Source organism: Pelobates fuscus, chromosome 7 (genome assembly GCF_036172605.1).
Source record: "Pelobates fuscus isolate aPelFus1 chromosome 7, aPelFus1.pri, whole genome shotgun sequence".
In the NCBI taxonomy this organism is placed as follows: Eukaryota; Metazoa; Chordata; class Amphibia; order Anura; family Pelobatidae; genus Pelobates; species Pelobates fuscus.
In genome coordinates, this window is record NC_086323.1 from 84,666,313 (window position 1) to 84,788,754 (window position 122,442).

The following is a 122,442-nucleotide window of genomic DNA, read 5'->3' on the forward strand; positions in this document are numbered from 1 at the left end:
CATCAAAACATGAATAATTAGTACTCAGTATCCCAGCATTCCTCCTGGCTGGGAGGAAGTGAGTGTTGATCATTTCCTCCCAGCTTCATACAGAGACTGCTGCGTGGGAGGGAGGAGGCAACTGTGGCAGCAAGGGGAAGAAATATCGGAGTGAGCTGCTGCAGGGCCTCAGCCAATGTCACCAAGACCCCACGCAAGCCACTCTCCTGGACACAAAGGTAAGCTAGCAGGATGGTGACTGCAAATCTAAAAAATATAACATGTATATGTGTATGTCAGATATGTGTGTGTGTATGTGGCAAGGTGTGTGTATGTATCAGTGTGTATCTGAGTCCAGGTGTGTGTGCATCTGTGTGTCAAGGTGTGCAGATGCATCAGTGTTTATGTGTGTGCGTCTTTATGTCAGGGTGCCCATCTGTGTGTCAGGGTGTGCACCTGTGTGCATATGTGTGTCCGCATGTGCATCTGTGTGTGTGTATGTCTGCACTTGTCAGTGTGTGTATCTGTGTCAGTGTATGCCTGTGTCAAGGTGTGTGCATGTGTATGTTTGTGTGTGTGTGTGTGTATGTCGGCATGTATATCTGTCAGTGTGTATATGAATTTGTGTTTTTTTTTTCTCAGTGTCTTTATATGTGTGTATCTGTGTGTTAAAGGGTCATTGTAGTGTCAGGAAAACAAACTTGTTTTCCTGACACTATATACTCCTTAGGACCCCCCTTCCCCCATCAGGGTCCCCCTTCCTTTGCACTGAAGGGGTTAAAACCCATTAGCCACTTACCTTAATCCAGCACCAGGCTCCCTCAGCGCTGGTGACCTCTCCTCTCCCGCCGACGTCAGGTCCCGAATGGAGCAGAATGCGCATGTGCGGCAAGAGCCGTGCGAGCATTCAAACAGTCCATAGGAAAGCATTTCTCAATGCTTTCCTATAGACGTTCTGCATGCTGGATGTGATTTTCGCATCCAGCGTCACAGAAGCGCTTCTAGCGGCTGTCAGGAAGATAGCCACTAGAGGTTGGATTAACCTTTAAATGATACATTTCTCTGAAACTGCTATGCCTACATCTGAAGGGTTAAAACCTGGGCACCTGGCACCCAGACCACTTAATTGAGCTGAAGTGGTCTGGGTGACTATAGTGTCCCTTTAATGTGTATGTATAACTATAGACGTATGTATGTACTTGGCAGTGTATGTGTTGTGACCGAAAGCAAGGAATTGTGCTGCAGGGAATCTATATACCTCCCCAGATTTTGCAAGGATCCTACTTTGTGTAATTAGCCCCAGGGAAATGTGTTATGTTATAATGACTGCAGAGACTAATGCAATACAGCAAGAGAGCATTTCAATACTACAGCAGCTTGTACTGGCTCAAAAGGAAAATACAGATGCTTTATTCAAGCAAGTTGAAGCAACACAGGCAGCAGCTCATCAATTGCTCAGAGAGGAGCATTAGCATGCCACATGTGCCATACAGCAGGAGATCCAGAGTCTATCACAAAGGCTGACCAGGGATGCCACAGAATCACCACAATGTCCAAAGGTGATCAGAGTGAGTCACTACTTGCAAAAGATGGTATCCACAGATGATGTAGAGGCCTACCTGATGGCATTTGAGCGAACCGCTGAGCGAGAAGGTTGGCCTGAAGTGGAATGGGCAAGTCTGCTAGCACCATTTCTTACTGGTGAATCCCAGAAAGCATACTATGATCTGGAACCAGCGGAAGCCAGTGACTACAAGAAGCTGAAAGCAGAAATACTGGCACGCCTGGGGGTGACAACAGCCGTCCGTGCCCAGAGATTTCATTCGTGGACTTACAGCCTGGATAAAGCGATTCGTTCACAGATATTTGACTTGATACACCTTGCCAGAAAATGGTTGCAGCCAGAGATCAACTCACCCAGCCCCATTGTGGAGCAACTGGTGATGGAAAGATTCCTAGGAGGCTTACCTATTGGACTTCGTCGGTGGGTCAGTCAGAGCAATCCCCAAACAGCAGACCAATTGGTTGAATTGGTTGAACGGTATATAGCAGCGGGACAACTGCTTCAACCTCCTGGCCAAGAGAGACCCAAGAATCCGAAAACCTACAGCCCCAGCAAATCTGGTAAGACTGTTCCAGGGAAAAGGAGGTCTTTTGATGAGAGAACAGGGTTTTATTACCCAAGAGACATTGTTAAAAGAGAAAAAAGACTTTGGGAGGTGGTAAGAGCCTACAAATGAATCAAAAAGTACTAATTATGGTATAAAATGCTTTAAATGCAGAAACTTTGGACATATTGCAAAAGACTGTCCTGAAAATGTTGAACCAATGGAGTGTAATTTTGGTAATAATTGGGAAGAAATTGCACTTTATTCACAGGTTGTATGTTCTGTGGAAAAAAATGGTTATTTGAATAGTCACCCTGGGTGTACCGTGAATGTGGAGGGAAAACATATACAGGCATTGCAAGATTCAGGGAGTATGGTTACCCTTCTAGACCAATCCTTATTACAGGATACTCATATTGTTAACTCTGGAAAAGTCGATATTGCTTGTGTGCACGGGGATATACACAACTACCCTACTGCAGATATACTTGTTAAAACCCAGTGTGGTACTGTAAACTGCAGAGTGGGGCTGGTACCAAAACTGGCACATGAGATGATTATTGGAAGGGATTTTCCCCATTTTCTAGACCTATGGGCATGTTTTGAAAACCCATCAGGTGAACAGAATGATGAATTTCCTTTTGCAAATACTCTGGCAGATGAGAGAGATCATGATGATGAGCCTAACAATATGCAGCACTCCCCTATAAAAACATTAGTTGGTCAAAACACAGAACAAACTAATGCAGGACCTTCTAGAAGCTCTGAACCAGATATAGAGTTAGTTGATTTAGAGGTTAGGCCTGGTAACTTCAGAAGTGCACAGTGGTCTGACCCAACATTATTGGTAGCCAGGAATAATATTTCTATAAGGAATGGATCCCCTGTCAATCAAGGGAATTCTCTTACTTACCCTTATTTTGAAGTGGATAATGATCTGTTGTACAGAGTTGAGAAAAAGAGTCTGTTATTACAAAGCAGATGTTAGTACCACAAGCCTATTGGCGCACTGTGTTAAACCTTGCACATAGCCATGTTTTGGGGGGTCACCTAGGGGTTGACAAAACAAGAGAGCGCGTTTTGAGAAGATTTTATTGGCCTGGAGTAATCGCAGCTATCAAAAACTACTGTTCGTCATGCCCTGAATGTCAGGTCACTGCGCCCTTTACGGCTTACCGTAGCCCTTTTAGTACCCTTGCCTGTTATTGAAGTGCCTTTTGAACGTATTGCTATGGATTTTGTGGGTCCTCTAGTAAAATCCAGTAGGGGGCATCAGTATATATTAGTAGTACTAGACTATGCTACCCGTTAACCTGAGGCAATACCTATGCGCACAACCTCAGCAAAGTCCATTGCTAAAGAGTTAATGATGATGTTTAGCCGGGTTGGGATTCCCAAGGAGATCCTATCAGATCAGGGTACTCCATTCATGTCCAAGGTTACAAAGGAACTCTGCAAGCTCCTTCACATTAGACACCTCAAAACCTCTGTTTATCACCCACAAACCGATGGTTTGGTTGAGCGATTTAATAAAACGTTAAAAGCTATGCTGCGCAAAGTAACTGATAAAGATGGGAAAAACTGGGACTTTCTATTGCCCTATTTAATGTTTGCCATTAGAGAAGTACCCCAAGCTTCTACGGGTTTCTCACCTTTTGAATTATTATATGGCAGACACCCCAGGGGATTACTTGACATAGCAAAGGAAACTTGGGAACAAGAAGCAAACCCACATCGCAGTGTAATAGAACACATAACTCAGATGCAGGAACGTATTGAAGCCATTATGCCAATAGTCAGAGAACACATGCAAAAGGCTCAACAAAATCAGCAGAATAGCTATAATAAGAATGCTAGAATTCGAGTATTTCAACCAGGAGACAGAGTATTAGTCCTGGTTCCCACAGAACAGTAGAGAACAAATTCCTGGCAACTTGGCATGGGCCATATGAGATTATTGAAAGAGTAGGAGAGGTAAATTATAAAGTAAGGCAACCAGGTAGAAGAAAGGAAGTGCAAATATACCATGTCAATTTGCTAAAACCATGGAAAGAAAAGGAAGTTCTGGTTACTACAGAGGCTTCAACCTTCCCTGATAAGTGTAATATTGACCCTGAAGTAAATATCTCAGAAACCCTGTCAATACACCAGACAAGGGAAGTTAAGGAGTTTATTAGATTAAATAAAGAGGTATTCTCCCCAGTCCCAGGAAGGACTAGTGTGATTAAACATGACATTTTGACAGAACCAGGAAAAAGGGTCAATCTCAAACCATACAGAATACCCGAGGCTCGCAGAGAAGCTATCAGAGCAGAGGTTAAGAAAATGTTAGATCTTGGAGTCATTGAGGAGTCACAAAGAGACTGGAGCAGTCTAATTGTGCTGGTACCAAAGCCTGATAATACAGTACGGTTTTGTAATGATTATCGCAAACTGAATGCTATTTCTAAGTTTGATGCATACCCCATGCCTAGAGTTGATGAGCTAGTAGAACGACTTGGGAGAGCTCGGTACCTCACTACACTAGATTTAACCAAAGGTTATTGGCAAGTACCACTCACAGAGCGAGCAAAAGAAAAGACAGCATTTTCTACTCCTGATGGCCTATTTCAGTACAGAGTTTTGCCTTTCGGCTTGCATGGTGCCCCTGCCACATTCCAAAGAATGATGGACAGAATACTAAAGCCGCATGTGCGCTATGCAGCTGCATACTTGGATGATGTTGTAGTACACAGTGAGGATTGGGAATCTCACCTTCCAAAAGTACAGGCTGTCCTTAACTCAATACAAAATGCTGGCTTAACTGCTAACCCCAATAAGTGTACAATTGGCCTAGAGGAAGCAAAATATTTGGGCTACTCTATTGGTAGGGGACTAGTGAAACCCCAAGTTGCTAAAATTGAAGCCATCCGAAATTGGCCAAGACCACTGACTAAGAAACAGGTGAGAACATTTCTTGGCCTCATTGGCTATTACAGGAGATTTATATCCAATTTTAAGCTATAAAGTGGGCAGTAGACACACTTAAATACTATCTCTTGGGACAAAAATTCAGACTAGTGACAGACCATGCACCCCTTACTTGGATGAGCCAAAACAGGGAGAAAAATAGTAGAGTAACCCGCTGGTTCCTTAGCTTGCAACCCTATAATTTCTCCATAGAGCATAGGGCTGGGAGTAAACAGGGAAATGCAGATGGTCTTTCGCGGATGCACTCGCTAATGTCCATGGTCGCTCGACCCAATAGGTCTGAGCTGGGGGGGAGGATGTGTGACCGAAAGCAAGGAATTGTGCTGGAGGGAATCTATATACCTCCCCAGATTTTGCAAGGATCCTACTTTGTGTAATTAGCCCCAGGGAAATGTGTTATGTTATAATGAATGTTGCACTTTAAATATGTGTATATTTGGGCCCTGGGGTGGAGTACTTGGAGAGTAGGGTGGGCCAGTTCTCCACTCCACATTTTGGAAGTTGCTTGTAACCTACAGGTGAGAAGTCCAGTTCCAGAGTTTGAATCCTAATTTAACTCACCTGAAACGGATTGTCAATTACCAGTGCTATTAAGTACCCCCCTGCCAAGGAAGGAGGGAGATTGTGTTTGGTTTCTGTGAGTGGAAACAGAGAGCTGAAAACCCTGAAACAGTAAGGTTGTTTATGTTTATGTTTATATTGGGAAATGGACAAGCCATCCAACCCAGTTAGCTAATTATTTTGTTTAGTTAGTGCTCAGAAGAGCAAGGCTTTTGTTTTATATATTTTTGTTACCTTTATACCTTACTGTGCATTTATTTTGGAACCACAATAAAAGAGCAAGTCCTTTTACCTCATCCAGCGTGTGAAGTGTCTCTAAAGCCTGAAAAGACTGTGTGTAACACCCCAATCCCAGGACAAGGTACCAAGGGAAAGGAGTACCTTTGTCACAGTGTGTATTTGCATGCATCCAAGCAAACAAACACCAACACAACATGCAAATATACTCCTGTAAACCTACTCAAATATTTCATACAAACACACCCTTGCTTTCAAACTCCAAAATGATATACAAACACATCTCTTTACTCAAACAAAGAAATCTACATCTGCATTTCAAAGCCAGCACTACATTCAAACACACCCCTTGCAATCAAACTCAAACATTACATACAAGCACACACCTGTATTAAAAAACATTATATCCCCCTTCATTCAAACAACAACACTACACACAAAAGCATTCCTGCATTTAAAAGCCAACACTACATAAAAACTCGCTCCTCCGGGAGCTCCAAACGCAAAAACTACACACAAGTACACCAATTGCAACAGTACATACAAATACACACCTACATGCACACATATACTCTATACAAAAACATGCTTACATTCAAACGCACAAGCACTGCCCACAAATACTTGTCGGTAAGGATGGGCAAATAGCAGTTCCCCAGCTAGCATAGCATCACTAGAATTGTACGATGGATGGGGTTCTATCTTTTGGTCACTCTTTCGCACTAGGCACTACGGTCCCAAAAACTTTCTTGCACCAGGACCCTCTCTTAGTTACACCACTGCCTACATATATATATATATATATATATATATATTCCATTCCTCCTTCCTAAACCAGTGCCCTGCATTAGTGATGCAACAAGCATCATTAGATTTCTTAGATAGGGTCAAAACACTCCATATGCAAAGCGAGCCAGCCAGGGATAGGATCTTACATAAAATCCTTGCCTCTTGGCATGCAGAGCACCCATCGGTTGATATGGAGGGGAGACAACTGGAAGCTTGAAGTTAATATGGAATGGGGAGAGTTAAGGAAAGATTTGAAAGTAGTAAGATTGCATAGACAAAGAGATAGTAGGTAGGAGTGGAATATATGAGGTGACTCACAGGGCTATCAGGAGAGACAAATAGGTTTGTATTGAGGTAAGAAAAAAGTGGGAGATCTGCGATATAAACTTAAGTAAAGATGGTTTGTAAGATACTGGGGACTGAGGAGATAAAAGTCACACAGTGACAGTCAGAAAAACACATAACGGCACACATACTGCTCAAATACAACAACACTTGCACACACAGTGACATGCAGTAAAATACACTCCTGTTACACACACATTAGCATGTCTTACAAATACTTTCATGCATTCACTCACACACTCCACACAAATGTTCACTGAAACTCTGCATTTTCACACATTAATAATACACACAGATATGCATTTGAATTCACGCACATTTGCAAATTCGTCTCTCCATTAATGTATTAACACAAAAATATACCCAGCATCCACACACTCCATAGAAAAGCATTGCTTTATTCCAACCCTGTAAACAAATATACACATGCATTCACGCATTAATGCTCCACACGAATACACATGTGAACTATAAAGATGTAGAACTCTACATTCACACATATACTCACTGACTCTACATATACATTATGTGCATATACACATACTGACATTATCCACTCAAATACAACCCTGCATTCACAAACTATGACACTGTACACCCCTGCATTTGCACATGCATGGTGAAGATATACACAACTACATATGCATTCACAAACTTCCCAATACACAAAACATCCCTTTCATTTGCACATTCAAATGAATTCACACATGCTGGCACTACAACTGTGCATATACATTTATACTGACACTATATTTAAATAAACACATGCATCCAAAATATGTTGCCCGCTTGCATATGCATTAAGACATATATCGCCACAATATATGCACACATACAAATACACATATACGTTTACTTACTGAACAGATTATTGTGGAAATCCGAAATGGGGATCACACATTGTAGACTACATTACTTAAATCAAGCAACACAAAAAAAGAGACAAGCATCACAGGAACAGAGAAATCTGAAAACGACATTACAAACTGATTTAGCTTCCATAATTTATAGCATGGAGATTCAACAAATAAATATGGTCTTACATTAGTTGGAAGAAGGCAATGGTCCTCAAATTAGTGTTTCATTTCATTTTTGTACTTCCTTACACCTTGGGAAAAAAAAATGCCCCCCCCCCCCCTGCAATCACCAAACTCTCAGAACCCCTCTCTGGATATGTATGTGAGCAGCACACTCACACACTCGTTGCTTTAAGTTTAAATGTAGTTTTAATTTGCTGCTACGAGAGAGTAAGAGAAGAGAAAACTGTAATATTAACCCCGTTTTAATAAAAAGGTGATAACAAGGTAATATTAAAAGGTAAAAGAGTGCCAAACTAAACATAATCCTTATGGAATTCCATACCTGTAAAGAAATAGATACCTTTAAAATAATGTTGTAATAGCTGCACCTAGCTAAATCTCCCATGAACTATGTAAACAAAGCACTTTTAGACCATTACACTATCAAATATCGATAGTCCGATATTTGACAGGCATTGTATATGTAAATCCGAAAATCCTTGTATAGAATCTAACGTAATTTATATACACAAGCATGGCAATTTTTGAACACATTTAAAAATGTTAAATATGAAAGTGTACTGATTGTCAATAATAAAAACGTATTGAACAGTAAGCACTGTGAGCTTCCATTTTACAGCTGAATTAACCCCTTCACTACCAAGCAGTTTGCAGAAAAATCACCCCCAAAATCTGAATATTTTGGTTATCCCGCAAAGTAATGTTTAAATGTATTTTTTTTTGTTTTAGATCTTGAGAAAGACCTGAATGGGTCGAAACATTGATCAGTTATTTTTTTGACTTTTTCTAATTTGGTATATATTTCAAGCTAGTTGTGCATCTATATATATTATATATATATATATATATATATATATATATATATATATATATATATATATATATATATTATATATATATATATATATATATATATATATGCGCACAAATAGATGCACAACTAGCTATATATATATGGCAAAGCTACCTCTGCCACAAGCTCCTGGAGGAGCCTGCTGCTGCTGGCTAGCCTCCTGCCCAATGACTATGGGCCATGTAAAAGACATTAAAAGACCTTGTTCATGAAATTTCCCTATATGGTTCGGGAACCGAACAAACCCATGAACTGCGGACCACTCGCATGCTTGTTAACCACACTGACACCTTAATAACGATTCACACCTAAAGGTTCTAAATGTCCGTCTGGGTGGCCGCCGTTCGTATGCACAAACATGTGGTGGTGGCCATCTTATTCACACGAACGCAGGCAACAGTGTTTGGTTGTCGAGTTCATGGAACTCAAATCGGACACTGTAACTTGCGAACACTGCGGAACTGCCCTGTTCGGTGAAATTGTTTGTATGGATTAGGTGAACAAGCTCCACACTACAATTATGGACTATGTTCGGCAGTCGGTTCATTTTTATACTCCCGAAATTGACCGACCGCTATGACTTATCTTATGGAACTAGTTTTGGGCAGAAGCCAAATATGGAGGGTTGAAGGTAAAGTAGGTAAAGTAGGTAAACTTCCATCTGAGGATGTGACTCTTGTGGGGTTTCCATTAGTTTTGGGGGTACTTTTGGGGTGTTTGAGAATAGTTTTTCTGTACCTGTAAATAATTGAGTTTGTACAGTTCCTGACTCAATTATCTCTCAGGCTCAGGGGAGGAGTTTGTGACATGTATAAATTCTGTGACTGTGCTTCCATTAAACAGATCACTTCTAAGCATTAAGTCTCGGCTAATGTGTGGGGGGGGGGGATGCTATACTGCTCTATTTCTTGTTATACCTGCTATACTCTCTGCTAGGAGAGCTCTAACCACTTGGAGCTAAATCCAGGACCTGGTCCATGGTGGGAAGAGGAGGCGAGACCCCAGCCAAGCTGCAGTGACTAGGGGCTGGAAGTGCTTATGGTGTCCCTGCAAAGTGCTTATGGTAGCTCGGTGATAACTAGGAAGCGTGTTTGCCGGAGGTACCCAGTCGGGGTAAAAGGCGGTCCGACACAATATATATATATATATATATATAAATATATATATATATATATATATATATATATATACATACATACATACATATACATATATACATACATACATATATGCATACATACATATATACACACACAAACACACATAAATACATACATACATGTATATATATATATATATATATATATATATAACTGTCTGGTTTTAGAATTCTGCGTGACTGCTCAGTCTACCAGTAGTTCGTGGTTTGCTCCTCTAGGATTCTAAGACCAAACAGACCAATCTGTGCACCGCCTGGATTGACTACAAGAAAGCCTATGACAATGCTTGACTGTATACAAGGTCAAGAAGACAATGAGAACCTTCATCAAGAACTCGATGAGCAACTGTAACACAACTCTAGAAGCCAATTCTAGGAAAATAGCACAAGTGAACATCAAATGTGGCATATACCAAGGTGATGCGCTATCCCTAATGCTATTATTCATAGGCTTCAACCCCCTCAACCAGATCATCAGAAGAGTGGATATGGATACAGGTTCAAGAATGGAGCTACCATCAGCCACCTACTCTACATAGACAACATCAAGCTGTATGCCAAGAATGAGCAGGATATTGACTCATTGATCCACCTAACTAGGATATCCAGCAAGGACATCGGAATGTTGTTCGAACTAGATAAGTGTGGGTGGATGATAGCAAAAAGAGGGAAGATGATCAGGACTGAAGTAGTTCAAGTACAAGAAGACCAGACAGAAGATGTAGAGAAGAGCTACAAGTACCTGAGGGTACCACAAACACAAAGCAGCCATGAGGAAGAGGCAAGTATGATAGCAACATCAAAGTACTTCCAGAGAGTCAGACAGGCCCTGAAGTCCCAAATCAATAGCAAGAACAAGATCCAAGCCATAAACACATATGCCCTACCAGTCAACAGATACCCATTAGATACCCATAATAACCTGGCCAAGAGAAGAACTGGTCACGATGTCAAGACCTGGAATATACTCACTATGAATGGCGGATTCATCTGAAAGAACCCAGAAGCTGTACACCAGCTGGAAAGAAGGAGGTCTGGGCCTGCTGAGTCTCAAGGCCACAGTCCTGGATGAAACTAAGAGCATCCACAAGTACATCACAAAGATGGCTCCCAAAGATGGACTGCTAAGGGAATACTTGAGACAACAACAGATAAAGGATGCAGAAAAGGAGGAGGTTAAACTGCAAGACAAACCTCTCCATAGGGTGTACCACCGGCAGATAGTGGATGTGGCTCAATTACAAAATCCTACCAGTGACTGGAAAAGGCAGGACTGAAAGATAGCACTGAGGCACTAAACCTAGCAGCACAGGAACAGGGAGGATTAAAACAGGAATCTGTTTTAATCCTCCCGATACACAATTTGAAAATGATTTTGCAATCTTATTGATATTCTGTAATCTAAAGCATGGATATTTGTTTAATAAATATAACCCTAAGTTAGTTGGTCCATGGCAATGCCTCTCACATATTAGTGGCTTTAGACAGTGTTATAGTTCGCATTATAAAACTGTATCATGCATGTATTATTTAATCATTGCGCTGCTCTAGGTCCAGGGAAATGTATATGCTCCCAACATTTCAAATGGATAAAGTGAGTCAATTTTATTTTAGGGGTGTGGCCAGAGGTGGATCTGTTCTGAAAAGTTTTAGGTCACTAATTGATAACAGTGTAAGCAAATACATGTAATTTAGAACATGAACAATGCATTTTATTTACACAGACTGATTTCTAAACACATTTATTGTAGTTTAAAAACACATTCCTGTGAGTATTATTTCTGTGGAGTTCTCTAATACACCATATGGAGCTCTTAGAAAAGAGGGACAGAGGGATTTAGGCCCAAAAGAGACATAATCTTAACATGGGTCTCCTGTTAATAATAACAAAGTCCTGTTAATAAAGTAAACGTCTGTCAAATTAACAATAATCCTAATAGAATTGCATACCTTTAAAGAATTGCATACCTTTAGAAGAATAGCTACACCTGGCTAATTTTCCCATGAACTGTGTAAACACACCCAGACCATTACACTATCAAGTAAGTACATGTAAGTATACAGACATTTGAATAGCATTGAATTGCAAATCTTAAAACCCTTATTTAGAATCTAATTAAACGTTATAAACAAGTATTCCACTTTTTGAACAAATATTAACTATTAAAATATGAAAATGTGCTGATTGTCAATAATAAAAAAACTCTTGAACAATAAACAATAAACCATAAATTACTTTCTCGTAAGCTAAAAAAAAAAAAAAAAAAAAAAAAAGCTAGAACTGTAGCTGGTTGGTGAATTTTGGAAAAACATACACTATTATTTTTTTTTTAGATTTATTTTAAAAAATGGCAGGCACTAACTTTTCAGGATACTTAAATGCATTCCATCTGGCTTATTTACTGATATGTGAATTGGCTGGAATCACAAGTGAGAATTTAAGGAGAATGCAAAGTAAATCTAAAAATTAAGGTCAAAATAGCTAAACTGGAAACTATGCTTCCAGTTCAGGTACTCTAGCCTTTAATTTTAAATTCACTTTGAATTCACTCTAAATTCTCACTTCAATGATAAACCCTGGCAAATTTGAATATTTGCCAAGTCAACTTTTTGTTTTTACTTTTGGTCTCACTTTTGTTTAAATTCTAAACAATTCACACTTTAGTAAATTACCATACCCTAGGCCAGCTTTACCATAAGGCCACCAAGGCCACCGCCTCGGGCCGGCAGGCAGGAGAGGGGCGGCACAGCCAGTGAGGAGCTCAAAAATCTTCCTCACTGGCCAGCCCATGCTTCTGCTGGGGGGAGCGCAGGTGGCACAGGCAGGTAGGGGGAGATATATTTGTCAGCCCTGCTTGATCATCATTGGCAGCCAGGCTGCATAATATATCTATTGTATCAGAGCATGTAAACGAGTAGCTTCTCCCATTGGACCACTTGTGATAGGGATTTCCCCCCTTATTGGCCCAAGTTAAACCTCAGGGAAGGGGGGAAAAAACTTTTGTTTAGTAAGGTTTTTTGATTTAATTAAAACATTTTCCCCCCACTACAGTCCCTATTGCCCACTATATTCCACTACCCACAACCCCCCTCCCCATTTTATATCCTCAGACAGCCTCTACAACCATACTATGGCCACTACCCTCTACATTATAACACTTGTGCATAGATCCCCACTATAACCAATACCCTCCCATTATAGTCCCTACCTCCCACAGTGCAGCCCCTATCACCACACTACAGCCCATTTACCCCAACTATAGACACTATACCCTGATACAGCCCCTATACGATCACTATGCCCACTACCCCCCATTGCCCCATGCAGATACTACAGATGCTACTCTCCAATTTCAATTCCCCAGTACGTCCCCCACTTTAATACCATTCCCTACCACTGCATTCCTCTTCTCCCCCTCAACACACACACACACAAAGCACACAACCCTGCTTATCACCCCCAAACACTACAGCTCTCCTCACACACACTACAGTCCCAATTCCCCACACAGACTCTACATTCCACAATTGTCTTCATAAATATACCCTACTGTTTTCCTTTAAATAAACCCTATCCCACCTTCTACACTCATCCCTCTAAACACACTTTACAGCCCATATCCTCAACAACACACACAGTAAAGCCACTATCATCCCAACACACACACTGCAGATACTATCTTCCTAAACACACAACATATCCCCTATTCACATACTTTACATGTGCACACACACATACTACACCACAAAAAGCCCCATCCACACATACAATCCCACAACAGAGACCCTATTACACATGCAATCCTAGAATCATCTTTCCCCACACATCTGCAACCCTACAATCATCCTTCCCCCCACACCTGCAAGCCTACAAGCAGCCTTCCCACATGCACAAGCAGCATCCCCACTAACATATAAGATCACAAGCAGCCTCCACACACATACACACATATGCTCCTACCCCTGTCTCTCTAAACTTATCATTCAACCACCAGCCTTGTCACATTCTATGTGTGTTTAAAAAAAAAAAAAAAAAAATATATATATATATATATATATATATATAGCCTTCTTGGTGCAACAAGGAGGATACATTCAGCCATGACCATGCCAGTGTAACATACATATAGTAATTTTATTGTACTCACTGTCAGTAGGCTAGCTCTATCTTGTTTGTTTTCATCCACCTGTGTTTTTTAAAAAGCATACATAAATATGTATGTATATATGTTCATATCATCCAAATGTCAGCTGGAACACAGAAGAAAAGTTTGAGAATTTTAGATCCCGACCTGTCTTTTTATGTCAAATTCTGGGCACAACCCATTTGGCAAATACTAAAATAATAAGCTATTTACTTCTTTTCTTTTAGCAACCACATGCTAACACAGGTAAACTTATACCAGATGTATTCTGTCCTGTGATTTTAGATTCTAACTTATGGCACTAATTGAAGAATTATTTTGATGCCAATAATCAAATGTTATATAAACAGCCTTGAACTTTGCCAACCTTAGGAAGTGACTTTACAAGAAAGGAGCTTCTCCTTGTTTATGCCAAACCTCTGGTATAATGCACTGCAAGGGTTGGAACAAACTCTGACAAACTGTGTGCATAGCCTCAGTCCTACTCAGAATGGGGGTCTTGTGACGTTGCAATTTAATTATTAAGGTTCACTAAAGTCACCCAGACTACTTCATCTCAGTTGACTGAGTAGGGCAGTTGACTTGCATGTTTAACCCATAAAGGTAAACTACTGTCCTTTTGTCATACTGACAACCACTAGAGGTGCTTCAGATGCAACGACCAAGTAAAACTCTGTTACATGACATTGTAGCTCACAGGAAAGCATTCAGAAAAATTCAATGTTTGCCTATGAGGAGCGCTTGTCTTCTTTATGAGGAATATTGGATTGGATCAGTGACAGAGGCAACGCCTCCTTAATGACGCCGGCAGGAGGCGGAAAGGCCCGCAGCACAGAGGAAGTCTCGAATCTGAAAAAAGTAAGCAAAAAGTTTGTATGGCAAAGGGGGAGAGGGTGTACACCCTGAATATAAATACATTTGTAGTCTGGGACCAAAACCGTATTTATGACAAGCTAGATATATGAGCAGGTTGGTTGTGATGTGCTGAAACCGACGTGTCGGGTAGGCCTGTAATAAAAGAGGGCCCACCTGGTAATAGTAATGGTATAAGGGGAGAGGTGGGAGGGATGAACCCGGCGGCATCAGCCCTGTGGTGTAGGGGGCCTGTGTTTAAATAGCCGGGTAACCCTTCCCACAACTTCAGGCTCTGCCTTCTAATAGGTAGTCCGAGACCAAAGCCGTATTTATATGAGCAAGATATATGAGCAAGTCGATTGTGGTGTGCCGAAACCGACGTATCGGTAGGCCTGTAATAAAAGAGGGCAAAATGTAATGAAAATAACTTATTACATATATTTACATTGCAAGATTCATAAAGGATTGTCTCAACTCTATCTCTGGTTGTGTTATGTATCTAGAATGCACTGCGGATTTCCAGCATCCTAATCTTTTTATGATGTGAGCAGGGACATTTGTCTAGAAGAAGCTGATGCTGCCCCGATTCCGAATGAGTGTCCCGAAAAGGCATTGGGGTTGAGAGAAGTGCCACAATGTGTCTAGTGAAAGAATATCGGTATTATGGTAATCGGTGGTAAACTTGTTGTAAAGGTGAAATCTGTATTGTATGCTCGTGATTTATTATCAGAGAGGGCAGCTCAGGCCGGAAATCTGCTATATGCCATGAGGCCAGTTAGTCTGGAATTGAGACATGGATTGCGGGGGGGGGGGGGAGGTTGACAGGCCTGTTTGCTGTTGGGTGGGCTTCGACAAGTACTGTAAATTAGAGCGAGATAAACACTCAGTTGCTTTGTACGTATGACCGGGAATTAGTACCCACGTGATGTGAAATTATAGTGTTGCTGCCAACCATATGAGTCGTCCAATAAATCTCATGATTGTCAAGGATGAGGTTATGCCTCTATTAATGATATTGCAAGCTGCTTTATTGTCAGAGAAACACTTGACAGCTTTCCCCTTCCAATAATACCCCCATACCTTTTAGGTGGCCACTATGGGGTAGATTCCAAACAGTGCTGATGTGAAGTGGAAAGACTTTAACCAAGAGTCTCAACTGGCCAGGAATCTCTGAACCAGAAGTTGCCAAAATGGTTGACAAACCTGTGTATGCGGCCACATTGGTCCGTGTAACTGGGGAATGTTGAGAAATGGGGGGAATAACCTGGCCTTTCTATTTCAGTGTGATAGGAACCTGAGCCACATGTGTAGATCTGCTTTTAGCAAGCACATCTAGTGCCAAAGTACAACTGTCAGTTGGAAGAAGGAGAAGGAGGCACAGCAGTCGGGAAATAAATGCGCGGCCCTGAGGAATAATTCATATAGTGAAGTTCAACGTGCCCGGTAAGGACTGTAGATCCCCCCCCGGTACCCATGCTCTTTGCAAGAAAAGATTCTATGGACTCTATTACGCTGTACCTTCTCTGTTGGTGGACATGTCTGTAGCTTGATAGTGTCAAGATGAATGCATAAGAAAATCAGATTGTGGGAGTGGAATCCCTAGTCATGAAAAGAGTGCCATTGTCTTGTGAATACTAACTGAAGTGGAGTGAGGGCATTCTATCATGAGAAAGTCATCTAAAATAATGGGTGAAAGCAGGACATTCGCTAATATTGAGTAGAAGCCAACATAGTGTGTTAGCAAATAAGTCGAACAGCCCGGAGTTACTCTCACTCTGAAAGTTAAACGTGTGGGAAAGTAATGACAATCCCTCCATAAAATTCCATGTACATGCCACCAGGATGGCTGAACAGGTGGAAGCTTGGAGGCGTTGGAAATGTTGGTCTTGCCCAACCAAGCTCTGACCCCTGCCCTCAAGATGGCATGAATGGCATCATCCCCTTTGGCATAGTGCTGGGAGAATTCCTTAGAGGGAATCAATGAGTTGAGGCTAGGGGTCGGTAATGAATGTGGGTTTTCAAATACCATATTAAGCTACACGATTGTGTTGCGGTGGTCTAGTAATGTGGACTGAAGGTTCTGACACTCGTAAATACTGGACGGGATTGTGACCACACCTGTGTGGAAATCGTGTATGAAAACCTCGAAGCAGAAGTCGACTAAGTGACAGGAAGGGTGTGCTTGGAGGTGAAACTCCAGGTTGTCGATGCAAACCTTCTCTATGTCACAAAAACTCTAGGATGAATTCTAAGTTAGTGAGTTTCTGATTGAGTCTGGGATTCTGGAACAACGGACAGATCAGCGTAGTAGTAAGACTTGTACTCTAAGACATCCTGTGAGGCCATCAGGAAGGAGACTGAATTAACGTTCTTGCCTTTTCAGATGTCTCTGCGTATGGTTAGGGAAACTAAGTACGTGGGAGTGACTATGTAAACAGATGTGCTAGGGGTGGGATTTGCAGGGATAACGTAACCGTGAGAGTGATTTGGGAGCCCTGTGGCTGGGCTGTGCGTCGGAGACTGTGGAGATCCAGTGTCACTAGTCAATCGTTGCTGTTAAATTTACCTCACTGCGAGCTAGTGCCCTGCTGAGGTGTACTGGTACTATGGAGCAGGAGTTTATATAGTTTGGTTTTGCGAGCTGTGGCCAGGAATGGAATCCCTAAATGCTGTGGTACAGGTGCTAGTTTTAGGATGGTCCAGGAATGTAGGAAACAAGGGTTAGTAGGCTCCAGATTGTCTGCAGTTGTGCTAGGCCCGGCCAGGGTGGGAGGCCTGGTTGGGGTACGGGGGTGTCACGGTAATATACCCCAACACGCAGGAATAGTTCACAGTCAAGAGACAAGAAACAGTGTTCGTCTTACCGGACCTTAGAATGGCCGGACTAGGACGAGAGAAAGACAGAGTCAGAACAAGCCGAGGTCAAGGGAACTGAGAGACAGCGTAACGTAGAACAAGCCGAGGACTGGTACACAGAGGACAAAACAGCGGATAAGCAAGCAAGGATAAGGAGAGAGCGGAGTCAGGAACAAAGCCAAGGTCAAGCACCAAAAAACCAACTGAACGATACAAGCACTAAAGGGAACTGGACAGAAACCACGATAGGGCAAAGAGCAAGGGAAACAGGTGAGTATAAATACCCTAAAGGTTCACTTTGATTGGCCCCTGTCATATCCACGCCCCCAAAACGTGAGTGTATGGGGAATGTGGCCTGACAGGGGCCAATGGGAGACTGATTCTAATTTAGTCTCCCACTGTCCCTTTAAGAGCGCGCCCGAGACGCGCGGCGCGCTCTTAGTGTCGGGCGGGACATGTGACCGCTTCTCGCGGTCACTGCCCGCCTGACTGATCCCATCGTTGGCTGAGCCGCGCGCGGCTCGTGCAGGAGCAGGACCGCGCGCGGCGAGAAGGGAGGACCCCAGCCGGCCCCTGGAGAGGGTAAGTACCGCTACAGTACCCCCCCCTGAAGACACGCCCACCGGGCGGGGAGGAGCAGGCCTGGCAGGAAAACGAGCGTGGAAAGAACGCACAAGGCGAGGAGCGTGAACAGCGTCAGCGGAAATCCAACTGCGTTCCTCAGGCCCATAGCCCTTCCAATGTACCAGATATTGGAGGCGACCCCGAAGCAAGCGAGAGTCAATTACAGCCGCCACTTCAAACTCCTCATGGCCCTCCACCGAAACCGGAGGAGGAGGGGGGACATGCCGAGTAAAACGGTTGCACAGGAGGGGTTTTAACAAGGAGGTATGAAAGACGTTAGGAATGCGTAAATTTTTTGGAAGATCCAATGCATACGAGACAGGATTAACCACATGCAAGATACGAAAAGGACCAATAAAACGAGGGGCCAACTTCATAGAAGGCACACGAAGACGAATATTGCGAGTAGAAAGCCAAACCCGGTCTCCCACAGCATAGGATGGAGCCGCCCTGCGATGCTTGTCAGCGTGAACCTTCTGGCGAGCAGCTGAGGCCACCAAAGAACACTGAACCTGCTCCCAAGTATTACGTAGACTAGCCAAATGTTCGTCCAGAGCTGGCATGCCCTGTAAGGAGAATGCAGCTAGAAGAACCACGGGATGCCGGCCATAAACAACGTAAAAAGGGCTGTTACCGGAGGATTCATGAGCAGCATTATTACGAGCAAACTCAGCCCAAGGAAGCAGGTCAGCCCAATTGTTCTGATGGTGGGACACGAAACAGCGAAGATACTGCTCCAGAGATTGGTTGGCACGTTCAGCAGCTCCATTAGACTGGGGGTGGTAGGCTGAAGAAAACGAGAGGGAGATACCCATCTCTGCACAAAACGCTCTCCAGAATCTGGAAATAAACTGGCTACCCCTATCGGACACGATCGAAGTGGGAATACCATGCAACCGAAACACCTCCCCGGCAAAGATAGAGGCAAGTTCCTTGGATGATGGCAATTTGAGAAGAGACACAAAATGAGCCATCTTAGAAAAACGATCCACAATCATCAGGATGACAGTTTTACCATTAGAGGGAGGTAATTCAACAATAAAATCCATGGATATATTGGACCATGGCCTCTCGGGTATGGGCAACGGATGCAACAACCCACAAGGAACTCTGTGGGAGGACTTCATACTGGCACAAGTGCTACAGGCATTAACGTAATCGGTGACGTCCTTGCGCAAGGACGCCCACCAGAAATATCTAGAAACTGCTGAGACTGTCTTAGAAATACCAGGGTGTCCAGCAGTTCTAGTGTCATGATATAATGACAAGATGTCTCGTCTCTCTGGTATATCAACGAATAGCTTATCAGCAGGCCTCTCCTCAGGGGCCAAGTTTTCTTTAGCCTGAATAGTTTGTAAGAGAGAAGACGAAATAGAAAGAACAGTAGTCGCTATTATTCTGTCAGGCAGAATGACAGGGGTAACATCGACCTCAAGTTTGTCAGTAGTTTCGAATTGTCTGGACAGAGCGTCAGCTTTAGTATTACGATCACCCGGTCTGTAAGTGATTATGTAATTAAAACGAGACAAAAAGAGAGACCACCTGGCCTGCCTAGAAGACAATCTTTTTGCTTCACTAAGGTATGAGAGGTTTTTGTGATCCGTTAAAATGAGGATAGGATCCCTGGTACCCTCTAGCAGATGTCTCCATTCCTTGAGCGCCAAAATGATAGCAAGGAGTTCACGATTGCCTACATCATAATTCCTCTCTGCTTTGGACATCTGTCTGGAAAAGAAGCCACAAGGGTGTAACGGCTTTTCAGGTGAATCTCTTTGAGACAAGATAGCACCTACCCCTATCTCAGAAGCATCAACCTCAAGAACAAAGGGCAGTGAAGGGACAGGATGCTGTAGAACAGGAGCAGAGGCAAATGTAGCTTTCAGGAATTCAAAGGCCTCGAGTGCTTCTGGTTTCCAGACATGAGTATTACCATCCTTCTTGGTCATTCTGGTTATAGGCGCTACAATGGCAGAAAATCCTTTAATAAAACGCCTATAATAATTAGAGAACCCCAGAAAACGCTGAATGGCTTTCAAACCCTGGGGCAGAGGCCATTCCATAATGGCAGACAGTTTCTTGGGATCCATACGAAAACCCTTGGCAGAGATTATATAACCCAAGAATTGGACTTCAGATTGATCAAATGAACATTTTTCGAGTTTGCAATAGAGACCGTTAACCAGAAGAGTTCTCAACACTAATTTAACATGCATGTGATGAGTCTGTAAATCATTAGAATAAATTAATATGTCGTCCAAGTATACTATAACGAATGTATGTATAAATTGACGTAGGACATCATTAATAAATTCTTGAAAAACTGCTGGGGCGTTACAAAGACCAAAGGGCATCACAGTGTACTCGTAGTGGCCACTCCTGGTATTGAAAGCAGTCTTCCACTCGTGATCCTTTTTGATACGTATGAGGTTGTAAGCACCCCTAAGGTCCAATTTAGTAAAAACTGTGGCCTGTTTAAGCCTATCAAAAAGTTCTGTGATCAAAGGTATGGGGTACGCATTTTTGACGGTGATTTTATTAAGGCCCCTATAGTCAATACAAGGCCTTAATTCGCCATCTTTCTTAGACACAAAGAAGAACCCAGCCCCTGCCGGGGAAGAGGATCTTCTTATAAATCCCTTCTCTAGAGATTCCTTGATATATTCCTCCATAACCAGATTCTCCTGAGGAGATAAAGGATATATTCTCCCTTTGGGAGGCATCGTACCAGGTAATAAATTAATTGCACAATCGTAAGGCCTGTGAGGTGGTAATCTTTCAGCCTCCCTTTTATCAAAAACAGATTTAAGAGACAGGTACTGAGAGGGTATGACCGTAGGCACGGGAGGAATATGAGTAGAATTCAAAGGGGTGACTTTAACAACACAAGACTCTTGGCAAGAATCACTCCAAGAAACTATTTGTCCTGACTCCCAATCAATGGTGGGATTATGAGTACGTAACCAAGGATACCCTAACACGAGGTGAGAGGAAGGAGAAGTAATGATCTGAAACCGAATGGTCTCAGAGTGTAACACCCCTGTAGACATATGTAGGGGAACAGTCTCATGTGTGATAATTGGAGAGCATAATGGTCTACCATCTATGGCCTCAACGGCCAAGGGTGTCTCCTTCTCTCTGGTGGGTATGTTATTCTCCTTGACAAAACTGGAATCAATAAAGTTTTCGGCCGCTCCGGAATCAACCAGGGCTAGTATATTCCCTGCTATGCAGTCACTATCAAGGTGCAGGGAAACAGGAAGAAGTAACTTATTAAGAGGCAAATGTGAGGACTGTGATGTCACACCCAAGGCCAGTCCTCTATACGGTCTTAGGTGCGATAGTTTCCCGGACGCACGGGACATTCTTGTCTCATATGACCCCTCCTACCACAATAAAGACAAAGTCCCTCCTTTCTCCTATAAAGCTTTTCAGCGTCGGTAAGTTTAGCAACCCCTAACTGCATAGGTTCCTCCTCAGAACCTTTAGATCCCTCGGGAGTCTCAGCTCTAGGGGAGTTAAAGGGAACAAAATGTCTATTTCTGGACCTGGTATATAACCTGTCACGGATCCTGTTATCTATATCGATAAGATAGTCAATCAGGTCCTCCAGGGGTACAGGGAGGTCCTTAGCTGCTACCTCATCTAAGATAGTATCAGACAGACCTTCCATAAAGGCAGTAGTAAGGCCATTATTAGTCCAATCTACCTGTGAGGCAAGGGTCCGGAACTGAATAGCATAATCGGCTACAGATTTAGATCCTTGCTTTATTCTCATTAATGCCCTGGCGGCATTTTTTGACCTTTTAGTCGTGTCAAATGTTCTACGGAACGCTGTGAGGAAGCTATTGAAGTCGTGTACCATAGGCCCATTAGCCTCCCAGATAGGATTTGCCCATTCTAATGCCTTATCCGTAAGCTGGTGCATAAGAAAACCCACCTTAGATCTGTCAGTGGGAAATGAACGTGGGTACATTTCAAAGTGGAATTCCACTTGATTAAGGAATCCCCTACATGTCTTAGCGTCCCCTCCATACCTAGGTGGCGGGGTTAGATGTGCAGAAGCATTAGACATATTAGCTGTGTCCGGTATAGGGTTTACAGGAGGCGTAGGTACAGGTACCGGAACAGATCTGGATAACAGTGTCTGGATGGCTTGAGCCATTTGATCCATACGGTGATCCTGTTCTGCGAATCTAGCCTCATGAGTGGCCATCTGTTGACCTAAACCTGCGGGGTCCATGGCCCTATCGTAATGTCACGGTAATATACCCCAACACGCAGGAATAGTTCACAGTCAAGAGACAAGAAACAGTGTTCGTCTTACCGGACCTTAGAATGGCCGGACTAGGACGAGAGAAAGACAGAGTCAGAACAAGCCGAGGTCAAGGGAACTGAGAGACAGCGTAACGTAGAACAAGCCGAGGACTGGTACACAGAGGACAAAACAGCGGATAAGCAAGCAAGGATAAGGAGAGAGCGGAGTCAGGAACAAAGCCAAGGTCAAGCACCAAAAAACCAACTGAACGATACAAGCACTAAAGGGAACTGGACAGAAACCACGATAGGGCAAAGAGCAAGGGAAACAGGTGAGTATAAATACCCTAAAGGTTCACTTTGATTGGCCCCTGTCATATCCACGCCCCCAAAACGTGAGTGTATGGGGAATGTGGCCTGACAGGGGCCAATGGGAGACTGATTCTAATTTAGTCTCCCACTGTCCCTTTAAGAGCGCGCCCGAGACGCGCGGCGCGCTCTTAGTGTCGGGCGGGACATGTGACCGCTTCTCGCGGTCACTGCCCGCCTGACTGATCCCATCGTTGGCTGAGCCGCGCGCGGCTCGTGCAGGAGCAGGACCGCGCGAGGCGAGAAGGGAGGACCCCGGCCGGCCCCTGGAGAGGGTAAGTACCGCTACAGGGGGCAGTGAGAAGTCCACGTCTTTTTCTGGGATTTGAGACATGCTGAGAACCCAAATAGGAGTGGGGTGAACACAATGAATGATAGCGTGATCCTGTGTCAACTGTCTCTAGCTAACGCCAAAGGCGAAGAAATTATCTCCACAACCAGGAGGGTGAGGCCCTGCTATTGCCAAGTGGCTGAGAGAGGCTCTACCTATGATTTGGCTGAGTGGGCAGGGGCCACTGAAGATGTGGTGGGAACGTTGGCCTTTCGTGACTTTAAAAAGAGTCAATATAAGAGGCCGTGCTAGGTGAGGCCCTAACTGGTAACCTGGGGAGGTTGATGTGAGGCGCTAGCTATGCGTTGAGCCGGGGGCGTATACCTCCATATGAGGATGAAGATGGGTGTTGGCCTCACAGGAATTGATAATGTTGCGGCTGGTTGAGGGCATAGCCAGAAACAAGACCACCAGTTGACATACCCGATCCACAAATGGGACGAGTGATAGGTAATTGCAAGTGGGTAACGTACCTTGCTTGTGGTAGAGTGAGGTTTCCTTGACAGAGGAATGAGGTACTGAAGCACCTAAAGGGGAAATTATAGTGGAAGGCAAGTTGGAACTGGAATTGGGCTTGACTTACTGTGAGTGAAATATACCTGTATAATGGGGGGGTTATTCTTGAGGCTGAGCTCGGGGAGTCCGCAGGAAATTTTCCAGCGGAGGGCATAATTGTAATGACCTCCATGCTTGGTCCCTTTTTGACAGTGTCATGAAAGGGAAGGGGCATAGTCATTATTACATAAAGCCAGGGTGAATAGTGTTTTCACAACATGTTTGTATTTCTGACACTATAGTGTTCCCTTAAGCCAATTAAAGAAAGATTCTGGTCACCATAACAACTTCATCTGAATGAGCATGCTATGATGCCAGGAAGCCCCTCGGTGCTCTCTTTCCTTTAATCCCATGTGTGACATGTCATGATTCCCTTTTATTCCAGAAGTTTGGTCCTTAAGGGGTTAAGGGGTTAAACCGCTCTCAAACCGCTCTCTAATGGTTTAACCCCAAAGGCTTCCTCCAGCTCCAGATCTCCAGGTCTCTGAGTGGTATTCGGCTTCTAAAACGGAGTGTCAGGAAGTGCAGATTGATGCCAGGCATGGGTGCTGCAGTTTGGCTAGAGTGGTCAATTGATGCTCAAGTCAATCGCTATTTCCCGGTTCATAAAAATTATTTACTTTATTATGAATGGGGAGCTACTAAGTGGCTTAGAGTGCCAGCAGACCGCTCTAGCAAATCAGCGACACCCCTACCCAGCGGCACTCTGTGCTTCCTGACAATCAGTAAAAAAAAGTGAACATATTACCACTGATATTTATTTTTACCTGGGGAGATGAGAAGGTCCAAATATTCCCTGCCAGGCCCAGGTACCAAAGCCTTATGATGTGGTGTCCAGAATAAAGTAGAAGGTTCACTTCACTTGTCCTCCCTGTTCTAATCTCCTATTCTTCTCCTTCATTTGACACAAGGTTCTTTTTCTTCTGACACTGTCTTCTCTCCTACTTGGCTCCTTCTGCTCCTTTACCTTTCTGCTACTTCCTGCTTATTTTGCTCCCCCTTCTGCTCCTTTCTCTTTCTGATATCTTTCTGCTCCTTGCAGACCCTTTCTGCTCCTTGCTGCCCTTTTCTGCTCCTTCTCCTACTTTTACTTTGTGCTCCTTCTGATTCTTTCTGATCCTTTACCTTTGTGCTCCTTCTGTCCCTTTCTGCTCTTTGCAGACCCTTCTTTCCCATTGCAAACCCTTCCTGCCCCTTGCTGCCCCTTCCTGCTCCTTGCAGACCCGTTCTGCTAATTTCTGCTCCTTCTCCGACTTTACGTTTGTGCTCCGTCTGCCCCTTCCAGATCATTGCTGACCCTTCCTGCTCATTTCTGTTCCTTCTCTACTCTTTTCCTACTTTACCGTTGTGCTTGTTCTGTCCCTCCCTTCTTCTTGCTGCCCTTTCCAGCTCCTTGCTGACCCTTTCTGACCCTTCCTTCTCCTTGTTGACCCTTCCTGCTCCTTGCAGACCCTTCCTGCTCCTTGCTGCTCATTTCTGTTCTTTTGTACCTTTTGTATCCTACTTTACCTTTTGTGATCCTTGCTGTCCCTTCCAGCTCCTTCCAGCTCCTTGCTGCCCCTTTCTGCTCCTTGATGACCCTTCCTGCTCATTTTTGTTCCTTCTCCTTTCTGCTCCTTCTCTTACTTTATCTTCCTGCTCCTTGCTGACCCTTCCTGTAGGCTGCCTCCCCCCATCCCCCATCCCTCACTTACCTGATTTATAGGCTGCCACCCATCCCTCACTTACCTTATCTATAGGCTGCCCCCCATCCCTCACTCACCTGATCTGCAGGTGGATCCCCCCATCTCTCACTTCCCTGATCTATAGGTTGCCCCCCATGCCTCACTTCCCTGATCTATAGGCTGCCCCCCTATGCCTGACTTCCCTTATCTATAGGCTGCCCCCATGCCTCACTTCCCTGATCTATAGGTTGCCCCCATGCCTCACTTCCCTGATCTGTAGGCTGCCCCCCATAACTCACTTACCTGATCTATAGGCTGCCCCCCATTCCTCACTTCCCTGATCTATAGGTTGCCCCCATGCCTTAGTTCCCTGATCTATAGGCTGCCCCCCATGCCTCACTTCCCTGATCTATAGGATGCCCCCTCTTATGCCTCACTTCCCTGATTTATAGTCTGCCCCCCCTATGCCTCACTTCCCTGATCTATAGGCTGTCCCCCATGCCTCACTTCCCTGATCTGTAGGCTGCCCCCCTATGCCTCACTTCCCTGATCTATAGGCTGTCCACCATGCCTCACTTCCCTTATCTGTAGGCTGTCTCTGGCTGCATGTGCTGCTCCCCTGCGGATTCAGTCAGGAGAGAGAAGCTGGGATAAGATGTAGCTTCCTATCCCTGTCTCTCTCCACACACAGTGCCACTTACTGGCCGGTGCCAGTATTGCACTGTATTTTCAATCTCACATGAAAAATAGCAGAGCAAGCTGAAAAATCCAGGGAGGGGGGCAAGTGCCCCCCCCCCACTACCCCCTCCATGCGGACACCCATGACGGAGCTATGAGTAGGTAACCTGAGGACAAGAAGTTGTTGGAATCCTGACCCAATGGTGGGTATAAGATGCATACGACATAAATGAAATATCCCTGTTTAAGTGAGTAGGGTGAGGATCCTAGGCCACTATCAGAGACAGTGTGGGAGTGTTAACAGATATGGGGGGCATGTAGGAACAATTAGCAACAGGTTAAATGCATTCAAAAGAACCTGGACATAACAAGTGTCAGGGAACAGTGTAAAACTAACGAATGGGTACTATGACAATAGTGGCCACTAGATGGCAGCATGTAACTTAGATAGATTGGAGCGACTAGGTAAGAATTGGATAAAAGGAAACTACCGAATGGAACAAAGAGCAGACAGGAGTAGGTGAACTGACTTAAGTCCCGAACGGGGAAAAAGTCCCAAATGGTCAGGATGTGGAATGTAAATGTGCGAACAATTGCGTTTGTTCGTGGATTTAGCCCATTCAGGCAGACTCACTGTTCGTGAATTTGATGAAGCAGCGTAGTGGAGCAGGGAGAACTTGGTCTGATCGGCATGGGAGCCATGACCTGGTGAGTAAAGTCTGAACTGGAAGTCAAGGGTTCTGAATGAACACGGCGGCATCAGCCCTGTGGTGTAGGGGGCCTGTGTTTAAATAGCCGGGTAACCCCTCCCACAACTTCATGCTCCGCCTTCTAATATATGCATAAATATGCATTATAGCATTAGGAATAGAGGTTTAAATTCCAAATGATATAGTGTTTCTTTAGCTTCCAAATTCTAACTTTCAGAAAGGTTTGCTGTGAAAGGACAGAGGGAAAGCTATGTAAGCAAGATACAAGATGTTAGAATGGAAGGAGTTGGGATGGAGAATCCAGCGGTTTGCTGCAAACATTTATTTTTGTTTTTCAAACACTTTCCAAAATTATTTTTTAATTCTTTCTTCCTGCGGGAAGGAAAGAAGGCACAGCCAGCTTGGGGGAGTGAGCTGTTACACATCCTCTCACACATCATCCTTAACCAGCAGAAATCCAAGCAAGTCGCCCTCCTTCAGACAGAAGGTTAGCCAACAGAAGGGTGACTGCATATATATAAATTATGACATAAGTGTATGTGCCTGTGTGCGTATCTGTGTGTATGTTTCCATGTATGTGTGTGTGTGTGTGTGTGTGTATGTGTGTGTGTGTGTGTGTGTGTGTGACAGTGTGGCAGTGTGTATATCTGTGCATATGTGTATGTGTCTTTGTGTGTATGTACAGAAATAAAAAATAATACACACATTTGCATCACACAGCTTCTGTTCTGCATGTTCGCAAACAACACCTAGACATTAATCACACTCACATTGATAAACTTCACTGTTACACATCAAACAAATAACACCCACACAATATTAACATACATTAACACTCTTCACAAATAAATTCTTGCATTCTCGACACATTGCACACTCGTTGGTCCACACACTGTGACACTCTGCATTTACACATGAATAGACAATTTTGCACAACACACAAAAGCATTCTTGCATTCACCCACTAAAAATGTGCTACTGAATTTGTACATACAGATATTACAAACAAATCACACATATATTTACAGTAAAACTTTATGTTTATACATAAATACACCCGTAGTGGTACTAGATACATAAACAAGTACCTACACTCACAATACACACAGCCAAACATCCTTTCATACACATTTCCCTTACACTATATGCATACATTCAAATACTAGACATGTGCAACTTATTTTGTTCCGAATGTGAATTTGGACGGATTTCGGGCAATTCAGACATTCAGATGCTTCCAAATGTCCAAAGTGCCAAAGTGCTGAATTGCCGAATTTCCGAAGTGCCAAAGTGTCGAATTGCCGAATTTCTGAAGTGCCGAAGTGCCAAATTTAGAAAGTGCCGAAGTGCTTCTGATTTCTGAAAAGTGGCAAAACAAGAGAGGGACGGAAAATTATGTGAATGATCACAGGGGTAGGGGTAACCCTAACCCCAACCCGTAACCATAAACCCTAACCCTGACCCTAACCCTGACCCTAACCCTGACCCTAACGCATAACCCCAACCCCTAACCCTAACCGATAACCCCAACCCCTAACCTTAACCACCTGTTACAGACATAGACATAAACATAGAATGTGACAGAAGATAAGAACCATTCGGCCCATCTAGTCTGCCCAATTTCTAGTATTTCTAAATACTTTCATTAGTCCCTGGCCTTATCTTATAGTTAGGATAGCCTTATGCCTATCGCACGCATGCTTAAACTCATTTACTGTGTTAACCTCTACCACTTCAGCTGGAAGGCCTTTCCATGCATCCACTACCCTCTCAGTAAAGTAATACTTCCTGATATTATTTTTAAACCTTTGCACCTCTAATTTGAGACCTCTTGTTGTGGTAGTTTTTCTTCTTTTAAATATAGTCTCCTCCTTTACTGTGTTGATTCCCTTTATGTATTTAAATTTTTCTATCATATCCCCTGTCTCGTCTTTCCTCCAAGCTATACATGTTAAGGTCCTTTAACCTTTCCTTGTACGTTTTATCCTGCAATCCATGAACCAGTTTAGTAGCCCTTCTCTGAACTTTCTCAAAAGTTTCAATATCCTTCTGGAGATACAATATTCCAAGTGAGGTCTCACCAGTGTTCTGTACAATGGCATGAGCACTTCCCTCTTTCTACTGCTAATATCTCTCCCTATACAACAAAGCATTCTGCTAGCATTTCTTGCTGCTCTATTACACTGTATGCCTACCTTTAAGTCATCAGAAATAATCACCCTTAAATCCCTTTCCTCAGATGTTGAGGTGAGGACTCTATCAAATATTCTGTACTCTGCCTTTGAGTGTGTGTAAGAGATGCATTGCGTTTCAGTATGTGTTTCTGTCTGTGTAAGAGATGCATTGTGTGTTTCTGTGTATATGTGCAAGGGGTGCATTGTCTTTGTGTATAAGGGGTGCATTGTGTGTGTGTGTGTGTGTGTAATGATTGCATTGTGTGTTTCTCTGTGTGTAAGGGAAGCATGATGTGTTTCTGTGTATGTTGGGATGTATTGTGTGTTTCTGTGTATGTATAGTGATGCATTGTGTGTGTATAGTGTGAAATAGAGAGTTTGTGGGGTAGGATAGGGCCCCTTTTTGCTTCTCTTTCTCTCCTTCCTCAGACTCTCTCCCCTCTTGGCCCTTAGAGTTCTCCCCTCCTGTCCCTTAGTGCTCTCCCCTGCCCCACTGTCCCTTGTCCCCTTTCCCTTTGTGCTCTCCCCTCCTGCCCCTTACTGCTGTATCCTGCTGTCCCTTATTGCTCTCCCCTGCCCCACAGTCCCTTAGAGCTCTCTCCTCCGATCCCTTAGAGCTCTCCCCTATCCGTTATTGGTCTCTTCTCCCCCTTTCCCGTAGTGCTCTTAGTACTTCTGCCCACTGTCCCTTAGTGATCTCTCTGCCCCTTTCCCTTAGTGCTCTCCCCTCCTGCCTCTTACTGCTGTATCCTGCCCCACTGTTCCTTATTGCTCTCACCTGCCCCCAATCCCTTAGAGCTCTCCCCTGTCTGTTATTGGTCTCTTCTCCCCCACCCCGTCCCTTATTGGTCTCTCCTCTCTCATGCCCCCCCCCAAAGTGATCTCCCTGCCCCCTTCCCCTTTCCTAATGTATTTTAGAGTTATCCCCTCCTGTCCCTTAGAGCTCTCTCATACCCCTTGTCCCTTGGTGCTCTCTCCTACCCCCCGTCCCTTAGAGCTCTCCCCTGCTACCTGTCCATTAGAGCTCTCCCTTCCATCCCTGCCCCTTTAATGTCTCTCCTTCCCTGTCCCTTAGTGGTCTCTCCTCTCCCCCACCCCATTAGTGGTCTCTCCTCCCCCCTCCCTTAGTGGTCTCTCCTCTTCTCCACCCCTTTCCATTAATGGTCTCTCCTCACCTCCCCCATAGTGGTCTCTCCTCACCACTCCTACCTTCCTTAGTGGCCTCTCCTCCACCCTCCCTCCCATATTGGTTTCTTCTCAGCAGTGCTCTCTATGTATCTTCTTCAATGGGGGCCCCATGGAGGAGGATTGGCAACTAGACATGTTCAATGGCACAATTGTGGAGTAGGGTGGAGAGGCTTATAATCAAGGGGACTAAATATGTCCTGGGTCCTTGATGGGTTATCCCTGCGCACTTAGCACTTCATTGTTACTCAAGTAGTGCAATTCTTACATAGTCAGGGCATCTGACTGGGTGTGCTATGGGTGCCAGGGTGTCAAACAGCAGAAAAGCATCATAAACAGAACGATAGACTGCAGTGGGAATAGTGCTTCAGGTGCCCCTTTAACTTTATGCAAAGCAAATAAATATGTTTTCTTCCTATATTTACTTCTGTTGCGTCCTTGTACAATGAACAGTCATGTCCTTTGTACACAGAATATATATAAATATTTTAAATGGAGGGGGCTAGGGAGGAGTTTAGAATCAGATTACTTGTTGAACAAGAACACATATTCTTTGCAGATTTCAGGCAGCAGTGAACATTGTCCTGAACTATAGTGATTTCGACATCGAAAAGAAGTATACTAATCTCAGTTATTAGAATATTACATACAAAATGTAAGTATCTAAGTATTGGGTGTGGGAACTGCTGGCAAATAGATTGCAAGTCATTTTTCAAATTATGTAATAGATTAAATGTTAAAATATTTTCTGAATCATCGGTTGAACTGAGCTGGTTACAACACTCAGTTGGATGTTTGCTGTTCAGATGTTTTGTTCTCGATTTATAGTAGCTCTTTAGTAATTTCACCAAGTTCTAGTTTAGTGAATAAACTCCAGATTTTAGAAGATTGTCTTGAACTGGAGTAATGCATTTAAAACAAATAACTATGGGGACTAGTTATTACATATGCCACCAGGAAGGCTGCACTCATGTAAACATGCATACAATATAAACGTGCTGCTAGAGCCAATTAATGTAACCATATGGAATTCAGAATTCTGTCACTCACTAAACACCAGCTTTAAAGCTCAGATAATTTGTTTGTTTTATTTGAAGACACCTAACACATGCAAAACTAATGGGGATTTAGTTACAGTATATGATCATACATTGCATAAGCCTGCCCCAACACCAGTGTACCCCATTCTTGGCAAGTCCTATTCCAACAACCTGCTGCTTGCTCTTTAGATTAATTCACTTACTTGGGAAAACCTTGCTCTTGGGGTTGTCTGCAGCGTAAGGCTAAATAGGACTCTGGAGTGAAGTATATATTTATATATGCAGAGTTTGGAAGTTTTACAATACATATTCCTATTACATGTTATTATTATTATTATTATGATATTTATAGAGCACCGTCAAATTCCGCTTCGCTTTACAATGGGTGGACGAACAGACATGTAGTTGTAACCAGACAAGTTGGACACACAGGATACATGTGGAAGCCGAGTGGTGTTTCCATACTTCCTACTGCTGTGATTGCTGCTCTTATTACTTATAGGGACAGGGTATTGAAGGCACTATAAACATTTAATCTCATTGAATTGGTTATAGTGCCTTCAATCCCGTAGCACTGCCCCTCCATTTAATGTTAAACTAATTTTGAGCATCAAATTTAAAATGAAATAGGGGTCCCTAGTCACCCACAGACCAGTCCTCACTGGAGGCCTGGCTAAGGCAGAGATTGTGCACTTACTCTAGTCATACCAATTCATACCAGCAATGGGCACTTTTCTTGGGGAATAAAGTGTGGGAACTCACTCGAGTTCCACCCCCACCCCACCACCAAAACAAAACAAAACTTGTATGCATATATAAACGCGTACACACACACTCAGGTGCACACATACACTTACAGACACACACGTACACTCACAGACACACACAAACAAAGACACACACACAGACACACACACACAAATCCACAGATAGACACACATACTCTCACAGACACACATACACACACACTCCCAGACACATACACACAAACACATACATACACTCACAGACACACACACACACACACACACACTCACAGACACACACGCTCACACACACACACACACAGACATCAACACACACAAATACACATAGATACACTCACAGACACACACACTCACTCCCAGACACACACTCACAGACATACACACACACTCACACACTCCCAGACACATACACAGACACACACACTCCCAGACACACACACACACACTCACTCCCAGACACATACACACACACACACACACATACATACACTCACAGACACACACACATACACACACCAACACACACATACACTCCCAGACACACTCACTCACAGACACACAACACACACACATATACACAAAAATTATTTGTATATATATTTTTTTTTATTAAAAATGTTCACCCAGCCTCCCTACCTGGAGAGCTGGCGTGGACCTGTCCCTGGGGTCCAGTGGGGCTTCAGTGCGGCCGGCTCTTGTCTCGCTGGCATTTTTTGCCGCCCCCTGAGTGCCCGCAGGACCACAAACAGGAACGGCGTTCCTGCTCTAAAAAAAGTGCAGGAACGCCGTTCCCACGCGTTCCTGCAGGACTCAAGCCCTGCTCTCAACTAATCACAGCTGCCCATTGTTATTTAGGCAAATGTTTTCTATGTTTTCTCATTGGCCCAAGTAGCACAGGGGGATGGGCTTCTGGGACTCTTGTTTAGCATTAAAACATTAAAAATATGTAAATGCAAAATTGAAGGACTGCACCAGTAGCCGCCAGACAATATAACTACTTAAACAATATGAAGCACTTGTAGTGCCTACAGTGTCGTATAAATTTGTAGTCCAACAAAGTGATTGGTGTCAGCAATGGGTATAGCATACTATTCTCCCAACACAGCACGTGTAAGTGGAACTTTGTAACCCCAGACTCTATGATTTTTGTATCTGCTTCACAGACACAGAGGTAAGAATATGATGTTACATCTTTCCCCCACTTCCTCCAGCCACAGCCCAACCACCACTTGCTGGTACCATGTTTGTGAAGCAACCTGGCAGATCAAAACAAATAAAAAAAGAGTATAACCAAGACTTCATCTCTGCTACTCTGTAAAAAAAACATGTAGAGGAGGGAATGAGAAATAGTCCTTTCCATTGTGTGTATTTATGACACCATAGAGAGAAATACAATAAAGAAGACAGAGAAACATATTTAGTTGTGAAAGTTGAGACACAAATACATTTTGGAAGGGATGATAGACACACACATACATGCATACACACACACAGACATGTGATGAGATGTGTTTAATATACACAAGTTAGAAAAGAGACACTTGAGGGAGAGAGGCAAAGAGGTAAGAGTGTGAAGATGTGAAGGGAGAGATAGGTTAAGACTGGAGAAGAGTGATATATACAATTATGGAGGATGCGGTTACAGATACAAAGAAAAACAAAGAAAAAACACACTTGCATTCACACACACTGCAGCATACACATGGAAGCAGCTGTTCTTGGAAGAAAGGTGTCTCAAACATTGAAAAATAAAATAAATATATTTATTTCTTCTTATAAAAGTATCTGCTGGAACAGAGCAGAGGTGGAGCACTTGGCACATGATGCTAAATTCACTAAAACAGAGATTAGCACACTCACACACTAACATGCCACAAAAATACAGCCTTACATTTACACACACACACTGACACACAAGCAAATGCTTGATACACACATACCTTCACTGCCTCTAAAACGTGGATCCAATGCACTGAGCAATCTAGCATTCCACACAAATAAGCTCTGTATATAAAATCTGACAATTTGCACCAATAACTCCTAACATTTACATATTCTGACACTTCACTTAAACACACGTCATGTATGTGCTTGCACACCACCCCATAGTCACACAGTTTGTTCAATGGCACTGCTACATTCTTACTCACCATGACATCCTCTACATTAACCCAACTTTCACAAATGGGCAGTAGTAGTTTGAAATATCAAGATTTGACTGAAGGTGACAGACGGTCTGACTGGGAGTAGGAGATGACTGAACCAGAAAACACAGATGACATGGACAAAGTGGACTTGAAAATAAGCTGCGTAAAAAAGGTTTAAAAATTGTGACAAATACAATACATACATGTTCTGAGCTCTTAATGTACGATAATTTAATAGGTAAAATCCACAGAGCAAGGTTATTATTATTATTATTATTATTATTGCCATTTATATAGCGCCAACAGATTCCGTAGCGCTTTACAATATTTTGAGAGGGGGGGATGTAACAATAAATAAGACAATTACAAGAAAACTTACAGGAATAATAGGTTGAAGAGGACCCTGCTCAAATGAGCTTACAGTCTATAGGAGGTGGGGTATTAGAAACATTAGGATAGGAAATATCAAGTAGGAGTGAAGCAGAGCTGGAGGAGAGAGCAAAGCACTATCCCATAGGGACAGGTATGTAAGGGAGAGATTACTCTGGGAGGCCATACGCTTTCCTGAAGAGATGGGATTTAAGGCCCTTCTTAAATGATTGAAGACTAGGGGAGAGTCTGATGGCAGTAGGCAAGTTATTCCATAGGAGAGGAGCCGCCCGTGAGAAGTCCTGCAAGCGTGAGTTGGCCGTACGGGTGCGAGCAGCGGTCAGGAGGTGGTCGCGGGCAGAGCGGAGGGTACGAGGAGGGGCATACCTCTGGATCAGTGAAGAGATATAAGAGGGGCTGGAATTGTTCAGTGCTTTAAATGTATGGGTTAGCACTTTGAATTGACTCCTATAGGATACAGGGAGCCAATGTAAGGACTGGCAGAGGGGCGAGGTGTGAGAGGACCGACTGGATAGGAAAATCAGTCTAGCTGCAGCATTCATTACAGACTGTAGCGGGGCAGTACGGCTTTTGGGGAGACCAATCAGGAGAGGGTTACAGTAATCCATGCGGGAAATTACTAGAGCATGGACAAGCTCCTTGGTAGCATCTTGCGTAAGAAAGGGGCGGATGCGGGCTATGTTTTTGAGTTGGAACCTACAGGACTTGGCAACAAACTGGATGTGAGACTCAAAGGTGAGACCAGAGTCAAGTATGACGCCAAGACAGCGCGCTTGTAGGGATGGACTTATGTGGATATCACTGACTTGAAGGGAGAGTGAGAGAGGAGGATCAGTATTAGGAGGAGGAAAGACAAGGAGTTCAGTTTTAGAGAGGTTAAGTTTGAGAAAGCGTGACGACATCCAGTCAGAGATGGAAGAGAGGCAAGCAGTGACACGTTGCAGGACGGCCGGGGAGAGGTCCGGTGAGGAGAGGTATATCTGAGTGTCATCAGCGTACAGGTGGTAGTTGAATCCAAAAGAGGCAATAAGTTTTCCAAGAGAGGCAGTATAAAGAGAAAATAGAAGGGGACCAAGGACAGAGCCTTGGGGAACTCCAACCGAGACAGGGCGAGGGGAGGAGGTATCCTTGGAAAAGGAGACACTAAATGAGCGTTGGGAGAGATAGGAGGAAAACCAAGAGAGGACAGAGTCACAGAGACCGAGTGATTGAAGAGTTTGAAGGAGGAGAGAATGATCAACTGTGTCAAAGGCAGCAGAGAGGTCAAGGAGAATTAATATGGAGTAGTGACCTTTGGATTTAGCGGAGATTAGGTCATTAGTCACTTTGATAAGAGCGGTCTCAGTAGAGTGGAGAGGGCGGAAGCCAGACTGAAGAGGGTCAAGGAGAGAGTTGGAATTAAGGAAGTGAGACACACGGGTAAAGACAAGTCTTTCCAAAAGCTTTGATGAGTAAGGGAGCAGGGATATGGGACGATAGTTAGAGGGGGAGGACGGGTCAAGAGATGGTTTTTTCAGGATAGGTATTACAGTGGCATGTTTAAGGTCAGCAGGAACAGTGCCAGAAGAGAGAGAGCAGTTAAAGATGTGTGTTAGGATAGGCACAAGACAAGGGGAGAGAGATCTGATGAGGTGAGATGGGACAGGATCAAGTGGGCAAGTGGTGGGGCGAGAGGAATGGAGAAGTGCAGCCACCTCTTGTTCAGTAGCTGGGGAGAAAGTCTGAAGGGTAGGGAAAGCATGATTTATGTGTGGTTGAGAAAGAGAACGGCAAGGAGGGGAGAATTGTTTCCTTAGCTGTTCAATCTTGTCAGTAAAGTAATATGCAAAGCTATCAGCTGTAAGGTTAGTTTGGGGGGTGGCCACAGCAGGGCGGAGAAGGGAATTAAAAGTGTCAAAGAGACGTCTGGGATTGCGGGAGCATGAACTAATGAGAGAGGAAAAGTAGGACTGTTTGGCGAGGGCAAGGGCTGCGCTGTACGAAAGCAACATGAATCTATAATGAAGATAGTCTGCCTGGGTGCGGGACTTCCTCCAGGAGCGTTCAGCACAGCGGGAGCAACTCTGCAGATAGCGTGTTGATTTATTATGCCAAGGTTGGGGTCGTGTTCTCCTCGTGGTGCATGTTTGGAGTGGGGCTGCAGTGTTCAAGGCAGATGTGAGGGTAGTGTTATATGTGGAGATGGCCAGTGAGGGACAGGAGAGGGAAGGGATGGATAGCAGTTGTGAATCAATGTCAGCCGACAGCTGCTGGAGGTCAATAGAGTTAAGGTTCCTCCTGAGCTGAGGGGGGTTAGGCTGAGGTTGTTGGGTGAGGGGGTAATTGAGAGCAAACGATAAGAGGTGGTGATCAGAGAGAGGAAATGGAGTATTGCAGATATTAGATAATGTACATGAATAGGAGAAAATAAGGTCAAGGGTATTGCCAGCTACATGAGTGGGAGAATTAGCCCACTGCAATAGTCCAAGGGAGGAAGTAATTGAAAGTAGTTTAGAGGCTGCTGGGGTTAAAGGTGGGTTAATGGGAATATTGAAGTCTCCAAGAATTAGGGATGGAATGTTGGAAGAGAGGAAGTAGGGTAGCCAGGCAGCAAAGTGGTCAAGGAAGAGGAGAGGGGAACCAGGGGGACGATAGATGACGGCAATGTTAGCAGAGAAGGGTTTGAAAAGGCGAATTGAATGAATTTCGAATGATGGGAAAGAGAGGGAAGGGGGGGCGGGCAGGGTTTTAAAGGAGCAGTGGGGTGAGAGAAGAAAACCTACACCGCCACCTTTAATCTCCGCTTGTCTTGGATTGTGGGTAAAGTGAAGACCACCAAAGGACAGTGAGGCAGGGGTAGCAGTATCCGAGGGAGAGAGCCATGTTTCTGTTAGTGCAAGTAGGTTTAGGGAGTGTGAGATAAATAGGTCATGGATGGAAGTAGATTTAAAGGTGCTGCACACAGAGCGTGCATTCCAGAGGGCAGCTTTAAAAGAGGAATTATAGTGAGAATTACATGGAATGGGTATTAGGTTGTAGTGGTTTCTGGTGTTTGAACCAGGTGGCTGAGTAGTGGAGGGACCAGGGTTTGGAGAGACATCACCTGCTGCTAGGAGTAGTAGGATGGAAAGGAAGAGAAGGTGCGAGTAAGATTTAAATGTTGGGGATGAGAGCTTGTATTTAAGGGATTTAGGAGGGGTGTGTGGAGAAAGGCTGGATAAATATGAGTAAAGTGCATGTGATGAATACAGAGATGAGGGGAGCAGAGAGGGAGCAATGAATATTAGAATATGAACCTCCAAGCATCACTAGTAAAAGGGCAATACATGAAGTAAATTAGCCTCAAATGACATACAAAGTTGCTTTGGTAACCCCCTAGCAGAGCTGGCTATGCACTCCATTTAGACTCCACCACGCTGGCAACGAAGCCAGTATTTCGGTGTCATGGAGGAGTTTTGCCCTTTTTGGAGAAGTGTTCCCAAGCAGGGCAAACTGGCAAAGAACAGAGGAGGAGCATACAGAAGTGTAGCACTCACATCTATAAGGAGAGGTAAGTGGAGACAGTTCCCCATTTGATATAGCATTTATTGAGAGTTTGCAGTCTCTAGCAGAACTAGGCATAACGATGAGTGAGTCAGTGACTACATCCAAATGGGGTTTCATTTTTACTATCTGGCATGGAAACCAGTGTTATTTAGTGCTTATCATTTCCTATCAATCCCTACGGAAGACCTTAAAATGTTAGCTTTAAAAGCAACGTTTTGTAGCATGGAAACATGTAAGAGGAGTCACCCATTTTAGAGTTTACCAGATTGTTGGCCACTGATTGCAACAAGTGTAGAAATGGGCCTTAGCTATGCAGTTCACTTTATTATGCACTTATGTATTTAGGTATGACACAGATTTGATAGAATAACCATTTTGGTGAATATAAAAATATTTAATAAATTAAAAGTGAAGCATTTGACTGTCAATATTTAGTTTGGTATTACAGTGGCATAATGATGGTAGTAGTTAAATAAAGTGATCATCGAGGAAGGCTTTTCACAGAGTAAGACAGACCCATCGCAACATTACACTGTTCAGAAAAACAAATAGTCTTATCTACTGATTTATATTCATTGCATAATATTCTGTTTTGCAATAACGGGACTTTGATCAAATTCCCAGTAAAATTAACGAGATCTTTGAGGTTAGAAAGCATGAAGTCATGACTTAATACTGTGGTATTCAACTAGAGTTAAGAATAATTATGGTTTCTACTTAATCAATGACAGAAGATTGCTGTTATACAAGAAAACATTGATATTCAAGTTGAACCTATCATTACAGCCTTTAAAGCAATGAATATATTATATGATATAATACTACTCATCTCCTCGCTTCCATCTCAGTATTAAAATGACCTGGGAACTGTGAGCATTACATTAGTGCAGGGGTTCCCAATTAATTTTTCCATTGAAACCCTTTGACATAGTGTACCAACATCATGAACCCCACCCACACCCAAAAGTGTAATGGGTTTTTTTTTTCGGCACATTTCTACGATAGTGAACAGATTTTAGTACTTAGGAACAGTTGTGGTTCTATGTATAGAGTTGGTGTTTGTATATAATTTTAGTATAGTAATACAAGGTGTGTTTGTATGCTATGCTTGCATTTACATGCAGTGGGGTTTTTGGATATAGTGTTGTATTTTAAATGTGGATGTACATTTGTGTGTAGTACTGGCAGGGCCGGCGCTACCATAAGGCGGCCCAGGCGGCCGCCTAAGGGCGCACCGGCCCTGGGGGCGCAAAATCAGGCTGAGCGGAAGGAGGGAAGCGCACTGCGCTCCCCTCCAACCGACGACCTGTTGTAGCGTGGCCGAGCGCCCGGTTCTGCGAGCGCCCGGTTCTGCGGGCGCGCGAGGGAGCACTCTCCCATGTGTGCTTCCTCTTCAGCTCCCTCGCGCGCCGCATACTAATACCGGAGCCGGAAGATGACGTCATCTTCCGGCGCCGGCATCCCTACGCGGTGCGCGAGGGAGCTGAAGAGGAAGCACACATGGGAGAGTGCTCCCTCGCGCCCGCCCGGGAGCCAGCCAGCCAGCCAGCCAGGGAGGGAGGGAGCCAGCCAGCCAACCAGCCAGGGAGGGAGCCAGCCAGCCAAGGAGCCCAGGAGCCCAGCAGCACCACTGGACCCCAGGGAATCCCTTCAGCACTCCAAAAAGGTAAGGAGGCTGAGGGATTAAATTAAAAAAAAAAACATGTGTTAGTGTGAGTGTGTGTATGCTAGTGAGTGTCAGTGTGTGTGTCTGCTAGTGAGTGTCAGTGAGTGTGTCTGCTAGTATCAGTGAGTGTGTCTGCTAGTGTCAGTGTGTGTGTTTGCTAGTGAGTGTCAGTGTGTGTGTTTGCTAGTGAGTGTCAGTGAGTGTGTCTGCTAGTGAGTGTCAGTGAGTGTGTCTGCTAGTGAGTGTCAGTGAGTGTGTCTGCTAGTGAGTGTCAGTAAGTGTGTTACTGTGTGTCTCTTACTCAGTGTGTTTGTTTGTGTATTAGTGAGTCTGTTTGATGTCTGTTAGTGAGTGTGTGTTTGTCAGTGAGAGTGTATGTTTTGTAAGTGAGTGTGTATGTATGTCTGTCGCTGAGTGTGTCTGTCAGTAAATGTGTGTGTCTGTTAGCTGGTGTGTATGCATCTGTTCGTGAGAGTGTGTGTGTGTCTTCAGCACTTACCTTTCTCTAGCGCCGGACTCCCTTGGCGCTGGGGATCCCTCCGCCTCTCAGCTCCGAATGCTCTTGCCGCGCACGCATTCAAACCGCCCATAGGAAAGCATTACTCAATGCTTTCCTATGGACGTTCAGTGTTTTAGAATAGCGGAAGATCCTCTAGCGGCTGTCAGTGAGACATCCACTAGAGGCTGGATTAACCCTCGGTGAAACATAGCAGTTTCTCTGAAACTGTTATGTTTTCAGCTGCAGGGTTAAAACTAGAGGGACCTGACACCCAGACCACTTCATTGAGCTGATGTGATCTGGGTGTCTGTAGTGGTCCTTTAATTGTGTGTGCATCTGCATGCACTGGCGTACATACAGCGGTCGCAGGGGTCACAGCCCTGCAACCCCTGCGACCAGGTGCCCGCTGCCATGTGTTGGAGGGGGCGAGGATATGAATGACATCATATCCCTGCTCCCTGTGTACCACACAGCGCAGCTGGCGCCCTGTGATGGGGCTGGGCTGCAGGACAGGACTCCAAGGAGCCAGACAGCATGCATCCAGGGGACAAGATTGAACTAGTATGTAATTGTGTATGTCTCTGTATGTATGTATGTATGTATGTATGTATGTAGGTCTCTGTATGCCTGTATGTAATTGTATGCATGTTTCTGTATGCATGTATGTGTCTGTATGTTTCTGTATGCATGTATGTCTCTGTATGTACAAATGTATGTGTCCGTATGCCTGTATGTCTTTGTACGTATGTGTCTGTATGCCTGTATGTCTCTGTATACCTGTATATATGTATGTGTCTGTATGACGGTATGTCTCTGTATGCGTGTATGTCTTTGTATGCCTGAATGTATGTATGTGTCTGTATGCCTGGATGTCTCTGTATGTATGTATGTTTCTGTATGTCTGTCTATGTATGTATGTGTCTGTATGACGGTATGCCTCTGTATGTATGTCTATATGCCTGCATGTATGTCTCTGTCTGTGTCTGTATGTCTCTGTATGATTATTTCTGTGTTTGTATGAACCTTATTTTAAACGAGGGTGGGGGGCACCAAAATGCATCTTCGCCTGTGTAACTAAAAATCCTAGCACCGGTCCTGAGTACTGGTGTTTGATTGAATGGTGTGTTTGAGTTGGAGTTCAGGGGTGTCTTTCACATTAACAAACAAAAACATACTGAAACACACACACATTCATATACACACTGACACATACACACACTGACACACAGATACTACACACACAAGCAGATACACACACACACTGGCACACAGATACACGTACTGGCAGATACACACACAGATACACACATACACACTGACACACACTAGCATATACACACTCACAGATACACACATACAAATACACACAATGACACACACACACACACACACACTTGCACATACACACACTCAGATACACACAATGGCACACAGATACACACACTGACAAATACACACACTGGCACATACACACAGATACACACACTGGTACACATATACACACACTGGCACATACACAAACACACACACACACACAGATACATACTGGCACATACATACAAACTGATACACACACTGGCAGATACACATAGATACACACACTGGCGGATACACACACAGACACACACACACACTAGCACATATACACTGGCACATACACAGATACACACAGTGACGGACCGCCTAGGTGCCTCCGCTAATCACTGCTTCCTAGCAACACTGAGTACTTTCAAGCGCTCCACCAGACACCATAACCACTGTAAACCCCACAGCCAGCGTTATAGCTTGGTTGGGTTCTTGCTGTCCTCCACCCACCCTGGACCCAAGACCAGGATCCAGCTTCCAGTGGGTAGACCTCTCCTACTCCAGAGCGTATAGCAGGATAGCTCTTACAAGAGCTAGTGATTATAACCCAAGGGAGTATAAGAGTATAGCAATCCCCAAAATGAATATTTATTTAGGTCATCACTTCAATTGCATGTATGGGAAAATTTCATATAAGGGAACGCTCCACTAAAATGTTTTCTCACTATCTAATATATACTCAAAGATCATGTGTATTTTTTCAGCATGTTTTCTTAGGAAGTATATGGAAAAAAAAAACAGATTGCAAAAGCCTTTGCAATCCCCACCCTTTATTCTTGGCACAGAATATGATTGTGTGGCAGCATATCAGAGGCTTCTCAATGAGGAGACACGTGTGCGCACATGCAGTGAGCAGTAGCACAGTGCACTCTAGCCCAGCACACCTGACAATTCTATTAGCTCTGTGGAGATGACAAAAGAAGAAAAATCCTCCCCAAGGTGCTGCAACAAAGTTTTATAAACTATCACATATTTTTTTCCAAGTTTAACAAAATGTCAACAGACTTCATGACAGATGAATTGCTTTACTTGACTCATATAAACTGGTGGACTGATTTATATAATTTTTTATTTATATGTTTGGTGTGTTCCTTTAACACTAACATACAAAAAAAAACATTGCAATATAGTAAGGCAATGTATATTGTCATGTTATAATTGTTTTTAAAACAAATACAGGGTTGTTCACTAAACACTGTAATTTTGCAGATTAAATCTGAATAGGAAAACTAGTAAGGCAAAAGTAGTCGATCTGGAAAACAAATTCCAACTCAGTCGTAGTCGTAGTCACAGGTTGGCTATTTTTTCCTTAGTTTTGCCATTCATATTTAATTCATAAAAATTCTAAATTTAGTGGACAACTATGATGGACATGGGACCCATGGACAAAGGTATAGCTGGAAACAATACTAAAGCTTATAATGCTGGGCCATTTGTGCATTTTTCTTTTTCCAAGGGAGACATACATGCATGTTACAAAGTTCCACTAATATTATTACTGCCCAGCAAGATACATATTTTGTCCCTAATTATATTGGCCAGCACACACATCAATCAATAGACAGACCGACCAGGCTTCAGAGTAGCCAGTCCACTCTTTAGGGTTGTCTTCTTTAATTACACATGTAAATCAGCTGACTGGTAATAGCTTGATCAACTTGAAGAGAGTTTGTGACCACTACATTGGGGAAAAAGAAAACCTGAAGTGTAGTTTAAATTTATTTTATAATACATGAGGACTTTTGTTAATACATTATTATATTTGTCAAGATGGCAATAGGAGCACATTTGTTGAACAGCAGTTGGCCATTTGCCTTCAGTTTTGGTATGCTAGAGCCATTGTTTACCGGACAGGTATGTCTAAATTAAAATCATGAGATTGTCATAAGGAAATTGTTGCTGTATATTTCATTTATACTGGACTCATAAACTAGTGGCCTGATCCTTTTTTTAATGCTGTTTAATGTTTTAAAGAGGAATGATCACTTCCTATCGCAGTGTCATGTTTAGTTATCTGCAATTTCTTTTAGCAGATATATGTTTTTGTGATGTGCGTGTGAAATAAAATTAAACTGAGAAATCGGCATCTCCATCTCAGTTCCTTGAAAATACCTGTAATAAGTTGTCTTGTGCACCTGGCATTCAGTATAAAGAAAGCATACAGAGTATTGGGAAATGTAAATAGTGTAACTGTATATCCTCCTCATTTGCAATGTTTGTCCTGGCGTTGTCTTGTCTTGTCTGAACTGGATTATGATGTAACTTGTTAAATTCTAATAGAAATTTTGAAAATTGAATGTCCTGAAAAAAACATAAATCAAGTTATAGATGATTTTCAATGGTGTAAATACCAGAAAAGTGACAATCCCCCCTTTATCACTTCAGGTATTATTTACAGGGTCCGAATACAGAATATTCTTAAACACAAATGTTCACACAACTTTAAGCTTTATAGTGATGTTCTCTGGAGTATCTCTTTATGATTTGACCCCTAGTCTCTATACAAGTTGCATGTAGGTGCAGACTGATTAGAGCTAGTATTTTATGCTAAGTATAGTTTATCAGTTATTCAGCACAATTGTAACATACTTTTTTTCCAAATGCCAAAATGTGGACAAAACTAGTTAATCTTGTATAAATTCTCTAATTTAGATAAAGTCTCAGGTTTGCTATTTTCCCCTCAATTTTGATTTCTATTTGCCACGGTTTTTACTTAAATAAATCACCTATTTAACCCCTTAAGGACCAAACTTCTGGAATAAAAGAGAATCATGACATGTCACACATGTCGTGTGTCCTTAAGGGGTTAAGGAAGTCACAATATATACCTAGTGTTTTCAAAGTAATTTGACCTTTTTTTTTTTTTTTTTTAAATTCTTTATTTATTCCAGTGCAAAACATCACAAGCAATACATGCACAGTAATACAGAAATTCCAAACATAAAGCAAGTATATTGATACCGTTACATGAAATACCAACAAGAGGAGTGAACTAGCATGAATTTCCAGGTCACCCTGTCTCGTATCCCCATAAGCATGCCCAACTCCCGTTCACCACAGAAATCAAAAACCCCACAGGAGCTTGGATGTTCCGCCTGGCTTTTTTGTTATTATATAAAACAGTAATCGGTTAACCGATGAATAAGGTCGGCCGCACCTCCATCGCAAATTTGAGGAAAGAAGCATCTCGATAGAGTTTAGCACCCCAGCGTACTACCTTTCCTGTAGCATTAGCGTCACTCAAAAATAGTTCCGCTACGTGCGGCTCAGCCGTAAGAAGATTAAGAGACAGGAGAAAAGAGAAAGATGAAAGGTAGAGCCCGAGAGGTCGGGGCCTTAGAGAATGGGAGAGAGAGAGAAGGAGGAGGGGGGGGGGGGGGGAGGGGGGGGTATCCGAGGAGTGAAGCCCCTCACGAAGCCTCGTGAGGGGTATGATGCCCGCTCACCACTATCTCATACAGGATTAATTAGTTCTTCTCCCTGTAGGTCGTATCTAGTCCGCCTAAAAAACCGCCTAACACAGAGGTCCCCTAGTAACATCTAGACGCCCCAATCAGTCCCTACCGTCTTAATCGCTGACAGTGCAATCTATCCAGGGGCCCCAAAGTTTGTCAAATTTCTTCGTTGTCCCCCTCACCCGAGCTGTCAACTTGTCCATCAGAAAGGTGTCTTTTATTTTTTGTATCACCGTCGCTATCGTAGGGGTCTCCCCCTGTAGCCATACCTGCGCCAGAGCTCTCCTAGCCGACAGATTTATCTTTTGGACAAGGGCCTGTTCCATTTTCGTCCAACCATCCATGGATCTAGACAGTAGGAACACCCACGGGTCTAGCCTCACTTCCCTGCCTAAAATTTCCCTCAGTAAAGCAGCTACTCGTTTCCAATAGGCTTGCGCCTCCAGGCACTCCCACCACATGTGGATATACGTGCCCTTGTGACCGCAACCTCTCCAACAGAGGTCCGTCGGGTTTTTGCCCATCCGGTGCAGCGTTACTGGGGTTGTGTACCACCTGAATAACGTCTTATAGGATTGTTCCTGCAGCGAGACGCACACCGACGATTTTGCCGCGGCCTCCCATATCTCTTGCCATTCTATTCCTTCCAATACCTCGTTAAGATCTGCCTCCCACCTATGTATGTATGTGATGTCACCCCATTCTAGCGTACTTGTGCTCAAGTGGGAATACAAGCACGAGATCAGGCCCGTAGGGAACTGTTCCCTCTTACACATTTTTTCAAAGAATGTTAATTGCATCGTTGCAGCCGCCTTGATCCTGAAACCCCGGGCAAAATCTCTGAGCTGCAAGTACCGGAAGTAATCAAAGGGACGCAGAGGAGCTCTGCTCTGTAGTGCATCGAATGTGATGAAGGTGCCGTTTTCAAAGAGGTCGCACAACCGCTGTAATCCTGAGTTTTCTATACCCTTGAAATCTCGAGGGCACATGCCCGGTATAAACTTTTTATTTCGCAAAAATGGGGTCATGGGTGATGGTACAGAAGCCAGTCTGTATTTAAGTACTGCAGCGTCCCAGACCCTAAGGGAAGTGTGAATCGCTGCGCAATCCACTCGATCTGCTGGTCTATGTTCCTTAGGAATCCACATAAGAAATTGTGGTCTATCTGGGCCCATCATGGTGGATTCCAGATCCACCCACCTCCGCTCCCCTGGGGGGGAGTGCCACAGTGCAATCTGAGTCAATTGAGCCGCCACATAATAAAAATATAAGTTCGGGAGACCAAGGCCTCCCCTGTCTTTTGCCCTATACAGGACGTTGCGGGAAACCCTTTGCCTTTTATTCTGCCAGATAAACCTTCCTATGGCCTGTTGAAGCGGTCCCAAGGCGGATTTACTCAAGTGGACTGGCAGAGCCTGGAACAAAAAAAGTATCCTAGGCAGCACATTCATTTTTACTGAATGCAATCTTCCGATCCACGAGATCGGCTTGTCTACCCATGTCTCCATGTCAGCTATCAACTGTCTAATCAGTGGGATATAATTTTGCCTATGGAGTTGAGAGGGGTCCGCTGTCAACCAAATGCCCAGGTATTTAATCTGGTCCTTCTCTATCCGTAGGTGATAGGTCCTCCCTATAGACGCTGCGTCTTCGTCCGTCATACCTAAGGGGATCGCGCTCGATTTATGCAGGTTGACCTTATATCCCGACACCTCCCCGTATGCTTCCAGCATCCTAGTCAGTGCCTCCATGGAGGCCTCCGGTTCTGTTAACGTCAACAAGACGTCATCTGCGAAACCCGAAACAACGTATTGTGTGTCTCCCACCAAGATACCCTTAACATCAGGAGCTTCTCGTATGGCCTGCATGAGGGGCTCCAGCGAGAGCACGAATAGCAGCGGTGAAAGAGGGCAACCCTGCCTCGTACCATTGCTCAGGTGGAACGGTTCGACTCGCGCTCCCGAAATTGGAATCTGTGCCCTAACGTTGGAGTACATAGCTTGAATAGTTGTAATAAACGGGGCCGGCACGCCATAGTGTCGCAACACCTCAAATAAGTAAGGCCATTTCACTCTATCGAATGCCTTTTCGGCATCTAGGGACAACAGTAGTGTCGGGGTGCCCTTCGTGACCTGCCTCCCTATGAGATCTATATTGCGTCTCGTGTTCTCGAAAAGTTGTCTCCCAGGTATAAAGCCCACCTGATCCGGGTGAATCATACCCGTAAGGAGTGGGCCTAATCTGCCCGCAAGCACCTTTGCCAAGATCTTTGAGTCGTGGTTGATCAAGGAAATAGGGCGAAAGTTCTCCGGGACCGAGTCGTCCCTTCCAGGTTTGGGCAATAGAACGATATTCGCCAAGGACATATCTCTATCAGGCGTCCCCCCATCCATCAACTCATTAAACCAGGGTTCCAAGTGAGGGAGGAGTTCTTCCCGGAAGGTTTTATAGTAGCTCCCCGAAAAGCCATCAGGTCCAGGTGCTTTGTTGCTTTTCAAGGCGGATATTGCCGCGTCTATCTCCTCTCCCGTGATACGGCTTCCCAGTACATTCGAAACCGCTGCTTCTAGTTTAGGGAGTCGTAATCCAGATAGGAAATTCTGAATCCCTTCTAGTTCCCGGCCCGTGTCCGTGGCGCCTTCCGAAGAGTGGTTATAAAGTTTAGCGTAAAAATCTGAGAACACCGTGGCTATGTCTGTGGGGTTTGTCTGGTAGATACCCGCTTCATTCTTGATCCTCGTAATGTGTGTGCTCCTTTGCCGTGGTCGAAGGGATCTAGCTAGCAAGGTATCCATCTTGTTCGCCTTCTCATAGAAGGTGCGCTTGGCCCATATCATAGCCCTTGCGGTATCATCCAGGAGCGTTTCTCTAATCGAGATCCTTATGTTCTGCAATGATGTCAAATTGGCAGGCGTAGGGTCCGATTTGTGTCTGTTTTCCGCCGTTCTCAATGCTTCCAGTAATGTGGCCAATCGTTGAAATTTACGTCGCTTCCTCAACGTCGCTTCTCTGATCAGTACACCCCTAATGACCGTCTTATGGGCTGCCCACACCGTAGCCTTCGTAACTCCTGACTCCGCTTCCCTTTCAAAGTAGTCCCTGAGTTCCGAACGAATAATCTCTACAATAGCTGGATCTTGGAGTAGAGACGTATTCAACCGCCACGACCAAGGGGACGCCGCGCTTAGCCTGTCTAGGGTTAGGGAGATATCTGCGTGATCCGACCAGGTTATGGACCCCACCCTGGACTCTGATACCCTGGGAACAGTTAGTGAGTTTACAAGAAACAGGTCTATCCTTGAATACGTGTCGTGAGGTGGCGAGTAGAACGTATAGTCAGTATCGTCTGGATGTTGAGCCCTCCATATATCCAGCAAATCAGTGTGTTGTATAAAAGTGTGTAACAATTTATCTTGCCCTCCCCGTTTATGCGATCTCGGAGCTCCCCTACAGGGCCCCCTGTCCATTGCTGGGGATGGAGCCGCGTTAAAATCCCCCCCTACGATGACCATACCATGTGGCAGCGAGTTGACCACGCGGGTCATCTCTGTCCAGAATTCCCTGGACTGCTCGTTAGGGGCGTAGAGATTGAGAACATGGATAGTGTGAGAGTGTAAGGACCCTGATACTAAAACATAGCGTCCGCTCGGATCCGTACTGACCTTGCTAACCCTGAGCGGGCATCTATGATGTATAAGAATAGCTACCCCGTTCCTCTTATTGAGTGCTCTGGCCTCAAACGAGGTTCGAAATGTATGATCTTTAAGGGCAAACTTAGCTGATTTCGGCAGGTGCGTCTCCTGCAGGAAGGCTATATCCGGGTTCATGCGCTTCAGTTCCCGAAACATGAGACGTCGCTTTTTAGGGGCATTTAGACCCTTAACATTAAGGGACATTAGTTTCACAGGCATAACTCATCTTGTGGAATATCGCTATTGTGGAGCCTACCGACACTACCATCTGTGGCCAAGATACTGAGGGCGTTCCTCGATTCCCCCCCCAGAGGAGAGATATGATGGGAAAGGGCAGAGTGGAGAGGGAATAGAAAAAGTAAAGAGAAGAAGAAGGAAGAACAACATAACATATTGTACAAAAGTCGCCTGGTCTTACCTAAAGCCAGGCTTATCCGGGGTATATGTCCCGTCATCCCCATAACTAAGAAAAGGTTCTGGGATGCTCGGGACATGGACCAGCCAATAATGGCACTACTTGAGTGCCAACTGAAGTTAAATATAGGAAAAAACACTGCAGACCCTGCATAACCCTTAACGGCAGGGAGGGCAAACAAAACCGAGTAAATGAGCCAGAGTATCTAATATCTTATGCTCCAATATGCATAACCAGAGGAGACATAGTTGAGAAGGTATTAATCGTAATTGAACAAATGTATTTCTTTTTGTTGTTTTATTTTGTATTTTTTTTTTTTTTTTCCCCTTTTTTTTTTTTTTTTTTTTTAACTATTATTCTTGTTTTTTTTTTTTTCTAATATAAGATATATAGTTTTTTTTTTTTTTTTTTGCTAAGTAGAAGTCGTACACACCAATAAAGCAAGCCTAATATAAGGCAATGAATAAACGAATAACCCGGTGCTGAGAGAGTGCTGCAAAAGAAATAAACGAATGAGTACATAGGTATAGTGCAAGAATAAACTCGGGCGGATGGCCGCCGGTGCGGAGGGGCGTCCCCCAAGGTGAGACTACGTTCCCAAGCCAGGGATAGGAGGGGCCAGGAGCAGGGAGGGGAAGGTCACTCTACCCCATACTACCTAGGGGGATCCCGGCGCCATCTCGTGGCTCCGGCCCAGACACCACCCTCCCCCACCCATACGGGGACGAGAGAGCGAGCCCACGCTTCCATGCCCCCTGTAGGGCCTAACCATCTAAGCCAACCATAGCAATTACACCTCAAAAAACTAGGGCCCTATTGCCTACCCGGCTCCCCACGGTTCCGTCCCCCACCCGTGCAAACATAATACAACGCAATACAATTGCGCAAAAAAGTACATAGCGACATACATAACAGTAGCCAGACATCATCCCCCCACCTCCCTCCTTGCGGCCGTGGGTTATATAAAAACAGTAGCCCGGGAGAGAGAAAAAAAAAAGAAAAAGGGAGGGGGGGGGGGGGGGGACAACATCGTCTAAAGGCATGATAGTTCCGTAGTCTACTTTGAGATGCTGGCTAGGAGGCAAATGACCCCCAGTCCCGATCCTCTCCGATCCCCGCACCCCAACATGAGAAAACAGAAATATAAAAATAAACGGTGAATCTGACCACCCCGGCGTGCAGCCCATAAAGAAAAAACATAGGGGGCACGCATAATCAATGAAGGGGCGTCATGTCTCAGCAACCCTAACCCACCCAATAAGGGGAATAGGTGCTCCACGAACCCACCCGGGCCCGAGGGCCTTCTCAGGGACCCTCACGGGAGCTCCCCAACCATGCCCCCACTGGGTGAGCCCCAATGGAAATTAGGCTCCAAAAACCCGCCATACCATCCGCATCTTAAGAGCCCCCCCTCCGGAGTGGAGAGACAAAAAACCCGATCTCCTCTCCGCCAACCACCGCCGGATCCGGGTCGGCCTACCACACCGGGACTCACTCACCCGCCGTGTCCCACTCACCGGGGAGGGGACGCAGCTCCTCTACGGCAGGAGGAAGCTCCGACAGCTCGATCTGGTCTCGGATATCCAGGCTCCTCAGAAACGCCGCCGGGTCTCCGTCCGCGTACAAGGTTTTGGTGCGACCATCCCGGAACGCCAACAAACGGAATGGAAAGCCCCAAGCGTATTTCACTCCATGCCTCTGTAGGAGCCCCGTCACAGGGCGCCACAGCCTTCTTTTTTGGAGTGTGGCCGGTGTCAGGTCTTGAAACAGGGTGAGTTCTACCCCGCCATACCTGATTGGGCCCTCTCTACTCCTCTTCAGCAGGGCTTCTTTCGTCTGGTAGAAGAGAAACTTAATAATCACGTCCCTCGGGCGGTTGTCAGTCGCTCTTCTTGCCCTGAGAGCTCTGTGCGCTCTCTCGATATGCCACTGATTATCCGGCATGTCCGGCAGCAAAGGCTTCAGGATCTTAGTGACCACTTCCAGCAGCGGGCCCTCACCTTCCTGTTCGGGTAGACCCCGAAGCCTGATGTTGTTCCGCCTGGACCTGTTCCCCAGGTCGTCCAGGGCAGATTCCGCCGCGGTCAATCTGGAAGACAGCTGGTTAATCTGAGCCGTAGCGGCATTGTGGGCCACGACCGTGGACTCCACACGCTGCTCCAGCACCGCCGTCCTCGCTCCCAAGGCCTGAATTTCGGCCTTGACCTCGTGTGTGTTTCTGGTGATTTCCGCAGCTAAGTAACCGCGAACCTCCGCCAGTTTTGCTAGGATTTGCGCAGTATTAGCTTCCGACACTTCCGAGGCCGCCGCCGCTCCCGGGCTAGAGGGTGATCTCGGAGCCATCGGGCTTTCCCGTCCGCCATCTTGGGCTTGCGATCGCATGGCGCGGGAGGCCGCAAACAGATCAATCACCGTGGCTCCGTGTTCCGATGGCTTTTTGGACTGTTTCTTCGGTGCCCGCCTGTCCATAATGGCTCCCCCGGTTATTTTCTCGTCCAGGTCAGTGTTTTTAGCGCTATTGTAAGCTTATGGCATCGTGGTCCTAACGGAGCTTCAGGAGGACACGTCCATCTTGCTCCGGCTTCAGACCACCTCAATTTGACCTTTTTTGACCATGCTTAAATGGTTTAAAGTTGAAGTAACCGTTTTAAAACATTTTAGGGCTTATTCACTAAACGGTGAATTACACTGAACATTCAGTGACATTGAAGATTTTAGGTAAAAAGAGCGGCATTGTATATATTCTCTGTTTCAACAATTTTCTTTTCCATCAGTTTTAGCCTTGTTTGAAATGTAAGTGAATAAATCTGATTACTTGTAAAATATTATTTATACCTTTTTTTTTTTTTTTTTTTTGCTAAAATCACCTTACCTTGTCCCCTTTAACATTGAAAATCCCATTACTAAATACTGCGGAGTGTCAATCATAATACATACCATGAAAAATATTTTGGATGTGGCAACTATAATTAGTACCAGCATGTGTAAAATTAGTCTGGTTTCTAGAAGTATTTTCTGCAGACCATCTATTTTACCTAAAAACAAAAGCCTGACAAATAATATATTTATATTATAGGGGAAAGTTCCTTTTCACCCCAAAATAAATGCAAAGCTGCAATAATGAAATAATCCGACCTCATAAAATAAAGACTTCAGATGAGACCGCTTCAGGGTTGTACAAAAAATTGACAAGGGGATTACGTACTTTACTCTAAAATAGCCGATTCAAAAATATTTCTCAACTTGCTTATTTTATATATAAAAATGTTCTAGGTAAAATTTTCAATTTAATTGTCAGTTATCCATAATTCCCAATTTAATGAATAATTCTGTACACTTATCAATCTAGTTTAACCTTTTAATCATGACATTCTAGACTTGTTGGTCCTGAAGTGCTTAAATGTGTAAGGTAATGACGATTGCTTTGGAGAATCGTAGATGTGGGGAAATGTCATTGTTTTCTTTTCAGATCCATCATATTTTCTGAAACACACAAAATCTTTATGCTGTTGTGACATTGATGGAAAGTGCTGGCCTGTAGTATATAGCAATCACATTCTAACATGTTTTCAACAAAATGTATCTAGAAATAGGTTTTGAGTAATGATCATCTTCCATAAAGTCTTACATATTGCTCTACATCACTTTTCACATGCTATCCATCAGACTCTAGAACTGAAGTGTGTCCAGAAATATCAGGTGGATCTGGCACTATGAATTAGAGTCAAAACTCGTGGATGAGATATTAAGTCCATATAACATTTGCAGTCGGTGGTTCAGAATCCTCATAGTTTTGTCACTGTGTTAATTGTATTCTGGTCATTTTAGATGTCTCGGCCTATGGAGAAAAATATAGCTGTAATCGGTGCTGGAATTAGCGGCCTTGCTGCCTTGAAATGCAGCGTAGAAGCTGGAAATCGGACCACCTGTTTTGAAAGAAGTGACAATGTGGGGGGTCTTTGGGGTTTCACAGTGAGTTGATTCATCTGTTACATAAATTATGTTTTTCACTAAACTATTTCTGCAGTGTTCTACTTTGTATCTTTTAACCAATTAATTTTATAAATAATAATGTGACTTATATTTGGGTATAATATTATACAACATGGTTCTTGATTTACAATATTATAGAATGCATTTATTGTGGTTATGTGCTGAGTTTATCAATGTTCATGTGGGCAATTAACTTGTGAATGTTCAAATAATTTTTTTGAACTTGGATCTCTCTGATAAAGATTGTCATGAATAACTATATTTTAGGGATAGTGCTAAAATAGATAATTAAGGGCTATGGCCAAAGGCTTATATTTTCACCTGCATATGTTATAATTTTATAATGTATGCAAGTCTTGCAAAATGTATCAAACTGATTTGAAAGAACACACTGAAGTTGGCAATAAATCTGTTTATTATTAAAGGAACACTCCACTGCCCAAATGGACACAAAATTAAAAATCCTTGTTTAGTAGATACAGCACCAGTGAATACATGCATGCATTCATTGGGGATATATCTTACAACAGTTAGAGTTGACTCTCCTCTGTTTATTTACTTTTTCTGGCTATTCTCAGCCAACCTGAACCTTTCACTTTCAGGCACATCTTCTGATATTTATGACACCCCACTCGCCTTCTCTAACATCAGTTGTTTTAAAGGACCACTATAGTGCCAGGAAAACATACTCGTTTTCCTGGCTCTATAGAGTCCTTGGGCCCCCCTCACCCTCAGGGCCACCCTCCCGCCAGGCTCTAGGGGGAGGAAGGGGTTAATCCCTTACCTTTTTTCCAGCGCCAGGCTCCCTCGGCGCTGGGGACTCTCCTCCTCCTTCTTTCCCGTCATCGGCTGAATGCGCATGCGCGGCACGAGCCACACACGCATTCAGCCAGTCTCATAGGAAAGCATTCTCAATGCTTTCCTATGGACGCGGGCGTCTTCTCACTGTGAAAATCACAGTGGAAAGCGCCTCTAGTGGCTGTCAATGTCACGATTCGGGAAACCAAACACGCTAACACACACACAGAAAAGGTGCTGTACCGGACCTTAGAGAGCCGGGCTAAGCACACAAAGAATAGTTAGGAGACAAGCCGAGTAAGGGGAACCAGAAGACAGAATAACGAGAAACAAGCCGAGGTCAAAGGGTAGGAGAAAGTCACAAAGTCAGATAAACAAGCCAGAGAGTACGTAACCAGAAACACAAGTTCAGTAGCAAAGCTAGCAAGCAAAGACCACAACAGGGAAGGGAGGAACAGGAAAGGTAAGTATTTAAACCATAAGGTTAATTCTGATTGGATAATTTCCAATCAGAATTAACAATCACACGTGGGAGGTATCTAGACCCCCCACTGTGATTGAGGCACTGTGCCTTTAACGCCGGGTCAGGTGGCTGACCCCGGCGTGTAATAAATTGGGTGGTCTACCAGCGTGCAGCGTCATGCATGCTGCCGCTGAGGGACGTAGAGGAAGACGCATGCGGCATCCGAGGCTGGGAGGATGCCGCTCGCCGAGTGCACGAGGAGGAGGGGGCCGCGGACGGCTGGAGGGTGAGTGCTGCGAGTGGAGTGCAGCCGCCCGCGGGATGCTGACATTACCCCCCCCCCCCCCTCGAAGACCGCCCGGAGGGCGGGAAGCAGAAGGCTTCAAAGGAAACCGGGCATGAAAGGAGCGGACCAAAGAGGGAGCGTGCAGATTAGAGCTCGAAAGCCAAGACCGCTCCTCAGGGCCGTACCCCTTCCAATCCACCAGATATTGCAGCCGACTCCTAGAAACACGAGAGTCGAGAAGGGCAGCCACTTCGTACACGTCACTAGGGACAGCGTTAGGGGAAACTGGCCGCCCGAGGGGATGAGAGAACTGGTTACACAGCAAGGGCTTCAAAAGCGAGATGTGAAACGTGTTCGGAATACGCATGGAAGGAGGCAAGTCTAGGGAGTAGGAAACGTGGTTAACCCTACGTAACACCTTGTAGGGACCAAGAAATCTGGGAGCAAACTTCATCGAGGGAACCTTGAGACGGAGGTTCCTGGAGGACAACCATACCCTATCACCTAGAACATAAGAAGGGGCCGCAAACCTCTTCTGAGCAGCTGCTGAACGAGACAGCGCAATATGGACCTGATCCCACATCTTCTGCAAAGAGGCGAGGTGCTGGTCCAAAGCGGGCATTCCCTTGTCGGAGAACGCACCGGGAAGGACAGAAGGCCGAAACCCATAAGCAACCTCAAAAGTACTTAAGCCAGTAGACGAATGAGACACCGTATTCCTGGCAAATTCAGCCCACGGAAGAAGGCGAGACCAGTCGTCCTGGTGCGGATTAGTTAAGCAGCACAAATACAATTCCACAGACTGATTAGCACGTTCGGCCGCACCATTAGATTGCGAGTGATAGGAGGAAGTGAACGACAAGGAGACCCCCATCTCAGCACAAAAGCCCCTCCGAGAGACAAATTGAGGGCCCCTGTCAGATACGATGTCCTGAGGTACCCCATGCAAGCGGAACACTTCTTTGGCAAACACCTGAGCTAACTGAACCGCAGAAGGCAGTTTCTTAAGCGGAATAAAGTGCGCCATTTTAGAGAACCTATCCGTCACAGTCAATATCACTGTCTGACCATCAGAAGGAGGAAGGTCTACAATGAAATCCATGGATAAGTGGGTCCATGGTTTCTTGGGTATAGATAGAGGTAACCGTAGACCCTGGGGTCTCAGATTAGGGGACTTACACTGCGTACAGACCCGACAAGCCTGTACAAAATCCACTACGACTCGCTTAAGTGAAGGCCACCAGAACTGTTGAAGGAGGCCCTTATAGGTTTTGGTAACCCCCGGATGACCAGCAATTTTGGCGGTGTGAAATAAAGTTAACAACATTTTTCTGTAATTTACTTTACCGTATAGTTTACCAACCGGCGTCTCAGGGGGTGCTTGGGTTTGGTATGTCTTAATGCTATCAAGGAAAGTTGACGAAACAACCAAACGGGTAGCAGCTATTATCTGAGACGCAAGTGCAATAGGTTCAGGAGTCGGGTTAACAAATTCTAAAGGTTCATACTGTCGAGAGATAGCGTCAGCTTTGGCATTACGGCAACCAGGTCTATAGGTAATAACGTATTGGAAGCGTGAAAGAAATAGAGACCATCTAGCCTGCCGGGCGGACAACCTTCTAGCATCAGCTATATAGGAGAGGTTCTTATGATCTGTTATAACCATAATTTTGTGTCTAGAACCTTCTAATAAGTACCTCCATTCCTTAAAAGCTAACACAATAGCTAATAGTTCCCTGTTCCCAACATCGTAATTCTTTTCTGGATCAGACAACCTTTTTGAAAAGTAACAACAGGGATGGAGGGGTTCGTCATACGATAACCTCTGTGACAGTACTGCTCCCACACCTGATTCAGAAGCGTCTACTTCCATAACAAAGGGAAGAGAAGGATCAGGGTGGTGTATCACTGGAACAGAGGCAAATGCCTTCTTGAGAGTTTTGAAGGCCTTAAGGGCTTCAGGAGTCCAAACCCTAGGGTGTAGACCTTTTTTAGTCAGCTTCGTTATAGGGGAGATAAGTGGTGAAAAGTTTTTTATAAATTTCCTATAATAGTTAGCAAATCTTATAAATCGCTGGATAGCCTTAAGTCCTTGGGGAAGTGGCCAGGACAGTATGGCCTCCAATTTAGCAGGGTCCATACTGAAACCCTGTTCAGAAATTATATATCCTAGGAATTGCACAGAGGTCTGATCGAACAAACATTTTTCTAACTTACAATAAAGTCCGTTCTGTAATAACTTTTTAAGCACCATCCTAACATGATTATGATGTGACTTCAAATCAGGAGAATATACAAGTATGTCGTCGAGGTACACCACGGCACAGACATGCAATAGATTCCTAAGGACCTCATTTACGAGGTCCTGAAACACAGCAGGAGCATTACACAGTCCAAAAGGCATGACCAGATATGCGTAATGCCCACTGCGCGTATTGAACGCTGTCTTCCACTCGTCATTCTCCTTTATGCGGACAAGGTTATAAGCCCCCCTGAGGTCTAATTTAGTAAAGTACTTAGAACCCTTAACACGATCAAACAACTCAGTGATGAGGGGGATAGGGTAGGCGTTTTTAATCGTTATATTGTTCAGACCCCTGTAGTCTATACATGGCCTTAGGTCACCCTCCTTTTTGGCAACGGGAGGTTGGCTAGAAGGGGGTAATGCTAGTAGCGTAGTATTGGGTGAAGCAGGTAACATCTGTGTATACATACGCCTCTGACTATGTCTCTCTAATATGATTATCAATATGGATGATATAATCAATAAGATCATCCAGAAGGACAGGCAATTCCCTGGACGTTATTTCATCCAGGATGTAAGCGGCCAAACCTTCATGAAAGCCCGTTACGAGAGTGTCATTATTCCAAACCACTGCAGCTGCTGTAGTGCGGAATTCAATAGTGTAATCCGCTACCGATCTGTTCCCTTGTCGAACCCTAAGCAGAGCTTTGCCAGCAGAAGCAACCGTACCGGGTAGATCGAAAGTACATTTAAAGGCTGTCAAAAACTCAGCAAAGGATGTAGGGGGACGTATTTTCCCATATGGGATTAGCCCATGCTAAAGCTTTCCCGGATAGATGGTTAATAAGGAAAGCAATCTTGGTTCTATCAGTGGGATAGGAATGAGGATTCACTACTAAATGGATATCAATTTGGTTGAGGAAACCACGACATAATGACGGATCACCACTATAACGCTGTGGTGGCGTCATTTGCACTACATGAGCAGGAGCGGGTACTGACTCAGGAACAGGGTCTGGCATTGTAGCAACTGCTACTTGGACACCAGGCTGCAAGTGAGCGGTACGATCCAGTATGATTTGTAAAGCCTGAGCAAATTGGCCCATACGGTGGTCCAAACCATCCATTCTGGCTTCCTGATTAACCAATAACTGTGGAATGTCAGCAGGTTCCATTTTGGCCCTGTTGTAAAGTCACGATTCGGGGAACCAAACACGCTAACACACACACAGAAAAGGTGCTGTACCGGACCTTAGAGTGGCCGGGCTAAGCATGGGGAAACTTATGAAAAGCTACCCAAGGATCCATTGGAAAAGATACAAAGAGCACTGAAAAATATGCTTATACAGGCTGAAGAGGTAGGAATCCTAAAAGCGTCAGAATACAAATTCCTGGATATAAATTTTCCGAAAACTCCAACATTCTACTTCTTACCAAAGATACATAAAAACCTGAGAACACCACCAGGCAGACCTATTATTTCTGGCATTAATTCCATCACTTCAAACTTGTCTCAGTACATTGATCATTTCTTACAACCATATGTATTTGGAGTGAAATCACATCTAAAAGACACAACGCAGATGATTCGGGAACTGGCTTCCGTGGTATGGAAGGAAAATCTCATCCTGGTATCCATGGACGTAACATCACTGTATACCATAATCGAACATGAAGTAGGGTGCAATTCAGTTAAGAACACCCTGAGGAGGATTGGAGATCTAGAAGAGTCACAAATCACGTTTATAATCGAAAGCATTGAATTTATACTTAAGAACAATTATTTCCTTTTTGAAGACCAATTTTTCCTACAGAAGAGAGGGACTGCAATGGGGACAAAATTTGCTCCCAGTTTTGCCAATATATTCATGGGCGAATGGGAAAACAATTATATCTGGAACACCCACTCATGGAATAAAAATATCCATAGGTACAAGAGGTATATTGATGACATCTTTCTTGTATGGGAAGGGAGCATAGAAGAACTGGATAAATTTCTTGTATACATCAACAATAATACCTGGGGAGTAGCACTCAATACAATCCACAGCACTACATCTGTGGATTTCCTTGATCTTACCATCTATATTGAGTCAGGTATCCTGAAAACAAGGACACATTTCAAGGAAGTTGATGTCAACAGTTTCATCTTAAAGGAAAGTTGCCATCTTCCAGCATGGCTGAAAAATGTACCATACAATGAATTTAGAAGATTAAGGCGCAATTGTACAGACCAACAAGTATATATAGAACAGGCAGAGAAAATAAAAGAAAATTTTCTGGCTAAAAACTATGATCCTAAGGAAGTAGAATATGACCTACTGAGAGTGAAGGATATAGAACGCAGTAACCTGCTAAGAGAAAAGGAAAGAAATGACAGAGCAACACCACAGCAAACTAACCTTTTTCCACCCATCATTCTGGATTATAGTAAAGAGAATATACAACTTAAAAAGATCCTGATGAAACACTGGCACCTACTAAAAAGAGACAGATCTTTGACTAGTACCATACCTGAAAAACCCAGGATAATATTTAGAGGAGTTAGGAACCTCAAAAATAAATTAACAAATAATCATCTGAAAGGAAACAAGAAGGAAGGAAAAAGAACAAAAAAGGGTTTCTTCTACTGCAATGAGTGTATTGCTTGCAAAACCAGCAGAAACACTACATTGAAAGGAGTACATGAAATCTCTAACAGAAAAGTTAATAATCGTAATGAAGTATTTAAAATTAAGGACTTCATTACGTGTCAAAGTGTGAATTTAATCTACGTACTGGAATGCCCATGTGGACTCCAGTACGTGGGCAGAACAAAAAGACAGTTGTATATAAGAGTCAGAGAGCACATGCTAAATATCAAAAAGAAATTTATGCAACATACAGTATCGGCACATTTTGCACAGTACCATGGAGCAGATATGAGCCTTTTGAACTTTAAAGCCATATGCAAAGTAAAGAAACACTGGAGAGGTGGAGACCACACGAAACAGCTAGGCATACAAGAGATGAAATGGATATATAATTTAAATACACTACAACCAAATGGCTTGAATGCAGAATTTGAATTATGCCATTTTTTAGGATAAATAGCGATAGATAATAACCTATCGATTCCTAAAGAATAGTAATTCGGTCACTCACTGATCCATAATAGTATTTATCTCGAATCATAATAATAATGATAGTGCCTCATAGGAGTACAATAATAATATATAATTAAGAGGTACAACATCATACTTATCTCCCCTCATGCAATTTATTCTTTTGCATTAATTATGGCATAGCTCTATCTATTTTCCATGATCTTTAGTTTAATAAACTGTTAGATTCCCTATGTGATAGGTGATCCCACTTTATAACCCCATTTTGCATTCCAGTGACAAAACACAACTTTCCAATATGTATACACCTTTAAATCAGAGAACATAGATTCGTAATTGTATCTAGTAAACTACTTCTTTTTTTTTCATATTATTTTTATGATTATTATTTTATTGTTGAGCATATTTTATGGATCTATATTGTTGTGAATCAATATTAGCAATTGGTAGAGAGTTATACCTACTTGTATAGTACTCACTGCAAAACATCGGATTGTGAATACCATTTTTTAATACATTTTTTAATACATTTATTTTTAAATACATTTATTTTTATACATTTAATTTTTAGTGCACTGGTATTACTCCCTTGGTTAGAAAGCACTAACAATAAAAAGTGTACCGATACATGACTGTATATTGTAGAAATGCCCTGTGAATTATGTCCATATATTGAAAGTTAAAAGAAAGACAGTTACGTTTGAATTTGTATCCAGCGGGAGTAACCATGGCGACACATAATAACAAAAATGTAACATTGTGAGCATGATCGCAAATAAGAATTTGAAAATATGTGTTAGACTATTCACATTGTATTATTAATGAATGTTATGGAATTCCAGAAGTTTGACACATCGTTTTTGATTAAGTGTTAAATGAAAATCAGAGTCCGCTATAAAAGCGGCATTTACCTGAAAAGTCCGCATCCATTGATAAAGCCGTTGGAACGGAGAAACGCGTTTGGAGGGACACAACTCACATCACAGAAAGCCAGCGCCTGGGGAGCATTCACCTTCACTGTTACCAGCAAACCAACATCTGAACTGCTGATTTCGGGACGCCGAGAACAGCATAAGGTCTGCACCCAGCACTTTCTGTACTAACTAGTAGGCATACCGTAACGAAGCCCTACTATTATTCATTTAAAGATATCTGGAGTTTGTTTTAATTCCAATTTTAATTTATGTGAAGTTTTTTACACTGATACTTAGCTTCCAGCTAAGATTCAAATAAAGTCAATTTATTAATATTCTTATTTGTACAAAGGATTCCCTTTTTGTAGTGAAATAGTGTATCACTAATTTACCCCCTTTTTTTCTTTGCATTTTCATATTTTATTTGATCATGGAGTAACACCAGAAAACATCGGGAACAAAGGGACCTACACAGACTATTATTGGACTTTATTATTTAGTCTGTTGCATTTATTACATGAGTAATTTTATTGACGTTTTATTTGTGTATTTTTCTAGAGGCAAAGGGTATACTTTTCACTTATTTGCACACAAAGAATAGTTAGGAGACAAGCCGAGTAAGGGGAACCAGAAGACAGAATAACGAGAAACAAGCCGAGGTCAAAGGGTAGGAGAAAGTCACAAAGTCAGATAAACAAGCCAGAGAGTACGTAACCATAAGCACAAGTTCAGTAGCAAAGCTAGCAAGCAAAGACCACAACAGGGCAGGGAGGAACAGGAAAGGTAAGTATTTAAACCATAAGGTTAATTCTGATTGTTAATTCTGAATGGAAATTATCCAATCACACGTGGGAGGTATCTAGACCTCCCACTGTGATTGAGGCACTGTGCCTTTAACGCCGGGTCAGGTGGCTGACCCCGGCGTGTAATAAATTGGGCGGTCTCCCAGCGTGCAGCGTCATGCATGCTGCCGCTGGGGGACGTAGAGGAAGACGCGGGCGGCATCCGAGGCTGGGAGGATGCCGCTCGCCGAGTTCACGAGGAGGAGGGGTCCGTGGACGGCTGGAGGGTGAGTGCCGCGAGCGGAGCGCAGCCTTCCCTCGCAGCCACCCGCGGGATCCTGACAGTCAATGAGACAGCCACTCGAGGCTGGATTAACCCATTTGTAAACATAGCAGTTTCTCTGGCTACAAAATTAATAAAAGGAATGGAACATATCCGCTATGAAGAAAGGTTAACAAATTTAAACCTATTTAGTTTAGAAAAACGTCGCCTGAGAGGGGATATGATAACATTATACATATATATATATTCGGGGCCAATACAAACCATTGTGTGGAAATCTATTCACAAACCGGACTTTACATAGGACACGAGGTCATGTGTTTAGACTAGAAGAAAGACGATTTTGTCTAAGGCAAAGGAACAGTTTTTTTACTGTAAGAACAATAAGGATGTGGAATTCTCTGCCTGAAGAATTGGTTTTATCAGAGTCCATACAGATGTTCAAACAGCTACTAGATGCATACTTGCAAAAACAGAATATTCAAGGATATAATCTTTCAATGTAGGGTAATAACTGCTTGATCCAAGGATAAGTCTGACTGCCATTCTGGAGTCAAGAAGGAATCTTTTTCCTAGCTTGTTGCAAAATTGGGAGTGCTTCAAACTGTTTTTTTTGCCTTCTTTTGGATCAACAGCAAAAAACAAATGTGAGGAAGGCTGAACTTGATGGACGCAAGTCTCTTTTCAGCTATGTTACTATGTAACTATATGTAACTCCCTCGTCGGATCTCTAGTCATAGTCCCTATGACGGTTTACTAGTTTTTGTCATTTTAAATGAGGACTTTGACACATTTCTGGTTCTACACTAGTTTTTCTTTTTCTCCACATATTCTAATTTTTTTTTTTTTTAATATAGGATTATGCAGAAGATGGGAGGGCAAGTATCTACCGCTCTGTATTCACTAATGCGTGCAAAGAAATGATGTGTTATCCCGACTTTCCAATACCTGACGAGTACCCCAATTTCATGCATAACACTCTGTTCCTGGAGTACTTGAGTCTATATGCCGAAAAGTTTGACCTACTAAGGCAAATCAAATTTAAGGTATTTGCATTGTCTATGGATCATTTAAGTACCTTTTGATTTTAATATGCAATATTCAGTAACCAAACTTAATTTATTTAACAAATCACTGTGCATTGTTACGATCTGTTTCTTGTCTTCTTTTTATCAACTAGACTACTGTGGTCAGTGTAAAAAAATCAATCGATTTCACAGAGACAGGCAAATGGGACGTAGTTACAGAGTGTGACGGAAAGCAAAAATTGACCACCTTTAATGCAGTGCTTCTCTGTACAGGCCATCATGTATACCCAAACCTACCCCTTCAATCTTTTCCTGGTATGTCATCTTTGCATATTTAATTGTAGAAGCAAAATCAATATCACAGTATTTTCATCTTTCACATTCGAGTCAATTGTAGATGTTTTAATGCTAGTATCGAGAAACTCAAAGTAGAGCAAGGCGATGGAGAAAACCTAATACTGGTCTTGAAGAAGCAGATGCTTCTTAGTAGTCATAGTCAGGAAACCAGATATCTTCTGGAAACATGTATGTACTTGTCAGTGGTTCGTGCAGGCATCAGCCTGGTCTAGGGATGTGCATGCTTTCTGTCAAAATGGAAATATTTGTATCTCAATTGAATGCCTTGGCACTTTTGAGAAAAAAAAATATTGCATTAGGAATTATTGATGGGCTACATTCACAGTTTGTGGTTTTGTTTTTGACTGTATATCTAAAAATAGTTAATTTTAAAGTAATAAATAAAAATTAAAAGCATGCTATTTGATTAAAACAAAATGGTAGTTGGATACTAAATCATGAATTGTGATATGCTGAAATATATATATATATATATATATATATATATATATATTGTTACAAAAACCTTATTGAACTATGTGCCTTTAAATATTATTTTCACTTGTCTGACTTATTTGCAGTCGTTGGTATGGTTCAGCACGAATCCTTTGTGTTAACGTATAGGTGGCCGCCATTTCAGGACTTTGCACGTGTTCGCGGCCATCTTACGTACGACCAGCGGTGTTTGCCAGCAATCGTCTGGAACTAAAAACGGAGACGCACCCAGGCGAACACCGCTGAGACCTCCAGGATAGTATAACTTCGTGCTGGACCTACCGAACGGCTCACCGTTCGGTAGGACGATTACCCTTCGCAGGGGGAGTACAGCGACCCCCAGGATACCTATGGATGGCAATGGGTTCGTGGAGTTTCACCGTACGAACGGAGACCGACCGCAAGGCCTAAACGTGTGGAACCATTTTCGGCCAGGAAGTCTGTGCGGTCGGTCAAAACTTTGAAAACCCATAACTCTCGAACCATTCATCCGAACGGGTTGGTTTTCGGATATGTTGCTCACCTGAACAAGATCTGTACAGCGGTGTAGGATTTAAAGGGGTACCCCCTGGTTTTGGGGTACATCCAGAACTTGGTTAAAAATATGTACTGCATAATTATGTTAACTGTTTATCTGAGGGGAGGAGATGTGTGGGAGGTATCCAATATGTGATTGGTGATTTTATGCCTCCCCCTGGGAGTATCCTTTTTGTATGTAACGACAATAAAAAGCAGGCTGGTCAGCCCAGTCCTCAGTTCTTACTTGACCCTCAAATCGCAGCCTCGACTCGTTTTGTTGGGTAGAAAGGTATCCTAGCTATGCTATAGCTAGTGGGATTGTTCTACACTTACAGGACTCTTATGGAATATTAAGGAAAGCCTCTCTCTCCTCTTCAGCAACTAGGAATCCAGACGACTAAGCGGTCCAGCTCTCAGCAAGCCTAAGGGTAACCGTAACATTTGGTGGCAGCGGTGGGATTATCCTGGATTTCCTAGGAGAGGTACGGAACGGATGGAGAGCACCTACACAAAATTGAAGCGTACCACCCTAAAAGATTTACTGGAAAGCAGAGGAGGGTACGCCAGCAACCGGCCAAGGAGAGAACTGATCGCAGAACTGACCGAACTGGATCAAAGCTTCACAATGGCGGAAGCACCAACCACGAATGGTGATGAAAAGGCAAGGATTGTTCGGGAGAGGCTCTCCCTATACGGGCCAAACCCACCTATAGAACTAGTACAGCAGTTGATGGCGGAGGCAGACGAGGATATACGAAAGGCCCGAGCCCACGCACTTGACCTAGTAAACGCACAACGCAATGCTGAAGCCCCGCAGGTAATCGTTCCTGTCGAAAACGCTGGGAAGCCCAAGATACCCTTTGCGGCATTTAGATCCTTTCTAGAGAGCGAGACAGGAATTGATGAATACTTGGCGGACTTCGAAAGGCAATGCGCCCTGCACCAGATTCCCATCAGAGAATGGCCCACGATCCTGTCTGGGAAACTATCCGGGCGAGCCCTGGAAGCTTTTCGTACCTTGGGTACTGAGGAAGTGACACAGTATGAGCGAGTTAAAGAGACACTGCTAAGACGGTACGCTGTAACTCCAGACACGTATCGCCGGCAGTTTCGAGGCACGAAAAAGAAGCCTAACGATACCCATATGGAATGGGCGCACCGAATGCGGAGAGCGGCAAATCACTGGATGAGCGGGAGTAAAGCTGTGACTGGTGAGGAAATTTTACAATTGTTTCTCTTAGAACATTTTTATAATGGCATGGAACAGCAGGGGAAGGAGTGGCTGCGAGACAGGCAACCTTCCACCCTAGAAGAAGCAGCCAAATTAGCGGATGAACATTATGACTCACGTCTTCACGAGCCAACGAGCTACCGGGCTCCAGCACGGGTTGAGCCCAGAGAGGTTTACCGTGCACCTCCTCGTACGGAGTTCCGAGCCCCGGTACCCGCAGGGCCCACCCGACACTCAGGGCCACCCAATAACAATTCTGATCGTCCCAGACCAACTTGCCACCGATGCAAGCAACCAGGGCATTTCATGGCTAACTGCCCTCTTAACACGCACCAGACACCCAGGAATTACAATTACCCCTCGGGGCCATACCGTTCTGCCCGCGCCCTCTGTGTTAACCAAGAGGCCTCGATGGAGGAATATTTGGGGCCGCTTCACGAGGCAGACCCTGTATATGCTGCTTCAGATAACCGCCAGCACCATCGGCAGAAGGTATGGCTCGAAGGGCGATCTACCGAGGGGTTGAGGGACATAGGGGCTACCATCACACTGGTGCAGAGTCATTTGGTGCCAGAACACAAGCGGTCAGGGCAGACCGTGGCCGTTAGAGTGGCGGGAGGAGATGTGTACAAAATTCCGACCGCTAAAGTACACCTTGATTGGGGAGCGGGAAAGGGGGCTGTGAACGTGGGCATAATGGATAATTTACCTGCGGAAGTACTACTGGGCAACGATTTGGGCCCCATGACTTCTGCCTATGCTCCAGCGTACAACAACGAGGCGAACCCAGTGACTACCCGAGCACAAGCCCGGACGGACCGAGAACCCTCACCAGTGCGGGAGACCCAGGTAAGACCGACCCCGACTGTTCCTGACATGTTAGGCCCCATACCCTGGGACACCCCAGATACTTTCGAGACCGAGTCTAGGAATGATCCGACTTTACAAAAATACCGGGAACGAGCAGAGACCGGGGGGAGCGGGGCAGATAACGAAACTTTTCTATGGGAAAAAGGCAAACTATACCGCTTGACGGAGAAAAAGGGACAACGTAGGCGACAGCTGGTAGTGCCCCACAAATACCGTCGAGAAATCCTCAAGATAGGACACGACATCCCCTTGGCAGGTCATCTAGCTGTGACCCGTACGTTACACCGCATTACCCACACATTCTTTTGGCCAGGAGTACACGCTGATGTTAGGACTTATTGTAATACTTGCGATGTGTGTCAACGAGTAGGAAGGCGAGGCGATCACCCTAAAGCCCATCTAGTCAATATGCCCATCGTAGAGGAACCCTTTAGCAGGGTTGCTATTGACCTAGTAGGACCACTGGCCACCCCTAGTCCCTCCGGTAAGCGCTACATCCTTACCGTAGTGGACTACGCTACCAGGTACCCCGAGGCTGTCGCCCTGCCCAACATCCAAGCGGATACGGTAGCGAATGCACTGGTACAAGTGTTCTCCCGGGTAGGATTTCCAAAGGAAATCCTGTCGGACCGAGGCACCCAATTCACAGCCGAATTGACCCAACAACTCTGGCAGGTCTGCAAAATTAAATCCCTTCTGAGCTCCCCCTACCATCCCCAGACGAACGGACTTTGTGAGAGGTTCAACGGAACCCTCAAACAAATGCTCAAAACGTTCACTCAGGAATACCGAGATTGGGAACGCTTCCTGCCGCACCTCCTGTTTGCCTATCGGGAGGTGCCCCAGGAAACGACAGGGTTCTCTCCCTTTGAGTTGCTCTACGGAAGAAAGGTACGGGGCCCCCTAAACCTGATCCGGGAGCACTGGGAGGGAGAGACAGAAACTGACGGTGTCCCCATTGTGCCATACGTGCTGGAACTCAGGGACCGAATGGAGCAGCTAGCCAGATCCATGCAGGCTAACCTCCAGTCGGCCCAGAGAAGACAGAAGGTATGGTACGATCGGGGGGCCCGAAGGAGAATCTTTACCATAGGACAAAAGGTGTTGGTACTTAAGCCGGTAAAGACAGACAAATTGCAAGCATCATGGCAGGGCCCCTACCAGATTGTAGAGAAACGGGGCGACACAACTTATGTCATAGCCAGTTGCCACGACAACAACCTTAGGAGGACGTTCCATGTAAACATGCTCAAAGAATACTTGGAGCGACCCGAGAACGTGACAGCCGTATGTTGTCCTCCCCAGGAAGACCCCGACAGTCTACCCATCCCCGACCTATTAGAAAAAAGTCCCCCCACAGGGATAGTATCCCAGGTTCAGATAGGAGACCGACTTAACCCCACTGAAAGGGAGCAGCTCAATACACTCCTCCGGGCCAAACACCTCACCTTCTCCCAGAAGCCAGGGTACACTACCCTAACTACCCACCAGGTCGACACCCCCGGGCAAACGCCCTTACGCCAGCCCCCGTATCGCATCCCCGAGGCAGTTAGAACAGGAATGAAGCAGGAGATAGATGAGATGCTCCAACTCGGGGTGATTGAGCCCTCCGATAGTCCCTGGGCCTCCCCGGTTGTCCTGGTACCCAAGAAAGATGGGACGACCCGGTTTTGTGTAGATTACCGGAGGCTCAATGAAAAAACAGTGACGGACGCGTACCCGATGCCCAGGGTAGACGAGCTACTCGATCGTATAGCCAGGGGAAATTACCTGACCACTATCGACCTCTGCAAGGGTTACTGGCAGATTCCCCTGGCCCCGGAGGCTATCCCTAAGTCGGCATTCGTCACCCCATTCGGCTTATACCAGTTTAAGGTAATGCCGTTTGGGATGAAGAATGCCCCAGCTACATTCCAGCGCTTGGTGGATAGGCTCCTGGATGGCTTCCAGAGTTTTGCCTGTGCATACCTGGACGACATAGCGATTCACAGTGAGTCCTGGGAGGACCACTTAGCTCATGTAGGAATGGTGCTGGATCAGATCCGGGCTGCTGGCCTGACTCTGAAACCAGAAAAATGTCACTTTGGGATGGCCGAGGTACAGTACCTGGGTCACCGGGTGGGGTGCGGAAAACAGCGACCAGAGCCAGCCAAGATAGAAGCTGTTGCCAATTGGCCCACCCCCATCACTAAAACCCAGGTTCTGGCCTTTCTGGGCACGGCAGGGTACTACAGACGATTTGTACCCGACTACAGCACACTTGCCAAACCCCTGACTGACTTGACCAAGAAAAACTTACCTCGACAGGTCCTGTGGTCTCCCCACTGTGAAAAGGCTTTCCAGGCCCTCAAAAACGCTTTGGTTAATGCTCCTGTCTTGGCGGCTCCAGCTTTTAATAAACGTTTTATCGTCCATACAGACGCTTCCATGTTCGGGCTGGGAGCCGTCCTCAGCCAAGTAGGTGAAGATGGAGGGGAGCATCCAGTTGCCTACATCAGCCGGAAGCTCCTACCCCGCGAAGTCAGCTATGCAGCGGTCGAAAAGGAGTGTTTGGCCTTGGTGTGGGCATTAAAGAAATTGACTCCCTATTTATATGGACAAGAGTTCACTCTGGTCACCGACCATAACCCGTTGGTGTGGCTAAACCGGGTCTCTGGAGATAACGGCAGGTTATTACGTTGGAGTTTATCATTGCAACCCTTCAATTTTACCATTACCTACCGACCCGGGAAACAGAATGGCAACGCGGACGGGTTGTCCAGACAAACGGACCTCAGCCCAGCATAACCAGCGGTCTGGACAGCCTTAGTCTGCCCCGAAAAGGGGTCAGACGGTGTCTGCCAGAGTGTTCCACAAAAAGGGAGCACTGTTACAAAAACCTTATTGAACTATGTGCCTTTAAATATTATTTTCACTTGTCTGACTTATTTGCAGTCGTTGGTATGGTTCAGCACGAATCCTTTGTGTTAACGTATAGGTGGCCGCCATTTCAGGACTTTGCACGTGTTCGCGGCCATCTTACGTACGACCAGCGGTGTTTGCCAGCAATCGTCTGGAACTAAAAACGGAGACGCACCCAGGCGAACACCGCTGAGACCTCCAGGATAGTATAACTTCGTGCTGGACCTACCGAACGGCTCACCGTTCGGTAGGACTATTACCCTTCGCAGGGGGAGTACAGCGACCCCCAGGATACCTATGGATGGCAATGGGTTCGTGGAGTTTCACCGTACGAACGGAGACCGACCGCAAGGCCTAAACGTGTGGAACCATTTTCGGCCAGGAAGTCTGTGCGGTCGGTCAAAACTTTGAAAACCCATAACTCTCGAACCATTCATCCGAACGGGTTGGTTTTCGGATATGTTGCTCACCTGAACAAGATCTGTACAGCGGTGTAGGATTTAAAGGGGTACCCCCTGGTTTTGGGGTACATCCAGAACTTGGTTAAAAATATGTACTGCATAATTATGTTAACTGTTTATCTGAGGGGAGGAGATGTGTGGGAGGTATCCAATATGTGATTGGTGATTTTATGCCTCCCCCTGGGAGTATCCTTTTTGTATGTAACGACAATAAAAAGCAGGCTGGTCAGCCCAGTCCTCAGTTCTTACTTGACCCTCAAATCGCAGCCTCGACTCGTTTTGTTGGGTAGAAAGGTATCCTAGCTATGCTATAGCTAGTGGGATTGTTCTACACTTACAGGACTCTTATGGAATATTAAGGAAAGCCTCTCTCTCCTCTTCAGCAACTAGGAATCCAGACGACTAAGCGGTCCAGCTCTCAGCAAGCCTAAGGGTAACCGTAACATATATATATATATATATATATATATATATATATATATATATATATATATATATATATATATATATATATATATTTGAATAACAACATTGTTTCCAGAATAGCTGATGCAAATTCTCCATTTTTTTTTTATGCTGAAAATTCTCTCATGACCGGTGTGTGACTGGCAGTATAGCTTGTGGCCACATATACAGAGTGTGTATACTTGCAGTGTTTCTGGCCATAATCAGAAGATGACTAGCAGTGGCAGGGCCGCCATCAGAAATTTTGGGGCCCCTAACACAGCTCAAGGTCTGGGCCCCCTTCAAGCCCGCCCATGGGCCCTGCCTCCAAATCCCGCCCACAGGAATACACACACACTAACATATACAAATACTGAAACAGACATACACACATGCATAGGGAGATACTGACACACACACACACACACACACACATATACATGCAGACATACTGACAAACATACATATACATACACATACTGCATACTGATATATACATACATACACACACACTGTGGCATACATACACACACTGTGGCATACACACACACACACACACACTGTGGCATACATACACACACAGGCATACACACATACATACACTGGCATACACACATACATACACTGGCATACATACACTGGCACACTGGCATACACACATACACTGGCATACACACATACATACACTGGCATACACACACACACATACATACACTGGCATACACACATGCATACATACATGCATACATGCATACACTGGCACACTGGCATACACACTCTGGCACACAGGCATACACACATACATACACTTGCACACTGGCATACACACTCTGGCACACTGGCACACTGACATACACACACAGACACATACACTGGCACACTGGCATACATACACACACCTCATTTTCAGCCACCCTCCTCTCTTCCATTACCATTTCGTCGCAGGAGGGTGGCTGGGGATGATGTGCGTCAGCTGCCTCTCCTCGCGGCCTTTCTCTTCTTCTTCCCCCGCGCGGAGTAAACCGGGAGGAAGTGATCGGATGTCACTCCCTCCCAGCAGCACTTGCTTTCTGGCTGCATTTTCTTTTTAAAGGGACCCGGTCGCGCTAATACAGCGCTGACTGGGCCCCTGAAGATAATAGGGCCCACTGGGTGGCCCTAAATGCTTGGGCCACCTGATGGGCCCCATCAGCGTGTGGGCCCCGGTGCAGATGCACCGGCTGCAGTTAAGCTAATACATGTGGGGCCCGGGCGTCCGGGCCCCCCAGGGCCGCTGGGCCCGTGACAATTGTCATGGTTGTCATGCCCTGATGGCGGCCCTGAGCAGTGGGGGAAAATTAGGTACAACAGGGAAAGTGCAGTAGTGTATGATACAGTTTTGGTGAGAAGAGGGAGCTGGAAGAATGAAAGCACCTTTTAATTAAAATAACGTATTTATATAAAATCACTGAATTGAATTCTTTAACTTTTCTGACTTGGTACATGAATAATAATAGAAAGCTCTATCGACCACCCTCAAAAAATAAATACATTTAATAAAAATAACACAGCATATCAAGTTCTAATTTTGGTCAACAATCAGACTTGGATTTATGGGTATCTCTTCAGGTGAACTAGTTTCATTTTTTTTTTTTAAACTTTTTTCTTTTATTGATTCAACTGTACTAAAGTAGGGTGAAAAACAAAAACATTGTAGGCACTATGACTCTCTTTCTCATTGAATTGGTTATAGTGCCAGGAGTCTCCTCCATTCATTGCTAAACTATTTTTAAAGCAGTTGAAACTTCCCACAGTCATGCCCTTACACACTGCAGGTGTAGCTATAACTTCCTTCTAACCATACCAAGACATACCTGTGAGAGGTTGAAGGTGGTCAGCTGACATTCTCAGCCATTGTTGCTTATGCTTTCTCATTAGCCCCAGCAGCACAAAGGGGTGAGCTGCTTTGAACTCTTGCATATAATTAAAACAAACATTAAAAACTATTTTGACATTGAATGGAAAGACAGTCAGGGGACTCCAGACACTACAGTTACTTAAATGAGATCAAGTAGATTCAGTGCCTGCAGTGTCCATTTACTAACCACTTCTCTAGAGGGAAAAATCAGATTATATAACTGCTGTTTTCAAATTGTCCTTATAAAAGGTCATTTTTCAAATTGCCAGTGCCTTTGATTCATTTTTTTTTATTTTTTAACATTATTTTATAAACATATTTTTGTATAAACACATTGTGACTTTTGTGAACACTTGTGATTCTGTAGTAAAACATATTCATTTTAATCACATGCATTGCTTGATCTCTCCACTTTTTAACTGGGTTTGAAGAAGGCAGAAAGCCATGCTTTTCAATTAACCCATTTTATCCCAGATTTCTATTATTTCAGGAATCGATAAATTTAAAGGTCAATACATGCATAACCGAGATTACAAGGAACCTGCCCGTTATACCGGGAAGCGTGCGCTTATAATAGGACTGGGAAATTCAGGAGCTGATATAGCAGCTGAATTGAGCCGCACAGCTGAAAAGGTAGAGTTTGATGTAACAACTTTACAGTAGGTACAAATTTGATAAGAATTTTGTTTTGTCATAGTTATAATACATGTATCAAAATACATCAGATTTTTACATTATTGTGTCAGTATCCTATTGTATCATTGAGGAAAAATATCACAGAGACCAAGTTTTGCCATAGTAGTCTTTCCAACAGTTGTCCAGGGGGCTTGTTGTCACCTTTCTTGGACCCTTGGTGTTGTACGTGGCTCGGTGGAGGAAGAGACCTTCAATGACATCAGTTAGGACAAGGAACGGGACATGGCTAGCTTGGTATCCAATCTTGTGCAAATGGGGAGTTTGCGGTTGTGCAAATGGACTGTTTGCGGTTGTTTGCGGTGCGCTAAACGGGGAGTTTGGTCTGTCACTGTGAAGCGGGCATAACCCTTACACTACCTGATCGATACAACATCATACCTGATGTTTTAAAGCACGTTATTCCAAACAATTTAGGAATGTTAGGTGATTTATGCCCTTTATGGATTAAAACCAGACTCTGCATCAACTATGTAATTTTCCATGGGAGTTTTGCCATGGGTCCCCCTCTAGCATGCCACAGTCCAGGTGTTAATCCCCTTGAAATAACTTTTCCATCACTATTGTGGCCAGAAAGAGTCCCTGTGGGTTTTAAAATGTGCCTGCCTATTGAAGTCTATGGCGGATCACCGGGTTCGCCCGTTCGCGAACATTTGCGGAAGTTCGCGTTCGCCATTCGCGAACAGAAAATGTTATGTTCGCGACATCACTAGTGCCCAGTTAAAATACTTGACTCTTACTTACCCACACTCAGTCATGCCACACACATTTCAACACTACTCTCACTGAATCCCTCTGACTATGGCTAAATTCGTCTTCTACATCAGAACACTACTCCTAAGATTGGGTTGTATCCATGTCTTGGGTCTTTCATTTAGAATAGGGGCAGCTTCGGTCTCCTTCAACACTGACACTCCAGTGCATATTATTAAAAGATTGGACAGATGGAAATCCTCAGTCTACAACCAATATATTCCTCATCCCGAGAAAGAAATGAGGACAGCTTTTAAAAGTTTGGCGGTGTAAATTTGATGCAATAAGTGTGTTTTTCTTTAATACCTTTTGACCCTCTTTGCATGAACCCGATTTACATATATTACTAATATGTTTCTGAACATATATATTATATTATTCACTCACTCACTCTGTGGGCCGGCCTAAGACATCATGCTGCCTAGGTCCAACGATAAATGACTATGGGGTATAATGTATAATAAAACACAGGTTACTGGTTATGGGGGGATAATGTATAATCAGCACAGGTTACTGGCTATGGGAGGATAATGTATAATAAACACAGGTTACTGGCTATGGGAGGGATAATGTATAATAAACACAGGTTACTGGCAATGGGTGGGATAATGTATAATAAACACAGGTTACTGGCTATGGGGGGGATAATGTATAATAAACACAGGTTACTGGCTATGGGGGGGATAATGTATAATAAACACAGGTTACTGGCTATGGGGGTTAATGCATAATAAACACAGGCTACTGGCTATGGAGGATAATGTATAATAAACAAACACAAAAAAAAAAGAATGCAGCATCAGAATTAATCTAAATTGTATGCTGTCTAGGAGGTGGGAGGGTCTGGGAGGGAGGGTCTGCTGCTGATTGGCTGGAATGTGTTTGCTGACTTTGAGGTACAGGGTCAAAGTTTACTCAATGATGACGAATAGGGGCGGACCGAACATCGCATATGTTCTCCGTCTGTGGCGAACGCGAACACGCTATGTTCGCCAGGAACTATTCGCCAGCGAACCGTTCGGGACATCACTATTCCCAAATTCTCAAAATTGAATGTGCAATATATATAGTGTCAGCGCTTAATGAATCTGTCCCTCTGAGTTAATCTCAGGGATACAATAAAAACAATTTTGTATAATAAAAGAACCTGATATACAGGGAGTGCAGAAATATTAGGCAAATGAGTATTTTGACCACATCATCCTCTTTATGCATGTTGTCTTACTCCAAGCTGTATAGGCTCGAAAGCCTACTACCAATTAAGCATATTAGGTGATGTGCATCTTTGTAATGAGAAGGGGTGTGGTCTAATGACATCAACACCCTATATCAGGTGTGCATAATTATTAGGCAACTTCCTTTCCTTTGGCAAAATGGGTCAAAAGAAGGACTTGACAGGCTCAGAAAAGTCAAAAATAGTGAGATATCTTGCAGAGGGATGCAGCACTCTTAAAATTGCAAAGCTTCTGAAGCGTGATCATCGAACAATCAAGCGTTTCATTCAAAATAGTCAACAGGGTCGCAAGAAGCGTGTGGAGAAACCAAGGCGCAAAATAACTGCCCATGAACTGAGAAAAGTCAAGCATGCAGCTGCCAAGATGCCATTTGCCACCAGTTTGGCCATATTTCAGAGCTGCAACATCACTGGAGTGCCCAAAAGCACAAGGTGTGCAATACTCAGAGACATGGCCAAGGTAAGAAAGGCTGAAAGACGACCACCACTGAACAAGACACACAAGCTGAAACGTCATGACTGGGCCAAGAAATATCTCAAGACTGATTTTTCTAAGGTTTTATGGACTGATGAAATGAGAGTGAGTCTTGATGGGCCAGATGGATGGGCCCGTGGCTGGATTGGTAAAGGGCAGAGAGCTCCAGTCCGACTCAGATGCCAGCAAGGTGGAGGTGGAGTACTGGTTTGGGCTGGTATCATCAAAGATGAGCTTGTGGGGCCTTTTCGGGTTGAGGATGGAGTCAAGCTCAACTCCCAGTCCTACTGCCAGTTTCTGGAAGACACCTTCTTTAAGCAGTGGTACAGGAAGAAGTCTGCATCCTTCAAGAAAAACATGATTTTCATGCAGGACAATGCTCCATCACACGCGTCCAAGTACTCCACAGCGTGGCTGGCAAGAAAGGGTATAAAAGAAGAAAATCTAATGACATGGCCTCCTTGTTCACCTGATCTGAACCCCATTGAGAACCTGTGGTCCATCATCAAATGTGAGATTTACAAGGAGGGAAAACAGTACACCTCTCTGAACAGTGTCTGGGAGGCTGTGGTTGCTGCTGCACGCAATGTTGATGGTGAACAGATCAAAACACTGACAGAATCCATGGATGGCAGGCTTTTGAGTGTCCTTGCAAAGAAAGGTGGCTATATTGGTCACTGATTTGTTTTTGTTATGTTTTTGAATGTCAGAAATGTATATTTGTGAATGTTGAGATGTTATATTGGTTTCACTGGTAAAAATAAATAATTGAAATGGGTATATATTTGGTTTTTGTTAAATTGCCTAATAATTATGCACAGTAATAGTCACCTGCACATACAGATATCCCCCTAAAATAGCTATAACTAAAAACAAACTAAAAACTACTTCCAAAAATATTCAGCTTTGATATTAATGAGTTTTTTGGGTTCATTGAGAACATGGTTGTTGTTCAATAATAAAATTAATTCTCAAAAATACAACTTGCCTAATAATTCTGCACTCCCTGTATAGTCCAAAGTCTTGTATAAACTTAAAAATAAACAGATGAAAAATAAAATAGTCACAAAGGGGAATAGGCAAAATCTGTGTCCATATCAGTGTTGAGTTCTGTGGTAAACTGGTTGTACCTTGGGAATTAAAGAAAACATAGTGTAACTCTGTATGTTTATTGCCCTTATACATACCCCACCCAAATCAGAAACTCTTACAGAATAAAAATGTGGTACTTATCTCTAAGGACCACTTTCTCAGCTTGATAAGCAGTGACATACATAGCACTTTGGTTTCATACAGGAGGCTCCAGTATCTAGCGAGACTTGCCTCCAGCGTTCCTCCAGGTTCAGATTGTGAACAGTCGGCTTCAGTGCACGAGGCAGACACTGTTTCCTCTGGAGGATCGGTTTTCTCTATTACTTCTTATCATTTGATCTGTTATGCACTTCTCAGTGTACTGCACGATATGTAAATTTTTGCACAATTTTGGCTTGACAGAATCTTTTTTTTTTTTTTTTAAACGCATTAATGAAATTTATCTGAACTAACACACCATACAAATGAGTTCAAGACCACCTTAACTCTTTTTTGGAATTAATTTGGCAGAAGCAACTTTTTTTTTTTTTTTGCAATGCACAAGACAAGCAGTTTTTTTTTTTTTTTGCCACAACTCTAAGGTTAGAATGTGGTATTGCCTCAGAGGGGATATGATAACATTATACAAATATCTCTGGTGCCAATGCAAACCATTATCTGGAAATCTATTCACAAACAGGGCTATACATAGGACACAAGGTAATGCGTTTGGACTGGAAGAAAGAAGATTTAGTTTAAAGCAAAGGAAAGGGTTTTTTTTACCATAAGAACAATAAGGATGTAGAATTCTCAGCCTGAAGAAGTGGTTTCTTCAGCGTCCATACAGATGTTTAAAGAGCAACTAGATGCATACTTGCAAAAACAGAATATTCAATAATATAATTTTTCAACTGTAGGGTAATAGCTTCTTGATCCAAAAATACATCTGACTGACATTCTGGGGTCAAGAAGGATTTTTTTTTCCTAGTTTGTTGCAAAATTGGAAGTGCTTCAAACTGGATTGTGTTGCCTTCTTTTTGATAAACCGCAAAAAGCAGATGTAAGGAAGGCTGAACTCGATGTACACATGTCTCTTTTCAGCCTATGTAACTATATTGGAGAGATACCCATTTGACCAATTGTAATGTCAAAATACATCTTCAATGGTTTTGTCAATGTTGTGTAGCATATAACTGTAAGATCTCTGATGATGCTAAACCTCAACATCTAAACTACACTGTGTTGCTTTAAATATCTCTCATCCTGACTATTATTTGCAATTTGATCCACACGCATGTTCTACAGCAGTTTTTTATGATGTGTAAAGCTGCAGTGGTGGATCTATCCATGGTATTTTGTTTGGAATCCTTACAGGCAAATTTCAATGACTTTTGAAAAAAACAAATAATGATTAAACACATTCTTCAGGTCCTTACAGTGAAAAGGAGAGCTTAATGTTCCATAAGTCAGAGATCTACATCTGCCTTCCATTTTTGTCGGCTGGTGGAGAGAGCCTTGATCCGTATACTTACTATCCTAGTCAGCCTCCTATGCTTGATAGAGCTGCCAGAGCAGTTATAAAGGGTGTAAAATTCAGTGTGCCCCAGTTCCTACAGTATCTGTCTTTGAGGATGTATAGAAGGTGGAAGTGATCTATTCCCATCTGTTTACTAAAAGCCTCTCACACAGGAAATACCATGCAGTAGTAGCAGCAATACGTGATGTTTAAGTCATACTGAATAACTGTTCTTGCAGTTCTACATTTAATTGTAGGAGAATGACCACTACAGAAGACAGGGGATGACCTAACTCTAACACTAAAACCATATAATCATAAAAAAACACTACTACAACTGTAACTCGTCTGAAGATGTAAGTCCTCTTAACACTAAAAGCCCTGGGTAAACTAACTCTGAATATATATAAAGGTAAGAAACAGGAGCACTCGCTTGGATTTTGCAAAGGTGTATTAATAGTTGAATCACAAATCAAACATCAACGTTTCGACCCTTCAGGGTCTTTATCAAGACCTGAAGGGTCGAAACGTTGATGTTTGATTTGTGATTCAACTATTAATACACCTTTGCAAAATCCAAGCGAGTGCTCCTGTTTCTTACCTTTATATCTACTGGCCTGGAGGCACCCTGGTAATTTATATTTTTTAGATCATATACTTTTTTGGGGTTGAGTGCCAGAGTCTGGTCTGTTATATATATATATACATATATATTGAGAACACTCCGTGGATTTTCAAAGTAACATAGTGTATTTAAATGTTGCCAATGGGGATCAACGTTTCGACCTAAGGGTCTTTATCAAGATGGCAATACAGTGCTTAATTCACATATCACTCAATACCAGCTCTCAGGTTTCACGTCTTTCCTTAGTTTTTGATCACCTTTCGATCTATTTCTCTTTCACTCACTCTCCGTATTGTTTTTTGTGTCACTGTTTCCTCACATTGTCTTATTTGTCACAGTTGTTATACTTTTCCACAGTAGTTACACCATTCACCTGCGCTCCTCAGTATCACACTTTCTTTTTCTCCATCACACTCACTTCTTTTACCCTTCATTTCACCTTTACTCATCACTCTATGCTTTAACCAGTTCCTAGAAACTTGACTTTCCTCCATGGTTAGATTTTATTATTGATACTTCTATTATACTCTCGGTACTCCCGATCCCTCACGTTCACTGCACTACTTCTGTCAACAGTCTTTAGTCGCTATGACAACAATTTGCGTGGATACGTCACCACGCCATCACGCACGGGTCACTTCCGGGTTCACGAGCTCCGTCCACTCACCTTGATCACCTGTACAGGGTAAGGAACTAATATTTGTTTTACAGACACTATATAAACACAAATTAAGCACGGTATTGCCATCTTGTTATCGAAACGTCGATCCTCATTGGCAACATTTAAATACACTTCGTTACTTTGAAAATCCACTGAGTGCTCTCATCTTCATTATTTATCTTAACATATTCAGCACAGAGCAGCACCTTGGTGTAAGTTGTTTCTATTACTTCAGGATAGAGTGCCAGAGTCATCGTATTTTTATATATATATATATATATATATATATATGTGTGTTTTAACCCCTTAAGACCGGAGGGGGTACTATTACGTCCTTTTAAAAGCGGCTCAAACACCGCAGGACGTAATAGTACGCCCTCCGTTTTCTTGTAACTTACCCGGTCGCCGGCGATCCCACGCCGGCGATCGCGGTTGGGGGGACTCCCAGGGAGCCCCCCGCGGCACGTCTGCTCTCTTCAGCCCCTCCGGGCCATGTGAGAGTGAGGTCCTTGCGATAGCTGGCTGCAGCAATGCCAGCAGGGGGACTAACTGTAATGACAGTTAGTCCCCCTGCTGGCTGGAAATCAAATTCAAATTAATTAAAATAAGTGTAAAAAAATATATACTTAGATCATATATATATATATATATATATATATATATATATATATATATATATGATCTAAGTGTATATTATATATATTTACACATATATATATATACACACACACACATACACCGTCTAGGTGTATTTTAATATTAATATATATATATAATTATATATATATATATATATATATATATATATATATATTAATATCAAATTACACGTAGACTGATACTGATTAAATATATATATATATATATATAATTATTGTTATATATATGTATATATAATATAAAAAATATGTAAATACGTAAAAAAATAAAATAAAAAAAATAATTAAAAATAAAATTTATTTCCTGGGCTACAGTCTCAAAGGCAACGTAACCAATCTGGCGAATTTCAATTTCAAATGTAACACGCTATATTTGACCCTGTAACTTCCCAAAACACCATAAAACCTGTACATAGGGGGTACTGTTTTACACATGATACTTTGCTGAATACAAATATGTGTATTTTATTGCAGTAAAAGCAAACAGTATTATGACATTGACAGTTAAAATGTCATGTAGAACTAAAAAAATAAAAAAAATATTTTCTCCCATTTTTTTCATATTAAATTATGTTTCATAGCTAAATATTTGATATTAAATGAAAGCCCTGTTTCCCCTGAATAAAATGATATATAATAAGGGGGGGTGCATTTAATATGAAAGAAGTGAATTACGGTTGGACAGACATATAGCGCAAATGCCAGGTTTTGTTTACATTTAGTTTCGTTCACAACTTGTACATTTGGCTGTGGTGTTAAGGGGTTAATCTGCTAATTATTTATTTGGGGATGCGACCCATCTTGTCTAGGCAACAGGTATAGTAATATGTATTTTATTTTTTGACATTGAGGTAGAAGAATAAATGTAAAATAGGTTAATGCAAGCAGTAGTAAATAGTCTTTACATTCTAAATAATAGGATAGTTGCTCTGGTCATAATATTCTACACTCAATTTGGTTAATATTTTAGGAAGTCAAAAATGGCTGGTTAGCAATAAATTAATGTATGATCCTCTTTGCTGGAATTAAGTAGTAGACCAAGGTTTTAAAACCAGACACACATTAAACATGATGTACTTCCTTCAGACCACCTCTGAGTGTATTACCATCACTTTATCATATTGGGCATGAAGTTGTTCAGATTTCGGTAATGCCTTCCATGCTTCAGTGGCTGTAGTTATAAAAGTTATGGATTTAGAACTGAATGAAATACTGATCATTGGATAGACCTTTTTTGTATTTTGACATAGGGTTATTATTTTAGGGAGGTCCCACAACCAATATTAGAGGTAGATCTTTCCACCTCTATTCTACCATTCCTCCAGCTTGCCTTACGTTCTTGAATCGTATATAGATCTGTTACACTTCTGCAAACTATACCTCTGAAGTTTAGTTAAAATTAGATGGCTAGATATAGAAATTAATACTTTTTTCTGTGCTAACTATAGTGGGAGAAAACTAAACAGCTCAGATTTTTTTTTATATTTTTTAATGAAAATTACAAATGAGACAATTAAACAACCTCTATAGCTGAATAAACAAACCACACAATTGTAAAAATATTCTTCTTTGGTTTAAAAACAAGCTAAAATAATTTTCTTCTAAATACTGCATTATAAAAAACTGGTTGGAGATGTCACCATAAAAAACTATATTCAAAAGTGCAAAGTAAAAACCATGTGATAAACCAAGGGTTAGTGTCACAAAAAACAAAACAAAAAAACTTGCATTTTACAATTAAAATCCAGAAGTAAACCACTAATGTACTAAAAAGCACAATGATCAAAACAGAATTACAATACACTTGTGGTTGCAAGGAATACAGTGTGATAATATGGTACTGATGGGTTGTACTGCTTAGTATACAATCTCCTCCTTGTGGAAAAAATTACGACAATATGTGGTTACAGTGTTATCAAATTTGAAGATAAACTCTGCAATACATGCAGCGAAATAGTGCTCTCTCTAGAATTAGAAATCCTGTTTCGTGGATCAATATGTCCACTTCATCAGAGGCTGCCATTAATTAGGGTTGGACTTATATACCCCATTGTCTGTAGTTTTTAAAGACACATACGTATTGCTAGGTTCTTTTAGCAAAATGTCCACAAAACCTGTACGAAACAGAAGTCATCCAAAACTAAAGTGCATATGCAGAAGAATATTAAAGGAACACTATAGGGTCAGAAACACAAACATGTATTCCTGACCCTATAGTGCTGAACCCACCATTTAGGTGGTTTCACCTCCCCTCCCCCCCCCCTTCCTTAGCCCCTTTTAAAAGCCATCCAATTTTCAGCGCTGTGCAGGTCCTCCAGCACTGTCCCCACCCCCTTGGTGACATCAGAATTGCCAATTTTTAGCCAATCCAATGCTTTCTCATGGGGAAAGCATTGGATTGGCAAAAATCGGCAAGGGGGTGGGGCCAAACACCCTTTTGGCCAGTCAGTACCTCATCATAGAGATGCTTTGATTCAATGCATCTCTATGAGGAAAATTCAGCGTCCCCATGCAGTGCGTGTAGACGCTAAACGGCAGTGCTGCCTACTGTGCAGCACTGCACCAGGAATCACCTCCACTGGCCGCCTGAGGAGTGGCCACTTGGAGGTGTCCTAGGGGCAATGTAAACACTGCCTTTTCTCTGAAAAGGCAGTGTTTACATTAAAATGCCTGAAGGCAATGAATATACTCACCAGAACAACTATATTAAGCTATAGTTGTCTGGTGACTATAGTGACCCTTTAAATAATACAACAATTTGCTTTTGTATTAGACAGCCATGTTATTGTGCAGCTACCCACCATATGTGTTCCCTATTAAGAGATAAGTGTGTAAAGGTTTAGAAAAATACCCCTCTATCTCATTAAAGATTTTATGTTATAACTGAAAACCGCAAGGTGAATTGTTGGTGTAGGACTCGCCTACGAGGTTTTGCCTTGACGTGGCAGATGAGCTTATACTTAAATTGCCATTGGAGTGATTTAAAAAAAAAAAACTCCAGTTGTTTAAGTGTGCATGGTGATTTTGGTTAGTGCACAAGCAGGGCTGGCGCTTCCTATAGGCCAACTAGGCGGCCTTAAAGGGGGGCACCGACCCTGCAACTTTATGATCATCTGTGCTTGCCACCGGTCATGTTCCCAGGTGCTAGGGAGCACTTACATTGCTGCTTACTAGCGCCTGGTAAAACACCGGCGGCATCCACATCAATGCACTCAGTCAGACCACCTCCCAGACATCTATTGTGGCAGACAGCAGCAGCGCAAGGGAGCTTCAGTTGCTCGTTCCCGTCCCTTCCCCTGTACGAGAGGGCAGTGGGCGGGAACATTTCTAAAGAAATGTGCAGAAAAAAGAAGTACGGGTGCCGCCAGACGCAGACACGATAGATATAGAAAAAGCAATGAAGGTAAGATGTGTGTTAGAGAATGTGTTAGTCTGCTTCAGTCAATATGTTTGTTTGTGTATGTCAGTCTGTATGGGTCAGTGTGTGTATATGGGTCAGTGTGCGTCAGTCTACATGGGTCAGTGCGTGTGTGTTAGTCTGCATGAGTGGGTGGAGCAAATAGGAGGACAACATATTTTTTACCAATGCTGCAAAAATGCTTGCACCGGCCATGTGCGCAAGTAATTTTTTCCTTCTATTTTTATTGTATATTCTGGAATGTGATCTAAATGAGTAAAAAAAAAAAAAAAATTTGTGCTAATTTAGTGTTGAAGGAAAAAAAATAAAATAAAATCAGCGTAACTGGTCAGTTGCACGCCTGATGAGCTCTGTTTATTTTATCTTCCTTTACACTTTTTTTCATTAAACCTCCATAGATGACCTTTATGTCTCACAAATATTGCCTCTCCCATTCCATTAAAATTGGAAATATGAACTAAAGTCGTTTCCCCTTTTGTATTTTAAAATGTTATGCTTCAGTTGTAAATGATCCAGTTATTGAATATTGATTGTATTTCTTTTTTAGTTTTTATACTTTTGTATGTATATTCTTTTCTGTTTTTTAATTGTTATAGTTCTATTTCCTGTATATGCTTATTTTTGCAGAACTGTAGGGTTGTTACATAAATTCTGTTTTTGTTACTTTGTAAATCACATTTTCTTTGCCAATGATGAAAACCATTAGAAATTAATAATAAAATGTACATTTCTTTTTTTTTTTTCTTCAGGTTTGGCTCAGCACGAGGAGTGGGTCATGGGTAATGAGTCGTGTCTGGGATAATGGGTATCCCTGGGACATGGTATACTTGACTCGCTATCAGTCGTTCCTAAATAGAATTCTTCCAAGAGCTCTCTCAGACATGCTTTATGAAAACATGATGAACAAAAGATTCAGCCATGAAAATTATGGATTGGTACCTGTGAATAAGTATGTTTTTTTTTTTGTTTTGTTTTTTTAGTTAAAAACCTCTGACCTATAGACTATAAATTGTTTTGTACTAGAGTTGAATGCATTGTACAAGATGTATTCCAGTGGTTTTCCCACCGTAGATGATATTGGACTTTGACTTCAATGATTCTATGTCTATTTCTTTTAGCATTTAAAGCAGCACTGTCATGACGAACTTACCTTTCTTTAATCCTTTAATCGCTTCCTCTTTTCTCCCTCTGTCCGGATCTGTTCTGTTCTTCATTTCTTCCTGTCTGCTCTAGTTTTCTTTAAAATATAAGACAAAGTAGGGACTACTTTGTCTTATGAGGGTTTCCTACGCCTGACCATCTATGACCAGCGGAGGAGAAAAGTGTGCTCCGTTTCCTGGGGACAGAGCATTTTCCCACAATTTTCACCTTTCCTCCGTGTTCTCTCCTCCTTTCCATATTACCGAACGCCGGCAAAACTTCCGAATTTCATCATAACATAACGAGAGCAGTTTGTCCATTCGTGTTAGGACGACATTTGGGACTAGCCAACTGTACTAATACCAAGTAAAAAATATGAGTAATTAATCAGGCTGTGGCTGCCAACTGTTGTAAATAAAATCAAAAATACTGCCCCCCTCCTTCCCCCAATAAATGGCCCCATGGTCTATTAACCAGCCTGAAGGGTACATAGTGTGCACTGCGAGTGGGGGCAATTCAAGTAAACGGGTGTCATAGGGCCCCCCTTGGCCCCCAATCATGAGCAGCGGGTGGGGGTCTGAATGAATAAAAATGGGGGAGGGGACCTATTGTCCTTCCTACCCCCACCCATGAGCGGCGGGTGGGGACCCTAAATGAAAATGGGGGAGGGACTTTTTGTCCTCCCCCCAGCCCTCGCCCCTGAGCGGTGTGTGAGGAGGGCCATAAATAACAATAAGGGGGAAGCCCCTAGTCGCCCCCAAACAATATTTTTTTAATAAATACCTACCCTACCCCCCTCACTCTAAAAATAGTGAGGGGGAACAAGAGAATGAAATTACTGTGAATAAAAATTAACTTGCCATTTGAGGTCTTCTTTTTTCAGCCCCCAAAAAAGCGAAATAAAAATTCATCATACCCGTTGAACTTATCAAAAAAAAAAATCAGACGAAAAAAAAGAAAAACGCTAAAAATAATAATCCATATTCACCCAGTGAGGGCACCGCGCACACTGAGCTCGGCAGGACAGGGAAAGGCTTATAACACCTTCCCACAGCCTGCAATTAGGCTTAGAGCACCCTGATGGTTGATTCCAAGACAACCAATCAGAGTGCTCTAACAGGTAACTCTCTTAATTTACCTGTCACAGCACTCTGAAAATCCAACCAATCAGAGTGCTCTGTCACTTTATACAACGTGGGAAAGTTCTTTGGAATTTCCTCATGCTGTGTAATTTGACTCATAACTCTCTGGTTGATCAGACTATTAGGAGTCAAATTACACAGCATGGTAAAATTCTAAAGAACTTTCCCACGCTATGAAAAATTACTCACAGCACTCTGGTTGGATTTCAAGACGATGGATTATTTTTTATTTTTTTTATTATTTTTTTTTAGCGTTGGGTCAAATAAAAAGCCCATAATACCCGTCGAAAAAATCAAATAAAATAAAAAACCTGAGTGCAAAAAATGCAAAAAAATCAGCATTTCAGATTTTTTCGCAATTTTTGCGCTCAGGTTTTTTTTTTTATTTGATAAGTTTGACGGGTTTTATGTTTTTTTTTATTTGGCTAAAAATAGATTTTAGAAAAAAGACCTCAAATGGTAAGTTATTTTTTTTTTATTTACATGGATTTAGTTTTCTCATCCCCCCTCACTATTTTTAGGGTGAAGGGGGTAGGTAGGAATTTATTAATTTTTTGGGGTAGGGGGGTGACTAGGGGCTTGGGGACCCCTGGGGGTTATATTTAGCCCCCACCAGCCACCCATGGGTGGGGGTTAGGGGGAAGATAATAGGTCCCCCCATTTTAATTTAGGGCCCCCACCTGCCGCTCATGGGTGGGGGCTGGGGGAGAGGGCAAATGGTCCCCCCTTATTGTAATCTATGGACCCCACCTGCTGCTCATGGGTGGGAGCCAGGGGGAGGACAAAAGGTCCCTCCTTATTGTAATTTATGGCCCCTAAATCGGTGGCGGCCACTCATGGATGGGGGTTGGTGGGAGGTCCCCCCTATTTTTATTTATGGCCCCCACTTGCTGCTCATGGTTGGGGACCAGGAGGAAGGACAATAGGTCTCCCCCCCCCCCTCAATTTTCATTTAGGGCCCCACGTGCCGCTCATTGGGATACTATGTCCCCCATTTACTTGAATAGCCTCCACTCATGGTTAGGGGCTCGGGGGGGGGGGCACTGTCGCCCCCCTGCTAGTTAATAGATGCCATTTGTTAATAGAAGCTATTTGGCCACTGGCTGCTCACTGTTTAGTAGACATGTCCCTACGCGCGGCATAGCGAGTAGGGGCATTCGGGAGGTTTTAATCTCCCTTATGCTATTATCATATTGACCCCCATAGAGTGAGGAAGGACATGGTGTGCTTAGGAAGTGGTGGGGAGCACTGCTCCCTGCCGCTTCTATTTTTACATATTACAAGGCGTGAGCTGCGAGCCAGTAGCTCCCTCCTTGTAATAAACCAAACAAATTAATGAAGAGGTCTTCGTTCATTCATTTGAAATTTCTATTCATTTATTCATCTTTTTGCCGAATGAATAATTAAATTCCCGCAGCAAATGCCAAAATATTTAACTGGGCATGCGCGGGAATTTCACAGCGCTATCTAGGGTGGGCAGATGACGTGTCCCACAGGGACTTCATCTACTCACACAAAGATTGTGGTGCCCAGGACCTAGGTCTGGGCACAAAATAAAGATGAAAAAATAGGTAAGCTAGGGGGCTTAGGAGCATTTGGGGGTGACTAGGGGGACAATTAGATGTAGTGGAGTCGGGAGGGGGGTTAAAAACAAACAAACTGGATTCGGCCATGACAGTGCTGCTTTAAGAAGATTATGGAAGTTCCAGTCCAAAACCAGACAAGACAAAGGTCAACTCTCCTGCTTTATGTAGTGTTAGCCATCAAAGCCAAAATAAGAATCTTGGCAGTTACTCAATAAGGTCACAGTTGCTTAAAACCATCTCTATGGAAAATAAATATGTCTATAAAGCAATTTCTTTGTAACTGCTTGTGGTATTCTAACATTATAAAAAAAGGGTCTGTGCAGGCTTCAAGGGTCCTAATGCATGCTGTTTTATGCAGCACGTTCAACCTGTTAGGTGCCGAAAGCTTTTTCCTTTATCTCCTCTACCAATTTGCAGCACAAATTGAAATATTGTATTTTCATGTTTTTTTTTTTGGCATACTGTAAGTATTCCATTTTCTTCTTTCTAATACTGTATCATTGAAAGGTTGCTCTGACTTTTGTTATAAATTATTGAAGCCTTATTATTATTTATATTTTTCTTTACGATTCCAGTATATTTCATAGCTACTCTATTTTTTTATATTTACCAAACCATCCTATGGTATAAAAAAGTGCAACTTCCTTCCTGTGTGTTACCTCTACCATTCAGATTTTAGATATTTATGAATATAGCCATTACTTTTTAAAGTCATATACTACTAGCCAGGCTTTAACTTGTACTTGTCACTTCAAAGCATAGCAGTGCATTTCTACTCACCAGGCTAAATTTTCACTTACCATTGGCTAGTGGAGAGTGGCAAATTTTGATCCCTGCCTTTACATTGTCATGTCTGTATAAGTAGTAAGAAAATAATGTAACTTTGATTAAAAAAAAAAAAAAAAGATATCACAATGAACTGGGTTTTATAATCCAATGTAAAATTCTAGTGCTTTTTTTTAGTTTTGTTTTGTTGTGTTTTTTTTTGGTTGAAAATTCCTCATGAATATATTCTCTTAAAAACTAGGAGTTCAAGAAAGGAACCAGTCTTCAATGATGACTTGGCAGCATGTATTACGTGTGGCACAGTTGTTGTGAAACCCAACGTCCGAGAATTTACTGAATCCTCCGCTATATTTGAAGACGGGTCTGTAGTGGACAATGTGGATGTAGTTATCTTTGCCACAGGTTACAGCTATGCATATCCATTCTTAGATGACTCGATTGTGAAGAACGATAAAGATAAGGTGTCTCTCTATAAGGGTGTATTTCCTCCAAAACTTGAACAACCTACACTCGCAGTAATTGGATTAGTCCAGTCTTTAGGGGGAATCCCACCAACTGCTGATGTACAGGCTCGTTGGGCTGTCAGTGTTATTCAGGGTAAGTGGATAGATGCTATTAACATTTAATTGACATGACTTATCAAGCACAATCAGTTTATCAATGTGGAATGCAAATAATTACAACTCCACAAGGTTTACAGCTAATGAAAAAATGCCAAAATATCTTCCCACAGTGGTTCTGACATTTTTTTAAAACACATTTGCAAGAGTTGATAAAGGCATTCCTAAGATAAAAAACATATATATTGATTAGAATTGGGCACAGCGGAGATATTTGGTTTGACTGAATGCATTTGGAAACCATAAGGTAATTGGCTCAGCTGAAATTTGGACAGTATTTTCAGTTCAGGAATTTCATTCAGGGGGTGTAACTAGATTAATTTCTATTAAAATGTGCACTTTTTGTAAAATGAAACCATAGGACACACTCTTCACATATAAAGCAATTCAGCTAGATAAAGTGCTTTCGGGGTGCAGAGTATCCCTTTAACAACTGCCCACAACCTGCATTTAGATCCATAGTCTCTACATCTCTACACTAATTGTATGTGTTTCATTTTAAATTTCATATACAGGTCAGATCAATTAATTTTTGTGTTTTATAAAAAGTAATTATTTCCAGTTTGTTCAACTCACTTTCTATTGTTGACATTAACCTTGAAATTATTTTACAGGCATTTGCAAACTACCCTCTAAAGAAACAATGGTCAAGGAACTAGATGAAGAGGAAAATGAAAAAAAGAATTGGTATGGAAAACGTTTTTATTTTAATAAAACACAATTAGATTAACCATGATCCAAATTCTCCTCTTCTACAATAGAAGAGATTGAAAGAAATGCTTTTTGCTTTTTGAATCGTAGTAGTTGTGTTTGTTGGTGTTGGAATGTCACAATAAAACCAATATGCTACACTTATTGATAAAGCAAACTTGCAGATTTTACACCTAGTTAAATGTATACAATCCATTTCCTTCTATTTACATGTATAATTAGAAAACGTTAACACAAATATGGATCAATAAAAAAAAGATATTTTTGCATTTAATAAGACCAATGAGTGTGCTCTTTTCTGGGTGGTTCCCGGTCTGTTAGACCGCTCGGCCATGCTACACACGGACAGGAGGGGAGCAGCACAGCACAGCTCTTCCCTCCTGCCAGCATCGGGAACCACAGACCGGGCTGGTGCGGCTGTGCCCTGGCCCAAAAGTTATCCAGGCAGCCCACGGTTGCAGGGGTCGCAGCTTGCGGCTGGGCCCCCTGGAGTACGGGGCCCATTTACAGCTGCGACCCCTGCGACCGTGATAGGTACGCCACTGCATGCTGCACTGTGAGTCTCCATAGCAACCATGATGCACTTGTCCAATGGATCGTAAGTAAATATTATCCAAAACTACAGACCGGTTCCAATAAAATATTATGCCGATAAATAGTATAATAAAAATATTAACCCCCTAATGTACCAGTGTTCAGTGTATGGATATGGAAACCAAAGGGAAAAAAGTTACCTGCGCTCTTTCCACATCCCTATGTACTTTTAAACAAATGGAGGTTTTCAGTTACCTCCAATGGCCATGAGAGGGTATGAATATAAAAAAAGTCCTGCGCTCACTCCCATCACTGGGCGGCAGAAATGACCACAGTACACATCAGCCCCAATATATAAGAAAAAAAAAATTACCTGCGCTCCCTCCTTAATCCCTATGTATATTTAGACAAATGGAGGTCATTTAGTTACTCCAATGGCCATTGGAGGGATTGCCCGCCTGCCAACGTCAAGGCAGACCCCCCTAAGCGGGTCCTAACACTGACCCTTCACCTTGCTTCCTTGAGCTTCTGGCAAAGATATCTCCACTGAGACAGAGAGGGGTATTTTTTATATACACCCCTATATACTTATTAACCCTTAATAGGGAACACATGGGATGGGCGGCTGCATTGTAACAAAGCTGTGTGATACAAAAAGTGAATACAAATACAAAAAGATAAGTCCTGTGTTCACTCCCATCACTCCTGGGCGGCAGCAATGACCACAGTACACATCAGCCCCAACATATAGTTAAAAAACCAAAGAAAAAAGGTTACCTGCGTATATATATATATATATATATATATATATATATATATATATATATATGAGATAAATGGATGTCATTTAGTTACTCCAATGTCCATTGGAGGGAATGCCCTCCTGCCAACGTCAAGGCAGATCTCTTAGGTGGGTCCTAACTCTAACCATTCGCCTTGCTTCCTTGAGCTTCTGGCAAAAATATCTCTAATGAGACAGAAAGGAGTATTTTTTTTATATATACATCCCTACATGCTGATTAACCCTTAGTAGGTAACACATAGGATGGGCGGCAGATTTGCAACCTAGCTGTGTGATACAAAATTGAATACAAATACAAAGAAACTAGTCCTGCACTCAAACTCCCATTACTCCTGGGCGGCAGCAATGACCATAGTACACATCAGCCAAAATACATATAGTAAAAACCAAAGAAAAAAAAAAATTCTTAGGTGAGTCCTAACTCTAACCATTCGTAACTTTTTTTTCTTTGGTTTTTACTATATGTATTTTGGCTGATGTGTACTATGGTCATTGCTGCTGCCCAGGAGTAATGGGAGTTTGAGCGCAGGACTTGTTTCTTTGTATAATGGATATGGAAAATCAAATTTAACCCCTTAAGGACCAAACTTCTGGAATAAAAGGGAATCATGACATGTGTCCTTAAGGGGTTAATATGTAAAGTGTGTGTATATGTATGTGTGTGTGTGTATATATATATATATATATATATATATATATATATATATATATATATATAAAACAAAAATAATCTTGCACTCCTCCTGTATAAATATTAGGTGCCCGGTGCTTGTCAGCCAAAATTCAAAAAATATATCCAAGATAGCACTCCAAGGACTTGCATAAAAATTAACTTTTATTACCTTCCAGTAAAAACAGCGAAAATCAACGTTTCAGCTTGATCTCCTCAAGCTTTCGTCAGGATACACTGTACACAACAAAAAACCCACATATATAGCATATAATAAATTAATTACTCACCACACCTGTGTTGCCTCCGATCCCATGGACGCACGGACCGAGACTGGCGCCGGCTGCCCGGAAAGCGTCAGCAGCCGTGCGACGTCGCGTTCAATGACGCGGCCAAGGGTCGTTACCATGGCGACCTATCAACATAGTGCCGTAACAAATATTTACATGTGTTTTAAAAACAAATTACACTTTAGCATAATGGAGAGATGTGACCTAATGCATAGCAAGTAACAGGCTAGGTAAATTCACCAAACCGATCCATTATCTAGACCTCACTCCAAAAGATACGATCAGTAAGGCATATCAGAGGATTTTTAAGAAAAAGGGACACATACTGTTTATCAGACTGTTATCAAAATTAGTAAGGTACAACCACATCTGATTCAAGAGCTTAATTTATGACAAATATTGGTCTATAAAAGGGTATCCAGCAACCAATACCCCAGTGCCTATTGTACAGTAGCAGAGGGCTGGAGAAGGTGCAAACTATATCTCACTGTTTGACAGAGGGTCTTTTACCCACCACAACAGATTATATCTATAGGCAAACAATTCTATAAATTATACAGCCATAGCTTGTTTAGAGTAAGTGGCCAGAATGGTGGACCTAGAAACTACCAAGATAACGATAAAAATCATACAATTAAATTATACCAATAAATCAAAAAATGGTATGATACAGTATAGGAACTGAGGGAAATAAGTCAAATAGTCACTCCCAAATGCACTGACCCATATGTCCATCCACTCCTAAATATGTGGACTACAAAAACGGAGGAAAAAGAAGGAAAGTTACATGGTCATATATACCAAACATAGATCCTTAACGTAATCCTCAGCATAAACATGATCACTGTGAGTCCATGGACTGGTAGCCTATCCCCCTGGGTGGGCACCATATCACCATCTCACATACGTGATTATACATGGCCAAAATACTACTGGATGTTAGAGAATAGCGTGACTGTATGCCTATCCCCCAGGGTGGGCGTCACATTGCTTATCTCATAATACCATCCGTGGACTTATAGAAATGCAGAAAGGGTGTATTTTTCGTTGAGCCCATCCGGGTATACTGTTCTCAAAGTTCTAATCCAGTATAGTTCACGTTGTAGAAGCATCTTACTGCGATCCCCCCCTCGCCTGGGTGGTGGTATGTGGTCAATCGCCATCAGTTTCAAAGTTGGTAATGTATGGCCTTTCTCCCAAAAATGTTTGGCCACAGGGAGGTCCGATTTTTGATCCCTATAGGCCACTCTTATACTAGACCTATGGTTCCGTACCCGTTCACGGAGAGGTAGATCCGTCTTGCCTATATACGTGAGCCCGCATGGGCAAGTTAATTTATATACTACAAAATCTGTAGTGCACGTTAGGCGATGCTTTATATAATACTTTGCTCCTGAATGGGGATGAGTGAAAAATTTGCCCGGTGACATGTGTCCACACGTGACACACCCAAGGCACCTGTAGCAACCCACATTCGTGGGGCTCTGCTCCTTCTGGTAGCAGTGTACGGGATCCGTCTTTACCAATAGGTCTTTTAGATTTTTATTCCTCCTGTAGCACATCATAGGAGGTTGCCGGAATAGTTCTGGTAAGGAACAATCGTTTCTTAAAATTCTCCAATTCTTGTCAACCGTTTGCTTGAATCGCGACGACCCTGTGGTATAGGTAGTCGGGAACACCAATCTCTTCATAGATGAATCTCTTGATCTAACTTGTGTTGAATGGCACTTGTTGAGGGCTTTTTCAAGAGTTTGGTCGTTATAACCCCGCTGGTGAAACTTTTCCCACATCTCCTTTATCTGTTCTGTTGCCTTATTATGATCGGAGTTGTTCCTCAAGACTCTTAAGAATTGTGAGTATGGTAACGATTGTTTGAGTGCACGGGGGTGAAAACTGTTAGCCTGCAACAAAGTGTTGCGGTCAGTTGGTTTCGAGTATAAAGTATAGGCCAACTTTTCCCCTTCTCTCATGACCCGTACATCTAGAAAGTCAACTGTGAATGGATCAGCTGTCATTGTTAGTTCCACATTTGATGTGCATGAGTTGATTGTGTAGATCATCCTTTCTGCCATGTGGATATCTCCCTTGATGATCATAAAGATGTCGTCGATATAACGACCGTATACTAAAATGACATCTTTAAATGGTTCCAGTATGTATTTAGATTCGAACTCAAACATATATCCATTGGCGTACATTGGAGCCATCGCGGCTCCCATTGATGTACCCGCTGACTGTCTATACCAATTACACTCAAATCGAAAGTAATTTTGTGTTAGGACCAATTCGAGAAGTTCCATCACATATTCTACTGACGGTCCCTTGTATACATCTGAAGATGAAAGGATCGATCTCATGGCCTGAACTCCCTCTACATGAGGGATAATCGTGTAAAGGCTTTTGACATCACATGTCACTAGTGATGTCAAACCAGCAGGTAGTGTCAGTGTATAAATTAATTTGATGAAACTAGGAGTGTCCTTAATGTATGTATGGAGATTTTCAATTGTTTCCTTAAACAGGAAATCCAGCCACTGGGCCAACGGTTCAAGAATACCTCCGACGGCTGACACAATCGGTCTCCCTGGAGGGTCCTGGAGGTTCTTGTGGACCTTCGGGAGTGTGTAGATTACTGGCGTCCTGGGATTTGTTTTTTTTTAGAAATTCAGAGATCCTGATTGATGAAGTCTTGTTCAGGGCCTCTCCGTAGAATTTCATCAATGAGCTCCTTCACTTGTAACGTTGGATCGCCACCCAATTTACAGTAGGTCCCTACATCCGATAGTTGTCTCATTATTTCCATTTTGTATTTGCCATAATCTTGAATAACAATTCCGCCGCCCTTGTCTGCGGACCTGATGATGATATTCTTGTCCTTAGCCAAGGATTTAATAATCTCTCGATCTGTTTTGGAGCAATTGGAATGATGCGGGTGAGTGATCTTTAGATGGTCAGTGGACTCCCTTTGGACTGACTTCAAAAATGTTTTGATGGTGGCCTGGTTGGGCATTGGGTCGAAAGTACTTTTTCTCTTGAATCTATTGCTTTGGTCTTCCATAGAATTGGTTTTATTTTTAAAAAAATCTTGTAGGCGCATTGTTCTGCTGAATTTATACAGTTCGACTTCCCAATCTAATGGGTTTGGCTGAGCAGTGGGAACAAACGATAATCCCTTGCTTAGTAGTGTCTTTTCAGCCGTTGTTAGCACCCGTGAAGACAAATTGAAAATGGGCATTATCTCCTCTGTCGTGGTGGTCTTCCTCCTACCCCAGAAGGTGCGACCCTTCTGTCCACGTCTGGTAATCGTCCTTCTTCTGAATGAGTAATTCTGCTCTGGTGCCTGGTTTGTATACCCAAATGATCCCGATTGGAGTTCTCTAAAAAAGGCAGTGTTTGGGAGTCTCTCTGCACCGTTCCCCGATAATCCTTGTGTTCAGACTCTGAGCTGGAATTTCCTGAAGTATTGTCTATGGTATAATGTCTGGGTCTGCGGATAGGTCTCCTCTTCCTCACAAAATTTGGTTGGTCACTAGTGCCACTGAGCCACTTATAGACCCTATGTTCCTTATAGTCTGCTGACACTTTCTCCTGTTTATCTCTTTTAAATCTAACCAGATCGGTTTTATAACTCTTCACAGTATTCTCCAATTTCAGCAAAGTAGATGAAGCTTCAGGTATATGTGTGTGTATATATATATATATATATATATATATATATATATATATATATATATATATATATATATATATATATATATATATATATATATAAATATTATATTATATTACCAGGATGGATACATTGAGATTTATCTCGTTTTCAAGTATCTCCTGGGTCCACAAAATATTGCATTGTTACAATAGGATAGAATATCACAAAAATACAATATGCACACATATATAAATTTAACACATAACAGGTAATCATATATTCAGCCATGACAGGTGCATTCTGTGCTGAGGTATATTGCCATAGATCTCTTAAAAGATTTTAGATTGAATGAAGATTTGACTGTGTCCCTGAGGTTATTCCATAATTGCAGTGCTCTGTAGGAAAATGAGGATCGAGCCACTTTATTTTTGTATTTTTGCTAAATATCGTGCTAGTACTGGATCAGAGGTTATAGGAGGTGGGAATAGCTGGGGAGAGCATTCTACTCGGGTAGCGTGGGAGCTTCCCAGAAACGCTCTTATGCACAAGGCTGGAAAGATGAAGAGTGCGTCGGGATTCCAGCAATAGCCTGTTTAGCTCTTTTAACATGTCACAGTGGTGGGTAAAGTAATTACATTCTAGTACAAAGCGGCAGAATGAATTATATAATGTATTAAGTTTATTAAGGTGGGTTTGCGGTGCAAGTGCATATACTACATCCCCATAATCAATGACTGGCATTAACTTTTTTGTTTTAATATCTGTTTCCTTACTGTAGGGCTTAGGCAGGATTTGTTTCTGTACAGGGCACCTAGTTTTGGGAAAAGTTTTGAAGAGATTTTTTTAATGTGAAGGCCAAAGGATAGATTGGGGTCTAGTAACATATCTAGATATTTAAAAGAGCAGACTGCTGTCAGTGTGCTATTTGAATTTGTTCTGATACATAGTTGTTAATTTTGTAGTTTACGTAATTTAGGTACTGTTCCAAAGATCATTGTAACAGTTTTGTCAGTGTTTAGGAAGAGTTTGTTATCCACTATCCACTTTTCTACCTCAGTGAATTGGTTTTGGAGCACAGCCTCAAGCTGCGGTAGATTGGGTTTACTGGTGTAGATTACAGTGTTGTCTGTGTACATGTGTACAGTTGAGGATTTGCAGACGTTAGGCAGATCATTTATAAATAATGTAAATAGCAGGGGGCCGAGTATGGAGCCTTGGGGAACACCACACATGACTGGAAGAGGGAGGGAAGCGCTATCAGAAATGTCCATATTGCCACCGGTCTGAAACACATTATTGAAATAAGGTTAGCGGTCGATTGCCAGTGCCTACGTTTTTAAGTTTTTGCAAAAGAATGCCATGTTCAACTGTGTCAAAGTTCTGGCAAAATCAAGGAAAATAACTTCAGTTAAGTCTCCTTGTTCCATGACAATTTGGATGTCATTGCAAACTTTTAAGAGGGCAGCCGAGGTTGAGTGATTTAGACGACAGCCTTATTGATCAGGGGTCAGATAATTTGATTGTTGATAATATTCACATAGTTGCGTGTGGACGCATTTTTCCAAGATTTTTGACAATACTGGGAGCAATGATATCGGACGATACTTAGATACCAAAGTATTGTCACTACTTTTATGGATAGGTACTTTGCAGTCTTCCAAAGTGTGGGTATGTATCCTGACACCAGAGAGTCATTGATAAGGGTAGTGACAGGATTAGCAATTGCTGGCGCGCTGAACTTTAGCAACATTGCTAGGATTTGATCTGGTCCACACTGGTTTTTCATTTTTTAATTATTAAGATGTTTATTAACGACACTAATTGGCACAGGTCTAAAATTGAATTTCTCTACATGAGGATTTTGAGGATTTGGCAGGGCCTGATATTTATTTGTGGTCTGAAAATGAGTGTAATTTGTTATCTTAGCAACCAGGGTGGTAGCACATCCAACAAAATAATTATTGAAGGCATTTGCTCCATCAAGGGGGTGTTGCAGTGTTTGGTTGTCCATTTTGACAGTGGAGGGTTGGGAGTGGATTGTGGGGCTTTGTATGCTATTTATGACTTTCCAAACGTTTCTTGGGTTTGATAGGTGGTTGTTCAAATTTTCACTAAAATATTGGGCCTTTGCCATTTCTGTTTGTTTTGTGCATGCATTACGCCATTGTCTGTAGGTACAGTGATCGTTCATGGAGCCAGTACGCTTGAATTTTGACCACAGTGAATCTCTAAACTGATACATTTGATTAAGGTCAGCTGTAACCCAGGGCAGGTGTGTCCCTTTTAGTCGCACTTTACGCAGAGGGGCATGCAAATTCCAAACAAGCAAGAGCTTGGACTGAAAAAATGCAATTGCAGAGTCTAGATCTGGGATTAGACTTACTCTGTGCCATGGTATGTTCTTGAGATCATTTAAAAAGGATTCAAGATAAAACAATTTGAAAGACCTGGTGATTATGATCTTGGGAGGGGATTTAGTGGCCTTTATTTTGCGTATGCAGTACACTAGACAGTAGTCACTGAAACAGTTAGGGAGAACGCCCACCTCCTGGATCCTGTCAGGACAACTGGAGAGAATCCAATCTAGCAAGGTGTAGTTCTGACTTTTAATATTCATTTCGAGTTGGGGAGAAAATTTAATGTGTCATCTGCAAAGTGTTAAACAGCCCACCTAGCTCTCCAATGAACCCCCATATACTTAGTGAAACTGTAGCTCAAAACCAAAAAAGTGAATTGTTGATTTTTGGCGATTTTAATAATGATTGGCTGAATCCTAGAAATAACAAATCATCATGTTCGCTGTTTAAGACTTTGCAGCTAACACGATAAATTTTCTCCCCAACTCGAGATATATATATATATATATATATATATATATATATATATATATATATATATGTGTGTGTGTGTTTATGTGTTATAGTGTGCATGTCATTTAATATCTGCTCAGAAAAAAAAGTCTGATTTTTCACATGGTTTTAAACCACAGTTAGGAAATCAACATTATAAAGGGGTCAGTGACCTTTTGTTCTACTGATTCATCTCAGTGACTCATTTACTTGGCTTGTATGTCATGATACTTGACCTAGTACAAAAGATTATAAAGTTTTTTGTTTTTTTATTAGGGGTGCATATTTGTGATTTGTAACTCTTCAGATGTGAAATTTAAAACATTAAAGAGATAATATACTGTTTTGAAAACGTGTGCATGGAAATAACTTTTAAAATGTGTTTTAAAAGCAATCTTAGTCTTAAGGTAATTGTTGTAGGATCAACTGCTTTCCTAAAAATTCTCATTTATAAAAGTTTAGTAAAATGTTGGAGTTTAGTTAAAAGCTCTATAAAATGTATATATTACATTTTTGTTTTTATAAATTTTTCTTTCCTGATTTCCATTATAGGTTTGGTCGGAGTGAAACACTGTCCACTGACTATGTCGCCTACATGGATGAACTGAGTTCTTTTATAGGCTGTAAACCAAACCTACTTTTGCTTTTGCTTACTGATCCCAAACTGGCTTGGCAAGTGTTCTTTGGGCCATGTTGCCCCTACCAATTTCGATTGAAAGGTCCTGAGAAATGGGATGGTGCCAGAAATGCAATTTTAAAGCAGTGGGACAGAACAATCAAGGCAACAAGATTTCGTAAAGTGCCCTCTCGTACAGAATATTCCTACATAATCAAACTGCTTTTAATACCTCTTCTGCTGGCAGTCTTCCTGGCATGGCTTAATCTATAGCACAACTACTTTTCACTACATCGCAAATTAATAATTACTTTGCATGGTGGGTTTTAAAAATAATTTAAAAAAATAAATTTTATTCACAAATTTTTACTTTTGGTATAGCCAACATTAATCTGAAAAAAAATGTGTGCTCATTTCAATATGATTATATTGAAAATGTGTCCTAAAATGCCACACAAGTCCCAGGTAAAATCACCAATAATACTTGAAAAAGGAAAAAAAAATATTTAATATCGTGTGTCCAGAAGACTGCATTTTCACCTTCAGGCAAACCGTTTTTCTACTTGGAATAATATTTTCTTTCCACATTAGTTTCAATATATCCTTCAAGCCTGGTCAACTCAGCTTACTAATGAATGGATATTCAGTCAAATCATGTTGTACACTACATAGTAAGCCTTTGTGACTTGATCTTAATCTCCTATATAACTAAATGGAATATTGATGTAAACCAAGTGAACTTTTCATTTTCTCAAGTTCGTTTTGAATATGCTGTATTTATCATATTATAAGTAATGTCACTTTAAAAATCTATTTCATCCAAATAAAGTTGTTTCCAGTTACATTGTTTTCATCTTGTGTACTTTATTTGGTAGTCAAAGTTTAGTCTAAAACTCTATACGGACATTTGTATTTTCAAAAAAGCAAAAACTGAACCCTAGAAATGGACAAAATCTAAGTAGCTTGCCCTTGCCCCTAAATAAAACATGCTCAGGTCTTCTAGAAGATTTATCTCACATGTGCCATTTATGAAGGGTACCCATAATATTACCATTTATATAGTGTTCAAAATGCATATTTAGAGCGGGGCTGCAGCATTCAAGGCAAAAGTGAGGGTAGTGTTATATGTGAACATGGCCAGTGAGAAAGAGGAGAGGGAAGGGATGGAGAACAGTTGTGAATCAACATCAGCTGACAGCTGCTGGAGGTCAATAGAATTAAGGTTCCTCCTGAGTTGAGGGGGGTTAGGCTGAGGTTGTTGGGTGAGGGAGTACTTGAGAGCAAACAAAAAGAGGTGGTGATCAGAGAGAGGAAATGGAGTGTTGCAGATATTAGATAATGTACATGCATAAGAGAAGATGAGGTTGAGGGTATTGCCAGCTACATGGGTGGGAGAATTAGCGATAGCCTGAGGGAGGAAGTAATTGAAAGTAGTTTAGAGGCTGCTGAGGTCAAAGATGGGTTAATGGGAATATTGAAGTCCCTGAGAATTAGGGATGGAATATTAGAAGAGAGTAAGTAGGGAAGCCAGGCAGCAAAGTGGTCAAGGAAGAGGAGAGGGGAATCAGGGGGGTGATATATAACGTCAATGTTAGCAGAGAACCTATGCAATTTACATATAGATCGAATAGTACTCACAATGGCCATCCATATATGAAATAACAGTAGGTCCTTATTGCACAAGAGGTACAGGAGAACAATTCTAGGTAAACTTGGCATACTAGATGGACCTGATAACCCACTGGACACATGAATTGGAAATTATAGGCTAGGAATACAAAGCTGTCATAGTGCTATCACGTTCGCCCCTCCACACAGCGTAGAAACCCTTCTGTCACCAGAATCCAGCGCCTTTGTCTCTCAGCGCTGGGTCAGGCTGCGCCTCTGCTCCTCCTCCCCTCCTTAACTTCAGGGACCTAATGCGTCACTCGCACATTAGGACTACACCATAGTAAAGGATTGGGTCAATGCTCTTCTATGGGGTTTTAGCTGGCTCTTGATTTTTTCAAAATTAGCCTGATGACCCAGAAGCACCTCTAGCGGCTGTCTCGTAAACAGACACGAGAGGTGGAGTTAACCCTGCTATGTAATTATTGCAGTTTTCTTAATAATTCAAATTAGTGTTAAGGGGACAGCTATGTATTTACTGCGAGGCAAAAAAGGCATTTGCCTTGGGCACCACTTTTTAGGTGGCGGAAAAAACATCCACAAGCACGCCGGTGGATGCCTTAACAACCTCATGTCCTGGGAGCCCAAGAGCTGGCCAGCTGGCAACCTATGAGCACCCCAGTTGTATTACATGCGGCTGGCAAGGGAGCATAGATCTGTGAACGCGCTGCTTAATGATACCGGAAGCCAGAATATGATGTCACTAAGCGGCGTGCGAGGGAGCTGAGGAGGAATTTGCCTGCCCAACAGCCCAGTCAAGAGCCAGCACAGGTCCTAGGTATAGAATCCACTCCAGCTCCAAAGTTATTGAATTCACTAAAAGAATTGATTCACTGAAGTCCAAATGTAGTCTAAAAAAAAAATGGTTAAAATAACTTAATGTCAACACAATTAGCAATTTTACAGTTTACTATACATCAATTTGGTTGAAATTCGGATGACGGACAAAAGAGAACATTTAATTTGGTATTATCTGGTGTCTTCTTTAAAATCAATAACAAAAATTCAAAATGCATTTTTTCAGGTTCAGAATTTGTAATTCTACAATTTTAACCCACTATATTTAATATAAACATATTAATATAGGTCATAAATCTCTGAATCACACCTCACATGTGCAAGTAGACAACCCAGGGTATTCAATATGGGGGTGTGTGGAGCTGAAACCGAGCAACATTATTATGCTGGAGGCACAAAGTGACTGGGAACAGAAACAGAGCAACATGATAAACGGAATGATACCAGTCCGGTACCGGTGCACCATGGAAAAACCTCCGTCGGCCATGCGGCCTAAACCAGAGCAAAGCCTGAGGCCTGGGGGAGGCGGCCGCTCTCCCGGCGCAGGATGAGCGCAAAAGCGAGTGTCTACCACAGCCCTGCTACCCCCCCCCCCCATGGACCGGCGGGGGACATCCTGGTCCTCGCTGGGGACGATTACCCCCACATCACTGCCTAACCAAGCGATTAAACCACCAGTCAAATGAGACAAACTGAGCCCGGCCAAGATGGCGGCACAGGAGCAACCTAATACCAAGCGAACACCCATTAAGCCACCTAAACATACAATGGAGTTTGTGGCCCGGCTAAGCACCTACCTCTGGACAAAGTTTAAAACCCAGAGTCAAACCTACAAGCTAGCGATGAGAGAAGTAAAGGCGTGGATACGCCCAACTACCCGGCGCCATCTACAGGGGAACCCACCTTGTAACTCACGAGCAGCCTTCGGACGGAAGAAACACCGAAACTTAGCACGGCGGGAAACAAGCACCCACCAAGCCAAAACGTCTCGCAAGCAGAGTCCACCTAAGCTGCAGCCGAGCAGGGGAACTTGCCCTAGACACCGGCGAAGGCAACCATCTTGGGGCTTTTGTCACACTCCGTCAGGTAGGGACTTGGACTCTGTCGCGAGCCCCCAGGACCGTGGTGTAATAATGCAGGCCCACAACTTGGCCCGGGGCTGGAAAGTTGCCACACAATGCCCTTGCCCACCACCATATCAGGACTGTCCTCACTCGCTTCCAAGCCTCGGTGTGGGCTGAGTATATTAACTTGGATCTGGGACTGACAACACGCTACCAGACCACAACACCCCCAAACTTTTCCAGCTGCCCTACACTCTGACCACTACCGGGGGTTGGCTATATCAGAACTTGGCCTTATGAACTGAGATATGTTTCTCCCTAATGTCATTATGATGATGCAGCGGGCTATGCCGCACACTTTTGTTTTTCTTTGGTTTCACGTTTGTGTTCACCTGTATTAGCCTTAAATTCCAGGTTCAGCTTTAGAGGAACGGCATAGTAATAATGATTTTAGCATGTCTCAGTATATAATCTCAATAATTTCATTAACGCAAAATAGTTAACCAATAGTGATGTCCCGAACTGTTCGCCAGGAACCGTTCGCCGGCGAACATAGCTTGTTCGTGGCGAACGCGGCGGGCGAACATATGCGATGGTCGGTCCGCCCCCTATTCATCATCATTGAGTAAACTTTGACCCTGTACCTCACAGTCAGCAGACACATTCCAGCCAATCAGCAGCAGACCCTCCCTCCCAGACCCTCCCACCTCCATGACAAATAGGGGCGGACCGACCATCGCATATGTTCGCCCGCCGCGTTCGCCACGAACAAGCTATGTTCGCCGGCGAACGGTTCCCGGCGAACAGTTCGGGACATCACTATTAACCAAGCATGTTATACTCTCTAAAACTAATCTCACGCTGTTCTCTAGACAACAATATTGTTCAATAAGACAGTTCAGCATGTCTTCACTATCAATTAGCCTTGTGTGTCTACTCAGGCTTTACTTACTTTCATAGTTCTATCAACATGTCTACGACTATGCAAAGCGTGGCCACTAATTACTCCAGACATACGCTGTTTAGCCTGTACCCCAAGCATACTATAAAATTTCTTTAAAAATGTGCCAATTATGCGAATGCCACAATACTGTTTTGAATGACTTGTTCTCTTTCTATTTGCGGAAGCTGTTGTGGCTTACCAAACATTGTGTTATCTCTTTGCACTCTATAAATAAAGAATTTAAAAAAAACCCAAAAAAAACATATAAATATAATATCTGAAACTCACGTGAGTAAATATAAAATTATTTTATTTGCCCTTTAAACCATTTGTCTACGGGTAGCTTTGGCCATGGATTTAAATCTTTTCATTATTAGGGTATATTGACTCCTCCTATGGAGTACATCCTAAGCAATGAAAAAGCAATGAAAAAAGTTCCAATAAAACTATTTTGTAATGTTAGCTTGTATGAGAACTGACTACTGTCTGCATATAAATTCAATCTAACTACATTTTTAAAATTTGGCTGAACCAAATTTACAGACAGCTGCCTATTCTGTCCAATTATAACTAAGTGTGCATTTGATTGTGTATTTCCATCTCTTGGCTATGAATTTAAAGGGACCCTATAAGCACCCAGACCACTGCAGCTCATTGAAGTGGTCTGGGTACAGTGTCCCTATTGCATTTAGTGCTGCAATGTTAAACATTGCAGTTCCAGAGAAACTGCAATGTTTACATTGCAGCACTAAGACTGCCTCCAGTGGCTGTCTCCCAGACAGCCACTGGAAGCACTTCCTGGATCCTAATGAACCTTTGGTCCGGTAATTTACACTGGATGTCCTCATGCTCTGCAGGGCTGGCACGTTCATTAGTCAGCACAGGCGGCCGCTTTAGGGGGGCCAGAGCAGGGGGGAGCAAAAATCCGAATCCCCGCCTCTGGATATGGGCTTGGATGTTTCAACTCACCTGTTTCCTTGCAGCCAGTACACAGCAGGACCTTGGCAGTGAAGTCAGCCAGCCGGTTCTAATGATGTCAGAAAGAGCAGGCATGACTTCCTCTGCTCCCAGACTCCTCAGCGGTCCTGAGTGGATCTCCATCCTCAAGTCTGGTCTGCCCCACCTGACCACAAGTGCCCTCTGTGCCCATCTCTACTGCCCCCCTATGGCCCCTATCACCCTTCTACTGCCCTGTGCCTCAAAACATGCTCATCAGGTTTTGAACTTTATTTATAATAAGAGGGGGGTGGGTAGCTGGTTGGGGCTACTAATAAAATATACAACGGGGTGGATTTATAATTATTCAGTGTGTACCTAGAGCATTTGGCACCCAATGTAGGCTCATTGAGCAGGGCCCTCCACCTCTCTGTTCCTGTACGTCAAGTTGTCTGGTTACAATTAAATGTCTGTTAGTCCAACCTTTGTACAGCGCTATGGAATAATTTTTGTTTGTTTGTTTGCAAATTGCTTAGGATCTCCCCAATGTAAAAGGGAAATCCAGACATGGCCTCCTTACTCACTTTGCTTAGAGAGGTATCCTTACAGACAAGGCCCAACAAGGCTGAAAAGATTGTCTGGGGTTTCTTTATCTTTCATACAGAGGGAGCCGGCCTGCATTTCTGAATCTGGATCTTGGGTCTGATCAGTCTGATAAGAATGGTTTAGGTTCTCTCTATAATGGCATAAGGTAATGTGACGGAACCATCCGTCTGTCTAGTACTCTTGTGGATTCGGCTATTTTAGGCCATCCGTCTAAAGGACTGATTTGGGATGTTATAAAGTATGTTTTACCGTTCCAGCCTGTTTTCCAGCCGTTCGCCTCGTTTTGCACGAACTCCCTGTCTAACATATGGGTGGCCGCCATTTTGGGACTGTTGCACGTGTTCGCGGCCATCTTGTGTACGAACAGCGGTGTTTGCCTGTGAACGCGTGGAACTAAAAACGGATACCCAAACAGGCGAACACCGCTGAGACCTCCATACACCCAGAAGTTCGTGTTGGAACAACCGAACGACGAGCCATTCGGTAGTTACTTGTAATCAGCTATGGGGAATCCAGCGAACTCGGAGACAGTTGTGGATGATAAGGATTTCGTGTGATTTTAACCGGCGAACGGAGACCGACTGCAGGGCCGAAACTTGTGGAATTCTTTTCGGCTAGAAGATCCGTGCAGTCGGTCAAAACTTCAATCGTCCATAACTCCCGAACCCCTTAACCGAATGGGCTAAGATTTGGACAGAGTGTTCCCCTAACCAAGACCTTTCAAGCGGTGCTGGACTCAAGGGTGTACCCCCTGGTTTTGGGGTACATCCATAACTGGGGTGAATTATTGTACAGTTTAATTGTGTTATGTGATTATCTGAGGGGAGGAGAGGTGGGGGTGTTACCCTGTGTATAATTGGTTATTTTCATCCTCCCCCTGGGAGTGCCCTGTGTGTGCCTTTTCCTAATAAAAAGCAGGCTGGATGTTCCAGTCCTCAGATCTTGTTTTGACCCTCAACACGGAGCTTCAGTCTCGTTATTGGGGGGGGATTCTTATTTACGCTCAAGGACTATTATTGGGAACTTATGCCGTTTGGTGGATATCGTTACTCGAGAGATTACTACTTCCCCTGGTTATGGTTCGTGGATTATACAGTATACGAACAAGGACTTGATACGGTGAGAGGGGAAGGCAGACTAAACAGTGACTTACCTATTAAGACAAAAGGTGTCTTAACAATTGGTGGCAAGCGACGGGATGAATCCCACAACACAGAAGGAAAGAAATGCAGTATGAACAGTTAAGACGTGCTACTCTTAAGGACATAATAGAACGCCGAGGTCGATCAGCAAGCAATTTAAAGAAACGAGAAATTATTGCTTTGCTAAGGGAAATGGATGCAACACAGGGAACGGAGAACGCTAATGTGCCCAGCAGTTTGGATTTAACACCCGAGGAGATACAATTTAACCGGGCAGTGCAAATAAGGCTGGCACACTTTGGCCCCAACCCCTCAGCAGACATTGTGGAACGTGTGCAAGCTGCAGTAGCAGCACACCAAGTGCTCCAAGGAAGAGGAGCTGCAGCAGCAGAGGTACCCAATAACGATTCCGGAAGGAAAAAGGTACCATTTGCTGCATTCAAAAACTTTATTGAAAATGAAGGAGAGATCGATGGGTTCCTGGCCGATTTTGAGAGGCAGTGTGCCCTCCATCAGGTACCCACAGACCAATGGGTCACCATCCTCTCTGGGAAATTATCCGGCCGGGCTAGTGATGCATTTCGGGCCATCCCAGAGGAGGAGATCACCAGCTACCGGGCAGTGAAGGATGCGCTTCTAGCCAGGTATGCGGTGACCCCAGAAGTTTACAGACGGCGCTTCAGGGAAACCAACAAACAAAGTGGTGATTCGTATGTGGAATGGGCCTGCAGAGTTCACCGTACTGCAACCCACTGGATGGCAGGATGCCAAGCAGTATCGGGGGAAGAGGTACTACAGGTATTCTTACTGGAACACTGTTTCGAGAGATTGCCTACCGGGGTTCGGGAGTGGGTCAGAGATAGAAAACCCTCTACCCTACCCGAGGCGGCCCGGTTGGCAGACGAATATACTGATGCTCGCAAACTGGACAGTACCGTGGTTAAAGTTCCGACCAGAGTGGAATACCGACCAGCAGCCCCTCCGATTCCAACAACCTACCAACCCCCAGTGCATCGCAGCCCAGTAGTACCACCGTCCAATAATTATGTACAGCCATCAAAATTTAATGCCCGGGATTATTCCCAACCCATCCGGTGCTTTCTGTGCAAACAGTTGGGACACAAGCGCCCGGAGTGTCCGCTGAACCAAGCTAACCAAGCTCAGTCCTGGAGGAGATCAGCCAACCCGAATCAGCGACCACCACAGCCTGCTGCTCACTGTGTAGAACAGGAGGAATTCTGGGGTATCTTGCACGAAGCCGACCCGGTGCAAGCCGCCCATCAGGACAATCGCCAGCAACACCGGCAGACTGTGAAACTAAATGGCCGAGTGGTAAATGGACTTAGAGACACAGGAGCCACCATGACACTGCTCCAAAAGAACTTGGTCTCAGAACACCAGCACACCGGAGACACAGTGGCCGTGAGGGTAGCAGGGGGAGCCGTATTCCGGTTACCTGTTGCCCGTGTTCACCTGGACTGGGGAGTGGGCGCTAGACACGTGGATGTTGGGGTTATGAAAGACTTCCCCGCTGATGTGCTTCTTGGAAATGATTTGGCCCCTTTGGTTTCGGCCTATGCTCCAATGGGTCCCTTGGACGTTAACCCAGTGACTACTCGCTCTCAGACCCGTGCCTCTGGAACCAGCCCACCTGCCGAGGAGGCCCAGGTAAGACCCTTTTCCCCGACTGACACCTTAGCTCAGACCCCCTTACGTTGGGATTCCCCAGAGGAGTTTGGGAGGGAAACCCGGGCAGATCCTACCTTACAAAAGTACAGGGACAGAGCAGACGCTGGAGAAGAAGGGATAGACGGAGAGCGGTATAAGTGGGTGGGGGACAGGCTATACAGAATCCCGAAACCTTCCCAGAAAAAGATAGCCCCTCCGAAGAACCACCAGCTGGTGGTACCCGCGAAATACCGGCAGGAGCTTCTGCGGATAGGGCACGATGTCCCTTTAGCAGGACATCTAGGGTCACGTCGCACCGCCTATAGGATCTCCCAGAATTTCTTTTGGCCCAACTTCAACCAGGCTGTACGGATATATTGCAGTACTTGTGACACATGTCAACGGGTAGGAAAACGGGGGGACCACCCTAAGGCTAAACTATCAGCGATGCCTATTATAGGGGAGCCCTTTTCCCGCATAGCTGTTGACATTGTGGGTCCACTGGCCAGGGCTAGTCCATCAGGCAAGAAGTATATTCTTACTGTAGTGGACTATGCCACTCGCTATCCAGAGGCAGTAGCGCTGTCGAACATAGAGGCAGAGACAGTTGCTGATGCCCTGGTGAGGATTTTTACCCGGGTTGGGTTCCCTAAAGAGATCCTCTCCGACCAGGGAACCCAATTTACTGCGGTGCTCACCCAGCAGCTGTGGAAAGTATGTGGCATTAAACCCTTGCTTAGCTCGCCTTACCATCCACAGACGAACGGTCTCTGCGAGCATTTTAACGGTACCCTCAAGCAGATGCTGAGGACCTTTACGGACACTTGCAGGGACTGGGAGAGATTCTTGCCGCACCTTCTGTTTTCATACCGGGAGGTGCCCCAGGAATCTACTGGGTTCTCCCCTTTTGAGTTACTGTATGGGAGACGGGTCCGCGGACCCCTAGATCTCATCCGGGGACACTGGGAAGGGGAGACCGAGCAAGAAGGGACCCCCATAGTACCATATGTTCTGGAACTTCGGGACCGCATGGAGAAACTGTCCCTGATGGTAAGGGAGAATCTCCAGGCGGCCCAGGGGAAACAGAAGAGGTGGTACGATCAGGGTGCCCGACAGCGAGCCTTCCAGGTGGGGCAAAAAGTATTAGTGCTCAAACCTGTGAAGGCCAACAAGATGCAAGCCTCTTGGCAAGGCCCGTACAGGATAGTGGCGCAGATCTGCGATACTACCTATTTGATAGCCAGCTGTTCCGACGAAAGGGTCCAGAGATCCTTTCATGTGAACATGCTGAAAGAGTATCAAGAACGACCTGAGAACATTGCAGCTGTATGTGCCCCAGCTGCAGATGACCCGGAGAATTTGTCTCTCCCTGATCTATTAGAAAGGGACCCCCAGACTGACCTCACCTCCCTCGTACAGTTAGGAGACAGGTTAAACCCCACAGAAAAGATCCAAGCGAAACAGTTGTTAGGGGAGAAGCAAGCAACTTTTTCCCAGGAGCCAGGTTACACCCACCTCGCTATACACAAGGTAGAGACCCCCGGACAGACCCCCTTACGACAGCCACCCTACCGTATCCCTGAAGCAGTCCGAGATGGAATGCGGAAGGAGATACAGGAGATGACCCAGCTTGGGGTCATCGAACCCTCTGACAGCCCTTGGGCTTCGCCTGTAGTCCTAGTACCGAAGAAAGATGGGACCACCCGGTTCTGTGTGGACTACAGGCGACTCAACGAGCGGACTACCACTGACGCCTACCCGATGCCCCGGGTAGACGAATTATTGGATCGTATTGCCAGGGGACGTTATCTGACCACCATAGACCTATGTAAGGGCTACTGGCAGATTCCCCTGGCCGAGGATGCTATCCCCAAGTCGGCCTTCGTCACATCATTTGGCCTGTACCAATTTAGGGTCATGCCTTTTGGGATGAAGAATGCCCCGGCTACTTTCCAACGGATGGTGGATAGACTCCTGGATGGCTTCCAAGAATTTGCCTGTGCATACTTGGACGACATAGCGATCTATAGTGGGTCCTGGGAGGAACACCTGGTACACATAGGGGTAGTGCTGGATAAGATCCGGGCCGCTGGCCTGACATTGAAGCCAGAAAAGTGCCATGTAGGTATGGCAGAGGTACAGTACCTGGGTCACCGAGTGGGATGTGGGAACCAGAGACCAGAGCCCGCCAAAGTAGAAGCGGTGGCTAACTGGCCCACACCCACTACTAAGACCCAGGTATTGGCCTTCTTAGGGACAGCGGGGTACTACCGACGTTTCGTTCCTGACTACAGCTCTATTGCTAAGCCCCTGACAGATCTGACGAAAAAGAATTTGCCTAAGCAGGTCCTGTGGTCCCCGGCTTGTGAAGCTGCGTTCCAGGCACTGAAGCAAGCTCTCGTGAATGCCCCTATCTTGGCTGCCCCAGTCCCTAACAAACGCTTTCTCGTTCACACAGATGCTTCCATGTATGGACTGGGGGCTGTGTTAAGCCAAGTTGGGGAAGATGGAGGAGAGCATCCTGTCGCATAGGGGAGTAAAGGTTTCCATTATTGTGGTACATGTCAAGGATGTAGTTTTAGAACAAATAAAAATAGAAAAATCTCTCAGTTTACCTCACTAGTCACGAAAAAAGAATATAAAATAAATACGTTTATAAATTGCTCGAGTAAAGGAGTAATTTATTTGCTTACTTGCCAATGTGGTTACCAATATATTGGCAAGACCATACGTAACCTTAAAACCCGGATTAGAGAACATATATACATATATACAATATAAAACGCAAATTTTTAAATCATAACGTATCAAAACACTTTGCTGAGGTACACAATGGGGACCCAAGAGGCATAGATTTTATGGGGATCGATATTATCACAACACATTGGAGAGGGGGAGACAAAGAGTATAATTTAGGATATGCTGAGATGAAATGGATGTTTGAAATGGAGACCATGGTTCCCAATGGGTTAAATATCGATTTTGAAATTAATAAATACATCTGAGTATCCATTTGGGGACCGTGGTCCATAAGTTGTTAAATATATTAAATGTGTTTTATATATTTGTTTCCAATTTGCACTAACTCTACCTTGTTTTATCCTCCCCCTGTGATTTGGATTTTACTATATTTTTATGGATATAGTTTTACACATCAGTAACATGTATATTATATGCATTTTTAATGTAAGTTGGATTTAATAATTTTTTGTATATATGTTCCTCCTTTCCCCCCCCCCCCCCTGTATTATTTTGAAGTTTGAGGGACGTTTTTAGAATTCTTGATGTTTTAAGTTGGAATTATATTGATTCTAATGGAGGACGGTTCCTACACGTCTTTCTCGCCGAAACCACTAGCAGCGTCAGGACGTGATGACGCAGGACGTCCTGACGCCGGAACCCGGAAGAGAAGTGCCGGTGATCGGCAAAAACGGCGCCAAGAATAAGACTTATAAGGAACTCTGTGCCAGAACAGAAGATAGCACCTCTGATGAAGGCTTTGTGCCGAAACGCGTATGGTGGACCCGGAGGACGTTTTTGGGACATTTATTGCAAGTTTTATGGGACTTTCCTTTTTAACAATTTTGTTTATTTTGTTTTAAATTTATATTAAATTTGGTGTGCAATCTACAACCTGCGTTCCTGTGTGTTGCACTTACCCTGGGAAGACACCCTCTACAATTCGTCCCTGTTCCAGTCTCTGGGAGATTTCTTCTGTTCAAGGCGTGTAGCTTGGGCCAGCTTCTAATTGGCCCCCCGTTTGTGAGTGTAATTTGCCCCCTTTGTTCAAAGTTTATTTTAATCTGACGTTATTACCCTATATTGTGTTTTCTCTCCCTTTTAGTGTTATCCTACAAGTGGGTAATATTATCTGATTTTTTATCTGTTTTTCTATTTGAGTGCTCTCACCACCATTCTCTATTTTACTACTTGTGTTCTTTCTAGTGGTTTATTGTGGCCCACTAGGGTGATTGTAGCACCAGAGTGCAGATTATCTTTTCACCGTATGCTTTTGTATTTCATCCTGTCGCATACCTCAGCCGAAAATTACTACCCCGAGAAGTGAGTTATGCGGCAGTTGAAAAAGAATGTTTAGCCCTAGTCTGGGCATTGAAAAAGTTAAGTCCCTACTTGTATGGGCAAGAATTTTCCCTTGTAACAGACCATAACCCCCTCGTTTGGCTTAACCGGGTCTCAGGCGACAATGGGAGACTGCTGAGATGGAGCTTGGCATTACAACCGTACAATTTTACTATTAGCTACAGACCCGGTAAGCTGAACGGAAATGCGGATGGCTTATCACGACAGACCGACATATCCACCACCTCGTAAGTCCGGACATCCCCAAGTTGACCCGCCACAGGGTCAAGCCGGGTCTGCCGGAGTGTTCCACAAGGGGGGAGCCGTGTGACGGAACCATCCGTCTGTCTAGTACTCTTGTGGATTCGGCTATTTTAGGCCATCCGTCTAAAGGACTGATTTGGGATGTTATAAAGTATGTTTTACCGTTCCAGCCTGTTTTCCAGCCGTTCGCCTCGTTTTGCACGAACTCCCTGTCTAACATATGGGTGGCCGCCATTTTGGGACTGTTGCACGTGTTCGCGGCCATCTTGTGTACGAACAGCGGTGTTTGCCTGTGAACGCGTGGAACTAAAAACGGATACCCAAACAGGCGAACACCGCTGAGACCTCCATACACCCAGAAGTTCGTGTTGGAACAACCGAACGACGAGCCATTCGGTAGTTACTTGTAATCAGCTATGGGGAATCCAGCGAACTCGGAGACAGTTGTGGATGATAAGGATTTCGTGTGATTTTAACCGGCGAACGGAGACCGACTGCAGGGCCGAAACTTGTGGAACTCTTTTCGGCTAGAAGATCCGTGCAGTCGGTCAAAACTTCAATCGTCCATAACTCCCGAACCCCTTAACCGAATGGGCTAAGATTTGGACAGAGTGTTCCCCTAACCAAGACCTTTCAAGCGGTGCTGGACTCAAGGGTGTACCCCCTGGTTTTGGGGTACATCCATAACTGGGGTGAATTATTGTACAGTTTAATTGTGTTATGTGATTATCTGAGGGGAGGAGAGGTGGGGGTGTTACCCTGTGTATAATTGGTTATTTTCATCCTCCCCCTGGGAGTGCCCTGTGTGTGCCTTTTCCTAATAAAAAGCAGGCTGGATGTTCCAGTCCTCAGATCTTGTTTTGACCCTCAACACGGAGCTTCAGTCTCGTTATTGGGGGGGATTCTTATTTACGCTCAAGGACTATTATTGGGAACTTATGCCGTTTGGTGGATACCGTTACTCGAGAGATTACTACTTCCCCTGGTTATGGTTCGTGGATTATACAGTATACGAACAAGGACTTGATACGGTGAGAGGGGAAGGCAGACTAAACAGTGACTTACCTATTAAGACAAAAGGTGTCTTAACAGGTAAGCTAACACCAGATTGAGAACTCAGCAGTAATCCACTAACAGGCGAGCTATTTGAGTTGTTGTCGATTCTCTGCAGTCTCTTGTGCCCTGGTTTGGTTTGTTTGCAAATATAAAATAGGTTGTTGTTTTGACACCTAAGAAAGCAGTATTTTTTTTATTATTATTTATTTATTTTTGAGTCGACACTGAATGCGGCATAGCGATATACAGCGGCTCACGCAGGGGCCGATTACCAGTAAGTTTTGCTTGGTATATAACAATTGATAGGTGTGTTTTCAGATTATATGACATTGGTATTTTGCCGTCCTGTGTCGTTTTTAACTGTGGAGGGCATTTCTTGCCCGTTCATAAAGTAAAAAGAACACAACAATACAACACAATAAAATAAAATACATTAAACTGTGAGAGTGCGATACGCAATTCGAGACACTCTCCAACCGATTCACATTGGGTACATACAATAATTTTTCTGCGTAGAGCAGTTCGGACTTTTGTGCTGTCGGCTATGTGCTATGGGCAATGCCGTGTATCAGTCGGAGTCATGTCGTAGTGGGTTTTACAGTCGTGTAGGTTTGTGTCTGTCAGTTGCGACTAATGTCGACCCGTCCCATGAGCCATCCCATCTCAGGTTCTCTTTTGGTCGCGGGTTGCAGTGTCCGGTCAGGTTCTTCTTGTGACCGTGGGGAGTATCGTAGGTAGGCCCTAGTGCCGGGTCGTGTGCTTAAGGTGGTCACAGTGCTTTACATACAAATTGTAATACCAGTTTAGAGTGTAGTGTTACTTTTTGGTTTGGTGTCTGTTTGAATTCTTCATATTGTCTGACTTGTGGTTTTTAGGGGTTTTATGTGAAGTGTTCGCTGTCTTCCTCCGGTCTCCCTATCATTGGAGGGAGGGAGCTGGGGGGAACAGGGGGGGGAGGGGGTGGGCCGGGCTGAGGGGCGGGGGGGTGGGAAGGAAGGGGTACGCTGTTCGTTGGGGCGTACGGCGGATCAAGGCCCCTTCAGGAGCCTCTGTCTTTGTCCTGCTTGTATGGGTTTTGTCGTCAAGATAGTCTTCCCATGGTTGCCATATTTTATGAAATGATTTCTCTGTGTTCCTAATTTGGGCTGTGAGTTTGTCCATCAAATATGTGTCTTTGACCTTTACAATCACGTCATTATCTGTGGGTCAGGTGGGCTTCAGCCACGCCTGGGCTAGAGCCCTTCTGGCCGCTAGTGTAATTTTATTAAAGAGTTGTTGTTCTTTTCTGGGGAGGCCATCTATAGGTTTGGACAGTAGAACCGACCATTACGTCAGTTAGTCAGTTAGTAGGACCGACCATTACGACCAGTACGTCAGTTAGTAGTGTCTGTATGCGCTTCCAATATTTGTTTATTTCTGGGCATTCCCACCACATGTGCACGAAGGTGCCTTTACCGTCGCAGCCCTTCCAACATGTGTCTGCCGTGGTTTTCCCCATTCTGTGTAGTTGCACTGGTGTGGTGTACCATCTCATGAGCATTTTATATGATTGTTCTTGGTGCAGTACACAGATTGATGTTTTAGCTGTCACTTCCCATATGTCCACCAAGTCCTCACCTTCCAGTGCCCCCCCCCCCATTGGCCAATGTATCGTGGGTCTTTAGCGTCTTTGGCAGGGGCGCTGAGTTGTACGTATATATTGTGCGTATATAGTTGTTATTAAGCCCTTTTGTACGGTTTCGGCATTACAGAGCTGTTCATAGAACGTCATTGGGGTGTGCGCTGCTTTTTTAACCTCTGGGGTTTTGGCGAAGTCTCGTAGTTGTATATGGCGAAATACATCTTTTGTAGTTAGGGGTGCTAAGGTTTTCAAACTATCGAACGTTCTGAAGGAGTCCCCCTCATACATGTGGCCATATCTCTGCATCCCCGCACTCTCTATGCCCCTAAAGTCTCGTGCGCTCAGCCCGGTGTCAAATGCTTTATTCCTCAAATATGGAGTTAGTGGTGAGGGTGTGTGTTTAAGTGCATATTTGGTGGCTGTCTTGTCCCATATACGTATGGAATTTAGAATTGCCGCGCAAGTGGTTCGTAGGGCTGGTCTGTCCTGTCTGGGCACCTATATCCAGAATTGTGGCAGATCCGTGCTCATGAGCTTTGTTTCCAGGTCGACCCAACGGTGTGAGCCTTCTGGTGCACGCCACGCTACTATTTGGGCTAACTGAGCCGCCAAGTAGTATTGGTACAGATTTGGGAGTCCCAGTCCTCCCCTTGATTTCGGTCGGTACAGCACTTGTCTAGCTACTCTGTGTCATCTTTGTGCCCATATAAAGTTATCTATGTGTCTTTGTAGTGTCGTTAGGTCTTGATTAGTATCTTTGATCGGCAGGGCCTTGAACAGGAACAGTAGGTGAGGTAGCAACGTCATTTTTATTGCATGTAGTCTCCCTATCCATGAGATTGGTTTTTCTTGCCATTTTTCTATATCCCGACATAGTGTTTGCAATGTGGGTGTGTAATTCACGTCGTACAGTATCTCTGGTTCTGCGGTTAGTTTAATCCCTAAATATTTAATGTCAGTTCTTGTGAAATTGAGGGAGTGGTTGGCTTTTATGGCATTAATCTCCGCCGTATCCATTTCCAGTGGCATGGCCACTGATTTTTCTAAGTTAATTTTGTAGCCTGACACCCGTCCATCTTCCTCAAGGAGGGAGAGAAGGTGTGGCAAGGATCCCTGGGGGTCGGTGAGTGTGACCATGATGTCATCCGCATACGCAGATACTTTGTATTCTTCCCCTCCCGCCCTTATGCCTGTTATGTTCCTATCCTCCCTCATCCTTTGCAGAAGTGGCTCTAGTGCTAGGACGAACAACAAGGGGGAGAGGGGGCAGCCCTGTCTGGTGCCATTGGCGGGCTTGAATGGGGTCGGAGCTGTTCCTGGTACAGCTGTTTGCGCCCGCAGTTCTGTGTACAGGGCTTTTATGCCCTTTATGAACGTTTCCGGCATTCGTAGGTGCCCCAAGAGTGAGAAGAGGTAGTGCCACTGGACCCTGTCGAACGCCTTCTCCGCGTCCAAGGATAGGATCAGAGAACGCGTCCAGGTCCTCACCGCCCACCAAATGACATCCGCCCCCCTCCTTGTGTTTTCGTCAGTTGCCGAGATGGTACGTAGCCGACCTGGTCCGGGTGGACCAGTGTTCCCAGTAGGGGGTTCAGGCGCGTTGCTAGGATTTTTGAAAACAATTTTACATCAAAATGTATCAGCGAGATGGGCCTATAGTTCCCCGCCTCCGTCGGGTCTTTACCTGGTTTGGGGATGAGAGTGATGTCTGCCGTTTCTGGATTAGGATGTCCTCCGTCCATTCATTCCGTGTACACCTTCACCAGCCTTGGGATCAACGTGTCTCTAAGGATTTTATAGTAGGAGCCGTCTGGGCCCGGGGCCTTGTTTCCTTTGAGTGAGCTCCGTGAAGATCTGGTTAATTTCCATGGGGTTATGTGTCACCTGCCCTGTCTTGTCCCGGATCGCCGTTATGGCTTTGAATTGTTGTTTGGGGTTTAGTGCCCTGGCCAGGAGGGTGTCCATCTTATTAGAGCATTTGTAATAAAGGCGTTTTTTACGGACCAGATCTCTGCCGAGATCCTCTACCGCCGTGGCCCTTATCTTATGGCAGAGTGCCCTAAGGTCCTGGAGTCCCTGTGTCGTGGGGGTTTGTTTGTGTTTGACTTTGGCCCTCCTCAGCGCCTTTTGGAACTCAAAGAGGGTTTCCGCCTTCTGTTTTTTCCGCCGGGTTGCCAGTTTGATAAGGGTGCCCCGGATGACCGCCTTATGAGCGGCCCATATCGTAGATTGCGTTAAGTCCGGAGTGTCGTTTTCATCAAAGTAGGTCGTTAGTTCGTCCTGAATGAGCTTCGTCACCTCAGGATCTTTAAAAAGTGTGCTGTTCAAACTCCATTTCCATGGTGGCTTGGGCCCTGGGATTCTTAGTATAAGCTCTACGTCAGCGTGGTCTGACCACATAATAAGGTTTATTCGTGCAGATTGGATCCATGGGATCCCTCTCTGATTGACCATAAATATGTCTATGCGGGAGTATGTGGAGTGCGCCGCCGAGAAGAATGTGTAATCTCTCTGTCCCGGGTGCCGCAGCCTCCAGGGGTCTAGCAATTTAGTTTTTTTTATGAACTGGGATAATAGCTTGTCTTGTCCCCCAACTTTAGGCGCCCTCTGGCCCTGTATCGGTGTGCTACGGTCGACTGGTGGGCTGGGAGTCGCATTCAGGTAGCCCCCCAGCACTATTATTCCGTATGGCAGTGTGTGTATTAAGTTGTGTAAGTTATCTCAGAAGTCTGGGTCTGGTTGATTGGGTGCGTAAATGTTAAACAGATGGTATGTGGTGGTGTATATGGTCCTAGTAAGGATAACATACCTACCCATGGTGTCGGATTGTGTCGTTTAGGTGACGAAAGGGCATTTTTTATGTAGTAGTATTTCTACTCCGTTTTTCTTCACCAGAGCTCTGGAAGAGTATGCCCTGGTGTAGAGGTGATCAGTTAGCTGAATCCGGGCTGAGCGCAGCATATGTGATTCTTGTATGAAGGCTATGTCTGTCTTTTGTCTTTTTAGTTCCCTCATTAATAGTCGTCGTTTGGTCGGTGTGTTAAGGCCGTTGACATTCAGGGAGGTTATTTTAAGTGTGGCCATGTTCTGCCTGAGGTCCTGCCTGTCTCGTTCGCGTTGGAGTCAGAACTGTCCGCCGCACGCCCCTCCGAGGTGCGGTGCGTGAGAATTAATTAACAGTTAAGAATTAAAAATGTAGCAAATTCTTGCTAGGCAAAGAGGATGGGGAGGGTTCCTCTTTAGGGAGGTTTTGTTAGGCTAGGAAGCGGGGGAGTTTTGTGGAAGTCCTTGGGAGGACCGCAGACACGTGACTCCCGCGGCCCCTCCAAGGGTTGGTGGGGTCCGGTGAGCCCGTGTAGTAGTCCCGGCCTGTTTTTGTGTGGTGAAGAAGGGGGGGAGGAATGGAAAAGGAGGGGGGGGGGTTGTAAGGGTGGGGGATCTCCCCGGTCTTAGTCGTGCCGGGTGTATCGGGGGGTGGTTATCCGCTCCACGAGTACTTTGTGTAGCACGGAGGGGACAATCATTTGCCGAGCACCCTGACGCCGATCCGAATAATAGAGTTTCTTAGTACATATACATCAGTTCCCTGCAAGGTTTTTGGGGTCTGTGTGTCCTCTCACGTCAAGTCACATGTGTTTATAGACAACAACATTATATATTACGTACATTATATACACCTCCTCTACAACCACCAGGGATTCACCTCCTCTACAACCACCAGGGATTCACCTCTCTGTCCCCCCTCCCAGGCAAAAGTAAGAAGGGAGGGGGGGATATAAAGTACACACACACACACACACACACTACACCCTTCACACACTTTACTCCTGACACACTGCACCCTTCACACAAACACACACACATACACACTGCACCTTTCATACCCACTGCACCTTTCATACACACTGCACCTTTCATACACACTGCACCTTTCATACACACTGCACCTCTCACACACACACACTGCAGCCTTCACACATAGTGCACCAATCTCACACACAACACTGCAACCCTTACACACACCAACACACACACACATTGCACCATTTAAGGCATTGAACCAACATGCCCCCGTCTGGCCCCACCCCCTTCTCAGTGGGCCGCTGTGACTCAAAAATGCCAGGGACAAATTTATTTCCCAGTTCGGCCCTGCTTCTAATATTTGAATATAGTCTGCAGTTTGTATCTCTCCACTTCAAATAAAGTCTATCACAAACTGGTGCTACTTGTTTTCCTAGATGAGAACATAAATGTTTGTTCATTACAAACAGAACTAGCTTTATTATAATTGCCAGGAGAAAGCCAAGACTTTATTTACTTGAACTTTTGTTCAACAAAAAATGTTTAATGATTGTAAGCATGATAAGCTTTTGTTGTTTATTGTAAAAAAAGAGAAAGACATTATGGCATAAGTGAAATAGATTTCAGGAAGAAATGCTTCAAGATATTTGAATAACTGTGTAAATGTACTGTGAATTCGATTTAGACAAGATCAAGTAACTAAGTCTAAATTGGGAAATTGACATGGGAATAATATAACAAATTACAAATGGAGCAAGAAAAAAGAAAAGCACTTATGTATTAAATATCATTCTCATTCTTACTTGCCAAGTGTCCTAATATATGCAAGACCGTCTCTGTTTTTGGCCTCTGTTCCACCACTATGTTTTTCTTTTTGTTTGTTTGTTTTTTAATGTCTAACTTTTGTGAACACCATAAAAATACATCCCATAAAGTGCAACTCAATCGCACTATGTGTGACAAAGTAGAAAAGTGTATATGTGTAATAAAAATAATAACACAAGGGCGTTGCTTGACTGCCATGCTGGCTGGTTGCATATTCAGAGAGCTCTGAGATACCAGATTATGGTTTCTGCCTTTTTGTTGACACTTGTTAGAATTGAGTTTTATTTTGATAGCAACTATATTGCAATCTCGTGGGCACTGGATTTTATGTTTTAGCCCTGATCTAGTTGGGACCTACTAGTGGCCTAGTGAGGAAGTGAGGAAGCTCACGGAAGAGTGAACCGCATTTTGGCTGATTTTGTACTTTTATTTGTACTTTTTATTCTATACATTAAGTACAACTTATTTTTTTATTATTTTTTTATTATTTATTCCATTAAGTCCCAAAAAGCCTTCAGGAACTTCATTGGGGAGTGCCATCCTAAAGCAATTGTCACACTGCTGGTCACCCTTAGAGCCGGGAACTTAAGGCTCTAATCAAGGTGAGCACAATACTTACTATAAGTATAATAATTGCATTTAATACAATACTGCACATCCGGTCTATTCTTTCTTGTTTTATATCTTTGGAGGAACATCTTTGAGCAAGGGGTGTGTTGCTGCCCAAAGAGCAAAAAGGATTATCCTACGGAGCCAATATTACATAGGCTCCAGTCCATGTGAGTGGTTCTAGTTACTTACTTTTACCACTTATCACTTGAAACCATCTGCACTATATATTTCTTTGATTTTCTCTTTTTATATGTGTCCCCAAATGCATACTTCCAAGTGTGTATTTGCATTAATGGGGTAAGTGTACTCTCCACTATTTTATATTTACATTTATATAATGCTCCACTTGTTGGTATATAGTCTACACCATATTTTTTTCAGTATTCCATAGGTTTGAAGGGAGACAGCCCTTGTCTTTACTATAAATGACATCTGCTGTTGGTTCGACTGTATAATCCCTTTTGACAATGAGGGCTTTCCCTGCAGTTACATATACTGCAGTGGGTGGCCGTCTTACCCAACTAGGCGGGCTGGGAGGAGATTTCATATACCAAGGGCATCACTTACTTTGGGGAACAGAGGCCTCCAATTATTACAAAACAGGATGGGTTATTTGCAGATGTTTGGGCCGAACTTTCATATCACATTCAGTCTTCCACAGCCAAGGGGCCATTAACTAGCTTGCTACCAATTCCAGCACCACAAACTGATAGTTCCCAAGGACATTTCTGGAGGAATGCATGCTCCAGCCACTACGCGATGCAGAGCCTACAGAGAACAGAGTTTGTGCCACTAGCGACAGTCTGGAGATCCCAGATTCCTTCCCTGCCAACCATGTTTCCGAGCCATGTGGCCTATTATAGGACTGTAAGTTGATAACCCTCCATTGTAGCTGACAACTCTGCCATTTCGAACACCTTTATCATCCCTCTTGCGTCTTTCTGTTTGAGCCCATTGGCTCTTTGGTTGCTTGATATGCCACGGAACTGTGTTTTACTAGGGCTGGCATGGGTTTACTGGACACTAGGTTCAGGCATGTCTTACCATCAACTAGACTTTTACACATTCCTCTTTCAGGTCACATCACTGCAGCCACTGTACCTTAGTATTGCAAATGTTTTGAGCACATATCATTTTTGTGTTTGTGCATTTAGTTTTTACTCACTTAACAAAAAAACTTTGTTTCTGCTGTATATTAATTTTCCGACATTACATGGAGTGATTTTTCTTTGGATTTTTTATTGAATAAACATGGTCAGTGTGTGGCAATCTGCTTTGGAACAAGTAAAAAAACCAAAACATAAAATTCAAAAAAGTAACCTGAATGTTTACAACTCCAGTGTATATAATCCTCAATATATTACAAAATATAAGAAAGGTGAAACTGTGCAAGCGAATTAAGTGTATTTCGAATACTACTTTTGGACTGAAAGTAGGAATAAACCCCCCTCAACACAAAAATAATGATCACGTTTGTAAACTGGTTCACAAGTATAAAACTGGTTTGCAATATCTGTGTAAAAGATGATATTTGTATAAACTCACAATGTTCTAAGCCACATGACCTGGCTCATGAAGCCTCTGGTGTCTTATAGGGTTCCACCATCACCCATAAATTAAAGGGACACTCCAGGCACCCAGACCACTTCTGCTCATTGGAGTGGTCTGGGTGCCAACTCCCACTACCCTTAACCCTGCAAGTGTAATTATTGCAGTTTTTCATAAACTGCAATAATTACATTGCAGGGTTAACTCCACCTCTAGTGGCTGTCTACTAGACAGCCACTAGAGGTCACTTCCTAATTTCTAGCACAGGTTTCCTGTGCTAGAGCGTCGCTGGACGTCCTCACGCTGTGTGAGGACTGCCAGCGTCGCTCAAAACCCCATAGGAAAGCATTGAAATTATTTTTCAATGCTTTCCTATGGGGAGACGTAATGCATTTAACAAAAAACAAAACTTTTTTGACTGTAATATAATAGCAGTCAGTTTCCTTCACTAGTGTGTGTTTCAGGGCCTGCCCAGTGCCACCACTCACTCATATCTGGTGTCACAATAGCTTGCATTTAAAAAAAACAAAACTTTTTTGACTGTAATATAATAGCAGTCAGTTTCCTTCACGCGTGTGCGTTGCAGGGCCTGTCAGGGCACAGTGTCACACCAGTGCAACTCATATCTGGTGTAACAGTAGTGTACATTTTAAATAAAAATAACATTTTGACTGTAATAGTTTGAATAGCAGTTAGTTGTCTGCCAGCATGTGTGTCAGGCTCACAGCGTATACTGTGCCCACTTGCCCAGTGCCACAACTCATATCTGGTGTCACAATAGCTTGCATTTAACAAAAAAAAAACTTTTTGGACTGTAATATAATAGCAGTCAGTTTCCTTCATGAGTGTGCGTTT

General features: G+C 43.5%; 1 protein-coding gene across 1 annotated transcript; it reads left to right on the forward strand.

Moving 5' to 3' along the window:
• Positions 1–53,236: 53,236 nt before the first annotated feature.
• FMO3 (flavin containing dimethylaniline monoxygenase 3) lies at positions 53,237–99,797 on the forward strand. Its single transcript, XM_063426160.1, has 8 exons — positions 53,237–53,374; positions 63,128–63,316; positions 63,451–63,613; positions 72,943–73,085; positions 84,307–84,506; positions 88,453–88,808; positions 89,446–89,518; positions 98,892–99,797. The coding sequence occupies exons 1-8, from the start codon at positions 53,243–53,245 to the stop codon at positions 99,226–99,228; spliced, it is 1,593 nt and encodes a 530-aa protein (XP_063282230.1). The 5' UTR covers positions 53,237–53,242; the 3' UTR covers positions 99,229–99,797.
• Positions 99,798–122,442: the final 22,645 nt, after the last annotated feature.

Bases quoted from the DNA above. Each gene is read 5' to 3' on its own strand.
- FMO3 (XM_063426160.1), top strand. From the start codon at position 53,243: ATGGAGAAAAATATAGCTGTAATCGGTGCTGGAATTAGCGGCCTTGCT. The intron at 53,375-63,127 runs GTGAGTTGATTC...TTTTTAATATAG, and splicing joins GGGGTCTTTGGGGTTTCACA to GATTATGCAGAAGATGGGAG. The intron at 63,614-72,942 runs GTATGTCATCTT...CTATTATTTCAG, and splicing joins ACCCCTTCAATCTTTTCCTG to GAATCGATAAATTTAAAGGT.